General features: G+C 46.0%; 1 protein-coding gene across 1 annotated transcript; it reads left to right on the top strand.

Moving 5' to 3' along the window:
• The first annotated feature begins 9,014 nt into the window (after positions 1-9,014).
• LOC146194974 (neprilysin-1-like) lies at positions 9,015-70,370 on the top strand. Its single transcript, XM_084596168.1, has 17 exons — positions 9,015-9,081; positions 13,279-13,478; positions 14,691-14,858; positions 20,499-20,582; positions 24,035-24,162; positions 28,590-28,827; positions 35,697-35,795; positions 43,850-43,927; positions 51,784-51,887; positions 53,528-53,586; positions 53,926-53,977; positions 60,051-60,118; positions 64,570-64,700; positions 64,784-64,849; positions 65,725-65,832; positions 66,044-66,120; positions 70,184-70,370. The coding sequence occupies exons 1-17, from the start codon at positions 9,030-9,032 to the stop codon at positions 70,281-70,283; spliced, it is 1,812 nt and encodes a 603-aa protein (XP_084452294.1). The 5' UTR covers positions 9,015-9,029; the 3' UTR covers positions 70,284-70,370.
• Positions 70,371-144,179: the final 73,809 nt, after the last annotated feature.

Genomic DNA, 144,179 nt, shown 5'->3' on the forward strand with positions numbered 1-144,179 from the left:
CAATATCATCAGCAAATATATATCTCTTTTGCTAACAGTGGACCCACGTACCATAGATTTGCATTAGGGTAAGTGGGGACTTGGGGGAGGGGCATACCAGAGTTTCCTGAACATGCGCTAATGCAAATCCGTGTTTTATTTTACGCGTACAATAATCCTCAGTTTACGACAAGTGTGCTGTGTCGTGGGTTACCTTTTGTCGCTGTCCCTTGTCTGTTATAAGCTAGTTTATATGTTGCAGTGACGTAATCAAATGCACCAACTAGTCCAGCTGTCTTCTTTGATGTTTGACCACTTGGCCTATAGCACGAAGATTTACCGCCGCATTTGCAGCGCCACGTGTTTCTAACGACGTTTTCAGGGCAAGATTTTGCAAAATAGACGTACCCCGCCCGTGACTGCACTGAAATCTATCGCTGCAGCCTGAGAAACACCAAGACCTGTTTTGCTAGTCCTGCGTACGATTTTTTTTTTCTGGCGATGAAAGAAATGCTCGTGCTTTGCCTCACGTAGACGGTGCTTAAACGAGGGTTGTTTCCGTTATGTCATAATGAGTTGGCTATTCTTCTAATCGGAGATGTTCAGAACAGGAGGTTTCAATGTGTAGAAATCGCTCGCACGTGCTAATTCGAAGTTGGCGGTTAGCACACGCAAATAACCATAGCGGTAATTCAGTAGGCACATGGAACATCGCAGCAGGGGGTCCAAACATCGCTTGTTTGAAAAGCTCTCTTCAGGAGCGTGAATATTTCGCCCGCTTACCTGAAATATGTGGGGATGTACATATCATTTATACTTTATTCCCGGGCCTGCACTTTGATTAAAGCCGCGTGATGCCCACCGCTTGTCACATGCTGACGCTTTGAATGACTACAGTATATGTCACCGAATGTATAAAAATAACGCTGCAATAACACAGTGTGCAACGACATTAACATCATTACCACACCGCAATTGTACAATCAAAACTAAAAAAAAAGAAAGGTTTCGTTTAGTTGATGTTGCCAAATTGTCTAGCATTCTCGGAACATTGGCTATCAGGCTCGTGAGTGCAGTAAGTTTCCGAAGAAAAACAATTCAGCTCTTGTTATGTCTCTTCCGCAGCTCGCCTCTGGTAACCCTGTTTGGAAAAAAACATTAGTTATATCCAAGTCACTATAGCCTGCCTGTTTTTTATTTTTTTGTTTCAAATCATCTCTTGTCGCTCAACATCGCGGCTTGCTGCAACCGCTCCGACGTTACTATTATGATATAAAGAAAATGTGATTTATCTTTTCTTTCAACGTATCAGAATATTACAGGCGTGACTGCGAAGCTAATCAGATGATATATTTAAAAATATGCTTTGGAGGCATCCAAAGACCTTATTAGCGCTGCAGCGCCGGTGTTGGTGGACGCCAGAAAACAGATCATTATGCTAAATATATGAGCTGTTTGCGTAGCGCTAATAGTAACCTTGTAACTACTTTGGTGCTTTAATGCAACTGAGGATATGTAGCCAGCCGTTAGTAATACAAGTATCAGCTTTTTTAAATGAGACACTCTAGGAGCTGCGCAGTCATGTCAATCACTACACGTTCCAGCGAGGCACTTTTGCAACGCAGCTTCTCTCCTCTGTGATGTAGTGTATCGAGCAGCGACGAGCTCTGCAGCGCGGGTGGGGCACTGCAGGCCACGTGCAGGTGGATTCTGGAGTGACGTCAGTACTTGACGCCACTTCGCACCACTGGTTTCTTGTAAAGGGCGCGTGATGGACGAAATTCGTTGATCCACGCCACCAAGAGAATTACAGTTTTGAACACTACCAACCCACTATAAATATGCTTTACAATGAACCACTTACGAGCAAACGTTGAAAATTAAACTTTTAGAAGTTTGATAACCTGCACACTTGTTAAAATGATTCGCCTGTTTACAGACGTCAGCCACAACTGTCATGCAGCTCCGATGCAGCCATCTGAATATGTCAAATATTTTTGTTGAAAAATTCTCGCTCAGCTTCGCTAAAACACCCGGTATACCGCCAAGTGTCCTTTAATGCAGTGAACACGATGAGAAGACTAACAGGGAGATGGCGCGAGATTCGCATTTCGCAGGAGCGAAATGAGCCCCTGTCTTTCATTCCTTTGTCTGTACGTTAACAATCAATAACGCCCCTGTGTGCATCTGTTGCAAAATGAGAATAAATATAAATTGAATAGCAGACATCAAGCTCCCCGCTGAAGTAAGATTCATGGCAAAAAAAAAAAAGAATCTTTCTATCAAGAAAAAGGTTTCAAGCTTGACTCTCTTTTCGTCCGCGCCTTACATGGCTTCCAAACGTACGTATTTGGAAGCATCAAACATAATTTGCAGTCAAGACGAAGCTGATATCATTGAAAAGGAAATGACTTGTAACGTGATTGCTTCAGCAAGTTTTAAGCGAATCCGATATAGCGACTGTTCTTGAAGGGTCTGCCAGCCAATATCAAGCAGAGTGCCTGCTTTGCATGCATAAGTAATGTTGCTTAGTTTATGTCGCTGTCTTAGTATCGTAAGAATATTACCTAAGCGTAGTGGGCTTCTAGGAACTCGTATTAATCAGGACAACAAACTTTGGCATCTCGAAATTGTCTTCGTCATACCACTGCAAGAATCAGAGCGCGAGTTTTTTCGTCCTTGCATGTGAACCGACAGACTCCAGGGTACCGGCCTGCAGCGCCCGCTTTCTGCTGGCTTTTTACGCTCGATTCGGGTTTGAAAACATTTTCTGTAAGATTAAAAAGAAAAAGCAGCCTACATTAGTGAGATATGCTTTTGCATTTATCTATGCTTTTCTTGCAGAACAACCAAGACTGAAAAGTGCATTTTCCTGCACGTCCAACGCTTGTGTAAGAGAAGGTAGGTCGAACATTCTTGATGCTTATAAAGAGATGGTATCTGTTAAAGTTTTAAGCCGAAAAATTTCAAACAGTTATTGTGTCTGAATGTAATATTCCGAATAGGCATATATGCACAACACGGGTGATCAATAAATACCCAAATTAGGTGCGTACATTCAGGACACGAGCCAAGAAAATCCCTATTTAGCCACGTGAGCTGAACTAGTGGCAGGCTGCAGAGCAGAAAAAAAGCAGACATGTGTAGCTTCTACGAGGTACGTTATGACAGTTTTGACAGAATCACGCGGACAACACAGCCATCATGCAAACGAGAGGAAGCAGATGTTTTTCTTGTGCGTGTGCGAAATTAGGAACCTGTTTCTGATCAAAAACGCAGTTTTGTCATGAAGAGGTCCCAATAGGATATCTGAGTGGATTGTGATGCCCCAGCTGGAGCAGAGATATAGCATCTTCCTTACTGTGGCTATGCCGGCCTTCTACCCGCCTCGATATAAAGAAGCATGTAATGCTGTTCATGTTAATCATGGTGTCATCGCTCCATGTACAAATCAGCGTGTTTTCGAACTGCAGTTGTACAGTGATGGAGAGTGCGAGTGCGACAATGAAATTCACGTTAATACCTAAATGCATTAATTATTAGCTGTGCGGTGGCTTTAGTATCCGCTGTTCAAGGTGGCGGTTGTTTTCAACTTGAATGTTCACCCCTCAAATCTATTTTTAGGCCTAACTGATAGTGCGCTCAAGAGCAACAATCGACGTTTACAATTATATTAATCTTTATTCATTATTATTCGGAATTTACCTTTTCTGTCGAATTTCGCTGTCTATCACGTCGGATTTGGTGGAGTCATATGCGACCAACGCCGTATTTTTCATATCCTTGATGGGTTTCTAATGGTATCGTATCGACAGCGATCAAATTTTTCTTTGGGCGCCTTGCAGCCCAGCGCATCGCTCAGTCGGTGAACAAGAGCGACAGTGTGGGCCCGTGCGATGACTTCTACACATTCGCCTGTCAGGGCTGGCTGCGCGACAACCCCATCGTCAGCGGCGCCTCCCGGAACTCGTACAGCCTCGAGATAAGGGAGCGCGTGGAATCCGGAATGACAGCCTTCGTCGAAGGTAGGCCCACACCGGTTCACATGAAACGCTCGCTGTTTCCCATTCATGATAGTCACTCAATCACACGACATGGAGTTAAATGCCACTTCATGACGATACAATGTACTTGTTTTGGTGATATATTTAAATAAATCCTATTCTTAGAGAATACTGGCATTCTAGTGGAAGAAGAAACGGTCACAGTCAGGACATGTGATGCCGAGAGAGAATAGCCGATGGTCGCTTAGGGTAACAAACCGAATTCCAAGGAAAGGAAAGCGCAGCAGGGGGCGGCAGAAAGTTTGGTGGGCGGATTAGGTTAAGAAGTTCTCAGGTATCAAGTGGATGCAGCTAACACAGGAAAGGGTTAATTGGAGGTATATGGCAGATGCCTTCGCCCTGAAGTGGGTATAGTCTGGATGATGATGATGACGATGATGATGATTCTTAGCTATTATTATCGAAAAGTGTACCACTGGTAATTGACAGTAACCTTCGGCCACACGGGATGAAACCGTTAGTTTTTTTGCTTTGAAACTTCTCATAGAGTTGTTTATTTTTCCCGTGGTCACTGCTCTGAGCAGTGAAAAGGGAAACGTCAGAGCGTTTCGCCACAGTTTCCAAGACCTACCAAGACATCATGCGCTAAATCAGGCCACCGTCGGTGCAGAACCAACTAGCTTCATGTCTTTGTTTTTTTTTCTCTTACTCTTTAATCAATTATTTTTGAGACATTAAAAAAGTAAACATCTTTGTGCCCATCAATGCCGAAAATTAACACAAACCAAAAACATTCTTTCATGCTTTCATTTGTTTCGCTTCAAGAAGTTGTGTAGAAGTAAAAAAAGAAAAAAAAACTAAGAGGCGATGTACCCACAGGAGCGCATAAAATACTTACACGAGTAGGTTCTAAGTGCTGTTCACAGCATTATAGAATGGTAGAAAAAGAGGGAATTATGAAATTATTGAGTGAAAGAGTGAAAAAGAGTGAAGCATTTAGGAGTCAACCACAGTTTCGGTGCTAACTTTAGTGTATTCTTCCAAGGTGGAGTGAACTTGTAACAAGATTATAATATCCATTAGCGCCCAACCAAGCTCAGCGATACGCATATTAAGCAACGGTATGCGACTTTCAAAAAGCTTTGTAGCTGAGAATTTTGCCCGGTCCCGGGGTTGTGTCGGGAGTACCGCTAACCGTAGCATCCGCTCTACCGATTCGGCCAGCCAAGAGGGCTACCAGATCAGTTGGTAGGGTGAGAGCGAACCAATAGAGGCCTCCCACTATAGATGGTGCTGGTCAAATCTCTTAAATGTGTCCATCAAGGAGAATAAATTTTATAGCGAAAGCTCTACTGCTCACGTTCCGCAGCTCGTTATTCCGCTATGTGTAAACTTTGGCGGTCACCATGGCAATGGTGCGAGTCCCTCTCACAGCAAAGCGCGCACTCCGTGACATCGGTTGTAACTAAATTTGTAAAAAAAAAAATGTAAAAAAAAAACACTGCCGTTTCGATCCTGCGCAAGTGCGAACAAATGATCTTTCCTCTTTCTGGCCCGGACTCGAGACCGTTATGCTACTGTAACGCTTTTTAACTTTATTGCCAAATTTATGATTCCTTTTTACACCATAAAGAACATTACTCCACAAAAACACAACATCGGTTGAAAACCACGTGGTTTCGGGCTGCGTGATTTATTAAAAATCAAGCATAGTCAGCAACACTTCCATTCTCGGAAACCACTCAGGCACTTGGTCTTCTGTATTAAAGACATCAATAACACTCGCAACGGCTTCTCGAAAATACTGCCGTATTTTCCTCGCATCAATGTCTGCATGCCTGAAAGCTATTCTTGATCGCCGGATACTGTGCAGGCCCTATAACATGATCATGTCCAGCGGTAGCCTATCATCATCTTCAATTGGTAAATATCGAATCGCGAATGGATCCACGGGTAGGCCTTTTTTAATCGTTCGTTGTAGGATATCCCAGAAGAAAAACGCTACCCAACAGTCCAAGAAAACGTGTTCGATAGTTTCCGGCTTGCGGCATATGAAGCAGTGATTTCCTCAAGGTACAAAAAAAAAACAAGAAAAAAAAAACCTTCATTTCTAAACAGGTCTTAACTTCTTGCTCCCACTGGTACAGCCATATTTTTTTACTCATTTAAGGACTGAATTACATTGCCCTGCACAGTACAACGATCTGTACAAGGGATCGGGAGAAAGAAATATGCTACTGCCGCTGTCGGTCACACCTTGCGCTAAGCTGCAACAGACTCCCGCGCTGTGCAGCAAAGATCGTGGTATTCCAAAAAGTTCCAACTGCAACATACCCTTGCTATGAACAGTGAACATCGTCGTCTTCATGGTGTTCCATCTGTGCTGCACTTTTATTTAACCTTGTAAATAACCCATCTAGCGCGCCATCTGGGCGAGTGCAGCCGAGACGGCGAGCATGCGAATCCGGTAGATGGCATGACAAAGAGCGATGTGGCGTAGTGTAACACACTCTCGCTGAAGATAGAGACCGCATCATTGCCAGACAGGCTGCCGAGACCATCGAGCAAATAATCACAGCAGTCGTCGACCGGTGCGGAATAGAGACAAGATCCAAGGAACAGCTGTGAATTCGATGTCAGCCGATGGCGAAGGCTTTTGACTTTGTCCAAGACTGTTGAGCCTGCACAATGTTTTTATAAACTAATGCTTGCTCATAAAAATCCGCTCAAGTGCTTAGATGCATGCTAATGAGGAATTATTGTAATGAAGACGAAGTATTGCAGCCATACATGAGTAAAGAATCTAAGCAAATTGCTCATTTAAAAGGTATAATTCAAAAAGTAGTTGTGCAGTTAGAGCATCGGCGGCTTCATTGAAAAGCGATTAAATTTCCTCCTAATAACGAGGCGTTCCATTCAGGCGATTTTCATATCTCTTTTGTTAAAAAGTTATCGTTATTATCACATTGCTACTCAGTTATCAGGTTCAATTAGGAAATTTTTTAGGCGTTGGGTGAGAGACTGTCTGTCACTAAATTCAGTCCTAAAATTAGTATCCCTCAAGGGTACGGCTTATGCAGCATGGACAGCCTACGAGATCAGCAGTGCTAATAACGACAGAGAATGTACGCAGCTCGGGAGTGCACATATTATTGTGTCAATAGATCAGAGATCTCTGAAACTAAAAATGCATTTCTTGAGCTCGTGCATAACCCGGAATAAAGAGCGCACAGGAGGTGTAATTTGTAAACCTTCGTCTCACTTCTTCCTTTTTATTTAATTTCATCAGTCGCATGCACACAGAAATTTATGGCGATGAAGACGTAATGCTTATACTTGCGCAAAAACCCCAAGTTTAAATTTTGTTTGGTTTGGTTAAAACGGCCATGATACTGTCACAGCACATCCAAAAACGATTTTAGCTTAACTCAGATTTTTCAGTTCCTTTCCTGCCTTCATTTCCTTTCATTAGAATTTACATCACGTGAAACCAAATCAGTGAACAAGCCGAGTGCTTATAATATGCGGCCGATGCAATATAAGAGCGCACTTACTAAACGCAGATAGATGCAATGCTACCAAAAAAATATTTGACGGTGTCAAACTTCCGCAGCTGCATCCGTCATCTAAGGCACAGATTGGGAATAAAGTTTCTTTTGTTAGGCTCTTTCCTGCATTCTTTGTTTAATACCCGCATTGTTTTTTCTTGGTACCGGGCTTTGTCTCTTATAGAAGAGAGTGTGTTTGCAACCTTTATACCATTCGGTTCATTCCAACCTGTGAGTGTTAGGTGCCTTTTTTGTCGTCTTCAGCACGATTTTCAATGCGTGTCGAATTGCATCCGGTATGGCAACACCAAACAGACGAAGATGAAGAGAGACAAGCGGAAGCCTGTTCCACGTTTTTTTTTTTTGGCGTTTTGCGCTTTCTCTGTTCGATGTGATCTTCTCAGCTTTGACAATTCTCTCGGGCTGTTTACACTTGTTTTTCTTCTCCATATTTGCCTATCCCGCCGGTGCTGCTTTAGGGCCCTTTAAGGCAGGCACCCTTCGATAAATGCGCATACGAAGGGTTAAAGCGAGGTGTCCTCTGTATTACTGCCGTTGAAAAAGTTGTAGCCCGCTCACACAGAGCACACAGCAAACGAATACAACGAGGACGTGCTACAACAATGGCGCTAACCGAACATGTTAAGCCGACAGGAGCCTCGCAAAACTAGAAACTGCTGTTTGTTCACCGTATATCGTGTTGGAGACCGATTTTACTTCCAGTTATATTAGCAAGAAGGTCGCGAATAACTAAGATCAAGCATTGGTTACGCTTCACCTCTCACGGGAGTGCATAGCATTTTTATCGGCGCACTACATGTGTTTGCATGCGTTGCTGAACAATGCCATGCGGCGTACTGGCTGCGCCAAACCAAATATCGATAATAAGATTCTGGAAAAGATATATTCCTCGAAAACACACTGATGAAGATAAATGAGCGCGACGTAAAAGTGGAAAAGACAAACTCTCGCCCGTGCACGAACATTAGAGTAGACGAGACTTATATCGACGAATTTTCGTACATTTCTCAGAATAGTTCACGCATCGGAACAAAATTGTTATTTTGACTGAATATGAGAAGGGATTCGTTGTTGTTACTATATAACAGCACGGGTACCAAATAATGTAAAGGACAAGCACTGTACTCTGAACGTAATCCACTTAACAAGTACGCGTTCCATTTGTATCAATCAAAGATATTACTCGTTTAAGAGCAGTTCTGTAGCCGCAGCTTGTTAGGGGGGCAAGCTCTGATATAAATATTAAGATGAACGACCGAATCAGAAACAATGCGAAGTAAGAGGATTCAAAAGGGATTCAACAAAATACTGATCCTGCCTGTCCCTTGTAGTGAAGCTTCATCTTTAGTTCATGTAGGTAGAATCATGCGAATGCGTCTTGTACGCGTTCATTCGCTTGTAAATAACGGGACTATATTGGTCTTGTATATTTACAGCGGAGACAACAGGGCAGGCAGACGGCAACGCAGCTTACAACATGTCAGCCGTGAAGAAATTCGTCAACTTCGTCCGTGGTTGTGAGCAGAAAGGTGAGAAGACCTAATAATAGCTATTAAGTTTCCCGGCACGCTACCCCCGTGACATTTATGGGGTTCCACGTTACTTTAGCCAAGGCTGAAAAACGTAGCCTGCGTCTAAAGGTAGGTCGTACTTAACCGGCTTTTTTGTGTGTGTGGTGCATCGGGAACAATCAATCAGTCTTTCTTCAAAGTGCGACATCTGTACGAATTAATTAATTAATTAAAATATAAGTAAATAATGAATGAAACATTATTTCGTTTTGCCGTATCAAATGTGTGCGTGATAAAAACAAATACTCCAATACGTTCGATATTTCCGTCCACCATAAACCTCAGCGGGGCGAATTCGAGTGGACGCAATATCAGCCTATAATGTATCGATTGGTATTCGGTGCTGAAAATAATGAGTCACCAGCAATGCACTAGCCCTGTTCTTACGCGCGCAAACTTTGTCTTTCACCTATGTAGCGGCTTTCACGCGCCACTGTTGCGGCATGCGAACTGAAAAGTTTGAGATGGGTGATTTTGCGAGTGATCAACCTGCCTAAACACTTCACCTTTTAATTCCCTTGCATACATTATGTTTTATATGCACACTGTTCAGTGAGCCAATATTGAAATTAGTTTTCTGAGAATGTAACATTTCTAAATAAATAAATATGAAAGAATTCACGGCAGAAGCAGCTTTTCCGTGCGAAGCACTTTGTCTCTACTTGCATTGCCTGTTTATCTGAATTTGGAAGTTATTGAAAAGTCGTGAATAAAGAAAGCTATTCACGGAAAAGCCGCCTTGTTCTCTTTTCTTCCCGAATATTAACATTCTCGCAAAGGAAATTTTCCTATAGGCCAACTGAGCATTGTGCGCATACTATACAATGCAATCGAGAACGTATGAAATCCTAAATATTTAGGCAGTTTGATCTCTCGTGGAATGCAAATTCTGGCGGGTTTTGTCCAAACACAAGCCGCATGTATTTCAAACCAGATGCTTTCCTTAACACAAGCCGTGCTTTGCAGTCGAAGTATCGCTGGGCGCATATGGCGACCGCTACGCGAAGCGTACACCTCGCCTTAACCTCTATCTCGCTAGGCATTACCCTCATTGTATGCAAACTTGACGATGTCAGAGCTGAGGACATCGCGTGTGTCTAGCCGTTCCCAAAAAGCGTCGTTGTTTACACGGAAGCGAATTGCTCTCACTTCCGGCTTTCGGATGCTCCCCCTCGCATCGCGCGGAAGCACCTCTTCGCTGTGAAGCTGTGCCCGCTTAAGCCTCGAGCATATTCTCTAGGCCTTTCTTTAACTGGGCCTAGGTAGAGTCTTATCATGAAAATAATGGACGCCAATCGAGAACTTCAGTCATGTAGTGCCAGGTCAACATTTTATGTTTGTAGTTGATTAGGTGGAATTCTGTAATCTGCATGTTTTTCGATTAAAAAAAACTAGCGCGAATTTTCTTAGCGAGAACAACGTATTACGGATGTTGAGTTGCATGTTGTGTTGAGGAGAGGAGAAACATTGAGATTCCCGTTGACGGGGTTACGTGTGATCGTTGTCTAAAATGTGTTCTTGCGCTGTATAGGTCGATGTTTTCCGTCGTGTATTGCAAATAAATGGTGCGAGTGAAAGGCATGGCTACCGCGTGCAACTCATAGCGAACACGCCAATCTGTACGTGTAATTTGTGACATTGGGAATAGTTAAGAATAGCCGAACTTCTATTCCCATATGCTTAAAGCTTGAAATTGTATAGTGTAGCTGCGATATTCTTTATATTAAGATACTTTTTGGTAGGCCCCACATGCGCGTAACTTAGCATATATTTTGTGGCGCCCTGTAATACTATTCGGAGTATTTTTTCTGCAGCGTATTTCTCGATACCAAAGAATAATGCTGAATATTTCGCACAATTGGTGTCACGTTTTTGAGCGTTTCTTTCTCTTTTTTGTTTTGATTTCGGCATATAGGGCCTTTTACATGAGCTGAATCAGTTTCATGGTCTTATTTAAGCATTTAATTAAAATAGGGAAAACAAAATGTCGGTGCTCACGCGGTGCCATTTCATGCGCCCAGTTACGCTTTGAAGAAAAAGAGCAGCGCTTGATCGACAGTGACCCGAGAAAAATAAAACGGAGCTTATCCTGAACTACATGTAGTTTCCCCTTTTCATTCTTGTTTTCTTTTTCTACCTACGACAGTTGAATAAGATATTCGTTTGAACTGGCTTTTGGCGACCATCTTTAGTGCCATCACTTAGTGGAGAAGTAGGCGCGCACTTTGTATGAGACCGGGCAAATTTTCAGCGCACTTTGAGACGAATGCAGACACCTGCTTGGGCTGTACACTTCGACACTATCAGCATACAGGCCTTATTTTCGTTGAAAACGCAGTGGTGAGCACTGATTTTTTACAGAGCAAGAACATCGTCGTAGTTTTTTGTCGTTTCCTGCCACCTTTCTCTAAACACCGAGAAAACGAACAACATAAGAAATGTGCTTAAAAATAAGGGATTATTCTCTATCCTAAACGAACCCGAACGTTCTGTGAATATTTCAAATATTTATTGTTATTCAGGGTTAAGAAAAACATTACGTTGGCCATAACCAAACGTAGCCGAAGTTGGGTGACAGGATAAATAGCCATTCATTTCACCCACCTGCAGTACACCAGTTCTTATTAGGTTTTTGCCCAAGTTGCGTGAAACACTTGATGTGATCAGTATCAGTATTCATCTAAAATATTGTTCTATTTCTTCATGGGCATGAACGTTCATCGTATGATGGCTGTCATTTTAATTTTTGCAGAAATAAGTACCAGTTAAAATAAAGGCGCGTGCATTCCACGTTGGTCATAAACTGCATTCTTGAAATCGCAGCATAGTCCCCCACATGTATTTTCTCCCAATCCCCAGGCATATTTCACCTCTGAGCACAATTTAAATTTCCAGCCATCACAGAGCCCCTCTAGTTTAATTTCTGAGCAATCATAATTAGGACCAACACAGAACCTTATACCACATGACTAGAGTAATAATATTCCAACCAACGTTTAAATGCATACGTGACGTTGAAACAATATAAGTATTTTAGTCGCTCTGGTCGCTTCAATGGAGTTTTCATTTCAAGACTAAGAAATGGCCATGCGCGTATCACATATGACTTTTTTTCAACAAGACATTGAGAGCCAAACTGCCTGCGACGAATTTGGGCAAGTACTTCAATTTTTACCCCTGTATTTAGATTAAAACGGCATATGTAAGATTTGGTTTTGCTATGTTTATGGGGTTGAACGTCCCAAAGCAACCCAGGCTATGAGAGACGCCGTAGTGGATGGCTCCGGCAATTTTGGCCACCTGGAGTTCTTTAACTTGCACTGACATTGCACAGCACACGGGCGCTTTGTTTTTCGCCTTTGCCCGAAAAGCAAGCGCCGAGGCCGCTATTTAATTCCGCATCCTTGGGCACAGTAGTAGAGCGCCCTATCTGCGCCACCGTGGCGGGGCGGTAACCATGTTTGATTGAGGTTCGCTTAAGAACTTATTTTGTTTGCTTGGTTCATTTTTATCAGATGGCGGGTTAATTATTCGTCAAAAAAACTGCCTCAACTTAACAAAATCGGCATTGTTTTTTCAGTTTACTCACAAATATATTAACGTTAGATAATTTACCTTAGCCCCGCCGGGATGGCGCAGTGGTTACGGCGCTCGACTACTGTTCCCAAGGGCGCGGGATCGAATCCCGGCCTCGGCGGCAGCTTTTCGATGGAGGCGAAAAGCAAGGCGCCCGTGTGCTGTGCGATGTCAGTGCACGTTAACGAACCCCAGGTTGTAGAAAGTTCCGGAGTCCTCCACTACGGCGTCTCTCATAGCCTCAGTTGCTTTGGGACGTTAAACCTCACAAACCAACCAACTAACCAACCTTTTTCGAAGTCATGCTTTAGAAAAGTGTTTAAAAACATTCAATAATTTGTCACTCATAACGTCTTAAGACTACCTCGAATTAGGCGGTTTGTGACTGCAGGAATTTTCTATTCAGATGCCCAGACTTCGTTCTTTAATTTCTTCTATTGCGAGTTCAATTACAACATCAAGGGTGATAAGGCTTACATAAATGCAGTTCATAAATTAGCCGTAGTATATCATCCCAAAGGGCCGCCATTCCTTTATCTCGCTGCATGCGTCCTGCTCTACAACGGGAGCGCCTCGCAGAAACCATCGCCGACGTGGGAATGAAGCCATTGAAGCGAGTTCTGGCCGACCTCGGCCTGCGGAGCTGGCCAAGCGTGCGAGCCAGTGAGCCAGGTGTAGAGACTGTGGCCGGAAACGTTGCCAGGGACCTTGGCGAGTCGACCGTCTTCTCGGTGTCGTACGGGCCGGACCTGGCGAACAATTCTCGCAACATCATTACGGTGAGGGGGTGGTCAAGCGAGAGATAAACATTTCAGCGGATTGGGCAATCTACTTTCAAGACTTCACTGAGCATAACAATGGCTTACATTTTTCTGAGCATACTTCTTCGGGACGTCCTACTAATTTTTTTCTTGTGATTTTCTCTAGTCTGCTCATTGTAAATCCCATACAATACTCGGGAGCATATAAACATGTAGGATAATTTTCTTAATTGTTTAGTAAATGGGGGCTGTCTATTCTTCCTCTAATCTGCGAAAAAAGAGCAAAGTACAAGGAGCATACCAAGCGCAAAGTTGTCATTCTATGTCTGATAAAAGGTATTGAATTTTCGACTGCGTTGTAACCAGGGTAATGCCACACTGGTGAAGCCTTAAAGACATTACTTTTAAAGCCATCGTGTGAGCGGGAAGACATTTCATGTATAGATTGTTTCAAATAGAAATAAAATTATGCCTGCTTGCCCACAAGACCAAGAAATAACGGCTGCATTTCCCAGCCGATCGGATCCATTTTGTTTGCCTATGCAGATTTCTCTCTTGAAATCAGTCTGTTGACTTTATGAAATAATATTCTAAGCCAGCAAAAATATATGCGCAGTGCATTTATTTGCTTCGAGCTTTTATCTATGCGCCCCGCCGCAATGGTGCTGTGGTAATGATGCTCGACTACTGTGCCCAAGGATGTAGGATCAAATTCCGGTCACGGTGGCCGCTTTTCAATGGAGGCGAAAAGCGGAGGGAAAGCGATGTGCGATGCCAGAGCACGTTTAAGAACTCAGACATTTCCGGAGCACTCCAGTTCGGCGTCTCTATTAGCCTGAGTTGCTTTCAGACGTTAATCCTCATAAACCAAATATTGTAGCCAGAGTGGGTTTATGACGCTCGCTGTGTTTTTCTGAGTGCAATACTATAAACCATCGTAACTGATTTTCTTGTTGGGTGGCCATTTCAGGGACATAGTGTCACATTGCTTCGGGAAAGGGTAGGGAGAGAAAAGGAAAATTTGGAACTTAGTGTGAAGTAAATGTTCACCATTGGTAACTGCTCAGTTCTTCAAAATTTTTATTGATCGCACTTTTCTCGGTCGAGACATGTTGTTCCCCTACCCCGTTTCCTACCTTGCTTCTATTCGGGGCCACATTCGCTTTTTCGCCCTCTATGAAGCATCGCATTTGCGCTTGATATGCGTCTCCTCATCTCTTGTGCTCGTAGGTAGACCAGCCCGTGCTCTCCATACGCCGGGGCCACCTGCTGGGGAACGCGAGAAACCTCGAGGCATATCGTAACATCGTCAAGCAGGCTATGTCCCTCGTAAAGCCGAACGAGCAGCTGGACGGACTTGCCGGGGACGTTATGAACCTCGTGCATCGCATCGCCAGGGTATGTTGTCTCTATGCTTCTTTATTATTCTTGTGAGTGCAATACTCGTACACCTCGCTGCGAAGTGCTTAACGAGGTCATGACCTCTTTCTCTACGGCGGACATTTATTATAGCGCAATGTCAGTAAAGTACACCAAGACTTCCATCCACAGCAACTTTTCTAATCTATTGATAGTAATAGAAGTAATAGATAGTAGTAGTAGATAGATAGTAATACCAAACCAAACCAGTAATAGAAGCGCGAGTGACTGAAAACATTACGTCGGCTTATTAATACAATCTGCCCATTTTTACAACTGTTCTTATTTCATAGTGGAAAGTACTTCAATCACCATAACAATTTGTTTTGAGCCTAGTGTTGTTGACTGCTTGACCGCTCTTGGTTCATTGGTTCACAATTTTCTGCGCCTACCTTATAGAAACAAGCGTTCTGTGCATTTATTACGGTTCAGTATTCTGCATCGTAAGTTCGGCCATTTGTTTTTTCCTGGTGCTTGATATTCTGGCTTTGAGCACGACGTATCTTCTGATGTAACCAATAATTCCTATAGAGCCTTCCGGAGGTGTTGAATATAAGATGCTAGAATGCAGGCACGAAGCCTGCCGGACATTGAGCCACCGATAAGAAAGCACGACACATAACACTGGTCATTCTCTTGTTATCGTTCCTCCCTGTCAGGCGCAAAATTTATTCTTATTTGTAACCAATTCATGATAAGTTCTTTAATCAGTGTGTAGACCTTCGAGAAAATAGTATCTCCCTTATCTAGTTTAATAGATTGCCTACATAAAGAAGCATTTCTTATTTAATTTCGTGGAAGTACTTTCTCTAAGTTAATTAAAGTATACAAGAGTATTAAAATGCACCTTGACTGCTTGTTCTCTTGAATATTAGAAACAATTTTCACAAGACCACTTCAACTGCTCGAGCTTTTAAATACGGTGGTGGGAATTCCTTCCGTGGCGTTCTGTCATCGCTTTCTTTCAAAATTATTGTGAGTGTTTTCGCACTATCAGATGATTGGCCTATTTATACTAGCGGCCAGGAGGCTGATGCGAAGTTTCTTGTTACGCCATCAGAAATGTGTGATGCTCCATAAAGTAAGACGTTTGGTGCGTGGGCCGTTTTTGTTTTCTAAGAGAGATTGCTTTGCTTATTATTTCAAACCTGGCCTTCTCAATCCAGTGATGCTAAAATGTTACGCTTTGCATTATCAAAAAGAAGCGGCGTTCTCGTACAGATGATGATTGTAGTGTTCGAGGCGCCGTTCAGGCGCCTGTCCTGTGAGACCACTCGACGGCGTACATCCGGTGCTCCCTGGAGCACGCCAGAAACACGCCGGAGCGGCCAGAAACACGTATGGTCTCGGCGAGCGAGGAAAGAAGACTCCCCCGTTTATTCATGCGAAAGCTATGTTCGCTATGTTCACAGATTTCTGTCCGCATTCATCTCTCGGGATACATGGCACGAACAGCAAACACACCTGACTACTGCTGGGTGCGGCACGCAGTCTGCATGGAGGGGCTCTCGGCACATCCCCACTTTTCCAGCGTCTAGGACGAGAAAACAGCGCAAGCATTTCGCGGTACAACTCTGTCAACCACAGAATAACAGAAAAATTCACCTTTCCTCATTGATGCCAAACCTTACTGACTTTCTCGTTAGTCTTCCGAACCTTGTCAAGGTCTGACTCCGGGGCATCTGCGTTTCCGTGTTCTCTCCTGCAGTCTCTGCGGAAGAGCTCTCACTACGAGAAACCGACTCGGCGGGATTGGATTCATTTTCGCTGACGGGAAATTCATACAAGCCGAAGTCGATGTCTGAGATTCCTTCGACTTCGCCGGATTATGATCCCACCCTCCGTTTCGACCAAGTAGGATACTGGATTTGGTGCTGGCCTCTCCACTTTAGCCTTTACGTTAAGGTCTGTTACTGCAACTAGATCGCCAGGCTTCAATTGTGGGAGATCTTTAGCTCTGTGGCGTTAGGTAAAGTACCGCGTCTGTTGTTCTCATTTAGAATGGTATTTTGCCCTTATGCGTATCTGAATTTCATATCCAGAGCTTCGCAGCATGGGCACTCAGGTCCACAGGCATCTGGCCATAAGAATTTCATCGGACTGAGCCCAAGTATTCCTGGCGTTGCTCTGTAGGCTAGAAGAGCCAAGTATAGGTCTTCGGATTTTTGCACAAGGTGCTTAACTGTCTGCGCCATCCTTTCGACCTCTCCGTTGCCTTGAGGATGCCACGGACTCACAGTCGCATATCGGAAACCATGCATATTTGCGATATTCTCGAGCTTTGTGCATGCGAACTGTGGGCCATTATTCGTGACAACACGCCCGGAGATGCATTGACGCGCGAAGATGCTTTTCAGCCGTTCAATCACAGCAGTGGCATTTGTTGACGAGAGGAATGCTCCTTCAGGGTATCGCGATAAGTAATCGACGACCACTAGGTTTGAGCGTTTCTCAATCACGCATAAGTGAGCCCCAACCTTGTCCCAAGGAAAACAAGGTGTTTCAGAAGCGATCCTCGGTTCTGTAGCGTTCTCTACATGTTGAGAACATATTTTGCAATTTTTAACCACGTGTGCTAACTGAGCACTTAGTCTAGGCCACCACACTGAAATTTTAGCTATTTCGCGGCATCGCGAAATGCCCTGGTGACCGTCAAGCAGTTTCCGGAACACTTCATATCTTAGTTAGTGAGGCACGAGAAGCCTAGCTCTTTCTATCAAAAACTCCTCCACAAGTGTAATAAGCGCTCTATCTTGTCAGTACGGTGCAAAAAAGCAGGGAATGTTTTGTTTTCTAGGCTACTTATCTTTACACTATCCGTAGCGCTCTACAAACTCCGACCCGTGCTTGACATTCTGTCACTCTTGCAAGCAGGTAGTTCCTGGCTTCCAAGCCCATTAGGCATGCTTTAGAAATCATGTGACTTCAGATACGGTCAAGCAGATTCTATCATGTTTCAAAAACACAGCAGCTCGTGACAGAATGTCAGCGGTCATTATAGCGCTTTCCCCGGTACATACACCCCTGTACTGATAGCGCATCAAACGGAGTAGAAAACACTGCAATCTCGGTGGCATGGCATCAATTACACCCTTTCCCAGTAACGAAATCAAAGGTTGGTCATCAGTTTCAAAAGTCACTATAGTTTGCGTATGTGCTCATCAAACCTCTCGGCAGCCCACAGTAATGCTAACGCTTCTTTTTCGATCTGGGAATAGCGCTGCTTGGCTTTGGTGAGGGAACGAGACGCATAGGCAATTGGTCGTCGTTGCTGGTCTGTTTGCGTTTGGAAAGGACAGCTCCCAAGCCGTATGAGGATGCATCCGCCGGAAGAATCGTTTTTATTTTGGGATCATACATTGTCATGCAGTGCGAAGAGCATATGAGCGCTTTTAGCTTTTTGAAAGCATTTTCATGATCACACCTCCAAAGCCATTCATTTTATTCACACAAAAGACAGCGCAGTGGTGCGGCAGTCTGAGCCAGATTATGCAAAAAATGGGCCAAATGGTTGGCCATGCCTAGCAGACTTCTCAGTTCAGCCATGCTCTTATGTGGCTTTAGATGTTTTACTGCTTCCACCTTCTCCGGGTGCAGCTGTATGCCCATTTCGCTCAGAATACGGCCGAGAAACCGTACGTGTTTTACTCCAAACTGCATTTGTGTTTGTGCAAAGTTACATTTTCGTCCTGTAGACGTCTCATTACGGCTGTCAGTCTTTTGTTGTGGTCTTTTTTTGCTGCCGCCGAACATCAAAGATATAATCCATGAAGCTGACAACACCGGGAAAGTCACAAAGAATTTCTGACTTTCTCGTCTGGAAATATTCCGAAGCGGAAATGATTCCGAATGGAAGCCTGGTAAAACAGTATCTACTAAAAGGCGTTATGAATGCTGTCAACTCTCTCGAGTCCCTGCTTAGTCGAACCTGGTGAAATCCAGACTTGGCATCGAACATTAAGAGCCATTTTGCTCCTGAAAGTGACCCAAGAGCCTGATCAACTGTCGGTAGCGTGATGCGCTCCCGAAGCACACTGCTTATTCAATTTCATGAGATCCACACACACTTTAACGTCTCGCAATGGTTTCACGACTGGGCAATTCCTGTGCATTCCTGCGCCATTACTTTTCTAATGACGCCCATCCGCTCCACTCTTTCTATTTCGCTCTTCAGTGGTTCCCTTTGTAGTATGGGGACCTTACGTGTAGAACATATAGCATGAGAAACAGCGTCTGTTCGAAGACGAGTTTTGTATTCTCCTGGCATTATTCTTAAGCAAGCAAATGCTTTATGATAAATTACCTCTAGTACTCTCTCTCAGAGCTATCAGACTCCGCGACCTGAACTACCCCAGGTGCTTCGAGTGCTGGTAAGCCGAGGAGTGCGTCCCTGGGTGGACTCACTACGTAACACGTTGTATTTGTCGAGCTTTGGTGGCAGTTGAAGCCCTGCGACTGCACTGTGGAGCTGTTTCGTCGTCCGGCATGGCGGCTTTTGCAGGCAACGCCCGTGTAGTCTTTTCTGCCATTTTCACGCGTCGCTCGGCTAAAAAACCGTCCGGACCCCACGATCCCACTTCTGACACCATGTAGTATTCGCGGCGCCGCGGCCCGCTGAGGCGTCTGCCTCGCGAGACCACTTGAGGGCGTACATCCAGTGCTCCGTGGAGCGGCCAGAAACGCGTATGCTCCCAGCCAGCGAGGAAAGAAGACTCCCTCGTTTATTCGTTCCTCTCATGATACATGACACACAGTAAACACGCGTGACTCCTGCTTGCTGCGGCACGCAATACGCATGGAGGGGCTCCCAGCACAATGACCGATAAAGATTTAGTTCAGTTGCAGCAACATTTACAATATTTTAAGGGCCGTTAAGGAGTAAAGCATCATTACTGATGTGAATACGGTTTCAGGTCAGGGTAACCTTGACTGCAATTTTTGAACTCGGCAACATTACGGTGCAAAGTTTTCAGATGTGAACTTTCCCGTAAGGCACTGTATGCTGCAGCGGATTATGAAGGAAACATTGACTATTATCAGTACGAATGTAGAAATAAAATGGCACTTCTCCAATATATGTTCACTTGAAGCTGAATGAAAACAGATATATTTAAAATTGACGACTAGAGGAACAAAGTGAATAGAGCACAAAGAATTTCGAAGGGTGGCAGCTTAGCTATTATTGTATGCCAATTGCATCACAATATGGCTGCCAGCTACTTAGCGCTCGCTTTAAAGGCCACATTTCCAAGCAACTGCGGCATGTACGTTGTCGACGTTGTGAGCGAAACATCGCGAGCATGGCACTCGAAGCTGCTAGCTGACATGGCCGCGCATTGATTCTTCAATGGATTGAGAGATTTTACATCACATAGTATAAGACAGTTGAGAGGGGTTGCCAACTCGGATCAGTCTTTTGAGGTAAAATAAGAATAAACGTTCGTTCAATGTTCTTGTACGCCTAATCAGGCACTCTAAACTTACGCTACAAAGTCATTTTCATGCGGCTTAGTTAAAGCCAGGCTATATTTGCTGGTTGGCCACCTACACTGTCGTTTCGTACCCTTACAGTCTGGGCGTAAGTGGTTTCATAGTATTTTTTTTTCTTTTAATTTCCAGTCAACGAAAACTATGAAAGAACGCATCAAGATTGGCTCCCATTTTCTTCGGGAACGATTGGACAGCCTTCAAGGAAAAACCAGAGTAAGTGTGTCAACCTCATTGACAGAATAGTGATTCTGTTGCGTTTTTTGCTTTTACCGAGAACTGTGTTGAAATGTTTTTGTGCCGTCTGAAAGAGTAAATGTAGTTCAACGGCTGAGCACTCACATTAACATATACTAAGGCTGGCTATCATTTCTGTCATACAATTGATCCTCATTGTGGAGACGATATCAGAAACTTTGGTCACGCTGCTCAAGTTTGCGGAACCATGGTGTGATCACGTGACTAAAACGTTGCGCCATCGTTCCAACGAACAAGAAAGAAGTATGCTGGCCGCATGCATTAAAATATTCCAGATACAAAACAACGCCATAAACATTTTTAATAAGATACCTAAATGAAGTCTTAATGTTTGCGTGTTATATAGATAACATGCCATCGCGCCCTTGAACCTAAACAACTAATGAAAGATCCGGTGTCTCGTTGAGTATCCGCTGTCACCTGCTTTGAAATAGGAACAAGCAAAGCAAATCATAGTGGCATCATGTACCACTTCTCGTCTCACTGCTCAGCTCTGAACTTTTGAGAAGTTCCTTGCTAGAAATGTTGTAATGAAAAGCGCCTTCTGATGTAGACTGTCATATTTTCTTTCGTTGTGTATATATATATAGCGTTGCTTTTCTCTGTACGTTGCTTCCCTGTATCAGCAAATGTAAAGCCACTTGCCGAAAAAGCAATTAAATGTAGTGAGATCTTCAAAGGCCTATCGAAATCAACAACTATTCATCTGGGACTCAAAATGAATCGCGGGGCAATAGAAAGTACATGTACCGTAGATAGCCGCTCTACGCTATGGCGTGCGGGTGCTCCTGAGTGTGGCGTCATTTTCTTAGTCTGATGAGAAAGCAGAGGCTGCGTAGCGTTCGGCTGCGTTATCTGAGTAGATCTCTCGACAGATAAGCGTTAGCATGAGACTGCCGACACAGAGTGAACGGAGCCGGCTCGTTATAACACACAAATGAAGAGAGCTAAGAGACACTCAAGCCGAGCACCGCATCAGAAAATAAAATTTATTTTGTTGCGTTGTTCATCAATGAGAAATTAATTCAGTTGTGTATTACCTGAAGGTTAGGTTTACAAAACTCGAAGTAATACAACCTTATTCAATTTGTGATTTCCAAACCCATGGCGCCCGCATTACGCCTGTATTTCTCTATTATCGGAGCTAATATGGTGGAACGCTATTAATAAGCTTGTTATGGGAGCATTTATCTTCAATATAACACGATCTTAACAGTGTTTCCCTGCGCTCCTGCAACCTTAGAGCGGACGTGCGAACTTTTTGTCAAGTAGAGCAAGAACGGACCTTACTACGTCTCCGCCGCTATGATCACAAATGGCGCTGGTAAAAACTCAGTAATAGGTTGAATTCAGCGCGCACATGCTTGAAAGAGAAATATTGCGCAGCCACCGTAGTATTTCCTTCGGTAGAACACCGTATGCAACTTGCGAAAATCGCGAGTACAAATTTTTTCCGGCATCTTCTAGGCACTTATTCTTCACTTTCCTAATAAACTAAATTTAGTGTGTTAACTTTTCACACCACCCGAGTTCCATTCTCCAACGCACATATGATGAAACTGACACGTTTCCTGTATACGCTCTCTTCGGTTTTAGTGACAGTTGTCTTTCCCTGTATAGCAGACGCAAGTAACTTGTAAGCTAGCTTTCGTGAAGTCTTTGTAAAAGCAATGCAGTACCTCGGTAGCCCTAACGCTTTCGATCCTCACTGACCTCGATCTGCATTAAACGCAATGCAGATTTAAGAAAAAGTCTTATAGTAAAGCCCCGAGCGCGAACCAACTACGGATATCAAAGATTAAGCTACTAGATACCGGATTTATTTACCTGCTATCCAATCATTCTGGATCTATTAACCGACTCCCGTTCACTAAAAAAATAAAGAAAAAGGTGAAATCATTGTTCATAAAGGAATAACACCGTTTTATAAGTGACAAATCTGCTCTCAATGTGCCGTAAATATTTTTTTTCCTACTTTATATATGTATGTTTTTCCTTTAGTGTATTTTCATATACATGTTGGTTGGCTGTAAACTTGTTTACTCAACATTTGTGTGCGTGTAGAAACTTCTGTCCTGTAAAAGAACAAATTTTATCTGTCTTTGACCTGTGCTTGAGTGTCGACCGCTGCTTGCCTCAGGGAGGCGTGACCTCGTCAGGCAGTTTTTTCCATGCCTTTAGTCACATCCCCCTAAGACAATAGTTCTGTGTTATTGTCTTGAATAAATAAGAAAAAATAAAATAATATAAAAACTTGTCACACGGTAACACTCGAGTGCAATGGAGCTCGAGCCCGCGTTTCTTAAGGACGCTTCTTCAAATGCTCTTGTGCTTTGAAGGACATTTGAGAGCAGGTATCGTCACCCTCACCTTCACCTGAAGAACAAGTTTCGCAATCGTTACTTGAAGCGGCCGTGTATCACCGGATGCGCCCCGCCACGGTGGTGCAGTGATGAGACGCCCGACTACTGTGCCGCAGTACCCGGGTTAGATCCCGACCACTCTTACACCGTGATAGAGGTGAAACGAAGTGGCGTCCGTGTGCTGTGCGATGTCAGCGCACGTTAAAGATCCCCAGGTGGTCGAAATTACTCCATAGCCCTCTTTCTCTCTTTCCACTTTCACTCCCACCTTCCTCCCTTCCCTTACGGCGCGGTTCAGGTGTTCACAGAAACAAGTGCGAGTTACCGCGCCTTTCCCTTCCTGTGAACCAATTATTATTATTATCACCAGATGCTTCAATCCTTGTTTTAAAGCCTCAATTCGGGTCCAGTTGAATGAAGATCGGAAGTGTGGTAGGCATAACAGTCCGGAATGGCCAACAGCAAGTGTGAGTGTTTAGTGCTCTTATTGCTTAAAAAAGGAGTAGCTGCTGGACAGAGAAATATAATGAAATAAACTTTTAAATAAGCTACCCACACTGCAGAGCATGAAAAATTGGGGACATAAACGGAGAATGCTGATCTGTTCTAATAGCGTTCATGTTTTCACTATCGGAAGCAATAAACTTGTTTATCCTTGAGAAAGCGAAACAGCGCCGCATACCAGCCTGCACGTACCATAGCTGCGAGTTTCAATTAGGCAACGCGTGAAAATAGTACGCACGCATCGGCGTGCTTCGTTCACTTTCCTCCGAACTTGTATGCGTCCCGTAAACTTCAAAGCCAGCTTGCTAAATATTAGTTAATATATACCATAAATAAACGTTAACAATATCAAGGCCACATGCAATGAATTTTTTTCTTTTAAGTTATGTGGGGAGGGGGGACCTTTCTTTCTTTGCATAACTCTATGTACACTGTAATAGAAATACTGTGTTCTTTTGCTGGTTTGTGAAGCTATGTGGGGCTTAAATCAGGAGAATAATGAATTCAGCACTTCATTTGCGCTATTTTTTTTACCATTTCCAGTGGCACTGGGCCAAGTTTATTAACACTGTGTTCCAAGGAATAGTCAGAGTTCACGACAAAGATTACGTACGGGTGAAGACTCCATTCTACGTTGGCCACATGTCACGTATACTCAACACGGTATCAAGGTGACAGAATCTTTTTGTGTTGTCATGCGGGAATGGGCCATGTTTTTAAGGTTCCTTCGGCTGAAGTGTCAGCGCTTTTCATTAAGCCAAGTACTGGTATATTTGATACAAAGTGTAAAGCGAATTCTGTACTTCAGCTTATATTTGGCACATATATGATTATCAATGTTACAAGGAATCCAGCTGTTTCTTGTGGTTAGTTGCGGGAAATATTCTGCCGTAGCTCAGACGTCAGATATGCTCAAATGCCGCTTCTTCCACGCCGAATAAAATAAAAAGTGATGCCTCTAAAAATGCAAAATGAATGTTACGAACTGAAAATAAATCATTATATCACTTTAGTTTCCTCGCAGACCAAAGAAAGCAATCGTCTCATCGAATTGCTACACACCCATGCCTCCCACAGACATCGAGCAATTTTGCTACAAAGTTTGGTACTTGATAATTAAGGCACTAAAAATTTTAACTAACTTTAAATACCTTAAACTTACTTGGTAATTTAAGCCTTGATATTAACTCTGAACTCTGGGAATTAAGACATGAATGAGCCAGGAAACATAATTGTTTAAGTATAGGCGCCGCTTGAACCATTTGTCGCTACTGTCACGAAATAAATAATGGTAAAGGAAAGTGTCATTCGGACTTTCTGGCTGAAGCACTGTCAACGTTATCAAAATATGCCGTTTAGTTGAATGGGATTGTCAGAGTGCAATGCCCGGAATTGTCGTATGCTAATCCGTACCTGCAACGTGGCTCATAACGAAGGCACCTTTTAAGAACTGTTGGCAGTTATGGGACGTCTACTAGTCAGTTTGCGGATAGAGATTTGTTAGTATCGAGTTTAGCATCAGTCGCCATACGCTGTGTCGCGCCATCCGGACTCTCTGTGAACCATCCTATGCATATATCCAGTGCAATAGGCTACTAATACTGTACTACTACTGCTGTAGCTACGATAATTAAGGACATAGCCTCTTATATTCTCCCTGGCTGGGTATTCACTGCGGCGTGGCCGTTTATGAATGCTACCTAAACTCTAGGTTGCGAGCGCCGCTCCGCAAGGCGCTCCAAAAACTTGGTGTTCGCCGCGCTGAAGCAATATTCCGCAATGATTCGCTCGCATCGCAAGACGCCTAGCGATCCTGCATGTAGTACGGCTTACGTCACGGTGTAAGAACAGAAATGTATCTCAACGAGCACTCCGCACATTGCACCAAATCCCTCGCAGTTCCCGGCTCTCCGACAGATGGCGTCACACGACTGTGGGCCCTTTCGGAAGCTAGAAAGGGCGAAGTAAATTGGGCACCAATAGACGTTAGCAGAAAAACGCTGGAATATCGGGGAAGTATACGTTGAGGTCCAATGCAAACAATTAAAATTGAACCCTTCGCCGAAATAAGTAAATACCAAGAAAATAAGATGCATATTGCATTAAAATCAACAGTGTTTACCAGTCGTTCACACGATCTTCAGGTTGTTTAGTGTGTCAGAAGCATTGAGAATTGCAACAATTCGCTTGCTCCCAGGCAGATATAAACGGATGCCTGTGCTGATCGGTCATCCGTTATTTATCAACTCGTTGAACCGAAAAACATTCAGGCGATTTACCTCCCGGAGTGCAGCTTGTCTGAGTGGTGGTGCGGACGACGGTGAACGATCTTGCACGCCGCGTGGTGGGCTAAGGCCGCCAAAGCATTGCCGCACTCGTCGCTGTCGCTCAGGTTCTGGGTTTTTAGAAAAATTCGAGTGTCACTCGGAATCAGCTCGCAATACGGCCAATCGCAGAAGGTTTTGGGGTACTGAATTTTCGTTCTGGCTTTTTTTTTTTTTTCATGCGGGAGAGATTTGTTTTCCTACTCCTGTTGAGCGAAGAACCTGCAGACGCTCACTTCGTCTGATTCGTGCTTATATGAGCGCATCGACACAGTTTAGTAAAAGCTTGGTGGAGCAGCAACGGAGGGAAAAAAGGCTAGTGTGGCTAGAAATTTCCGAAATGACCCGCCGGGGTGGTGCAGTGGTAAGACGCCCGACTACTGTGCCGGAGTTCCCGGGTTCGAACCCGACCACGGCGGCTGCGTTTCGATGGAGGCGAAACGAAGAGGCGTCGTGTGCTGTGCGATGTCAGCGCACGTTAAAGATCCCCAGGTGGTCGAAATTACTCCGTAGCCCTCCACTATGGCTCCTCTTTCTCTCTTTCCACTTTCATTCCCACCTCCCTCCCTTCCCTTACGGCGCGGTTCGGGTGTCCACAGAGCAAGTGTGACAGTTACTGCGCCTTTCCCTTCCTGTGAACCAATTAAAGAGCAGGAGAAAGTCAGTGCTTGCAATGCAAGTGCGTATCGCAGTGTAGTAGGGCCCCTCTGCACTGTGACCTTATTTTTGTTTTTAATCGTGATGCGCGTTTCAAGACATTTCACCAGTGTTTTTATCGTACTTCATACTGCTTAGTGTTAGAAACGGGATATAGCGTAACTTTACTCTGGCCCTGCCGGGGTGGTGCAGTGGTAAGACGCCCGACTACTACCCGGAGTGCCCGGGTTCGAGCCCGACCTCGGTGGCTGCGTTTCGATGGAGGCGAAACGTAGAGGCGTCCGTGTGCTGTGCGATGTCAGCGCAAGTTAAAAATCCCCAGGTGGTCGAAATTACTCCGTAGCCCTTCACTACGGCTCCTCTTCCTCTCTTTCAACTTTCACTCCCACCTTCCTCCCTTCCTCTACGGCGCGGTTCAGGTGTCCACAAAAAACAAGTGTGACAGATACTGCGCCTTTCCCTTCCTGTGAACCAACCAAGTAACTAAACTCCCTTTGACGATGCCGCGGTAACAAAGCAACGCCGTGAAAACGCGCCTCTGTCGCAGCGGCGGCGTCGCGCGACGCATCGCAAGGGATTGTCGCCTCATGCGGTTAACCAAATCTGGTAGCTTTCATTTTCTTTATTGCGGGCATTAAATTCATAAAATGAACTTCGTAGAATAGTAAGTGTGAAAATATCTCACGTACAAGAAAAGACCTTGTTGGCACTGCATCTTTCGCAAGACATGGTCGCCGCGGTGCACTTACGAGTACATGGCCCTTGTACACAGCATCCCAAGATTTCGACACGAGATGCATCTCGAAATGCTTTTCGCATAGAAAGTCTGAAGCTTGGAGTAAACGATCCATACGTGAGATGGCATTTCTCCACGCCTTCAAACGGCCTTCATCCTTTTGTCGAAAACAGCGCCAACTTATCTTTGCGCGACCTGTTGCCTGCCGTGAATCATGGGGCAAAGCACTTTCGTCCCGTCCTCCAGGCTAAAAGCACTGGCGACAGCACCATACACAATCAAAGTGCAGCGATGTTTGAGTACAAGAACAACGCTGCAGACCGAATTAGAACACCATTCCGAACAAAACTTACATTTAACGGCGCGTTCACTACAAGCAGACGAAAGCGACGCAGCGGCGGGAGCGCTATCTTGGCCCACATATCTGCGTCGCCTTCTGTCGGCAGGCGGCAACCTGTTGCACAACGCTCGGAGCACAGGACAAGCGGCGCCGTTGATACACCTTTCTATTCTTAACCGTGGCTTACACGTACTCTCGAGGACAGGAGCCTGTGTACCACGCAAGCTGTAACCAAACTTGGACCATAGTTGTCGATTTGACTGTTGTACTTTAGTTTTTCCTTGTGTGCTATTAAATTAAGATGATAATTCGTTTACGTCGGGCTTCTAGTATAAAATCTCCAGAAGGGTGGTCCAGAAGCTTTTGTCCCCGATATGCATGCATGTACAGCGTTGCATGTATGCTCCCTAAAGACCCCCGTTTCATGCGCCACACTTCTTCCTACGTGACAACCTGCGCTTGCCATTTTTAGCATTTGATGCTCGCACTTCATTGCGGAGAAGCGCGTAATTCATTCATAGCACAGAACATATAGTTTTGTCGGTTTACGTGAAGTATCGGTTACAATCTCACTTCACCCCCCACCCTCTCGGGCTACCTAACTCGCGGTGCAAGGGGCAAGGCAGCACTATTCACAACGCCTATGACTGGACATGAATACATGTATACGAAGCTACGGTTAGGAAAGCGACGGAAAAAGTGTCATATGCTGCAAGCAGGAAATTCCCGTGACATTCCTGTAATACTAAATGTGCGGTGTTCTCTTGACATGTTTAAATTACAAGGAACGTATGAATATTTTAGTGTGGCCCCTTGAACAAGCTGCTTATCCCGATTTTTTTCATTACCCGACTATGTTCGTTTGCGCTGCCTGCTTGTTGCCCACCCTGGGTGCGGTAGTCTGGTTCTGAAGGGTGGTAACAGTTCTAGTCTAAGTACATCTTCGATCACAGTTAAACTAAATCGAATAAATGCCTTCCAGTTAGTATCGTAATATAGTCTATCGACTCAGACCGCTTTATTTGTGCCTCGAACGACCAGCGCAACGGTGTTCAATTACGTCGGCTTCCGTGCGGTGCTGGCACTTTCGCCCCTACTTTCGGACGCTGAGGCCGGAGATGTGGCACGGCTGCGGCTTCGGCGTCGTTTCGAGTCCCGCGGAGAGGCTTCGGGACGACAGCGCGTCTGCCTTTACGTGGCCGAGGACGCCATGCCCCTGGTCGCACTGCACGTGTACGCTGTTGTCTTCAACAAGTTGCACGCGCCCAGTGTCGAGAAGGTGAGTCCCATGAGCCTTGTAGTCGGTAGCATGTTTCCAAAACTGCTCCTGGCTCTAATCACGGATGACTGGTTCCGTTATCTAACCATGTACCAACAAGCTAATATACTGAGAAGTGTTGCTGAACTCTTGCACAGAAGATGAGAGCTACTGTTTACTCGTTGAAAATTCATGTGAACGATATGAGTTGAAAAGTGATTTGAAGCTGAACAAGTATAGGGGTAGCCTCTGTTAAATAGCCAATTCTTCGGCAGGTTAACAATGATTGTCCAATTGTCAAACTGTTGTCTAGCGGACATATCAACCCTTGTTCGGTTTCCTTTAACTGCTTGTGACCTTTTCTACAGCTTGCTCTACGCTAGATGTTCTGAAATGTGCTATTTTGGCCTGGGTCACATGACTGTTTATGAGTTACTTCTCAGAGTGCGATCATGAATTGGCAAACGTACATTTCTTTTTACTTTAGTCAATATTGTGCGAAATGTTATGGATGGGAATATTTGCCTCGAGTATTTCTACAAAGTGCATAGCTTAAAGCGCGGTATATGACATTCCCATGATGCCACCTTGGTAAATCACCGATTAAGTTGAATGCTTTTTCTTAGTGATTCCGCTAAAGCCTTCGTAAGAAGCCATTTTATGCATTGCAGCCATGCAGCGTGTTGTGGAAGCCAAGAAAAGCATCAGAAATTTTCACACGCTCAATTACTGACGCCGACAGGAGTGGATGGAGGCAGGCGAAAGGCTTTGTGATATCCCGCCACTTGATCATTGCCTATCTAAATGGCATTATCTTGACGAGTCAAGATGGCGCGGCGCTATAGTTATAAAGGGAGCTTCAATTGAAGATAGTTGCATGCCACTACTGCTTAGAAGGGACGTACGGCACCAGAACAAGATCTCTTCTCTGTATTTTCTTTTATATATACGCGAACTTAACCGATTGTGACTCTGCAGTCTTTGTTCGCGTCTAACCGCCCAGATCGGCGTGGGTCAACTTTGCCCGTGCAGTCGAGAAAGCGCTTCTAGTTTCGGCGATCGCTTATACCCGACACGCCAATATTTACGTGACAAGACGAAAGTTACCGGCTTTAATAAAAAACGCCAAGATACTATTTTGAAGCTCTATACTAGACGTACAAAAATAATGGCTCCAGAAAGAAATTTTAGTTACATTTTTTTTTCTTTTTATTCCGCCGCCCATATACTAACACTGAACCTTTTGTGGGAAAAGGAAGCCGCATTTGTCTCCTTCTATCCGAACGTCGGATGATCGGCACATACGCATGGCTTGTGCGGAACTACTGAAAAAGGTGCAGCGGTAATATTACAGTGACTTGTACTATAAGGATTAATGATTGGAGATGAAAGACAGGGAGGGATTCCCTGCACTCGCTATTGTAGGCAGCTGACGTGCGTCCGAAACTCACAGGGAAACAGGGGTCGATGCCTCTTTTCATTTCCTCAAAGAACGCAGACCGTACTGGGGGTGAGGCCTTTTAGTTGAGTTTAGTTGGAAAAGAGTTTGTTGGTAGTCCCGACTAGTAACGTTGGGCGCATCCCGCTGCTCCGACTGCGTGCTCAACCCGCGGACCACTTGTTCGAATCTCCTCATACAGACAATAAATTTCAGCTGGTCTATACTTTCAGTATGTAAAACAGTGCAACGTCGGGGATGAACAATTGAGACAAGCGCATTTAGTAGCAACAGGTATGAAGGCAGTGAAAAAAGAAAAAAAAGAAGAAGACAGAACAAATAGAAAGCCGGCTGAACACCTGAGTATTCGCAGAAGGGTGGCGCTGAGAAGAGACAGGAGGGGGGGGGGGGGCGTTGACGGCCGCCATGTGATTCCTTCAGCTGTTCAATTTTGTAGATAAAATCGGCTTGCGTAAACGCGAAGAAGCAATTAAGATTCCGGATGTAATACTGAAAACGACGTGTTCCCCAACTAATCAGTGGACTAATTAAGCGCTCATGAAATTTTTGCCCCCTCTGTCCTTCTGTCGCCGTCAGTCATATCAAGATGCATATAAGAAAAAATGCCCACAGAGCAAATGAACACTGAAGTTAGGCCTAATCCACAACTCTTCTTCACTTCAGCGCGTACAAATAAGTAAAATAAAGATGTAACAATAGCAATGGGGAGTGAAATTTTAAAGAGCGCGTGCGCAGCCTCTGGACTTCTGTTCCGTTCACCGCAATAGAAAAGCGAAGTACATAGGAACGGGTGCAGAACCGTCGCGTCAACCACCGCCACTCTCAATACGGCCGTTCCCCCCGGTCATACGAGAGAATATAAACAAAAAATGTACTTCCACATCAGCATGTTTGAACGAGAAGTGATTGACGGGCACAAAGCGATACCCAAACCATTTCAGCATGTCTTGCCCTCTAACTCGGGATAGAGCAAACTTAGAAGCTACGTATTTTGTATTGAAGTACAGATGGCGCCAGCAGTCTGCAACCTTCGGTTAACAGTTATGGCGGCAGATTTGAAAGACGCGACTACATAAACTTCCTCACGCAGAGGGCGATTGCCGTCGATGGATGCGCAAATAAGTAGCACTAATTCTACGTCTAGGTTTCTCTCAGCTGATGACGCGAAGTTTGCTGAATTCTAAAGAATTTGACGCCACGCGGCGCCGACGCTACCACCTACTCATGACATTTCGGCAGCGCGCGGCGCCGTCTGTTTGCTCTATGGGCGTGCCTCGTAGGTATGTAGCATGCATAGTATATTTGCCTCCTTGCCCAAACAATTTTCTCTGGCACATCTTTTTATACATCAAAAAAGCAATCATAGCAGTTAGCGTGGTCTCTCCACTTTTGCTCACGACTGTACGTACAGTCTTTGCCAAAAGTAACCAGGCTGCTCCGAAGGCTGGCGGAGCAAACACGCCGCCGTGTGGCGGCGTTGCGCTCGCTGTGGCTTATCGGTGCTCGTCAGCTTCGAGGGTACAACAGCTAACGTAATTTCATTACGGCGTACGATCGGCGTAACATTACGGCGATCATAACGGCGTACGAGGAAGTGCAAATTTTCTTTCATCATATCTTCATCACAGGTGCCAATATGTAAGCCATAATAACCATAATTTAAACATAAGAAAAATTGCTTCCGGTGTACCGCAAGGAAGTATTCGTGGACCTTTGTTATTTGTTATTTATATTAACGACATCTTTTCTCTTCTCAATACAATTTCATGGGTCGGGTATGCAGATGATACTGCAATATTTTTCAGGGGAACAAATACTGATGACCTAATCTGTGCGGCAAATCACGCTTTGTTATTAGTTAGAAATCGGTCTGAAAAATATTGAATGCTACAAAACCTCAAGCCATTCTTTTCCGTACAAAGAACACAAAGGTGAATTATAGGGATAAAATACAACAGGATAGTTAAGCGGGTGAGTTGGTGATACATCATTCAAAAAACAGCGCGAACAAACGGGGACGAAAGGTAGAAACCACAGGAACAAGTGCCGACTCTCAACTAAATTGTAATCGCAGGAAACACGTTTATACAAGGAACAGAAAAAATAAAACACCAAAACCAGAACGCACGTGTTAGTATGTGATATCCAGATATGCAACCTGACAGTTACGCAGGAGCAGGGTAGGTTTGCTGACACACACCAGGGAAATCATCGAGGCGTATAATATGGCTAAGAAAGAAAGATTGTGTGTCAGCAAACCCTCCCTGCTCCTAGCTGCGTGACTGTCAGGTTGCATATCTGGATATCACGTAGTAACACGTGCGTTCTGGTTTTGGTGTTTTATTTTTTCTGTTCCTTGTATAAACCTGTTTCCTGCGATTAAACTTTAGTTCAGAGTCAGCGCTTGTTTCCGTGGTTTCTTCCTTTCGCCCCCGTTTGTTCGCGCTGTTGTTTGGATGAGGGATAAAATAATTTTCGACGGCGAGGAGTTAAGCATTGTTCATGAAATTAAGACCCTTGGTGTAAATTTTTCAGAAACCCTTAAGTGTAATAAGCACGTGGATGAACTGTGCAACAAACTTAAGGTTTGCGGCATACTTAACAGACACCGCCACTCGTTACCAACAGCTGTTAAACGTCTAATTTATAACACACTATTTTTATCGACACTTAACTACTGTCATTTAGTTCGGTCAACTACATCAAAATAAAATATATTGAAATTAAAAATATGTTAGAAGCGGGCCTTGCGTGCCATTGCAAGTATTCTTTTCAATGCACATACATCTTATTATTTATTTTACTATAAACTTCTCACCATTGAATCTATTTACCCTTTCCGACTAGCATGTACATATTGCTCGTCAGTTTTGGCACGTAATCACAGCGTCATGAATTTGATAAAACTTCACAGGCGCACTTACATCTAGAATACACGTCAAAATGACGTGTTTGTGTTGCCTCTTAGTCATACCGATTATGGTCACCAGTCCATTTTTTATCATGCTGCTGTTCTTCCGAATACCCTAGCGCTTATCGATATAAACCTAGAACTGATGCCGGTACGGTCAATTCATCTATATTTCCTTTTGAGCAGCATCTTGCGATTTCTTCCGTATTGCCCTTTTTTACTTGTTTTTTTTTTTGCGTCAACATTATATCACGCTTATTTTGATGCCATGCTTTCAGATTTTTCAGAAATACTGCTCAATATCTGAGGTATCGGAATTTTATGTTAAACGTAATATCTTTTGTTTTATTTTTCTTATGCTTAGAATACAGCGTGCCTTATAATGACTGTCATTTCAATGCATTTTGAATTCATTGTGTTCAGGTTCAGTGTTTCAGTTCTGTAATATGTTGGTATCTGTATAGGGAACTGTAGTGTACAAACTTAACTCAGTATGATGTTTTATATATTATACCAGGACTGGTGCCAAACTATACATAGAGGAGGCCGAGCTTTGTCAAGCTGCCCATAAGCGGCTTTTATCCATCACCCCCTTTTCTCCTTGATATAACAAATAACAAATTGTGATTCATTGATTGAAGTTCCGTTTGCTGTAATGTAGCCGCGACGTTGCCGTAATGCTCTCGAAACTGCTCCTGGCCGAAACCAAGCCACAGTTAAAACACGGACACATTATTGTTTTGTTTCATCCTTTTATTCTCTCACATTAAATACTGTGTATTTTAAACTGTCGTATTCCACGGTCAATTTAAGAGAAGGAACGCACCGGGAGAGAGTAAATTTGGGCGCATCCCACTGCTCCGAAAAAAATATTTGATAAAAAAGATGCCGAAAGCCTCCACCAGCACCCTCCGACTCGGTGGTACAGAGGTCAAGCCTCAGCGTACTGGCGTCTCGTAGGAAATATTTGGTTTGGGCTAGGTAGTAACAATTTTTTGTAAACAAAGCAAAATATATACAGAAAAACACAGCGTCAGTTCCGTCTGAATATGTGTCGTCCTTGTCTACATTGTGCTATGTTTTAAAGTCTCGTTACATTCTAATGGGCCTCTGTAAGAAAAAAATAAAAGCTAGCTTTTAGAGCACATGATATTTTTCACGGCCATGCTTGCGCTGGTGTTAAGCTGGCTATAAGTGAAAACAAGGAAGTAGTACATTGCCCTTGACTGAGGCGTGGTGTGCTATGATTGGTCCTGCAGCGCACTGTCGGGTGCTCTTAACAAGCCCGCTCTCGAATGCAGAGCTGTGGGCAAAATGTTACGGAGAACGCGCTTGTGACTGCAGTCTTTTCAGGCTATCTGTAGAAAAGATATGATCCTTACTAGATTTGTGCGGTAGCGCACTAGCGGCATGCGCTTGATTTTCTGCTATTATATAAAACGTGACAAAATTATGATCTGTGAGGTGTGCCTTGTGTTACTGTTATGGCTATGATCATACGACAACAATGCTTGCTTGACTGAAGTTATGAAAAGGCGTATGCGATGCTGACATTGAACGTTCTGATTTGAAATTCCAGCCATCAATGGTCGAGAGAAAAATCGCTGCGAGAGGTTTAGTTTTCAGAGTAATTATTCTTTTCGTAGCGCCCTGCACACCTGTAATAATGCATCATGAAACACGAATTATGCCCGCTTTTTTCGTAGTTTTCCACCATGTCAGCACGTTTATACATGGATATTTTCACATATCGCTAAAATGACCATGCGGATGGGGGGATCAACGTGTTCGCGTTCCAGCTGCACTTCGGCCGCTTGCACACTTATGCAGTGCGACCACTTTGTCATCATTTCTGTGTTACACACCGGGAATCCAAAGTGTTTAGCTAAACCTAGGCTCTCACCTAAATTGAAACAATGCGATTCATTTCTGAAACCAAGGAAACTTGTTTTGCACCGAGGCAGATCATAGACGAAATCCTTCTGAAGGTCGCCATTCCATTTTGTCTGGACTGAAGCGCCGCCTATAGTTAATGGAAGTCGAAGGTCGTTTCTGAAGACGAGCGGCTGATTGGTTGAGTCAACAAGTTAATTCGCTTGTAAAGTATGTTAGGGCCCTAGGGTTGAACCCCTGAGATACGATTTAGTAAAACGTTTCCTTACCTTCGCTGCATATTACCAAAGCAACTTAACCACTCGTTTACTCCAAGGAACGTATTATTACCAGTATTATTACCAGCAAAGGTCTTCTCGTATGGAAATATTATACTTATATTGCGCTTCAGTTTCGCTGTGGATACATTCCTACGGCGAAATGCACTATTGGCTTCCGAATGAATGTGTGCAGCGCTAAGAACAAAACGCTTACAACGCCTACAGTGCAAAGATTTCAGGCTGTCGTCCAGGTTTGTGTGACTTGGACTGCAGTTTTGAAGGAAAATGCCACAATTCGTTGCTTACCGAAAAAAAAAAAAGATTAAGACGTTCCCCTGAAACTGCGTTCTCTGTGTCCATCTAACAGGCTGTATACACCGTTGAAACTATCCGCTACTTCATGAAGGCCTTTGTCGAACAGGCTCATTGGATGGAGCATTCTTCGAAAATGGCGGCCAAGTACAAGGTATAGTAAAGATGCATGCATGATTTTCTTAATGCGAAATGGGATGCCCAAGTATTCTGTCTTGTGCAACAAGCAACAGAGTTTACAACGTAAAATGAACCAATTCGTACAACGCCTTTTGGTGAAAGGGTCAGGTTTCCAGTTAAACTAGACGAAAGTCTTTGTACGCAAAGAGCCGGTATTGAATTAAACAATAGTTCTCAGCATTATATATGTTTTTAAATTCTACGCTAGTGCTAGCCTTATTTGTATCTGAGGAGATGTGTTGTCGCTTACGCGAGAGATGCTTTCTGGAAGTCTATGCGGGGGATTTGTATTGCAGCATGTCGTACATTACGTACTTGATTCTGGTCAGCATTAATGCAAAAACTGACTAATAAAAAAATGTGACTGATTACTTTATTCCAAGGGGGAAGGACTGTGCGCCGAAATTGAAGGCGCTAGTCATTGTAGCTACCACCCGTATTTAAAATTTATTCCCTCGCAATGTCAAAGAAAGAAGCCAACGGACACTGACACAAGCATGGCGCATTTTCGGTGCTATTGTGAAGTAGAAAGGTAATTGTAGAGATAATTGATTGCAAAGTAAAAGAAAAAAATACAAGCTACGAGTAGGATACGATGTCACGACATTGTACATTTTTATCTATTTTTCTTCACATTATATTTTCTCTGACAGCGGTCGTTAATATTTGCAACAGTGGCTGTAGCTCCCTCCTTATGTATCTAATAAAGAAGCGCATTATTTTCCTAGCATTATTTTGCCAGTCAGGCAATGTTGTGCGAAGTATTGAAAATTGAAAGAGCGCATTAGAGAGCTCGTTGCGTTAGTTTTTAACCAGAGAAGAGTATCAAAATCACGTAATTGCTATTAGTTTGTATGCACCAGGAGCTGAAGCAATTTGTTTACAAGATCGTTCAGAAGAAGCTAAAGCTTTCAGCTGCCATACCATGCGCTCAGACGCCATTTAGATATCATGACATGCCGAAAAAACAAATTCTTCTTTCAAATATTTTTTTTATGCTGGGCTAGGCACGCATTTCTTTTTGGTGATCTTCAGTTACGCGGTGTAACCCAGCTGGCTAAAAAAAAAAAAAAAAGTTGATTTGTTAGTGGTAGGTAATCTTTTTTATTATTGACATCTATGGTTTACATATTGTATGCTTTGCTTTGTAGTGCACCTTCACGGACTATAGGAATCTATTTTTCATAGTTTATCAAGTACACCTTGAAAGGTTAAATCATTCAAAGTTATAATGCAACAGCAATGCTTTGAGTCTTTCTGTTTTAGTGGCTTTAATCTGTTTATGCCATAAACCATAGTTATGCACTTGCACGAATCCATTTCTGATCTCTTCCGGACTTGGTGCTTCCAAGCAGGCGGCATACAATTAGAAAAGATTTGCGGGCCTCTTTTTAAGCGCATGATGGCCGTGCTGAAAGCATTGTACCGTGGCAGCACCTGACGCCAGTCCGAGCTACAAGGCTTGAGCTTGGTGGCTCGAAATGGTGAGCGCCAGTGGTTACAGTATCCTTAAGAAAATGCTTGTTCATTTTAAATTTCTACACTCAGGATACTCATAGATATTTAAAGTGAGAATTAAAAGGCTTTTGTGCAGCACATGCCGTAATACCATTTCGATACGTGCGTGCAAATTTTATATAGCCAGTCCTTCCCTCCCATTAAGACCCCTCAATAAACTAAACGTAGCGTCATATCTTCTCTCCTCCCACGGCGCCCGTGCTCCTTTCCCGTTTCGACAGTGGCTCCACGCACGCAGTGCGCAGCTATCAGCAGCTCTCCGGAGCAGGCGCTGGTAAAGGCGCTGTCGCCTATTCTCATCAGAGAATTTTAGCTTGCATTTTGTCGCAGTGTGTGCACGCTTAAATGTTACTGGCTGCTGAAACATCAATTCATAATGTAGAAAGAGATTTCGCGCTAAATAGATTCAGCTGTCAGTGTATTATAGCCAGGGTGTCTAACCGGAATTTTTTCCGGTTCGGGTTCACGCTTTTCAGGTTCGGGTTCGGTTTCGGCTCCAGAGACACATTCCGTTCCGGTTCGAACAGGTTCCACCCAGCTCGATCCGGTTCAAACGGGCTGAAATGGGTTCAGAAAAAAAAAAAAAGAAAAAGCCTTCAGGGGAATTTTTTGCTCCATGTTTTTAATACTGGGTTGTTTTTCCGGTTTCACTATATAAAAAATTCTAGCGGGCAGTTTGGACCACTGAAGTGTTGATGAGGCGAAAGCCGTTATAGCGCGCTAGATCGTAGCCCTCCTCTACGGCATCTCTATCTCTCTCTCTTCTTTCACTCCCACCTTCCTTCCTTCCTTTACGGCGTGGTACATGTGTCCGCGGAGAATTGTGACAGATACTGCTCCCTTTTTCCCCTGTAAATCAATTTGAAATGCCGCCAATGCCTGCTGTACTGATGCCTCGTAGACATCTGGGTCTGCTTCTGTTTGCTGTGTAGGGACGAGAGGTGGTGAAGGGTGGCTGTTCCTGGCCCTATGGGGCTGGGACGGTAGGTCAACGCCGCTTGCGGCGAAGTCTAGCCAGGCACCCAACTTTTATCTGTTGTAGGCCGTCATTGCACCCGCCACCGCTTAGGTTGTGGGCGATGGCTGCTGCGGCGCGCGTCTTTCTCTCCCTTTTCTTTTTACTTCGTCTTTACTTTCTTCTGTCCGCACGAGGCAGCGGAGGCGAAATAAAGAGCCGTTCGTTTGCTGTGCGATGTCGGACGCGAAGTGAAGAGGCGTTCGTGTGCTGTGCGATGTCAGCGCACGTTAAAGATACTAATAATAATAATTGGTTCACATGAAGATAAAGGCTCAGTATCTGTCACACTTGCTAGAAATTACTGCGTAGCCCTCCACTGTGGCTCCTCTTTCTCTCTTTCCTCTTTCACTCCCACCTTCCTTCCTTCTTTTGCGTCGCGGTTCAGGTGTCCACAGAAACAAGTGTGATATATACTGCGCCTTTCCCTTCCTGTGAACCAATTATTATTATAGGCAGCACAGGTGGGTGAGCTACAGAGCCAGTAGCAGGCCCGTGCATTTTCTTTTCCTTCTTCCTACAGCCACAACAACAATAGCGAACACAACCAGCATTCCATTCAACGCATTAAAGTTCACTGGCTACAGCCACAACAACAATAGCGAACGCAACCAGCATTCCATTCAACGCGTTAAAGTTCACAGGCGATCTAACCATCGCTTACAGGAAATTAAAGGCGCAGTATCTGTCACTCGCAGAATCCCGCTATCTTAACGGTAGACAAAGGGAATTGTGATGAACGTTTCACGATCCCGGGTGTTGCGCAGTTGGTGATGCGCTCGGTTATGGATCCAAGGAATGAAGGTTGGATTCCTTGTGGAGACAAGGTTTATTTATTTATTTTTAAACATCGTCCTCTAACGCCCTCTGCAGACAATGATGAGGCATTAAAGGCTTTTGCCTTAATAAACGTTAAAAATTCATATACTAGTACGTCTCTTAATTTTTTGTCGTCAGAAGTGACAGGCTCTAATCGGTTTTACAGACGTCAACAAAATGTTTATAATGAGTGACCGCGAATTATGGGAGAAAAATAATGATTATTGTCATTCGCACATAACCATTGCAACTAAAGCTGTCACGTGCCGAAGGTAAAAGAAAATAATGTTTCTTCCTGCGCTTTTCAAGTACAAAATATTTTACATGAATTTTAGTTTAGAGCGAGACCTCTACTACTACAAGTACAAAAATATATCGTCTGGCTGTCAGAAAAGGACTTTGAAATCAGATAAAGGTCGAACCAAGCAAACACTTCAAGAATAACTATGTATATACCACGTGTGACTGTATGTATATATCGCCTAGCTTGCGGGACCCTTTGCATTTCGCGTTTCGATATAGGTGAAAGGCAGAGAAAGGCACCCGTGTTTTGTGGCTCTAAAGACTCTGACAAAAGTCCCCTCCCCCACGTATTGGAGTTGGAGTCCTTATCGGATCTGCCGGAGAACCGGATTAATTCTCTCACTCCTTTGGCCGCGACGTGATGCGATCCCCGCCTTGTTGCGCCTGCATAGGCTGGCTATATAATGTCTTCCAGAATATTGAGGCTCTTAGACTGGTATGTTTTTTCGCATATTTACAATAAACATGACATGAAATCATGGCTGCTCATAAATATTACATTATGTGCTTAATGAATACTGCCAGCTTTTTTATTATCCGGCATAAAAGGCCGAAGCAAGAGCTCATTGTCGAGGGTTGTTGACATCATCCGAGTTCAATGACAAATTAGATGTACTTTAGTTCAAAAATGCTCTCTCGACGCTGACTTGCGTATATGGCACGGCAAGCGCTACTGTACCTAATGAATACAGTTCTGGGCGCCGCAACTTCTCCTCCCCAAAATTAAAAACACTCGGGTCTGCTTATTCTGGGCGCTTCCTCAAATGCATAGAACAGGCTCTGTACTTCTTTAATTTTGAGACAATTGCAGCTGTCTCCGATACCTTGCAGGCAGTCTTCTCCTCTTTCCAAAAGAAACGCTTCAAGCTCTTAGGGGCAGATTCTGCTGCTGTTTGCAGATGTACTTAATCGCCGCAGCGATCCTACGAAGCCGCTTCCGTGTGGCGACCAAAGGTTGTTTTTCTCGGCACTTTTCCTCGCTGGTCAACGTAATGTGATATCGATGGCCTCACGCTGCAGTTCAGCGGTTGCACATATACTGCGGCTCCTTATATATATTTTTTTCTTCCCTAGGGTCTAGTCGAAGGCTCTGTCGGTCCGCTTGACCTGGTCCCTCTCCCTGCTTTTTAAGGTTTTTGTCCCGAACTCCCTCGTCACCGCGCAACCTTCACTCCATGCAGTTTAGTCATCAGCTACGTCTTCTCTCAGTGCCACTGTCTAGCCAGTATTAGATATTCGCATCAGTGATGATGGATAATGCGATGAAATGCGTTATTTTTTTCTGACACTGTTTTTTTAAGCATGTGAATTATTACTCCTACAGATGATTTCCCTTACTCCAGCCAGTCTTTACATTTGAACATCGTAGCTTCATTCTTGACATAGTCTTACATGCCAAGGGAAATAAAGGAAACAGCTATCGCTAGGAAAAAAAGGAAGATAACAAAAAATGGGAAATTGACTTAAGAATTCATCTTTTTGCTTTTTACTGCCTAGAAAGGCTCCCGAATCGGCTAACATTCTTTATGAGCGGCGCCATTGAACACGTGTTCGGGATGAAACGATACCCCGACACCAGACAAATGCTATGCATGTGGCATTATATTTTCTATTGTTCTTGTCATATTTTAGGAAGTGACAATTTTTCAATATAGTTGTGGTGTTCGAGATATGAAGTGGCGCGCTAGAAATAAGCGAGGAGAGCGCTTTACGAACAGTGATAAAAGGAGAAGTAATGAAGGCAATTTGCCAGCAAATGTGGGTCGGAACAGTACCGTGAACCGGTTCGGAATGGTTCCTCCGATTTGTTCCGATTCGGGTTCAGTTCCAAAATTGCGGAAAAAAATCGGATTCGGTTAGGTTCCAGTTGCGGGCGAAATGTCGGGTTCGGTTCCGGTTTTTCGTTCGGTTCCGGTTCGACACCCTAATTACACCATACGTACGCGACTTCGGCGTAGGTTCAACTCGCCTTCACCTCTGTGCGCCCGTCAATCTTCAGCCGTGGGCCAGACTGTGCGGCATGCTTTGAAAAAAATTGCAACTAGGCGGCAGTGGAGAACAATTTAGCAACAGTATATGTATGGTTTTTTTTTTTCAGTTTTTACTGACTTGTGAGCTGCGAGTAGACTTGAGAAGGCCCCGCCGGGGTGGCGCAGCGATTAAGGCGCTCGACTACTGTGCCCAAGGAAGCGGGATCGAATCCCGGACTCATTGGCTGCGTTTTATTGGAGGTTAAACGGAGTGGCGTCCGTGTACTGTGCGATGTTAGTGCACGTCAAATAACCCCAGCTGGTCAAAATCTCCGGCATCCTCCACAACGGCGTCTCTCATAGCCTTATTCGCTTTGGGACGTTACACCCCACAAACTAACCAAACCAAACCAAGTAAACTTGAGAAGAGTGGCAGCAGTTGTCTTCCATGTGTTTTCGATTTCAGCTTCGGATCTATCACCGCTTGCATGCCTAGCGGGCGAAATCGAGAGCTAGCTGAACAATCGAACGCAAAGCACGGAAGATGTGGCTTTACCCGGCCGCCCAATAGCTGTGACTGCTTCGTTAAATGCAGCGACACACTGAAAACATGCAGTTAGCTTATATTCATGACAAAGACAATGCCAGAAAGCATGGCTAAGGCGCTAAAAAGCAAGATTCTTTACCTAATCGAGATCTAACACGAAAACTGTATAAAATATATGATGCGCGGGCATGCAGCACTTGGCAGGGCGAAAAAATGACCGAATCCGCACACAGTGCGTGGCGGCATATTATGTTAGAGAAGAGCAATTGCTCACTTAACACACAGAGCCGCGACCATTTCGTTGAGTTGAAGTCTGGCCGGCCGATTCAGTGCAGCGAACCCTACCTCCGGGCCGCATCTCGATTCGCGGACGGCATTGTAAACAATTGTTTGCCATCATGTTCACGTGCTCTGCACCCGAAAGGCAGCAACATGGCATTTCGAGCAAAGCAAATAAAACAAAAAGACATCGCAAGAGGCGCGAGCCGTAGGAAAATACACGGCGATGTGCGCCGCACATGTGTTTGGCACCGCGGGAAAGGAGGCAGCAACACAACAAGCAAGCAAAAAGTTCTGGGAATCAAGTGACGGCACTAGGCCGATGGGAAGGTCGCACGCGGAAGGAAAGCGCAGGAGAGGAGCCGGGAGCGAATCTACGTGTTGGCGTTACTTTTAGTTCGAGCTGCTTTACCTCCCCCCCCCCCCCCCCCCCCATTGCTTCAAAAATTTCATATATACTTTCGTATGCAGTTCTCACGCTATTACTGAGAGGAAGGCGCACACTTATCTGCAGCGAAAGTGCGCACGAGTCTTTAAATATGTAATAAATTCAGTGACAACGGATTTTTTTTTTTCAGAGTGGTGTGGCAAGAAAACTTTCTGAGTTTGGCTTTTGACAGTCCCCCCCCCCCCCCCCCTTTTTTTTTTATCGTGCACATTGAACTAAATCAGAAGGAACGTGTACAAGAGCTGTGTTACTTTTTTCTTCCGTTTGACATTCTCTTAAAAGAGCTGCGTGAAAACAATTTTTTAGCCTTCGCTGTTCTTGCTTGGCCTCCATTTTTTTTATTACGTATAAGGCACAGGCTCATGCCATGCTATTTTAACTAATGAGGCATTTCGCTTCCATTTCACCTGCGCAGAGTGCACCCAAGGCAATTCATTACTCGCTTTGCAAACCCCTGCGAGGTTGCCCACGGGCTTTTGCTGGACATCCCCTCTCATAAGTAAAAGCAGAGCTCTAGTACTGCAATGTGACGACAACCGTCTTCATTATACAGAAGATACGACAATTAATGGTTCTCTTGAAGTGAGGAAATTAGTACCGGTTTTGTTGTCACAGTAGTAAGCCTAACAGGTCAACTGGAGCCCCAAAGACTAAATTTGGCGTCATAGTTGTGAATCTTGCTCTCAAAATACATGACACAAGAAGTTTCCCCATGAACGAAGCATTTCATGAAGCAGGTTTGTGGTAACGTTTCGTTGCGATTCCCCATTTTGAAGCTTAATTATTCACGAACCAGTTCCTGATACCGGCGGCTGACCCCATATGCGTGGCATGCTGCTGGCTGCAATTTTTTTTCTCGTGACACCATGGCCAACGGACTACCAAACAGTAACATCATTTATTCTGTCAGCAGCTAGCGCAATGCTGCACTTAGGTCTAAACTGACTGCGCATGATCGCAGCACCTCCATACACCTTAACGCAGGTAGCGTAGCCAAATTGAGCACAGATACTTGCACTATCAAATATGCTGATCGACTGCAGCATTGGCTCGCGAAGAACAATATTTAGTGGTATGGAATACGGGCTGCAGTTTACCCGATTCTTTTTACTTTATTGTTCACTTACAGCTGAAGAGTATGAACGTGAACATCTTCTACCCGCTTTGGATTATGGACACCCAGAATCTGGAAAGAATCTACTCCACGGTAAGAGCCTCGCTGGAACGTAAATTTGTGCTTTCCCGCCATGTATGCTGTGTAAAGGCGGGGAAGAGGGAAAGCACTCTCTCTGCACACGAAGAGCAGGAACTCCCTATACTCGTGTCCTACACTTCCTAATGAATCAAATGAATCCTTCGTAAAGCTGACCTGCCACCAAATATTCACCATTCAACGTGGTGGGCTACACAGTATATTGTCACGTATAGGGTGACAAGGTCGACGACACAAATGACGGGTCGTTGATTGCACTGAAGAAACTCTTTATTGGGGTGACTTGCGCCCGCAAAAGAACTAAGCAACCCGGAGGCGGCGATAGCAACAAACGTGCTCCTCGGTCGTCGGACAAAGAATGCTCGTCACACTCAACCCTCAATTTAAAGGCTGCACAGAACAATCTAGATAACGTCGCAAACAGCTACCAGCACGGGCTGGAACATTGTGGAAAGACACCCGAGTGGCCGAAACCTTCGAGACAGATCTCGGTGCATCTTGCGCTACAACAAAACTGATAAAGGTGTGACTCGCAACATCGAGCATTAACAAACAAAGATACGGAACTGATACGCGGTCCAGAATCAGAGTGATAAGCCTGTATGCCAGCGGCTGTTAAAAAACAACAAATACTGTTTTGAAGGTTTCGCGGCATTACTCCCCCCTTAAAAAAACATCGCCTCGATATTCCAAAACAAAGAAACTTAAACATAAAACACTGCAAAGGTTAAACACCACAGATTTTTAACGCGCGTAATATGGCTTCAGTCGTACAACATGCACAGTCGAGCGCGATTTGAAGGTTATCGCGCGAGCGTCGACCGGGTATATGAACAGCGCCATGGCCCAGAATTCTCTGCCGAGGCGAGGGAGGTATCAAGCCAGCTTCCCTCACTCTTTTTGCTGTTCCTTTAGTAGCCGTCACTCCCTGCTGGGACATCACTTTCATTTTTTTTTTCGTTTGGTTCTACGAACAGGCAGTTATCGTTGTGAGCACGACGTATTCTTCGGTATTATCTGAAATTGGACACTTTATCGCAACAAATGGAAAGCTTAGAATAGAGAAAAAGGGCGGCGAGTATGTCGCGGGGGTGATGGTTGTTGCATGGAACAGCGAACGAGGGAGAGAAGAGTGCGAAATCATGATTTTTCCTGTTCCAAACCTGGCCGCCAGGTGCCTGGAGTGCAAGGCTGGTCGACGCTCGCGCGATAACCTTCAAATCGCGCTCGACTGTACAATTTCTGGGCGTGCGCGTCGCCGTTGTGATGCTGACGTTCCGTCGGGAATGACTTCACAGTCCAGTGGTCCGACGCGGCGAAGGTTTTTGTATGGCCCAAAGTATCGACGCAACAACTTTTCACTTAATCCGCGACGGCGAATTGGTGTCCAAACCCACACTTGGTCTCCTGGATTGTACTCCGCGTGGCGCCGTCGTAAGATGTATCGTTGGCTGTCGGTGCGCTGTTTGTCTTTAATACGCAGCCGTGCGAGTCGTCGGGCTTCCTCTGCACGCTGCAGGTAGGCGGCGACGTCAAGGTTGTCTTCGCTGGTTACGTGCGGCAGCATTGCGTCGAGCGTCGTCGTGGGCTCCCTGCCGTACACAAGCTTAAACGGGGTCGCTCTGGTCGTCTCCTGGATTGCCGTGTTATACGCGAAGATCACGTACGGCAAGATGGCGTCCCAGGACTAGTGTTCAGCATCGACCTACATAGCGATCATGTCCGCGATCGTTTTGTTCAGGCGCTCCGTAAGGCCATTGGTCTGGGGATGGTACGCAGTTGTTCGTCGATGGCTTGTGTGACTGTATTCCAGGATGGCTTGCGTCAACTCTACCGTAAACGCCGTTCCCCTGTCCGTGATGAGCACTTCTGGGGCGCCGTGTCGCAAGAGAATTTGTTCGACAAAAAATTTGGCGACTTCTGCCGCGGTACCATTTGGTAGTGCTCTTGCTTCGGCGTAACGTGTAAGGTAGCCAGTGGCCACGATCATCCACTTGTTACCCGTAGACGAAGATGGAAAGAAGCCGAGGAGATCCATCCCAATTTGTTGAAAGGGCAGGATTGGGGGCGGAATCGGGTTTAGTAGTCCTGCTGGTCTGATCGGCGGCATCTTGCGTCGTTGGCACTCACGACACGCCTTCACGTAGTGGGCAACTTCGGCAGGCAGTCGCGGCCAGTAATACTCGACGCAACGTGCGCGCAAATCCGAGGTGGCCTGCTGTGGGCTCATCGTGCAATGCCTGCAGAATTTGTTGCCGAAGGGTTTTAGGCACTACGAGAAGCTGCGCGGTCTTGCTGGGTGCGAAGTTCTTCACGAGGAGGCCATTGCTTAACGTGAAGGATGATAAATGTCGCCTGAACACACCAGGAGGGGAAGCGGTCTCTCCTTCCAGTAATCGGCTAGCGCTTTCAGCTCAGGGTCTGATCGCTGTTGTTCTGCGAAACTGCTGGCGCTTACTGGTCCTAAAAAGGCGTCGTCGTCATCGTCCTTCGGGGGAGCATCGACGGGATGGTTTCGCGGCAATATTTCATAAAAATTACAGGGGTGTATATAAGTTCTCTTATGTGCAAAATCCGCAAGCATTGCAAATTCTTTGCCAAGTTGCGTTACGAGTTGTGAGTCTCGTTGCTTACCCCTATTGCTTTGTCGCCGTTTCTTTTGGTCACATATTCGGCGAAGTCAAACTTTGGGGCTTAATGGTGCAAATTTTTGGGGTTTGCCGCCCGAATTTGGAAGTCACCATTGAGACAGCCAAGTTAGGTTAGACACCAACTTTTCACAAATTTGGAAAATGTCACACCTAGGGGTCCAAGGAGCAAACATTTACTGACCCTATCGCCTCCAACACTATAACTACCATCACCATCACTATCTATGTTAACACTATCACTAGCAGCAGCTATCATTGTTAAGATCTATCGCCATTTTATTACTATCAATATCAGCACCTATTATTATTGCTATGTACCATTACATATTAGTAACCGTCACTACTATCATTACATATATGTTGGTTATGCGCTGTTGCTTCAACGTTGTTTTTTTTTTTTTTTTTTTTTTTTTTACCGTACAACGGTATCATGCGTAGATATGGGTCGCTCATGAGGGGACCGGATCCTTTGAGCGGCTCTTTCAAAAGAGCGGGTGAGTGGCGGCTCACTATATGTGGGCGGCGGTTCTTTTGATGAGTCGGCTCTCTCGTTCAGTGATCCGATTCATGCCGAACGGTTCCTTGGGAGTCGGATCTCCTTGTTGCGACTTCGGTGCCGTCTATTAGTGATGCGAGAAAGCAAATGCCCGCCCGCATGGCCTCCGAGATCACCCCTCTGCCCCTCCCCCCCCTCCCCCCGTGCGCGTTAGAGAGTTGCGCGCACGTAGGTTACCTTGGAGGCCATATACTGTTAAAAATAAACTCGTGCGACTTACTATAAAGAATATAGAAGCCACAGTCATTACTAAATTTCCGCGACTGTTGCTAGCATGCTACTAATTGTTTACTACCCCAAACACAGTGCAGGTCACAGTGCAGGACTGCAGTCATTACTAACCAAGGTAGGTGATGCAGCAGCGATTACTAGTTACTAGGACTGAACTAGCAGCGGTTACTAGGACTAAAAAGGTGAACAGAAATTTGTAAAATAATGTGGACAATGCTCGCACCAAGATGGCAAAGCGGACATTTATAATAAGATTATATTCTAGGCGCTATATTAAGATATATTAGCAGCGTGGTCATACACGCTTAAATTTTTTATTTTTGCCATTTCAAGCGCAAAAATAATTAAACTATCTTCTTTGAACTTGCGAGTGTCACTGGCTCTAAAACAGGGTGTCACCATGTAGGGGATATAAGCTCGCTGAAAGTTGCTGTTCTGTATGCGCGCGCAGAGCGGTGGTGCTCTTCGCCGTAGCTCTTCTTGTCCGAAGGATATACGTTACGGCCCGATATATGAAGACATTCAGGCAACGTTTCGGCAACATTCTGCGTTGCTTGGATGGTTACAGCGGAAGGCTGGTTCTTATTATTATGCTCGCCTGGATAGTCTAGTTCCAGTGAATAGCTCTTTCAGCTGGTAACGGTTACTACCACTCCATTTATTAACTGCCGTTACTAAGAATTTAGGAACATATGAGACAAGCACTTACTAGGTTTGCCTTTCAAAGTAGCACAACCTTTTTTTTAAGAGTGTACCTCCCACCCTTCCTCACAAGAGTCGAAAACACCCCCCTCGCCTCCCCTCGCCTTCAGCTTTCTTTTGAACCGCTCTTGCACAAGAGCGAGAATGAACGGCGGTTCACTGAGTGGCGGCTCATTGAGCGGCAGTTCGTTTGGAGAGCCGGTGACTCCATGAGCGGGGCTCGTTTGGAGAGCCATCGTTCAGTGAGCCTCCAGGAACCGTAAGCCGCGGTTCTTTTGAGAGCCACCCTTTCAGTGGGCCATCAGGAACCGTTCCGCTAGAGTCGGGTCCTCCGATTGCTGCGATTTTAGCGCCATCTATTAGCACTACGAGAAAGCAACTCCAGTGGGCCACGGCCGGTCTCGAGGGAGAACGCGCGTGGGCAGGCAGGGGTGGATCGAGCCGGCATACAAAAAGAAAAAAGACTGCCCTGTGCACGATCCTGTACACGCCGTAGACTTCCATCGGTCAGAGTGCATTCGGTTGCTTCGCTGCCGTGTCGAGGCTCCGTGCGGGCGACCCAGCCTCAATGGTGCTTGCATGCTTCGGGTGGTCGCCGCCGGTTTTGTGCTTATTTCATTTTGCTTTCCATGCTTGCTGTGCGCAATTTTCTCAAGCTTCATTACAACAAGGCGAATGTCGAATGCATAACATCTTTCGCAGCGAGCCCAAGAGAAAAAAAATCCTGTTCGGTCGCGTACAAACAGCATCGACTGAACGGAAACAGATAAGTGCCTTAACTGAAAAATTGAAACCACTCCTCACAGCATGAATGGTGAGCACTGCGGCTTGAAGTAGACAATAAATTAATGAGTCAGTGAATGAAAAACTGTCAGCATGTGTACGTGGCGGTGAAAAAAGGACAGTTGAACAAGTTTGAGTTACGGGACCAGCGAAGAAATCTGCCCCCAGGTAGAAAGGAAAAACGGGAGAAGCCGGGAGGCTGAGAGTAGTGGTCGTTAAAAAAAACTGCCTCAAATTTGAAAAAAAAAAAAGGAATATAAGAATGTAAGAAGAGAAAGAAAAAAAACGGGGAGGGCAAGGCCAACGACCGCAATTTAGACAAGAGAAGTACTAACGCGGACTGTAGCTACAAAGCGCAAACTCCGTTAAAAAAAAAAAACAAAAAAACGATGCATTTGCATTATACTTCATGCTCCCCATGAATTTACCGTCTCCGGAAATATAGGACGAACCTCGAATCCGTTGGTTTCCTTTCTGTATAATTATACTTCACTATCTATATCGGTTATATGATCCCTATCTTTATTTAGTAAAAGTCAGCGCACATGACATTTTGGGCTATTTTTAGAAGTTGATGACACCAAATATTTACTAAGGATAATTCTCAGTGTGGTGAATAATGGTCAATGTTACTGAGATAATTTTGAAATGATAGGATAAGAAATGAACAAAATCCTAGCTTGGGGAATGCGCGCACCTTCAGTAAATAGAGTGAACATAAAGAGAAAGGATCGCGTCTAAAAAAAAAAAAAAAACAGATATTGCTGTTCACTGGGATTTCGTAGTCACCACGAAGGGAGATAGAATGGCGATACAATTAGTTCCACACTTTCGTTGAGGACGGGGTGTCTTTTTAACCTGAATTGAGTAGACATGTCCGTGGCAGAGCACGCGGCATGCACATGGCACGCCCGAACACGCGTAATAGCCTGTTAATACTACGCGTATACTCCCGTAAGCATGAGGGCTCGAGTTCCGTCGCCCCCTTCCCACCAAATATTGCAGCCCCCCTCCCCCCTATTTTTCTCATATATAACACAGTTTGAAGAAACATAAATGCACTGCTGAATAATCGTGTTATATTTATTTTCACTGATACCTTTGAACGGTTGCACCAGCACATGATGCATGATCAGTGAGAGCCGGGATGCATCGTCCGAACAGCAGCGGTCAACGTGAGGCACCATGCTTGCAAGATCTGCCTCTGAAGAAAGGTTCGGCACGGCTCACTGAACGATAGGGCGAGCCGGATCTCCAAACTTCTGCTCACTCGTTCTTTAATAAGAGCGGTTGAAAAGACAGCCGTAGGCGAATAGGGTACAGGGCTCTAGCGAGAGAGTGGAATCAATGAACGAGATAAAGAAAGACAGAGCCGGCTTTCTTTCTCTCTTTCTCTCAAATAGAACCGCTGGTTGCTCCTCAGTGACCTAGACTTGAGCCGTTAAAATGAGCTAGCTCACTTCAGTGAGCTTAGCAGTTCTGAGCCACTCACTAAAGTGAGCCGTTTTTCCCATTTCTAGTCATGCGGACGGTGGCAATACGGTTTTTCTAGGCCACCCACGAGCCATAAATGTTTTCTAATTCAAAAATAGCTGCGGAAAATTTCTCTCGCAAAGACAATATTGAGGGAGAACAGCACGGTTCTGTTTAAAATTAAACACTTAGGCTTATGTGGCTAGATTCTGAGTTTTTCTGGTCACTATGTGATTTTTTCTTGCGAATTTTTAAGATATCACCTGAGCACCCTTTGTCTTGAGCTCTATGCTACCTCTTGTGAAGCTGCTCCAAATTCGTCGTTACGGTCGCGCATAATGTCCATTAGGCAATGAGCGCTCGAATGGCTACCGGCGAGTGGTGGTATTATTAGTACACGTTGCAGTGCTCTCACAAGCATCCGCTTATACACTGCAGCACACTCTTGATTTCATATATAAAGCGAACACTCAATCAACGACTTGCGTACATTCATGGCCATCTCACGATGGTGTGCTTTGAGTATTCATTGGCAAAAGCAGTCGTTTGAATATTTTTGGCCTTTCGACCAGAAATTGTTGGCTACAACACTCGCCTACGCAACACGGCTGCTCTCATCATGATGCGGGCGAAATTTCTAATTGACCTTAATGCCAGGTACATTTCATGCTGCAAAGCGGATACACGTGTAGCAGTCGGGAGCTGCGACTACTTGCTACTCGAAATCTCTCTAAAAATTGAACTATTTAATGTATTTCATGGCTAAATACGTCTCTTCTCAGGCTTGGAATTGGAAAACAAGATCAAAAAGCACTCAATGTTTTTTTTTTATTCTAGCTAGTGTCACTTTTGTTTTATATTATTCCACAAACATTTCCTTTGTATTTTGTTGGCGTTCACATTGGGCAGTGTACGTTTAAAGTTTCCTTTTTCATTCTTAGCTTTCGTTCTCCGACTAATCTATACTTAAAGTTTTTGTTTTTCTTAATGGGCACTGCCTCTGCCAATTACTCCAACTAAATATTTGAAGTGGATTCAGTAGAACAGTGACGAATCTGGGTAACTGAACAAAAAGCGGCGGACGAATAATATTAGTTACGAGGATCATGAAAACATTTTTCGTACCTACAGGAATAATGATTAATGTTCTTAAGAGGCCTTCTGACTAACATTTGTCTGACGCGAATCTGGGTGATTGCTGAACATGGAAGTGCTTCGCTGTAAGCATTCCTGAGCTTAGAACACTTTGAAAAGCCCCCCCCCCCCCCCTCCCCCCACCTCATATGCAGTCCAGAAATGCAGTTCCGCATCTAAACCTGCCATGCTTATTTGCCGGCTTTGAAGAATTCACAAAACATTAGCGAGTCATTTCACACGAGGTTTGGGCCTATTGTTCACCTCGAGGTGTCATACAATGGTATAACGAGTCTTTTATTTCCGTCCCGATTTTGCAGACCATGGTGAACCGCAAGGAGATCGCAGAGAGCTATTATCTACTTCGCCGAGCCACCATGCATCGCTACTGGTCCAAGTTTTCTAAGGAACAGGCCGAACCAGAGTAGGCTATGCCTTTTTCTTCTATTCTACGCCTTTCTGGGAACTAACCAGTGTAAAATTTCTTTCACTGAGAGCCGCAAAAGTACTCAGCGGACGCATTAGAACGTAGTTTAAGTTTACGATATCCTTCAACAAAAACGGGGCAGGTCGCAATGGTTGAAGCCTGCTCTGGCGCTGCGTCGAGCATTCCAGTTTAGGAGTAGAGACAATGAACTACTCTGCACTTGAAAACAATTCACTATCTTGATCGGAGATGTAGTCCTCTTACCGAAATTCACAGTTTGCGTTGTTTTCAGGAATATTTTCATCTTAACCTCGAGCCATCTGATTGGGAGAAATGCCGGAGGGATGTTATATTTTCTTTTTCCTCTTCTTAGTTGATCCTTTTACACCAGCCGGAAAAATGAGCTGTGCATTGCTCTAAACGTTAAGCTAGGAAACAAATATTTTAGTCATACGTTTTTTATTTATGCCGGCTACAATCCTGAGCTGCCTGGTTGTTACTACATTCGTTGCACCTCGTTACTAGCTTTTAGAACTGGGGACGCATCACCAATAACGCTAAATGCGCGACTGATTTTTTTTTCGCATATTCAGTGTGCTTTTCCTGCTGGAAGAAAGCTCAACGTAAATTCATGCACCTTGTTACTAGCCTTTAGAACTGGGGACGCATCACCAATAACGCTAAATGCGCGACTGATTTTTTTTCGCATATTCAGTGTGCTTTTCCTGCTGGAAGAAAGCTCAACGTAAATTCATACAAGATTGTTTCTTCCTAAACAGGAATCTGTTCGGCATCATAACCTTTGCTGAAGGCGTTACATCACTAAACGACATATTCTCTGGCAATTTTTAAAAAGCCACATTTTATGTATTTTTTTTCTAAGAGAATTCCCTATTTTTATAAACCAAAACTCTGCTTCCACTCGCAGTGGCATTCCATGAGGCAGAGCCTTTGACGCTCTTAAAGCGATTCCGTTCAAAGTCGTTTCTTATTATATGAATGTATCGTTCACGCGGGAAGCACAAGGCTAAAAAATTTATGCTTGTTTTGTTTACAGTAGCATCAAGAAAATCTTTAGGTAAAGGCTTTGTGCTTTTGATCTTGCGCTCATCTGAGCGCTGATAGTGACTACCAACTAAAGTTGGTTCGAAGGAAGATATTCTCACACACAATTTCTCTAAAGTAGTTCAATTTATACAGTTACTTGCTATATATGCTTGTATAGAAGGATAGATTGCACATATATAGCTTATAAATGACAAATTGTGATGTAATTAAATTTATTCTCATTGAATCAATGTGCATATTGCGTTAATGTATTACCTTTTTTTTTATGAAAGAGTTAAGGATCACTAAAAATAAGATCGAACAGCAGGAATAAAATTGGTGGCGATGCGTCTATATTAGATGCTGGTGGATGCTTAGGAAAGATAAACCTGTCATTTAGTATTGCGGAGCATTAAAAAGCATGTCTCTTTGCTGAATAAACTAGAAAATTTGTTTTTCACGCAGCTTCAGCTGGCTGCGACGTCACGCCAAGCATACCTACTTTTCATTCATATGAACTAGAAGTATCAAGCTGCAAGTGCTGATACTTTCCCCATTTTTCCCCATGTTTTCCATATGTCCTCTTCAAGGTGGCAAGGCTCTGTTTTCGACATGGACTGCACGTACGACTGTGAAGCCAACTCGTTGTGTACGTCTTTGTCGTTTTACTCGTATTAGATTGTTGATATGCTAATTCAAAAATCAACCTAGATTAGCCCCTTATTATCTTTTTTCTTCGGCGGCATATATACCTAAATAGACATTGTTATACAGCTAAGACACTAGTTTAGTTAGAAGAGAAGGAATAAGCTGTGTTTTATCTGCTGAAAGGACCTGATAAAATGCTCTGGTCGAATTCTCGGATTTTCTCCTGCTGTTTGTGATAATTTATTCTCACTGTCAGTAAAGCTGATTCGTTTGATTTGAGGGACATACTTTTATATTTTGAGAAAAGATACAACAATGAATCTTGTGAACGCATTTGCAGATATACCCATGGGGCTGTTCAGTGAGCCAATTCTTCACTCGGAAGTCTCTTCGTAAGTGTCTGTCACTATTTATAGGCGATGACAATCGATTTTTACTGAAGCGTTACATAATCGCATGACTGGACGCAGCAATGCAATATCTAAGTCACTTCAGGGACGTTTTGTCTTACTCGTAATATTTTGGGAGGCCATAATTACTGCACACATATAACTTAAATAAACAATCATCACAGCTCTTTCCGCTCTGAGCATTCCTCAGTTACTGCAACCCGGCTATCAGACGCATTTCAGCGCCCTATATACAGGACTATTTTGCGGATGTTTGCTAGGTATTTCTTCTTTCAGACACCTTATTTCATTTACCAAGATACATTGTTGGGCGAGTTGGTATTTATTCATTATTATTTATTATGTAAGAATGGGGGGTTTATTCAGCGGATCAACAGGACTTGATCAGCAGGACTGAGCAGATCAGCTTCGAACACAGCGGCAGCGAACACAGGCAGATCCAGCACGCGCAGCGATCACGATGCCACTGACTGGCATGTTCCTTGTGCACTTCTTCCTCTTCACAATTACCCGCGGGACGAAGAGGAGACATCCTGGCGACTTACGGTGTGAGCAAGACGGCAGGGTCGTAATAGGGTTTGAGGCGCTGGACGTGAACAATCTCGCGTCCGCGCCGGCGTAGATCATGGGACGGCGTAACAGGTTCCACCACATAATTAACCGGAGAGGTGCGCTCCAGAACACGGTATGGGCCATGATATTTAGCAAGAAATTTTGAAGACAGTCCAGGGGCATTGGAAGGTATCCATAGCCACACAAGAGCGCCAGACGAGAAGTGCGGTGTCGAGTGTTGGCTGTCATGGTTGGATTTATGGCGGTACTGGGTGTTGGCCGTGAATGCGCGGGCGATTTGTCGACAGTCTTCCGCATGCTGGGCTGCTTGAGACGCAGGTGTATACTCTGATATGTCTGGCTGATACGGGAGTATGGTGTCGATTGTTGCAGAGGGGTGACGGCCGTAGAGGAGAAAAAAAGGAGAGAAGCCAGTAGTAGACTGCGTTGCGGTATTGTATGCGTACGTGACATACGGAAGGACGAGGTCCCAGTTTGAGTGGTTGGAGGAGATGTACATAGAGAGCATGTCGCCAAGGGTACGATTAAAACGCTCAGTGAGGCCATTAGTCTGGGGATGATAGGCGGAGGTGGTTCTATGAATTATGTTGCACTTGGTGAGCAAGGCTTTTACAACATCACTCAAGAAAACGCGTCCTCTGTCGCTGAGCAGCTCTCGAGGTGCGCCATGGCGAAGAACAAATCGCTGCAAAATGAAGGAAGCTACTTCTGACGCTGTGGCAGATGGAAGTGCGGCGGTTTCTGCATACCTCGTCAGATGATCAACGGCTACGATAGCCCAGCGGTTGCCGGCCGCAGTGTAGGGAAGCGGCCCGTACAAATCAATGCCGACGCGGTCGAAAGGACGTGGTGGGCTGGGTAACGGCAGCAACTCTCCAGCAGAACGTTGAGGAGATGGCTTGCGACGTTGACAGGTGAGGCATGAGCGAACGTACTTGAGTACAAAGGTGTACATACCCCGCCAGTAGTAACGCAGCCGGAGACGAGTGTATGTCTTGAAGACGCCCGCGTGACCGGATTGTGGGTCAGCGTGGAAATAGTCACAAATTTGCGAACGTAGCTGCCGGGGAATAACTAGCAACCACTTGCGGCCATCTGCACAGTAGTTGCGGCGGTAGAGGAGGTTATCACGAATGGCGAAGTGGGAAGCATGGCGGCGGAGAGCACGCGATGGAGAAGCAGCTGTAGGATTGGAGATAAAATCGAGGATAGAGTTTATCCAAGGATCTTGCCGCTGCGCTGACGGCATGTCATTGATGTGAAGCGATGGCGGGGAGTCGTCGGAAGGGGAAAGGCTCGCGACCTCAGCTGTAAGGGGGCAGCGGGAAAGTGCATCGGCATCGTGATGTTTGCGGCCAGAGCGGTAAACAACGCGGACATCATATTCCTGAAGGCGAAGAGCCCATCTTGCCAGTCTGCCGGACGGGTCTTTCAGTGAGGAAAGCCAGCAAAGCGCATGGTGGTCCGTCACTACGTCAAAAGGGCGACCATAGAGGTAAGGGCGGAATTTAGTAAGAGCCCAAATAATCGCTAAGCATTCTTTTTCAGTGACAGAGTAATTGGATTCAGCCTTCGTGAGTGTACGGCTAGCATAGGCGACCACGTATTCAGCATAACCTGCTTTGCGCTGAGCGAGCACAGCGCCGAGACCAATACCACTGGCGTCTGTGTGGACCTCAGTAGGCGCTGTGGGGTCGAAATGACGTAGGACAGGCGGTGCCGTGAGGATATGTCGTAAAGCATTGAAGGCATCGTCGCACGCTGGTGACCACGACGAAAGGTCGGAACTGCCGGACAGAAGTTCTGTCAAGGGAGCAGCAATGGAAGCAAAATTCTTAATAAAGCGGCGAAAGTAAGAGCACAGCCCGAGGAAGCTACGTAGATCTTTGATGGAAGTCGGTTTGGGAAAGGCTGTTACGGCACGAAGTTTGGCAGGGTCTGGAGATACACCTTCTTTGGAAACAACGTGGCCGAGAATGTTGAGCTGGCGGGCGGCAAAACGACATTTTTTCAAATTCAGCTGCAGTCCGGCATCAGATAGGCAGGTCAAAACGTGCTTCAGACGGTAGAGGTGTGTGTCAAAGTCACGAGAAAAGACGACAATGTCATCGAGGTAGCAGAGGCATGTCTTCCACTTTAGGCCACGCAAAATGGTGTCCATCATCCGCTCAAATGTTGCCGGAGCATTACAAAGGCCAAACGGCATAACTGTGAATTCGTACAAGCCGTCGGGAGTTACAAAGGCAGTTTTGGGGCGATCAGCCGCTTCCAAGGGGACTTGCCAGTACCCGGAACGTAAATCTAGGGAAGAAAAGAGTTCGGCGCCTTGCAAACAATCGAGAGCGTCGTCGATGCGCGGGAGAGGATAGACGTCCTTTCGCGTTATCTTATTAAGGCGGCGATAATCGACACAGAAGCGGATAGAACCATCTTTCTTTTTTACAAGGACAACAGGTGAGGCCCAAGGGCTGCTTGAGGGCTGAATCACGCCATTCTGGATCATTAGGTCGACTTGCTCTTCTATAGCCTGGCGTTCGGTTGCAGACACACGATAGGGACGCTGTCGTAGTGGTGCGTGGGTGCCGGTGTCGATGCGATGAGTGACTGTAGAAGTTTGACCCAAAGAACTTTGATGAGAGTCGAAGGAGGAGCGAAAGTGATGTAGTAGGTTCAAAAGCTGAGTGCGCTGCTCTGGAGGAAGATCGGCATCGATGGAACGGAGAAACAAGTCTGTAGAGGGGGGAGCGGGCGCAATTGAAGGGGGGCTGAGCGCAGTCACGGCACAGTGCGGCGCGTCGTCAGGTTCCTCAGAGATCAGAAGAGATGCGATTGGCTGGATACTTCCGAGACATTCGCCATGGCGCAAAGCAGTAGGGGAGTTAAATGGGTTAGAGACCCATAACATGGAAAAGCCAGCGGAAATAGCGAGCACTGCGTAGGGCAATGGAAGGCACTTGCGGCGCAGGAAAGTATGGGCTGGTGTGAAGAGAACGGTGTCATCGCTAAGAGATGCACAAGCGACACGAACAAGCACTGAAGAGCAGGGAGGAAGGTCGATATCTTCGGCGACGAGGGCTTTAGCACCGGAATTTGACTGATCAGCGTCTGGTAAGGCATCGGGCATAGTCGAGAACCCCACTTCAGCTCGAGCACAATCGATAATAGCAGCATGACGCGACAGGAAATCCCAGCCTAAAATTACAGCGTGCGAGCAACTTGGCAGCACGACGAACTCAATCGTATAAAGGGAATTTTGAATAACTACTCGAGCGGTGCACGCTGCTAAAGGCTTGATATGCTGAGCGCTGGCCGTTCGCAACGAAAGTCCCGCAATTGGCGTCTTCACTTTCTTTAAAGTGCGACATAGTTTTGCGTCCATTACCGAAATCGCAGCACCAGTGTCAATTAGAGCCATGACAGCAACACCCTCGACGAAAACTTCAATTAGGTTTGTCGGCGACAGATGAGGACTTGGGAAGTTCGACTGGGTCGCAGTTCTCGCCTCAGGAACTGCGGCCTCTAGTTTTCCTCATGTGAAGCGTTCTGTCGACGTCGCATCGGAGAGATAGAGCGGCGTCGCGGCGACGGTGAACGGCGGTCGGACATGGCTGAGCGGTCTGGGGAGAACTGAGGGCCAGCTGGAGGCTCAGTAGGCGCGGAATACTGAGGCGTCGGAGACCAGTATGCAGAACCATGAGTAGGTGGTGCCGACACCGGGAGACGGTTGCGGCAGTAACGAGAAATGTGTCCAGCAAGCCCGCAAGTGTAACAGATTGGCCGGTTATCCGTCGTGCGCCAGGGATTACGTGGTCTTGGAGGCGGTCGCATAAACTGCGCAGGTTCTCGCGCAGGCGCAGGAGGCGGCTGAACGTAGGCTGGTGGCGGTGGAGCATATGCAGGTGGCTGTCGGGCCGCAACAGCCGCATAAGTTAACGGCGCTGTAACAGGCATGGGTTGAGGGGCTGGAGGAAGAGATTCAGCTACCTGTTCTTGAATAATGTGGCGCAAACTAGGAGCTAGGTTTGAGGAAGGTTCTTGATGGCAGGATATAAGGGAGAGCTGTCGAGCAACTTCTTCCCGAATGAAGCTCTTAATTTGTGGTAGGAGCGCAGAATGTTCACATGCATCTGTCAGGCCAGCAAGGGACTCGGAGTGCATGGTGTTCGCGCGAGTTATGGCCCTTTGTTTTCGCAGTTCATCATAACTTTGACACAGTGTGACCACTTGTGCGACGGTGCGGATATCTCGAGCCGACAGCATCTGAAAGGCATCGTCATCGATGCCTTGCAGAATGTGCTTGATCTTCTCGGCCTCTGACATGTGTGGGTTTATGCGCTTGCACAGGTCGACGACGTCCTCGATATAGCTCGTGAAATTTTCGCCAGCTTGCTGAGACCGCGTACGCAAGCGCTGTTCAGCGCGGAGTTTCCTCACAGCTGGTCGGCCGAAGACTTCAGAGAAGCTGGCTTTAAACGCAGACCATGATGGAATGTCCGCTTCATGGTTTCGAAACCATAGGTTTGCTACGCCGGTGAGATAGAAAATGACGTTGCTTAACTTTGTTTCCGCGTCCCATTTGTTGTAAACGCTCACTCGTTCATAGGATGTGAGCCAGTCCTCGACATCGTGGTCGTCAGTGCCGCTGAAGATGGCGGGGTCACGCTGGCGGAGGGAGCCGGGGCAGATGATGGCAGAGCCAACTTGTACGGCTTGGTGGTTGACGTCCTCAGGCATCGCAGGAGGTGGTAATGTACGGCTGCGGAGTTCCAGGGCGAGAGGATAGATCTTGACCGGCAGCTCCACCAAATGTAAGAATGGGGGGTTTATTCAGCGGATCAACAGGACTTGATCAGCAGGACTGAGCAGATCAGCTTCGAACACAGCGGCAGCGAACACAGGCAGATCCAGCACGCGCAGCGATCACGATGCCACTGACTGGCATGTTCCTTGTGCACTTCTTCCTCTTCACAATTAATTATTATTGATGCTTTGGAGTAAAGGGCTTAGGCATAGTTGTGAGTCAGCGCTTGTACTGTGGCTTTCTTTTATCTTGTCTTTTGTCTTCGTGTTCGCGCTGTTTAATTATAATGAACCTTATTTCATATATTTATAGAGAGAAATGGTACTGATGCTGAAAAAAACTCTGATTGCCATGTAAATATTCTTTCATATTTGGCAGTGAGAAGGATTACAGAGCATTGTCCATGGGCAGCAGAGATGCCTCTAACTTTGCAAACTAGAAGAGTTCAAGCATGTCCGGTGCGGTACGCGCTGTAATTTCGATGTTTTTTTTTTTTTTTTTTTTGTGTGTGTGTGTGTGTGTGTGTGTGTGTGTGTGTGTGTGTGTGTGTGTGTGTGTGTGTGTGTGTGTGTGTGTGTGTGTGTGTGTGTGTGTGTGTGTTGCAGTACGCATGAATTTGTGTCACCCTATACGTAATACGCATGCAAAATGCACAATTTGAGTGCTGTCGTCTTTCTGCAGCATATTCAGTGTAGCCAGACCGGGGGCGAGAATTGCCCACGCCATGCTGGCCGCAGTCGACAAGAGGGGTAAGCGTATCACTGTCAGAGCAATAGGAATACCTTTTGCTACAGACTTCATGACATTCTTATTGTGGGGGCCTTAAATCTAAATAGTCAGATTTGGCTCTTTTCTACTCCTTTTCGGTTGAGCTAATTAAATCGCTGCTCCTCCCTTCAGCGTTTCATTAAGGGAAGTAATAAACCTAACCAAAGCTGTGTCTTTGTATAGTTTGAAGCGGCATAGAAGACACGGATGTTAAGCCATTGCAGGCATCGCAGGATTGCACTGTTGTTTCATACTGACACGCATTGACAGTTATTCTCCCGTTGCTCTCCCCGCCTTTCATGGTGCAATTTCTGCAGTCGCAGGTGGGATATTAGTTTACACGAAGGTCCAGCAACATACACAAGACCTCTTATCCGTATTGCAACTGTGACATCACATCGGTCCTTATCAAAATATTAGTTCTACGAGGCTTTTTTTAGTTTGTGTGTGTAGCTCTTCTTATATCGTTTCTCTGAGCTCATAAAAACGTCTCCCACAGCACCTTTGCAATGTATTACCAAAGGGTGGTGCATGTTTATGCGGGTAAGTGATTATAAGGGAACACAGTTTTTTTAAGTTTCCTTACTTCTTAGCAAGAAACAGTTATTTTCTGTTATAAATACATATCCAGGACATTTTCATTTGATTTCATTTGATTTTATTACTTTAAAGACACCTCACGGGGTATTACATAAGGGGTGGGATGAGCAGAAAAGGTACAAGACAATGCAATATATGTGATCATATGCAAAAAATGTTGTTTAGATTGCTAGCAAACGATAAAGGGCAGGTGATGTCGACGATATGCTGGGGAAGGCCGTTCCAATCTTTAGCTGCTCGTGGGAAGAAGGAGGCTGAAAAAGTAACAGTTCGGGCACGTGGGCGAAACACTTGAAGCGTGTGGCTAGTGCGGTGGGAAATGTAAGATGCTGGCGTGATGTAGGGGGCACGCAGTGGCGTAGTCAGAAATTTTGTTCGGGGGGGGGGGGGGGGGGGGGGCTCACGTTGCAGCGCGTCGTCCTCCATATAGAATTTGTCGATAGATCAAATATGATTAATTCCAGCCGATAGCCAATAGCCATTGTGTATTAGGTGCTGCGAACGAATTCTTGAATGCCACCCAGTACGCACTGCCAAGACAAATGTAAAATATTAACTTTATTATAAAAGAACATATATGTATGTGACAAACATTGTGGCAGAAATAACTGACATCAATGCTTCCCTGATTCTGTCTGTTGAATAAGTACAGAAAATATTAAACGAAATCTAGAACTCAGTTCGAAACCAGCAAAGCAGTGCATACCGCTGATATGAAAACGTAAAGGCCAAGAAATGAACACTTTGACGGGAAATGCTTTATTGAATCTGTCATCCAAGACGCTTGTTTACATTTTTGTACTCCGCCGCCATCGGCGCCGCTTCGATGCCTTTTGGTCGCGGTGCTCACCGGCGTCCGCAAGATGCGTAGGGCGGCGTACAGCGGTGCAGGAAAAAAAACGAGGAGCAATAAAAAAACCAAAACGCTCCTGGGCCAATGTTCAGCTGAAGGCACGAGAAAAAAGAAAGCCCCAAAAGAGAGACACAGGGACTTTGAGGAAGCGGGGAGTCGAAGGCGAGGGAAATACCGCCTTTGAAACACTGAGCGGGAATGTAAACCTGTCTTGTTTCGTCGTCCACCCCCACCTCCGCGTCCGGCGCGAGTTGACGCGACGAGCCCGCTCGCTATCTAAACGCCCTTGAAACTTAGTGCTCGGAAATGGTTCCTGACTTTACGTGACTCCGTCTGCATTGGCGTTGCTACGAAATGTAGCCCCCAAGTTCGTAATGTTCGTGCCGAAATGTATTTTCGAACGAACCGGAAAAAGTTATTGTAGACAAAACCCAGAATGCTTTCGAGCGCCGGTGGTTGTTTTGGTCGGCGGTGCATGACATTTCGGGGGGGGGGGGGGGGGGGGGGGGGGCTGAAGCCCCATAAGCGCCCCCCCCCCACCCCCCTGGCTACGCGCCTGGGGGCACGGTTAAGTGATGAGTGAAAGAATGTGTGGTACAGTGATAGCGTGGCTATGCGACGACGAACGGAAAGAGGCGATAGTGCTGATTTAGCTTTTAGGGCTGAAACACTGACGTCGTACGAGTAAGAAGAATGAATGAACCTTGTAGCGCGGTTTTGAACGGCTTCTAGATCGTTTATGAGGTTAATATGATGCGGGTCCCATATGGCGGATGCATATTCAAGTTTAGGTCTAATGAGTGACTTGTAGGCGAGCAATTTCACGTGATGCGAGGTGAGGCGAAGGTGACGTTTAAGAAATCCCAGAGTTTTGTTGGCAGATGATATCATGTTAGCAACATGTGCATTCCATGTTAGGTCATTAGATAATGTGACGCCTAAGTACTTGAAAGATGATACAGATTCTATGGACTCGTTAGCGATTTTGTAATGGAAGGCATGACTCTTTTTGCGACGGGTAATGGAAAGAAGCTTGCATTCGCTAGGGTTCAGGGTCATAAGCCAATTATTGCACCACTGTTCAATTTGGTTAAGGTCCTGCTGGAGGGCTTCTTGATCAGTTGTGTTTGTTATTTGGCGGCAAATTACACAGTCGTCAGCGAAAATTCGAATTTGGCAGGATACATGCTGTGGGAGATCGTTAATGTATATTAAAAACAGTAGGGGCGCAAGAACGGAGCCTTGTGGGACGCCGGATGTTACAGGGAGAGGGTTGGAAGAGTGGTTGTTCACAATGACTGACTGAAAACGATTTGTTAAGAAGGCCTTGATCCAGTTTAGCAGATTAGGATGTAAGTTTAGAATATAAAGTTTTTGTATTAATCGCTGATGTAGAACTTTATCAAATGCTTTAGCGTAATCCAGAAAGATGGCGTCTACTTGAAGGTTAGCGTCCAGGTCAGCATGTAGGTCGTTGAGGAACACGACGGCATGATTCGCACCAGTATATTATGCGGCGAAAACAAGGTAATGACAGTGTGGTGGGCTGACTGCGCATATTTGTGTGTTATCGCTTCGGCGTGCGCTGGGAGCATAGTGCAATTATCATTCAACAACGTACTCGAAGTCAGAAACGAAAATATGCAAAATGAAGGTATTTGTTCCTTATATTTTGTTTTAAAATTGTAATAAAATAATAGCTGGGGTGATTACAAAATCCGCAGAGCCGGGATAAAACAGGTTGCGCATAGTTTTAAATAACAGACACACATAATTTGTATCAACCGTGAATGTAAATAAACTAAGAAAGATCGGCAGGAAAAATCTACTTCCTTGCCTAAAAGATGACTGTAAGACAGGAACTGAGCAGGCTGGATCAAGTGTCATAAAAACCACTGAAAATGGCCAAGTGCATAATTTTTACTTCTTAGAGTGTTTAGCTCGATTACCGGTGATATTGCTACACGTGCAGAAGTGACCATACTTAGGAGATGCATTTGCTTGAAAGGAAATAGGCCGCCAAGATTTTAAAACGTTTCTGCCGAACCGCAGTACGTCAGGTGCGGGAAAAATTACGAGCCTGTTTAATGCTTTGCGGCACGCGACTTTGCAAACTTTTTCACGGGTCGACAGGTGTTTTCTGAATGGTCAATGATCCGGGTGACATTTTAAATCCTCTGGTGGACAGAATATTTGGGCTATTTCGTATGTTGAAAGATGGATTATCTTTTAAAAACAAGACAGAAATTTAGGACCAGCTGTAGAGTTTTCTTATCTCAAACAGTCGAGTGCTTAAACAAAACACGCTGTAGATGGGTTTTCGTTGCAGTTACACCTACACGAATATTAATAATATAGAGGATTATTTCGTATTTATAGAAGTTTTGGGCGTGCGGGAGGTAGTGCATGATGTTTTTATTCATTCAAATTATTTTTACTAAAATGACTGTTCCGCGTATACGCACATTCTGAGCTATTTGTGATGTGCAACATACTTCTTCTTTGAAAGGGGTCAGTAAGTCTTAAAGGGATGTGAATTCATAAAATACGTGCACACCGTTAAGTTGCGGACATAATTGGATGTTATGCCCAAAACTTTCGTCGCTCTTTCAGTGGAAGTTCACATTTGAGTGCCGTTTTCCTGGCATTGAACAATGATTGCTCGGCATCAGTTTGCAGTGAGCATTAGAGAGCGTCTCCTCTTGTCCGTCATATGCCACTACTTGATGAAGAAATACATTGGCAGCTACAATCCCTTTTGGTACTGAAATGCGTTTGCGTCTGGTCTTTCCATTTCTTTTACGGATACCAATGCTGGCTCCATAACCGCGTAGATCATTCCTTATTCGGTTGCGGTATGTTAGCTTGGATAAGATTTGCGCGATGAAAGCGTCAAGAAGCTTGCGCAAACGCCAGTAGAAGCAGATAAATTTCAGATGCGATGAGATCTTCCTCTGACGACGCGCGGAAACAACGCAGGCTTCCTGTACACAATTTCGAGCACTTACCGCAAGTGGTGGACGGAGGAAACTCACTACCGGTACGCCCAAGTCCTATCCTGCTTCATGGAACAGTACAAAGGGATCGTCGACCGCAAACTTCATCTACGGGTAAGCCTATGGCAGATCCCACTTAACTAGTCAGTATATATTGAGTATCAATTGCATGCATTTCCAATGGTCTTTATTTGCAGCTTACTTCCTCTGGCACTTCCGACATGAATGTCGCCGACAACGCAGCTCCAGAGGTCCTTTTTGAGGCAAGTCTTCACTGATCTCTATAATTAATGAAATGTCTCTATGAATTTTCTATTATTGTTTAGAGTATAAAACGCAACAAAGTAGAGGCCTTATTGGTAGCAAATTTCTTCGGGGAATTTTTGGAGTGTACTTTTTTTGGAGCGGTACTTTGTTACAGTGATCTCAGAATTTTTATGGCGGACAAATGACAAACTCATCCTGCCAGATTCTGTAGTACAAAGTAATTACGTCAGGTGCGCAAACTACACTGATGCATTTGCCAGTCGTGTCATTCGTACCCGATCTATAGCCACTGCTGCCGCATTACTTGTGTCGTAATAAACGAAGATAGAAGAGACGCGCAAACGCCGTAGTTCATTTCTGCACAAGGTTATCGGCTGCGCTTCTGCTATTGCATGATATGCGTGCAAGATTGTAACAGAAAATGACATATACGACTTTATGCCCGGCAGAGCGAAGCATGCTTTCATAATTCGATGTTCATAGACAGCCAATGTATACGTACATTGCCAGTATGCGGCGCTGCTAAAGGTCAACCTCTTGTGGCGTAAAACATGCCCCACTTTTTTTTTTATACATTCCAGTAACAGGGTTCACGCTGAATTCTATGTTCTGTACATCGATAAGTGTCCTAATGCTTGTGTCCGACTCTTTAGAATATGATCACCTGTATTAGCAGTCCTTGAATTAAAACTATCATAACATCGCGAAATCACAAAGAAAGGGCTCATTAGTACAATCCTAAAGTCAATTCCTATAGCACTGGCTCCGGGTTCCATGACATGTTTTAAAAGTACATGCTTCAGTTGAAAGGTACGTAGGTTTTAACCATTGTAATTACTTTTGTTGTCCTTGTTTGCTCTCTCGGTTGCAGGCTTTCCGGCAGACTGTCGACGATATGGGCATAGACGGCACACGCTTCTCCCTGGCCAACATCGATCACTACACCGTAGACCAGCTTTTCTTCATTTCATACGCTATGGTACGGTGCATAGTCCTTCATGCAGAGACGGCCTTAGAGACGTCATTGAAAAAGGTGTACAATGTCGAATTATCAGCGCCTTTCGGCTAGAGCCGCTTTAAGTAGCAAGTAAATAATAATGAGGTTTCTTAACCCTTGCTTTACTTGTCTAATCCGCAAGTCTTTCCGGCATATTTGCGACATGTTTTTTTTTTCTTTGTCAAACACGCAGGGTTTCTGCGAAGAGCAGAAGGAAGAGTTCCTCAGAAAGGAAATACTGCATGGTACGACAAGCCCCGCCAAGTACAGGTGAGCAGGACTATACTGGAACAACGTTTAATTGTAAACAGAGCAGGTCACGTACTATACGCGCAGCGTTAACGAGGCTCAGCTCCTGATAAAAAGCGTAATTAAGGTAATTATAATAATTAACTTTTCAAAATTTGCTCGTTTTTTGTCGTTAACTAATTACTAATGATTGCTTAACTAATATCTCTGACTAATTCACTAGTATGGTTAATAATTGTTCGTACGACCACTAACATATAAATGAATAACTATCCGTACTGAAACCATCCTAATCCTTCTGAGGATGACTACGCCAGGGTGGCGCAGTGGTTAGGGCGATCGACTACTGTGCCTAAGTATGCGGGATGGAATTCCGGCATCGGTGGCCGCTTTTCAGTGGAGGCGAAAAGCAAGGCACCCGTGTGCTGTGCGATGACAGTGCATGTTAAAGAACCCCAGGTGGTCAAAATTTCCTCGGCGTCTCTCATAGGTTGAGTCGCTTTAGGTCGTGAAACCACACAAAATATTCTGAAGATGGTTGACAGCAGGCGCAGATGCACGCATGGACACGCCAGCTACTCATGAGCCATAAAAGACTTTCGCTTTAAAAAATAAAGCGGATACTTCCGTGCGTTTGACAGAAACCTGATATTCACATTTAGGTAATTGATTGCACTGGTGAAGCACCGCAGGCGGCGCATATATTAAGTTTAATCGCTTCTCTCCTTGCTCTGCGTAGGCATTCTTAATAGTTATCTTCATAAATTGGGATTAAATAATTGCAGTAGAAGTAAATTTTTTATAATGAAACTGGGACCGACGTCTCACGTTACAAAGAGCCATATCCAAGTTTTACAACTGCCCACTGATCAAATCATTTCTACCCTTTTTCAGTATTTTATTGCTTAGAATTACTCTTACGTATGCGTAAAGTATATCAAGTGCCGCCTTGAGTAGGACTAGGGCTTCCGCGGATAAAGAACTTCATCATTTTTCCCATATCCTGTTTCGAACACTTGCCTCATTTGAAAACAAAACGCTTTCAAATGTTGGCGCGTAACGAATACAGAGAGCCCTGCATTCTGAGATAAATTCAGATTTGAATCCGCAATCCGAACAAACTACTTATTATTCTCCTGAACTCTAGTAATTGAACCGACCTTTGTTCTCCTGGCCACAAAGCTGAAGATAGGCGAAATATTTGATGCGTATGTTATGGTTCTTATTTGTGAGGTTTAAAGTTTGAAATCCCGAATACAGAGGCCTAGACACGGGTAATGACTTGACGTCATATTTACAGCATCGAACGAGTGAAAAAAAACGATGAATCAGTGAATGAATGAGAGAGTGAACGATTGAAAGCAGAAATGCTGCGACGCAGATGATGATAATGAACCCGGTGAAATGAATATGATGACTAACAAAAGTAGATATTTCGACGTAAAAATTTGGATTGCGGCCTGTCAATTTCTCTAGTTTACAAATGATTTTGTCAGAAAGAAATGTAACATTTGTGGTCCCGTCCAAGAAAAGCTTAGACAGGAAGCTGCCCTCTGTTGCGTAATACTACCCGCCAAAGCTCTAGCGTTAAATACATTAGCTGCGAAATGATGCGCATTATGAAATATATTGTGCGATTAGAATATGCATGTTGGGTTCAAAGGTACGCGCACATGTGGCACGGCGAATCTAAAGGACACGCAATAAAAAGAGAAAAAAAAAGAATTAGAAAATGACCATTACTAGTCAGCACAGCATTATGACTCTCCACACGTGCCGCACACGGCACCGCTACTCGTTTCTTCCTTGCAATTGATACTTTCAACCGAAAGCGTCTACTATATCCTTGGCTAGCGCTTGTGTCAAACTAGCAGACATCACTTATCTGGCGGGCCGCTCTTTTTGGTATTGCTTCCGGTGAGAAGTACCTAATATCGCGCTCAGTATGAGCTACACAGCGTGAGCGTGTGGCCGAACGCTCGGCATGGTTGTACAGTGGCACTGATTGTGCCTTGTTTCGAGCTATCTGGAGAGGGTGTAGCTGTTCCAACCAGCTCACATCACCTCCATTTACTGGCTTTAACCTTCACCCTCAATTAGTCTTGTTTTGATATCAGTTTCGAGAATGATAACTGTAGCCGTCGGTCGACCTCCAAACTTTATTCGCGCGGTCCCGTCTCGGTCCGCACCCTTCAGTCCGCACCCTAGGTGTTATGTGGTATGCCCCTTTGCGCTTTATCACGTTACTGAACAGGGAAGGCTGGTTGGGAGTGGTGCAGACTTACATGCGTCAACGCGGTTGCTTGTACATGCTAACATTGTTGAGAATGCTAAATGAATCACGTCGTGGCTGCTTCTGATTTTGCACAGTCAGTGCTGAAATCATGCCTAAACGCACAGCCCTACTTGGGTGAAGAAAGCGCTGTCTTTGATAACTTTCACAAGGCATGTCTCATCGAAAGCAAACGCGCTGCAATATGTTGTAGTTTATGCTTCAGCGAAAACAAAATGAGTAAGAAGCAAATGAGGTATCCTTCAGATAAAGGGGAACGAGGGGTTCCAGCGTGCTTGCTGGAACAGCTGCACCCTCTCCAGGTAACTCTCAAACACGGCACAATAAGCGCAACTATACTGCCTTGAGGAGCGCTCTGCCACGTGCTCGCGGGTATAGCTCATACAGAGCGCGATAGCACATATGTTGTTCTGTCTAATGCATCGCCTGCCACCAAGTGCAGGTGTGTATTGGAGATTTGTACGCACGAGGAAATGAGACGTGGGACTCGTAATAACGATAACAAAATGAGGGATCGTCAGAAAATCTACGGCGGCCATGTTGTGTGGTCTGTTGTAATGGCACAAGGGTCAAGGAAAATGTAGCGACCCTTCTTCAGTTCGAGAAGTATTATGTGCCAAGGAAGTAAAGTACATTAAGGAACTCCGATTTAAGAACCGGGCGGGCGTTTTCGCAGCGCGCAAAGGGGGCTGTGATAATAGCAAAGCGAGTGCACATGGCTTGAGAGGCTATTCTTACCCTTAGGGAGAAATGAGCATTCGACGCGTTTATTTTTCGTAATAATCCTTGCTTTATATTTCTTTAGCATCCACGTCCCAACAAACGGCGTGTTTTTAACCACAATTATTTAAGCCAATCGTGCATTTTATGATGTCATTGTAAATAGTGCTCCACAAAGATTCCTACATTCGCGTCACTACTCTGGCTTGGTGATCAGGGCGCTCAACTGCTTATCCACGGCACGAGGAAGCTAAGTAGGTCCATACCGCGGTAGCCAAGGTTTTATGGATGAGAAAAGGAAAGCAGTCGCATGCTGTTTGATTCCAGGGCACGTTAAATAATCTCTCGTCGCCGGAATTTTCGTAGCCCTCCACTAGGCACCCTAATGGTCGTTGTAGTCTTGGGACGTTGCAAGCGTTAGAAAAGAAGCGGCGGTTTAGTTCTGTTAACCACTAATATAGAAGCATACTTTGCGAAAAATGCAGCACTCGTTTGGCTAAATACTGCTTCGTTTAGCTTAGTATTTTTCCCGCTCTGTTATGTTTATCGATATATTCAAAAGTTGCTGAGGAGGTTTATTACGACGAAGGGGGCCTAGTCATGGTCTTTAGTACAATGTTGTCACCAGAAATGAAGGCGATTAAAATGGCGACATCCAAAGCGCAGCAGGAAATACTGGCATCTTGGCAAAAGAAGAAAACTGATCCTGCGATGGCACAATTGTATAGCGCAGTGGCTAGCGAAGGTGAAGGGTTTGCTTCGGCCGGTGTTCGAAGCCCTGTGCAGCAGCAAGTTTTTTACAAGCGCTTACTGGAAGCAATCTTCAGAATTATTCCACAAATCTAAGAATGCGTATTGTAAGGTTTCTGTAATAGAAGAGATTCTATTGAATCTTTCTTTCGTGACTGCCGCATTGTGTAATGAGGTTTTTTAGGAATGGCGCTAAATTTTCTGTCTCAAAGACCCTAACATTTGTTTTATTTCAGTGCATATCAGAAGCTAATGTCGCGATATAGCCTCCTTACCTTTCTGCGTTCATTGATGGCGATGCTGGTGACGAAACTATTGCAGGGTGAATCTTCCCTTCAGCAACATGGCGTCATTTGCCGAAGCATTTAGGTGCCCAGGAGGGAGCCCCATGAACAGGACCCTACGCTGCACATTCTGGTGACATGCCGACCCGAATATATGCTACTGGTCCCCGGGTAGTCCATCCAGGCTCCCACTTCTCCTTACTGGCGGTATTGTCCGCTAAACTCGCGACGGATGTTTGAATAAAAGTTTATTCTTGCATCACCTCTAATATTCCTTTTCTACGACAAGGCGCATGCACGCCGCATTTGCACAACATTGCTTAGTGAACTTTGTTAAGCAGCATACATGGGGACAGTTTTGCTTAGTATCAAAATAACACAACGCAGCGCAACACTGAGTCTACTCTATGATCATTATTTTAACAATAACATCCTAATAGTCAACGTACTTTACATGAATACCGTGTGTTTGTATGCTTTAGGCGACATCTGGAGCAAAAATGGTTATTTCTGGTACACCTAAAAGAAATTCTTGAAGCCTAGCGTCATTCGTGTTCTGCATTTATGTCAACAGGGTTCTTTTTTGTATTGTAATGAAGCGGTTTAGATGGTTCGCACACCAATGTATTTAACGTAGCAGCTAGGACGGCCAGCGTTCACAGCGACAGCTCGAGCTTCGTCCTCTTTGTCGTCTTCACTTCTTTATCGTCTTCGGCGCACGACGTCTCTGATTTTCTCTTTTTTCTCCTTTACACGGGTCATGCATCTCTCTTACAATACTCTCCCTTTGAAAGGACGCCATCTTGGCTGATTAAGCGGAGGTCACGATGGCAGGGTCATGGTACGGTTTGAAGCGGTCAAGGTGGACAATTTCACGTCGTCTTCGGCGAAGATGTGTTGACGGCGTGAGGTGTTCTATAAGGTAATTAACCGGAGAAGTTCCTAAAGCACACGATAGGGTCCCTGGTATCGACTAAGATACTTAGGCGACTGGCCTGAAGTAGAAGAGGGCACCCATAGCCATACCAACGAGTCTGGACGATAAGCAGGCGGCAGACATGAGGATCCGGCGCGGTTGTTTTTCTAAGTGTGCGCATCTTTCTTACAGTATCCTTAAATCGTGAACAATCTTGATATCGCCTCAGAAATAAATTTACTTTGCAGATTTTAAAATAATTAAAGGTTAGAATCCTGGGGTATTGCCAGATCATGTTAGGCTATTTATTTGCACTAAACATTTGCTTCCTATGGAAAACAAACGTTTCTTTTCCAGTACCTCTACTCTCTAGGAGCGGTAAGCCTAAAGTATTACTCACACAAAAGTACTTCCAGCCCTATTTGTTTTGCTTAGAAGCTGCATGTCATGGAAGGAACGCACCTACGCAGCAGGAAAATCGATGACCCAAGCAATTATCCACAATGTGTAAAGCCATTACGTCAATGGCAAAGCTAGAAGTTCTGCTCCAAAACACATGGTTGCGCTATCACTACTTGCGCCGCATGTTTAAAGACGCAATTATGGTACGATATTTTCCCTTAATTTTGAACACACCACGCTGAAGTTGCAATTTACAAATCTGCATTTCTGTCTTTCAAACAAAAACTGGAAAACAATGCCCAGCAAGCATATCTCAAGACCTGTCTCTCTAATACGCTGCTTTAACTCACCACCAAAAGTATTACCTATACTGGTGTTTCAAGGCCACCTAAACTGCAGTTCGAAAGAAAAAGGCAAAGACTCAAGAGAGGAAAACTATTTTACACTCATGTGTTTCCACAGTGCATATTCGTCTGTCGGACTCTTTCACTTACCTATCCTTTAATCGGGTTGTCATCAGTACTCGTGCAATGCTAAGTGACGAATGGGGCGGCAGAAAAGGACGACGATGAGAGAGTGAGAGAGAGAGAGTAAACTTTATATACTGCAAAAATATAATGTAGAGCTCCTGTGGTTGGGTCCTCATTCCAGGATTTCCGCAGCATTCGTTGCCCAGCTGGCACGTTCAACCAGCCAAAGCTGCAGTCTCTCGATTCCGAACTGGACAGCGCAGCCTCCCACTGCTCTGGCGTGGCGTTGTCGATTATAGACACAGTAAAGTTTCATTGTTGGTTCTTTTGCCCTTGTGCATCAGGGGTGCGCCGTCAGAGACAGTATACGCGTTGCAGCGGAGGTTCGTTGCGGCAGAGGCGCCCCGCGGAGACTGTATGTAGCGGAGACTTGAGTACAGAAGTTTACGAGAAGAATAACTGAATATCTATATACACGGTACACATTTACAATATGCACAATAGAGATACAAGGTGGAACTGGCTAACAGGGAAATGTTTCCGCCTGGGCGTAGTCGAAGATGCAGAGTATCTAAACATAGCCCAGAACGCCGGACCGGGCCCGCGGGCTCGGTTTTACACCTTCTGAGGTCTAGCCCTAATTTACACAATATCTAATCCCGAAAACCGTCAACCTGATTGGTTCGTTGCAATTTACAACTCCCACTACAACCTTAACAGGGCTAAACCCTCCCCACAAACCAAGCACACTCTGAAAATTGCGAAATTGCTTACAGAAGAATGTCAACAGGAGAGAAAGCCAAGGTGATTTGGCTGCCGAATAACGCGTCTCGCTGTGCATTCGGCAGCTTTTTTGCACCTTGTCTCACTGGTAGGAAAAAAGAAAAATCAAAACTACTATGATCACGACCTTCCTACATTCCACTGTACACCTTGCCATTGCAACGTTATAGTCAATGAGTACCGTTGCTACGCCCCGCCGACAGGCGCCGTCTCTCACTCCTCGCCTTCCGTGACTTGCCAAATTCGCGACCCCGACTTAGCACCGCAAAAAAAAGAAAACGAAAAGAGCGGTCAGTGGTCCTGCCACCACTCGTCTGTCGCCACAAGCCTACCGCTTTTGTTAGGTGCTCGCCACCGCATTCCATAGGGTGCTTGCGTGCAATGGCGTCTCACTTGCGACCGCGGCGTCAAGGCAGCGCGTGCAAGCTGGTGTTCACAATTTCGTCTATATCTTCCACTTCGGGAACTCACTGACTGTCATTCGGCTAGTAACGCTCATCATCCTAATTGGCTATGTGTGTTTCGCCTAGCGCCTCGCTGCGCCCTCCTGTTTGCCAACCACCAGCGTCCATTCATGCTACAAGACGTCCAGAAGCGCCGCGCTCATAACCACATGGCTTCCCTGACTCCCAGCGCTAATCTGTTGGGCCTATTTTCTAGCACGCCCATGTAATGTGTCGGTTTCTGTCCACACAAGGGACATGTGTCCCTGTATACGGTCGGATGTATCTTCCTGTATAAAGAGAGGCATAATTGCATAATTTTTCTGTAGCTGCCACCAAGACACCTAATGCTCCATATTTAACTTCTTGTAGGGCGGAGAACCGTGTTCTGGTCCCCCGGAAGTGTTCCAAAATGTCTGCGTAGGTACAGTTCACTGGCTCGGTCTCTTCGGCCTCTGACCTCTCTCGGTTTGCATAACCTTGAGCTGTGAGATCGGCCTGGATGTCCCGGCGCGATAAGAAAGAACACGCCACTCGTGTACTGGTTTTCAACATCATTCAACGGTGGATTGCCGCCGAAGTTCTGCAAGAGAGCGCGCCTCTCTCGAGAAATTGGCAAAGAAGCACGTTGATTCTAGCTGTTACATAAAAGTCATTATATAGCACTTGAGCATTCGCGTGATATCAAGCACTGAACTGCGAACCAGACCACATGATAAACCAGAGGGAAATAAATGTAGGCATGATAGAAATGAAAACTAAATACGGAATACCCAACGTATAGAATGCTTGCGCGCTGAAAATGACTAACATATCACACGATACATCCACGTTTCTTTTTGTTACAAATTTTTGGTGCATGCAACCTAGTGCTATTTCACTGGTTTGACAGCTATGCAGTGAAGTGCAAAATTGCTGTCTTTTTGCGTTTCCCTTTCTCCTCGCCTTTATCTACCTTACTTAGCACACATAACCAGCTCGCTTAATCCGTTTAAGCTCATTGAAGTGCAAGTTTTGCTATGTGGCGACGTCTACAGAAGGATTCGGTGGTGTGGCTTGACTGAGGAAAATGAACAAGTTTAGTACGTAGCCAAGATCATCTAATTACTTTCTACCAAAATCGTATTGACTCGCAATGTACCAGAATGGGCAGAAAAACAAATGCCGCGGAGAGGTGGCATCATAATTAGGCGATAAATACTGTGAAATGTGTGGTCACGATAAATGAGGCTGTGGGTATGAATTGGGACGAGGAGGAGGGAAAGAGACGTTTATTTTGTTTAGGTTGGAAAACTTCCGACCGCGTATTACTATGGAATGGGAGCAGCTGCAGATAAAGGAGCGGTCTGACGAGAACTTGTTGGCGAGTTGGTTACCGTAGATTCACAATGCATGAAGCTTTGTCCTGTGGTCTTCAATGTGTTTGTCCCGTGTTTTCCGCACCTTTAAATATTGAGAGCGGTCTTACAATTATTTAATAAGGAGTACGATACTCTTTCGCCAACATAACTAACTGCGAAGGCTGAAATAAGGGATGCGATGTGGCGACAATCTTTAACCTTGCCATACTTTGGGCGTTTAGAGATGATTCTGTACTTTATATTGTGCTGTGCTAACCGTGGTCGCTCCTGCTCATTCGTCCAAAGCACTCGTCCGCCAAGACCACCGTCTTTTCCATTCATGACGGCCTGCTCTATCGCGCACTTATCTTTTCGACGGACGGAAATGGCTTTTAGTATTCCCCTGTCATCTCGGCGCCGACATTTGGGGAGCTTTTCATGGTAATCCACAGTGTACCCATGGTGAAGAGCTGAAAATCTACGCACGCCTGCGTCTGCGCTTTTCTATCGTAGGATATACAGCTTTGTACGCCATTTTGTGCGTTCTTGACTGTCTTGCCAAAGCTAAAAAACTCCTCACAAGTCCCGTGCTTTGTTGCAGCCGTTACCCTGTCCAGCCCGTCTGTTTGACCGCGCTGGAACAGATCTCTATGACCCTGTTCGTACTGCTTCCACTGGTAACCACTGCATATTCGTGCCAGTACATCATATCACCCGGTACATTGAGACCACCGTTACCATCCGTTTCCGCACGAGAGGTCACTGTACTTTCTTCTCAAGAATCTGGTTCTTCGACATGGAGCCCACAGCGAACTATTCAGCGACCACAGACGCGTTTTCCTAGCTGACGCTCTTGAGACCATCCCGAAGGAATGCCGTATCATCCACTGCACCACTATCTCTTACCAATCACAAACGAATGGCTTGACAGAACGTTTTAACCATGCTCTAAGTGGCATGTTGCCAATGTACGTGAACGCTGACCCTTCCAATTGGAACCAGGTTCTTTTCATCGTTACATACGCATATAAATCTGCGAGGCAAACCACCACTGGAATATCTCTTTTTCTCTCTCCTATATGGGCCCGAGCCACCCTGTACTATGGGCACAATTCTTCGCTACCGTCCTGACATTTCCGAATCAACGTCACTCTCCGACGCTGCCACATACGCAGAAGAATGCCATCAGAACGCCCGCTCGCTTACAACGGAAAATCAGCGGCAACAAAACCACCGCCACGACAACGGCGAAGCTTCGTTTTATTCTCCAACTCTCTGGTGTGACTCTGGGTGCCCTACACAACCCCTGGCATTTCAAAGAAGTTGCTTGCTCGCTATCACTGCCCATGGCGGGTCCTTCAGCAAACATCTGCCATCAATTAAATAGTTGAGCAGTGCATGTCGGTGGCTAAAGCCGTGGCGATTAGCAGAGTACATATTTTTTATAGTAGAAAAAGAGCCGTACTAGCGACTTATGGGCGGAAAGCACAGAGGGGTCGTAGTATAGGTGTTCAGTCAACTGACATGGACTGTTTTCCAGCCACGGGGGCGCAAGCCCGCATAGGGCGCAACTGGCTCAACTATTTAATTGATGGCAGATGTTTGCTGAAGGACCCGCCATGGACAGTGATACCGAGCAAGCAACTTCTTGGTTTGGTTTGGTTTGTGGGGTTTAACGTCCCAAAGCAGCTCAGGCTATGAGAGACGCCGTAGTGGAAGACTCCAGAAATTTCGACCACCTGGGGTTCTTTAACGTGCACTGACATCGCACAGCACACGGACGCCTTGCTTTTCGCCTCCATCGAAAAGCTGCCATCCGAGGCTTGGATTTGATCTCGCGTCCTTGGGAACAGTAGCCCAAGGACGCGGCATCAAATCCAGATACTGCGCCTTTCCCTTCCTGTGAACCAATTATTATTATTATTATTATTATTATTATTATTATTATTATTATTATTATTATTATTCTTTAACGTGCGCTGACATCGCACAGCACACGGACGCCTCTTCGTTTCGCCTCCATCGAAACGCAGCTGCCGAGGCCGGGTTCAAACCCGGATACTCCACTGATTGATTTATTTATAGGAAGGGGAAGGCGCGGTAACTGTCTCACTTGTTTTCTGTGGACACCGCAACCGCACCGTAAGGGAAGGCAGGAAGATGGGAGTGAAAGTGGAAAGAGAGAAATAGGAGCCGTAGTGGAGGGTTTCGGAGTAATTTCGACTACCTGGGGATCTTTAACGTGCGCTGACATCGCACAGCACACGGACGCCTCTTCGTTTCGCCTCCATCGAAACGCAGCCATCGTGGTCGGGTTCGAACCCGGGAACTCCGGACAGTAGTCGGTCGTCTTACCACTGCACCACACCGGCGGGGCCGTTAAAGATCCCCAGGTGGTCGAAATTGCTCCGTAGCCCTCCACTAGGGCTCCTATTTCTCTTTCCACTTTCACTGCCACTTTCCTCCCTCCCCTTACGGCGCGGTTGAGGTGTCCTCAGAAAACAAGTGAGACAGTTACCGCGCCTTTCCCTTCCTATAAATCAATCAATCTACGCAGTCACGTTGTCTTGACTCGCTAGCGGCGGCAGCGGCATCAGTCAGTCGCTGCTATCTGTTCGTCGCGCAACGCTCCTATGGGCCCACGCGTTGCTTTCCGCAACCTTACGAAAACTCAATTGCACTTCATTGCTCCGACCACAAAGCTTCTTTTATGACAGCCAAGAACGGTTAGTGGAGTGTTTCTTGATATAATACATGTGAAAAATAAAAAAAGTTGTCTGTAATTGTATATACGTATCTTGCTCGAAATCTTTGCCTCAATCTATCGAAAAGGTGAAATAGCTGATGAGCTGGGCTTAAATTTCGCATTAGGAAGTAACGTAATAATGGGTATTTTTTTTTCGGATGCTAAAGATGCGCGTGTGTAGATGCTGGTCAAATGTAGGCAGGGGCAGCCTCGTAATCCTCAATAGCCGGAACTTTGGATAGTTAAGTTGATTGCTTAGGCAAATTGTGGGGCAGGCTCGCCGTCTCCCCTAGAGTAGATTTCTGGTCGTAGGACCGATTGTGTTTAGTTAACCTAAGAAAACATTTCGACATCTTACGAGTTCACAAGGTGACTACCAAGCTTTGCAGAATTGTTTTATTCAGCGACACGGCTTCTAAACTATAGAATATTCGTCTACAAGAAAAAATATCTGCTTACGCTATACTTTCTTCGCAAGCACATATTAGCAAAGAAGTTCGAAAACAAATTGAAAGGTACTAGAGACGCAAACGGGATATTATATAGCAGGATGGGGGCGTAATTACCTGAAGCGATGCTAATGCTTTAGAAGAGAGAGTAGTCGCAATCGCAGAAAATATTGTGACTGGAAACACTGCACAACATCAAGAAATACAGCCGTCCGATAGTGGTTCCCGCAGCATTTCATTTTGATCTTATGGCATAGACCTCTCGCCACTTTGTCCAATGCGAGCGGATAATACCTGCCAGTCACTTCTGCCCGATTGAAATGGATAGGCAACCTGCAATGGAGTTTGGTGAGACATGTGGCGCCACCTGGCGGCCGACGGGAGCTAATACTGAGGCGGCGCAGGTGGTGGTGGTAAGAACATTTATTTACACAAGGGCCAGGAGGTATGTTTGGATCGGCCCATAAGGGACCGATCCTTACAAGCACTAGGTGGAGGTCCCTAGTTGGGGACCCCAGTGGCGGTTGCCGCCGCTCGGGCGCGTCCGACTAAGGCTTGTTGGGCCTGTAAGTCGTGGCAGCCGAGCAGGACCGCCTCCCAGTTCTCCCGGGTTGGGTTGGGGATGGGGGGAATAGCCGGGTTGGAGGGGCAGGCCCACACCATGTGATAGATGTCAGAAGACACCGCTCCACAGTGTGTGCAGCTGCCACTAAAGGAGGGGTCAAAATGTTTTAGGGCTGCCGGGCACAGCAATGTATTGGTGAAAAGGCGGAGAAGAAGCCGCTCATCCGCCTTTTTGAGACCTTTGCATGGGCTGGGATAAAGGCGATGACAATTTTGATAGTACGTCGTGATATCTTTGAAGGTGTAGGCCGGATTAAAATCGGGTTCCTGATCGGGTAGGGAGGAGAAAACAGCCCGGTGAGAGAGCGCGCGGGCGGCTGCGTCTGCTGCCTCGTTTCCTGCCAAACCCTGATGAGCAGGGGCCCATATAAGGTAGCGGTGTGCGGGGTCCGTATCCCGTATGCAGTTTAAGTAAATTTTATAGGCTAGTAAGGGAGTCCAGCCTTGTCTGACGTTCCGACAGGCTTCTCGCGAGTCGGTAATTATGTATTTTGAGTCGGAATGAGAGGCCGCGAGAGCAATCGCCACCTCTTCTGCGTGTGTTGTACTTTGGGCTCTGAAGGTGAGACCGTTAACCGTTTTGCTGTTGTGAACTACAGCGGCCGTGTACCATCCCCCGTGGTGAGGGCCGGAGGCGTCCACGTAGTATACACCTGTTTTGTTGCCATAATGTCGGGCTAGGGCTTCCGCTCGTGCCAAGCGCCGACCATTATGATCTTCGTGTGACATATTCGCTGGCAGAGGTCGCACGCAGAGGGCGCGTCTCCACAATTCTGGGATGCGAAACCTGTCTTCCATGAGTGTGGTGTGTTGGATATGGAGTCGAGCAAGAAGGCGGCGACCCGACTCCGTTTGCGACAAACGCGTGTACTGATTTGTAAGGTGCGCCTCCCGGAGCTCCCGAAAAGTATTCACCACCCCAAGGGCCATAAGACGGCTGTTTGAAGTAGTGATGGGGAGGTCCAGGGCACGCTTGACAATTTTGCGAAGGATAACCTCAAGGGCATCCTCCTCTTGTTTCCGTAGGTGGAGATAAGGTGTCGAATATAGAATCCGACTAGTCACGAAGGCGTTTGCCAGCCGCAAGGCATCCTTACTTCGCAACCCCCCGCGTTTGTTTGAAACCCGGCGGACCATGCGGCCCACCTGGTCCCCCACCTTACGGAGTTTGGCCAATGTAGTGTCTGACCGTCTGTGTTTGTGTATGTAGAGTCCGAGTACCCGTATCTCGTCAGCTTCGTGTATGGGACCACTGTCTAAAGAAAGAGTGATTTGAGTTGTGCACTTTCGCGAGGGGCGGAGGTGCACAAATTCTGATTTTTGTGGTGAACACTGAAGACCACAGCGGCGGGCGTAGCTGTCTACTATCGTCGCCGCTGTTTGCAGGCTGGTTTCAATGTCCCCGATACTGCCATGCGTGGCCCACAGGGTGATGTCATCGGCATACAGGGCGTGCTGCACACCAGTGACACCATCGAGCTGGGCAGGCAGGTGCATCATAGCCAAATTGAAGAGCAGCGGGGAAAGTACTGCGCCTTGGGGGGTTCCCCGCGTGCCTAGTAGGTAAGGACCATGCTCATTATCTTGGATGCGAATGTAGCACTGACGATCCGTGAGAAATTGCTTGATGTATTGGAATGTGTTGAGACCACAGTCGGTCTGGCTTAGGTGGGTGAGTATAATCTCGTGTGTTACATTATCAAATGCCCCTTTGAGATCTAAGGCGAGTACTACCCGGTCATTATGGGGGCATTCGAGTGGGTCAAGAACTTCCCGATTGAGTTGCAGGAGGACATCTTGAGCGGATCTGTGTGGGCGGAATCCGAACATGGTGCCTGCGAATACATGTTTTTGTTCAAGATATTCAGATAGCCGGTCCCGCATCATCGTCTCCATTAGTTTGCCCACACAGGAGGTGAGAGAGATGGGACGGAGGTTATCTGTGTCAATTGGTTTCCCTGATTTAGGAATAAAGGTTACCAGAGCCGTTTTCCAGTCGCTTGGCAGGGGGATGTCCCCGCGCCAAATCGCGTTGATGTAGTCAAGGAGGGACTGGTATGCCGAGTCGGGCAGGTTCGTCAAAAGTTTGACGGTGACCTTATCCCTTCCCGGGGCAGTGCCCCGTTTCATTTTGGCAAGAGCCGCCCGCAGATCATGGAGTTGGAAAAGTTGATCCAGCTCTGTGTTATCTCTGCCTGCATAAGAGTATGATGATCCACGGGGGTCTTGGGCTGTACACAGATACTGGTCCCGGAGTTTCTGTGCCAGTTGAGTAGTGTTGCCAGAGAAAGCATGCATGGCTCTCTGCAAATGTTTCTGTGTTTCGGTTCTGTTTGGGTTGGGTCGATGAGGGCTCGAAAGAGGCTCCATGTGTTGCGGCTAGACATTTGTCGCGCGGCCGTGTTGCATCTATCCACCCAGTTGGAGTCGGCGAGATGGGCCGCGTACTCAGCCGCTTTCTGGGTGAGCTCGGCAATTCGAGCTTTAAGCTTTCTGTTGTGTTTCTGGCGTCGCCAACGGCGGACGAGGCTGCGACGGGCTTCCCAGAGGTGTAGGAGGTGGTTATCCACGTCCGTAACCGCCTCTGAGAGCTGGATATGTGTTTCATGCGAGCGAAGGTGTGTCAGCAGCTGTTGGGACCATGCTGAGTAGCCCTGCTCGGAAATGGGTGTGTTATCAAGTGAGTCAAAATTTTGCCTGAATTTCGTCCAATCTGGGATACGGGCTTGTGTTGTGGGACGTTTGAGCGGGCGTGTGTGTATTGTAATGTTAAGGATGCAGTGGTCACTACCGAGGGTTTCCTCGGTGTTGAGCCAGTCTGCGTGTCTTATGTTGCGAGTGAAGGTTAAGTCCGGACACGTATCCCGTGTCACGGAGTTTCCTAACCATGTTGGGCAGACCGGGTCAGTGTGGAGGGTGAGGCCCAACGTGGACGCAAGTTCCGCCAACTTACGTCCGCGCGACGCCTCCTTGCGATACCCCCACAGCTGACTGGGAGCGTTAAAGTCGCCCACGATCAGGAGGGGATCGCGACCCGCTACTCTTAGCGCGCGGCTGAAGAGGTCCGCGAATGTCACTCGCTTGAGTTTGGGAGGGCAGTACACGTTGAGTACATGCAATGGCGGGTCCCTGCGGCGGAGTGGTAGAATTGTCACCATTACATAGGAATAACCTAGTTGGAGATCGAGATCCACCAAGTTGGCTGTGCATGCTTTGTGTACGAGAAGACAAGACGCGGGATCCTGTTGGAACGTCGTGTAATTTGAAAGTGTGGCGCCTAGGCCTGGCTCCTGGAGGGCAACCACGGCTGGTACACACTCGAATGTTTCAAGGTAGAGGCGGAAATTGGCCCGCTTAGTGCGGTCCTTAAAGCCTCTACAGTTCCATTGTGTTATTAATGTTGAGATGGCCGAATTGGAGGTAGAAGAGCGCCTTTGACTAAGGTGTCTCGCCATGATTTAACATTTTTGGAGGGGAGGAGGAGGGAGTGGCTGCCCCAGAGCCAGCTACCTGCGGCACCAAGGGGGTTGCGGCAGGAGCGGGGCAGCTGTCCTCATTGTCCGAATCAATGATCCGACGGTTGAATTTTGCAGGACGGGATACGTCCCTAATGGGCCCCGACCGACGGAGGAGGCGGGGGTTGTCCGAGATGTGTTTTGAGTCGACCGCCGGTATGGCAGTTATGACCTTGGTGAAGATCTGGTCCATAGCGGCTTCTATCATAGATTGCATTTTTGAGGATAAGCGTTCCTCCATCGCGGAGATCGCTGTCACGAGGGCTGGCGAGAGCTCCGCGTCGCTCTCCATCGCGTCCGAGTTCTGCGAGCTCGGAGCGGCGGACGCCAATTTTGATTCTAAATTTTGAATTTTGTTCAGTAAAATTTCATTCTGTGCCCGGAGCACGTCAATCTGTTTTTTGTATTCCGCATCGAGCGCGGAGACGGTGAGTGGGGAAGAGGGGGGCTGGGGAGAAGAGGAGGCGATCCCCGCCCAGCTGCTCACCTGTTTGCAATGTTGGGGCGCAGATGCCCGGGCGCCGGCAGCGCCACCCGTCTTAAGAGCCGGGAAGTGGTGCTTGTCCATGCCGCTGAGCGGTGGCGGTGGAGGCGCCTTCTTCTTCCCAGGCGGCGTTTTGATGTCGGTGGCAGGATCAGCAGGCGGCGTTCCGCCATTGCCACCTGGAGCTTGTTGCCTTGGCTGCCGCCGTTTTGCTGGGGGCTCACGGCGTTTGGCCTTGGGGCCTGGTGCCTTGAGCTGGCGGAATTGAAACTCACTGGTGATGTGTGTCGCGGCGTCATCACCGTAGCAAACTACGAGACCAGTGAGTCACTCCAAAACAAGATCCAGTGGCGTGCTGGAGAGCTTGCCGATATCCGCAAGCTTGGGAAATCAAACGTCGCGGCGCTCACTTTTGTGGGCAAAGTGGTGCCGCGATTTATTCACTATAATTCAGAAGTGACCCTTGTACGTGCGTACAAGCGAACTGTCCCGGCCTGCGTGCGATGCGGTACTGTGGGCCACCGGGCGGACACATGCCCCTGCCCGGACAACGAAAAGTGCGGCCTGTGTGGCCAAACGGTGCCGACCGTCGACGGGGTCAAGGCACCTCATGAATGCAGTCCATCCTGTGCAGTCTGCGGGCAAGCCCACCCTACCAACTCTGACGCCGTATATGCTGCGGCCGCTGTGTTCCTTCTGCGTTCGCGTTTTGTTATCCCAGTGAGTGTGATTTACTCATTTAGTGACTTTAGTGGTCTCGTGCGATGCTTCTCCTACTACGGATGTGAACAAGAATAAAAATAAGCGCGAAGGCGGTGAGAAAGACTGCCACAATCACGAAGGAAACCTAAGCGTACCGCTTGCTTGGAGAACCTGGGGAGAATGATGAATGAAGGAGATATTGGCTGCGAGAGAGTAATGTAACTGAAATTCATTTTGTTATGGGGCCATTGGCGTACAGACGCCAAGAAGCTAAAATAAGACGATTGCCCGTGAGCGGAAGAAACGGTATAAACTTCTGACTCGGGGAGTCGCACTCTGGTTGGGGCACACTACTCAGTACGCGCTCCGTGCTGTAAAATTTGGCGTGTACTGGTATATGCTGTGGAAGATCGAGTGGCATACATCCAGAAAAGCAACAAAGCCGTGCAGTCACAGCATCGTGTTCCAGCCGCATTTCAACGGAGGCGAAATAAAAAAAAAATGTTCGTGCATCTGTGAACCGGATTTCTAATGCGGTGTATTCTATTCGAAACCACAAAGCCAAAATATCTTCAACACTTCCAATTACAGATTTCAATAAGCATATTTATCTGTAAATTAGTTCTTAAGGTGCTGAAAAAGTCGAAGTGGCGGAGTGTAGAGGCCCATGATACGCTGAGAATGGAACTTCGTTCTATCCGCACCATGCCTCCTGTAACTTTCGCGGCACTGTCGAAAGGTGCACCACGAACAAAAGTGTTCGTCATGGTATTAAACTGTAAAGCAAAACCGCGAGGAAATTATTATGCTGCTGTAATCAAACAGGAAGAACAAAAAAAGAAGAAATGGCGATCAATTTCTTCTCAGGTTCTCTCCGCACTTTCAATGTTTGGGTATGAGGTGTGAACGCAGTAGGTAAATGAAAAGCTACGTTTACAACATTTTTCATTCATTTAATTATTTCTTAATTCATCATCACATATCCGACGGATGCCCTGAGAGAATAAACTTCGTTAAAAAAAATCTCCGTCTACTCACGCGAAATTCAAAGCTGTGCGCGCGGGTGTACCCTGGCGAGCGGCACGCACTTCGCGGTGACGTCGACACCGTTCACGTTTTAAACATGAGCATTCTAGAACAGGCGGTGTCCTTTCGTCAGTATTGGTTTTCGGAAGTAACTCTGAAGACATTCGATTGCCTTAAAACAGTAGAAAATGAGAGCCGAGATGCTTCCAGCCGTACAACGCGAACGCAACCCGACCGCGCCGGCCTACTCAGATTACTCGGCGCCGCCGTTGGCGGCGCTGAACGCTGCGGTCCACTAACGCCGCCTAGCCACTTCAGGTTGCCTATAACCGCAATTCTGAAGTCGTCTTCCTGTGCGTTATGTACACAGAGAAGTCAAGATCACAACGTGAGCCGCAGCAGCCTGCTCTAAATGCACGATACTTCTTCGAAGAGGCCAAATTTGTTGCGAAACCAGTGCTGTAGAGCATTTGCCGTTTTTGTTCTGTAAGGTGAGAAACCGCCCAAATGACCCTACATGTTGACTTCTATCTTTTCTCTAACTGCTTGAATGGGGAAATACTGCATTTCACTCCAAGCGGCTGTGATTGAGGCGCAGCATAGAATGATAGCATGAGAGACAATAAACTGGTTGCGCTTGATGTATATAAGCGCTTTCGTGAACGCGCTTTGGCGCCTAAAATTCCGAAACCATGTTTCGACACCTTCTATAGCAGTCAAGCCGCATCGCCATTGAACCATTTCGCTTTTTTCGCAGCAAGAAGCAATCATAGCTTTTTTTTTTTCTGAAAGTTCAGCACATGACCCGCGACATCAAAATAAAGTAAACGAAACTTTGTCGAGGAATACCTGCGCGGAGCTCATTTTGCGCTCCTACTTATTTACAGGGAGTAATGTGCAATCGTACATTAATTCACAGTCATTATTTATGGTAGGCAGTTGTATAGTGCATCGTCGTGGCGAGCTTAAGAAGAGCAGACCGTGTAGAAAAATGGAGGGTCACTTTCACAGAATGTTTTTTTTTTTGTATGTTACAAATGATTTAAAGTGAAGTAAGTGGCGGAGGAGGCGGGGATGAAAGCCGAGGAAATAGCACAAAAAATGCCTCCAAATAAGACCTAGTGAATTTACGCCGTCTACTCTTACTAGCTCTTACCACACTTATATGGCCAGTTGCTGAATGCATCATCGCTTTGACATGCGGCCATGCTGAACTACAGTCTGTCAGCCGTTCGAGCGCACTCAAATGCTAACCGCACGGTCTAACTGTGGATGGAAATTATCAGGTAACAGAGCATAAAAGCAGGATTCCACTGTGAACTATAGGACTAAAGTCAACTGTAAATGAGAACGCGCCAAGAAAACGAAAGCGTATGACAACAACACCGATCATGAGATATTAAATTGTTGCTGCGTAAAACGTTCGAGGTACGAAACGTACGATCTAGAAAGAAAAATACCGGAAGAACTGTCGGAATCCTGTTACTCGTGCTCTTTTCCCTTAGGGAGGAAAATGAGATAGGAAACTACCAAAATACCATAGTACCTTCCTTATTTCAGAGCTTTTAACATGAGCTCCATGTTTAACCTCAAGTTCGTGTTTAACCTCAAGTTCGAAACACCAGGGTTTATCAACAGAAAGCAACAACGTAAAGAGTGAATTTAGATTGCTGTTTGAGCAGATTAGATGGCCATAGAGGGATATAGTTGTCTATGTCGAATAATAGCATCAGCTGGCCCAAAGATGCTGCCGTTTACACATTGCGTTCTAGGCGCCATATTCTGTACTAGGTAATATATAATGCTCCTGCGCTCTTTTCCATTGCTCCCGGTCTTGTAGGTAGTGGAATAAAGCCTCTGTCTGCAAGGTGGATCAGAAGTATCATCATCATCATCATCATCAGCCTGATTATACCCACTGCAGGGCGAAGGCCTCTCCCATATTTCTCCACTTAACCCGGTTCTGTGCTAGCTGCATCCACTTGACCCCTGCGAACTTCTTAATCTCATCCGCCCACCTAACTTTCTGCCGCCCCCTGCTATGCTTTCCTTCCCTTGGAATCCAGTTCGTTACCCTCAGCGACCATCGGTTATCCTCTCTTCGCACTACATGTCCTGTCCATGTCCATTTCTTCTTCTTAATTTCCACTAGAATATCGGTAACTTGAGTTATTTCTCTGACCCACGCTGCACGCTTTCTATCTCTTTACCCCTACCATTTTTCGTTCCATAGCCCTCTGGGTTGTCCTCAACTTAAGTAGAACTCTCTTGGTTGGCCTCCACGTTTCAGCCCCATAGGAGAGTACAAGTACGATGCAACTGTTGTATACTTTCCTCTTGAGCGATACCGGTAAGCTGCTAGTCATAATCTGCGAGTGCTTGCCAAATGCGCTCCATCCCAATCTTATTCTCCTTGTTATTTCCTTTTCATGGTCCGGATCTGCGGTTACTACCTGTCCTAAGTAGACATATTCGCCTACTACTTCCAGTATTTCGCTACCTAATGTAAACTGCTGTTCCTTCCCGAGGCTGTTCAAAAATACCTTAGTCTTCTGCATATTGATTTTCAAGCCTACCTTTCTACTTTTTCTGTCTAGGTCATCAATCATTATTTGCAGTTCATCCCGCGAGTTGCTTAGCAAGGCAATGTCATCAGCAAATCGCAGATTACTGAGGTATTCTCCATCTACCCTTATCCCTAACTGCTCCCATTCCAAGTCTCTGAATACTTCCTCTAAACAAGCTTTGAATAGTACTGGGGAGATTGTGTCTCCTTGCATAACACCTTTCTTTATGGGAATTTTATTGCTTTCTTTATGTAGAACTATGGTTGCTGTGCAGCCACTATATATATCTTCCAGCACTTTCACGTACGGCTCGTTGCATCACCGCCGAGGTTTCAACTGAGTCAAATGCTTTTTCGTAATCAATGAATGCTATGTATAAGGGCTGGTTATATTCCGAGCATTTTTCTATCACCTGATTGATAGTATGGATATGATCGATAGTAGAGCACCGTTTTGGAAACCCTACTTGATCCTTTGCTTGATTGCAGTCTAAGGTTGTCCTGATTCTATTAGCGATTACCTTAGTAAATACCTTATACGTAACAGACAGTAAGCTGATTGGTCTGTAATTTTTAAGGTCCTTAGAGTCCCCTTTCTTGTGAATGAAGATAATGTTTGCATTCTTCCATGCTTCCGGTACCGTCGATGACACCAGGCACTGCGTATACAGGGTGGCCAGTTTTTTTAGCACGATATCCCCCCCGTCCTTCAGCAAATCTGTAGTTATCTGATCCTCTCCAGCTGATTTCCCCCTTTTCATAGTTTCTAGTGCTTTCTTGACCTCGTCCTTCGTCACTGATGGAACGTCTGACTGTTTTTCCCTACCGCCAATCTCATTGCGGTCCTGACTACTTTGGCTACTGTAGAGATCTGTATAGAACTCCTCGGCTACTTTGACGATCTTGTCCATATTAGTGATGACGTTGCCCGCCTTGTCCCTTATAGCATAAATGTGGTTTTTGCCTATGCCCAATTTCTTCTTTACCGCTTTAAGGCTTCCCCCGTTCTTTACAGCATGCTCAATTTTCTCCATGTTATACTTCCTTATATCGGCCACCTTGCGCTTATTGATTAGCTTTGATATCTCGGCCAATTCGATCTGGTCTGTTGGATTGCAACCTTTCATACTCTGCCGTTTCTTAATCAAATCTTTCGTCTCCTTAGACAGCTTACCGGTATCCTCTCTAACTATCCTACCGCCTACTTCTATCGCGCACTCAGTAATGATATCTCTGAAATTATTGTTCCTTGCCTCTAGGGTAATGTCGCCATCCTCAGTTAGAGCTGAATACCTATTCTGTAGCGAGATCCTGAACTCTTCTGCCCTCCCCCTCACCGCTAATTCATTGATGGGTTTCTTTCTTACTAATCTATTGCGTTCCTTCTTCAGATTTAGGCTAATTCGGGACCTCACCATCCTGTGGTCACTACATCGAACTTTCCCGATTACCTCTACATCCTGCACAATGGCGGGGGTTGAACACATTATGAAGTCGATTTCATTTTTAGTCTCTCCGTTAGGACTTTTCCATGTCCATTTCCGGTTCTTCCGTTTGCTGAAGAAGGTATTCATGATTCGTAAGTTATTGCGCTCTGCAAACTCAACTAGTAACTCCCCCCTGCTATTCCTAGAACAAATGCCATAGTCACCTACTGCCTTGTCTCCTGCCTGTTTTTTCCCTACCTTGGCATTGAAGTCGCCCATTAGTACAGTATACTGCGTCTTTACTTTTCGCATTGCCGATTCTACATCTTCATAGAAGCTTTCAACTGCCTGGTCATCATAACAACATGTAGGTGCATAGGCCTGTACAACCTTCAGTTTATACCGCTTATTAAGCCTAACTACGATGCCTGCAACCGTCTCATTAATACTATAGAATTCATCTATATTACCCGCTATATACTTATTGACAAGGAAAGCTACTCCTAGTTGTCGCCTCTCTGGTAAACCTTGATAACACAGTACATGCCCATCCTTTAGTAGAGTATATGCCTGATTCGGCCTCCTAACCTCACTAAGCCCTATGACATCCCATTTCATGCCCTCTAGTTCCTCTAACAGCACTGCTAAACTAGCTTCACTAGCTAGGGTTCTAGCATTAAACGTTGCCAGGGTCAGTTTCCAATGGCGGCCTGTCCAGCGGAGCCAGGCTTTCTTAGCACCCCCTGCTGCGTCACAGGTCTGACCGCCGCCGTGCTCAGTTGTTCCGAAGCCGCTGGTGACTGAGGGCCGGGGTTTTATGGAGTTTATGATAGGTATACCCTGCGCTGCTATCAGAAGTATACCTTCATACAATTGTAACCTTGCTCATCTGGCATGCTCCACCATTGTTGATCTGCCCCAAGGCCAACGCCCCCTGCCCCCCCAACTCGCCTGATTCCGTTCTTTCAACGCTAGGGATTTAAAGGCTGCTTTTGTCGTTGTTTCAGTGGCGCAATGGATTGCCTCTAATTACCTGAACACTGAGCGTCTGAAACAACTGGTCGAATCCTATAAATGCAATTTTTGTTTTTAATTTTTGAAGCGACAATCTTCACTAGGCTAGTCAACTCCGAGTCCCGTGTGTGCTCCATCTTTAGAAACAAATATAAAGCCTCGCTTTAACCAAGCAGTATGAACGTGCCTTAGTGGCCTATTGGGGTAACGAGAATGCTAGGGTCCAAGCAGGCTGAGTTTGACATAACCGTCCCATGTGAAACGATAGACCCAAGTTGGCAGCTCCGGCTAGGTGACCACGCTCATGGACACGGACACGGACACGGCACACAGCAACTAGCGGTTAGACCTGGTGTAGTATTGCATTTGCAATAAAAGCCACAGATGCGCATGCGCAAACCACGTGACGTCACAGGAAAGGCGCAGGTGGTTGGAGCCGCCGCTGCCGCCGCAACCGCCGCCGCGACTCCGCCGGTTGACCTTTAGCCGGTGCCGTGCACTTTCAGCGGGCTGTGTTTATGTCTATACAGAAGTGTAACGGTGATGATGATGTGTAATCGGAATAAAGTTTATTGTTATGTGATGTACGGCTACAATCAATGTTTCACCGTGATGATAAGCTATGGAATATCTACAAGGTGCAACCGTGAACAACAAGGTAAGCCACAACTACGAAAAGGAACCACAAGCTAAGCCATGGCATTGCCGAAACTTCTCATTCTGATATCCAGGTTTAACCAAGCTAAGCCACCACCAATTTATTTTCTTTTTTAAGATCGCAAGGTTAAAATTAGCTACTAAGATCTTTCTTGGGGTGTGTTCCACTTTAGGTTTCATATGCGATATTTTTAATTCTTAGCAGCTGCAAAACCAGCCGTGAACAGAGACATGAGTCATTTCCTGCCTTCATTGAGTGTATGTTACCTTTGGGGTGCGTTCAAAGACACTGCTCTGTAACAATCGCCGTTTATCCCGCTGAGAGACAACCAGTGAGAAGAAAGAAGTGCTAGACCCTACAGTTTAGGAATCGGAATTATGCCCCCCCCCCCCCCCCCCTTCCCACGGAGCGGCGGTGTCTGCGATTGCCAGTTTGCTTCTCCTAACGATTTTCATCTCGAAATGAAAATTCAAATACACGCTACAAAACAATGGTACGGTTGTAACGTGGTTAAACCGAACCGTCGAGCGAAAGCAAACATCAGAAAAGGGCGTAATATACCCCATTACGACGTCCATCGGTATTAGAGCGAGAGAAGCGACCAAGCAGCTGGCAGCGCAGGCCAGTACGGCCCCTTACATAATTCTGTTCTCTCACGACGTTGCGTCCGTTCACGATTACATCGTTGTTCCCTTGTTTAATTGAGCATCTTTTTGTCTGAAAATAATGGCTGCACAAAATTGTTTATTTCAATATATCATCATCATCATCGTCATCAGCCTGGCTGTACCCAATGCAGGGAAAAAGCCTCTCCCATATTTCTCCAATTAACCCGGTTCTGTGCTAGCAGCATCCACTTGACCACTGCGAACTTTTTAACCTCACCCGCCCACCAAGTTTAATCACTGGGCATGGCTTATTTTCTTCTTAATTTAAAACGTACGTCTGTCCCCCTCTTTACTTTTTCCCTGTGGAAAGGTGTGTGAAGACGTTCGTCAGTACATCCTTAGAGCTCCTTTCGTTTCTCGTCTAAAGTCAATGCGCGCATCAGATGTTACGTCAAATTACCCGACTCTTATAAAAATCCTGCCGGTTGTGCTTTTAAATTCAAATTGTTTGACACATTAGCAGCACTGTACCTTACCATTGTCGGTGACTTTCTTATTTAATTTGGACAATTTCTGGAGTCCTCCACTACGGCGTCTCTAATAGCCTGAGTCGCTTTGGGACATTAAACCCCAGAAACCAACAAACCAAACCAACTATTTTCTTTTTCGAATTCATATAAATTAATATGTGACCAGTTTTATTTCTCTACCTATCTCCTTTGATAGGCTACTTTTCTTTCTATTCCACTCTAACTACAACTTTTTGTATCGAAATGTGCGCTCCAATCATGTACGTAATAATTTATTTATTTACTTATTTTACCCTCAGGGTATTTATACATATACATTTCAGAGGGGAGAGGCAAATATTTACAATAATAAAAGTGGACTTCCTTTTCTTTACTCTTAAATGTTTCTTCAATCAACACATATGCAGTTCGGCACCAGTGACGAAGGGAGAGGATACCAGTTCTGGACAAATGCCCTTACTGAGAAGCAGCTGCTTGTGACTCTACTCTCCACCATCTATTATGGACATGCGCAGGAACTTCACTTGTGCGCAATACTATTCTTTAGAAGGCAGGAATTTCGTGCACTAATGAGTATCATTTTCAATTATCGCGAACGAAGAATGTTTATGCTCGTAGTTTATGTGATATCTTTTTCATGACTGGACTGCACGCATTTTTGTAATGCTACACCCTAGTACCACCTTTTATATCGTGTGGGAAACGTAGCATCTCAAATAAATAAATAAATAAATAAATAAATAAATAAATAAATAAATAAATAAATAAATAAATAAATAAATAGATAAATAAATAAAAAAAAATAAATAAATAAATAAATAAATAAATAAATAAATAAATAAATAAATAATTTTTGTTCCATGATTACACTGTCTTTTCTTCCATACACCTTTTCCCTTTTCTTCCCATCTGGTTGCCTTATTATCTAGCTTCATTTATGTTATTATCTAGCTTCATTTATGACCTGTTTTCCGTTTTCGCGTGCACGCTGTTGCCGCCAGCATTCTATCCTTGATTTTAGAAGCACCAGCGGATTACCTGCTTGTCCTGTGCTTTAGCCTGACGGTGGTGGAGGTGAGGGTCTCATGTGAGTGTCCTGCAGACTCCCTATCACGCTCTTTACAGGGGAGGGCTCTGTGCTCCTGAGTTCAGCTTGTGTGCTTTGGGCATGCCCCTTCAGCTTGTCTGGAGGCGCCCGTTACTGCAGTTACTCTCGCCTACTGAGCCCGGTCCGTATGGGCAACATGCGTAATTATATGAAATTAGTGCTTTTTTTTTTAATCCTCTGTCATGTGACGCTTCTGCCTCTAACGCTGCTGTTGTCAGGCCTGTCAGGTATAGTGGTGCTGCAGTTACGTTTTAGTCATCGTCTTTCACCGTCTCTTACCGCGTATTTTCGGATATAATATAACCTGTTTTAGTGACGAATATCCCCTGCATCATATAGGTTCTCTGACATTTTGTTTTATTTTGGCTATGCCTCGTTTTGGCTATGCCTTTCTCTCTTCTTCTCCCCCTTGTCTTGTTTCATCGTTCTGCTCCTCATTGTAGTTTTCTTTTTCTTACTGGGTTTTTCTACCCTTACAAAGTCGTAAGAGACTGCTAAGCTCTCTTTTACATTCCTCCTGCTTGTTATAGACTCCACCTTACCAACTTACTAGTCTTTTTTCCAGTGAATTTTTGTTCTTTAAGTGTGTCTCTCTCACCAGACGTTCTTTGTAGATCGTTTTTGTAATTGTTTTTTGTTTTTGTTTTTGTTTTGCTGCTGTCTTTGCTTGCCCGGCTCTGTTTGTCCTGTTTGCTGGTCTGGATACTACCTTCCGAAGGCCTTTTTTTTAAGCCAGGATAGTCCCCCTTGCTACTCAGACTGTTTTTTTATTAGTAGTTTATTTCATCGTTACCTCCCCAAAAAAGGCTTCTTTTTTATTCTTGAGCTTTTCATTCTCTTTAATTTTTTTAATTGGCTTCAAGTCCGTGAAATATTTTGTTGTTCCAGACGTCCTTTTTTGTTTACCGATAGAAGGAGAAATGGAAGTCGGTAACACATTCATCCGGGATTCTCGCGTTGTCTCGCCGTAGCAACCCCGTGTCGTGTCTGAAGTAGAAAGCAGAAAACTGTATTGGACGGTTTGTTACCGTTCACTATGAACAGTAACAAACCGTTGTGTCACTATGACACAACGAAAATCCTTTCTGTGCTTAAGGCGTTCCTCTTAACCTAGGTGAAGCCGACAGAAGTACCGTGGCACCATGTGAAATGTCACGATGCATGCTATAACTAGCGTGCGGCATGCGCTAATCGCCGTTCTTCGTAAAGCAACGCTTTATTGCTCTTCGATGGATCCCGTTCAGAAGTCAGGTGAGGACTTCATTTGCACAGGCGATCAACGCTCGCAATCCGCTTGTCACAGCGTGATGTGACGGTGCCAGTGACGCGACATGACACTTGGCCTTTCAACCTACAGGGAAGCGGTATGCGGCCAAGCTCCGTCGCCTGCGTTCCTCCGACCTGCACTGCGCAGATAACAGCGTCAGATTCACTAACGACAGGATTAGGAAAAGAAACGGGGAATTTTAAATAGAAACAATTTGTGATGCTTTTGGGGGAGGGTTGGATTAAAATCAAGAAATAAAAAAAAAATAACATGCTCTAGCTAGACAGGCCATGTGGTACTGAAAGTGAGACACTAAAGAATGAAAGTGTGAAACTATAAAAGCAATGAGGTGGGTTTTCTTTTAAGATATGTTTCGTTTCTAAAATATTTCGTAGGTGAGGGATTACACCAGGCGCATATTTCACTTACTTAGAGAGGGCTAAACGAGAAATGACGCACTGAAAAATACTAGATATGAGAATACGGCTGTGTGATGCAGGCTTTAGAAAATCAATTATTTAAGGCGCTGTTGTTTTTGTTACCGCATGTGTAATCCGAAAAAACAAACAAAAAACAACTACGCTCTGCGAGGTAACTAGCTTGTAATCATTTATAGATACAGCAATTAAAGCCCTTATTAGCCGCTAATATACCAAGACATAAAACGAAGTGCAATTTTTCTGCTCTCTCGCAATTTAACGAGTGCAGAAAGAACTTTACCATTTTTATACCGCTTTCTGCATTTCCAATAATATTCCTCCGCTTAAACTGACAACATTGCGTGAGAAATTGATTGAACCTTGAGGGCTCGAAGAGAGATTTGGTTCTCATCAGAAAAACGCACTCCCACAGGTACATATCCTTTCTATCATCACCTAAAGCATATTCTAGAAACGTGTTGTAATTTGCTCAGAAGCAGTTTCTCGAGAGCACACCAACAAGCTCGTCCGCAATAATTAGTCTTATACTAGACTTGCCTGCTTTTGAACAGTGGACTCCAGGATCGCATAAACTGTCTAGATTGGCTTCTCGAATAACTAAACAGATGCTTGAAAACACCGTGATCTAGAAACGAAATATATAACCCTCCAGCGACCTATCTATCACATGAAATCATTGTAGTCATTTAAACACAGGCCTAAAATTGAAGCAAAGATTTCAGATTAAGGAGGAGAAGGAAGATGAGGAGGAAAGGCAGGGAGGTTAATGGATCCAGCAGTCGTATACCGCTGTCACAAAGGCACTTTGGATCGTCATCAAGTCGATCGAAAGCGAGCTCAATGCAGATCCAGCGTTGCTACACGGTGAATTCAATCACGATTGCCCACGATCTTGCTCTACCACCTGACTGCAATCGAGTGGTCGTTGCCACCTCCGTTCGCAGAAATTAATCAAATAGAGCAATTAAAAATAAAGGTTACTCAAAAGATTATCATAAACACACAAATATAAAATATATAACTTTGGGTTTAAATTCGTATGATTTGAACTGTAAACGTATGTTCAAACTCTCGACCCACGCAGGTGCTTCTTTAGCAGTGGTTAACACCCATGCGGGCTCGACCACGTTTGAGGCTTGCATGTTTCCGCCTGTGCTAGTCGATGAAACAGCTGTTATATGCTCGTCCACAAGCTGCGGTCACATAAAGGAGAATAAAAATTTATACAAGCTTATATTTATATACATACTACAAAAAAAAAAAAAAAGAAACCATCACAATGCATATTGTGCGTGCGGCGCCATCTTTCGTGTAGCGATATAACTTGTCGATGGGAATTCGGTGGGTACATGTAGCACGGTGATCCTCGACGGAGCTTGAAACTCATGTCACGACGCCGCGACCCGAAGTGCCCACGTGACAGCGGTATTAGCTGAACCGCGCGGCTTCATTTGTTTAGAATTCTCCTAGCCAGGATATCTGGGTGATATTTACCAAAGCCAATGCAGAGGCGTCAGACCTGTTTAAGCTTTGACTCCGCGGCTCTTTCTGGCCATGCTAACTGTTGGCCCGCTTAAATTGAGACACATTATTCGCTAAGAAAAGTATTTATAAACTCTCCTACATTCTATTGAAAACAGTGTGGCGGCCTTAGCGAAAACGGCAGGTTGCAACTATTTCGAAGTGGATAGCGGTGTAAGGTAAAAACTGTTGTCGATGAGTGTATTTTGCTTGCTAAATCGGCCCGTAATATCGACGACCTATACGTCAATTTAAGTCATTGTTGCATTTTTAAAGGTTCGTTTTGGACTCATGTGGCCTCTTTGTAATTCAATACAGGCATCCTGGTAGCACAGGAAAATATTCTGTTTGTAGTCCCCGAAAACCTCCAGCCATCAGTGGACAAAATATCATCGAGCCTCTAAAAGCAAAATAAATAAACTACTCCATGCACAAGCCAGTGTTCAGTTACCAGTTTATACTCGTTACAGGATCCTTCAACATTCTTTTTTCATTTCTTCCTATAATTTGAAGCATATTTATGCTATTCACTCTTACACACAGCTCAACCTTTCGCGCAACGCAAAAATTAACTCACTACGCTTATTGTCATTGTTTTGTTTTGTTTTTTTGCTAATGTGCATTTTTTATTTGCTAATTTGCAACGCCGTTTTTTTTATTCGCTGTTTCGTTTTTTTATTTATTGCTTTTTTATGTACCTTTCAAAAATCCTGTCTTCGGCGTTAAGAACGCGCAGAAGCCGCGCATAAGATAATATGAAATGCAATCGTATACACCACGAAAGTCTTCATTTAAGAGTCGACGTCGTGTGTTTTCGCCTTTGTCTGTGCTCGTACTTTTTCCGCGCTACAGTTATATGGACTCAAGAGTAAATTTGGCTTTTTCTACTCTTACAACAGTTTGGACGTTGAATTCTTCCACGGTGAAATTACACGCCGCTTTGAGTACTCCGAATGCAGAAGCCTGGACAACAGTCGTCATATTTCGGCTGGTAGAGCGCTGCCAGTAAAATGCACTGGTCTTGACTCGTGGGTTCGGACCCTACTGGTGAAGTGTATTTATATTCTTTCTTTGCGATCCGTTTTCTTCAAGGCATGTTCTTCAAGCAATATTAGTGCTTACAATACTAGTATTCTATTGATAAAAACTACAAAATGAAGAGACAGGTTAGAAATATTATTCTGTGCTTTTATCATTTCCTTGGTTGGGATATTTACATACCTGCGTAACCAAAAACTATTCAGTTTTTTTTCTCCAAATAATAGGACACGTGTGCTGCTGCATCCCAAAGCTTGCGAATGTGCATGCTAGATGCCGCAGTGAGTGCGTCTGAATACTTCTTTACTTCCTTACTTTAGCGGTCTGGTCCCTCGACTTCCAGCGGTGCATGTCCGGGTAGCGTTTTATCTGCGCACAACAGGGAGGAGAATTTAGCACGTTTGTCTACTAGCAGAAAGCGTCCAACAAAATATTATGTAGATACCCGGCACTTCCAAATTTCAGTTACGGCGACGTACAAGTATTATCTTTCAAAGAGAACTGCATATTAGTTTGTGCCCAAACTTAGCCTCTTAGCTGTTTGTGGGCTCGCGTCAGTAAATGGATGTGGTGTGGACTTAGCAGCCACCTTCTATAGAACCTTGCCTGCAAAATTTGATTGTGGACGAACTCAATATCGCAACTACCGATTCTTTACACATGGGCACTGCCTTTTCAACCCTGCGGTTTCGTCCGGTCTCTGGAAACAACCTGTCAACCGATTCTAGATATCCTGCGCTTTTGCTTTTATGTTCCCACAGCTTCTGTACATTCCTTGGAGAAAACGTCATTTTTTTAGACTAATCAGGTTTCTGCGATTATGTCTTCCCCTGGATGATTAACCAGTAGGAAAAGTAGATGAAGGGTGACGGGGGCTCACTTTTCAGGATTATGAGGTAGACTACCAGCCCTATGATGGCACACATGCAGATCAGGAAGACGCAGAGGAGCAGCAGGATGCCCTTGGATGACAGCCAGGGGCGCTTGGGTCCAGCGTCGCCACCAGGCGCCGACTCCACACCACTCACGCCGCTCATCGCGCTCCTGCGGAACGCAGCGATGATAGAGACTCTGAGGGCGCGACGCAGTTAGGGGCCTTTCCCGTTAAAGTTTCGAAACTGAGTGTCACTTCTCGACCACCATGAAACAACGAGAAAACTGACGAGAATTGGCGCGCCTTGATCCTGAAAATACATTCAAGAAAGTACGTCACTGCCCAATTAATGACACCAGGCTATTGCGTTTCTATTATGCATGTTTGTTTTTGTGAGAGAACAGCAGTTGGCAACGATGGGCTGTGATCCGCGGGGTCAATTGTCATGTCGCTGTTCAGTTGCTCACGACGAAAGACCACTATGAGTTGCATTAATGCTCCACTTTAATGAAGACATTACAAGTATCGAAAGCCTTGGGGCAACTATTTTGTCTTTGGGACAGCGTTTTCTTTAAGTAACAATAAAATCTATGATGACAGGCAAAGACTTTTTCCTTCAAGCGAAGTGACAGCCAGCTGCGCCATATATATAAGTGGAGATTACCTGTTAACTTACGAGCTATTAAACTATGATGCAGAGTAGAACAGTGGTGAAATTTTTTTGGATTTGTTGTTCCGGGTATGCAATAAGTTGTTTATTGCAGGGTATTCAAGTGATCACGTTACAGCTGCGTTTTCTGCCGCTTGTAGAGAGGCAGCCCTCTATAACTTTCTCTATGTTCGTCCGCACGGCTAGTGTGTGTGTGTGTGTGAGCGCATTTGTGTGTGTGTGCAAGAAAAGTGTACAGAAGGTGAAAACGTATTCATACAATATTAGTGTACTAGCGAAAAGCTACGCTAGAAATTTACAATTACTGGTATGCGCCAGAAAGAGCTAAGTTCTTCAAGGAGCGAAATGATGAAAAAAAGCAATCAATCACTTTAGTAGCAGCAGTCGCATGACAAAGTCACCCTGATTGTAAAAGTAGAAAGTCTAAGGGCGGTTTGACCAGCAACATCCCAGCTTTGAAGAGGATAATGTAGGTTTTCATAGGTGACGCCCATGCCACGCCTATATGCTAAAATAAATTGCTGCTATCGAGTGAAGTTTACCTGATTTCTGAACTAATGGCAATATGCAAGCACACCACCGGCTCTTTTGAATGAACATCGCTGAGTACACGGAAGCCTTGCTTTTTAACCTAATTGAAAAGCAGCTGCAGCGACTTCACATTTACTGGTATACTTCGGTTTAGCAGTCTAGCGCCCTAACCACTGAGCGACAGCGGTGGTTTTGTAGCTTAAGGACTCATGCTTCAAAATGTCTCTGGCCTTCTAGTTTGTCAATTGATTACTGTGTTCTAACGGTAGACGCCGCTTTTTTCTCCTGTAAGGAGATTTTCGTTTGGTTTGGTTGGTGTGGTTTAACATCTCAAAGCGACCCAGGCTATGAGAGACGCCGTAGTGGAGGGGTCTGGAAATTTCGACCACCTGGGGTGCTGTGCGATGTCAGCGCAAGCTAAAGATGGTTGGTTGGTTCACAGGAAAGGAAAGGCGCAGTATCTGACACACTTGCTCTGTGGACACCTGAACCGCGCCGTAAGGGAAGGGAGGAAGGTGGGAGCGAAAGCGGAAAGAGAGAACGGGGAGCCGTAGTGGAGGGCTACGGAGTAATTTCGACCACCTGGGGATCTTTAACGTGCGCTGATATCGCACAGCACACGGACGCCACTTCGTTTCGCCTCCATCGAAACGCAGCCGCCGAGGTCGGGTTCGAACCCGGGAACTCCGGCACAGTAGTCGGGCGTCTTACCACTGCGCCACCCAGGCGGGGCATGTTAAAGATCCCCAGGTGGTCGAAATTACTCCGTAGACCTCCACTACGGCTCCTCTTTCTCTCTTTCCACTTTCATTCCCACCTTCCTCCCTTCCCTTACGGCGCGGTACGGGTGTCCACAGAGCAAGTGTGACAGTTACTGCGCCTTTCCCTTCCTGTGAACCAATTTAATTTTAATTAATTCTTTAACGTGGACTGAAATCACGGAGCATACGGGCGCCTTGCTTTATCCTTCCTCCAAATGTTGCCCCCGTGGCCGTCTAAGGAGCATTTAACGCATAACATGTTAAAAATGAAATCGACGTGGCGCTACCTGTGAAAAGCATCACATGAAATAACCAACAGATATTTTTTGTTTTCTTTTTTGCACTAATCTCATAAGCTCGACTAAACACAACTGGCACTGATGTGCTTATCACGGGTTCCTTTTTTCTCATGTCGCAAGGTGAAGATAAGCTGCTGGGTTATTTTTTAAACCCGAATTCGCCAGCAATGAACGCCGTGTTTGCTTTCTGAGATGTGGCACCATATCAAGGAAAAGCTACGAGGTAGGAAAATGATATTTCGTTTCAAAATATATCCCTTGGGCCGTTCTTCAGTTTTCCTTCAATAGCCTCCGCAGCGAGCTGCTCAATAAAATCTAAAGATATTTGCTAGTTTTGTGAGTATTTTAGTTACTGAGTGAGGACAAGAAAAAGGGCGTCAATAATTACGAAGCCTCACAAATTATGGCAGGAGAAGAGCCCATTATTACGGCGTGCCACCGCTGTTGTAGGAATGGGTTGCGCACAGAAAGGCACACACAGGGAAAAAAAAACCCCACATAGTAGACAGAAAGAGCGCTCTTTCTGCCTGCCATGTTTTTTGTTTATTTACTCTGTGTGTCTTTCTGTGCGCAACTCGTTCCTACCACAGTATGCACCAACTCACCCCACAAGAAGTTCTTCTAAACTGCCACCACTGCCACCCACAAGAGGCGCAGAGTGCCATTTTCCTGGCGCGGACATCTCTCGGAGGTGGTACTTTCATGCCGCCTTTTTTGGGGTTTCTTGCAAGGCTGCTGACCTCAAAAGTGGTGGTTCCCTTGTGAAATGAGCGGATGTGATAGAGAAGAGATAAAAACAAAATATCGCGAGACCTCTTCATCTAAGCAGGCACCACACTAGTGAAAATATTTTTTGCAATCGGTACTCAAGGATTGGTAATGTCTTAGTCGCGCGTAGGTGAGCAGAGACGATCACTGTTTCTCTACAACACAAGCTATACAGAACTGAAATAACAAGACTTGCGGGTTTAACTTTCTGTGGACCCTAATGTATTGGTATTTGTATTGGGGGATTAAGAACGTCGTAATTGAAACTGCTTGAAACTATAGACCTTCCTGTAACAGCGCATGTAGTTGTCTACTTCAGTTTTCATTCATCCTTTCTTGATTACTTAATTACGTCTTGATTACGCAATATTTGACTCTTTTGCTATAAGCGATAAAGTAAGGGGTATTTTATATGGTATCTTAAACCCGACACGAAAGGAAGCAGAAAACTGAGAGAATAGTGAAAAAGGTTTTTCTTACTCGTCTCCCATGGCTGCTGCTTGGGTGGTTTACCGCTGCAAGAAAGGAAAGACGTTATGAAACATAGTGCGCTAGAAAAAAGAACACATTCTTGCCCTAATATTATATATGTCGTTTTAGGGAAGCTTCCCTGCTTTCAAATCAGGTTAGTTCACTAGAGTCCCGCTATCTCACCTACTACCCCCTTCGAGATATGCAAAAAGAAGCCTTAAAGGATGGTGTCGCAATAAAATGCACAAATGTTTCTTGAACAACTTACGAAAAAGGAATAGTACTACTCGGCTAAAACCGTGCAATATGCAGGCAGCAAAAACCACCACATCCATATAAAACAAGACCGGGTGTGAATAGGACCCTAACAATAGAACTATAATCATAATTCTCACGAAATGAGACATTAACAACTAAATTTTGCGGCCAAATTTGCCAACGTGAACAGCTGATTCTAGTCGCATGATGATATGCGGCTCTCGAAGTTTATATTTTAGGAGCACAGTGAAACAGAGAGCGGAAGGAAGTTTGGGTTGCTTCGTGGTCGTCTCCCGACGGAGTCAAGAATATCCGCATCTACTCAATGATTTCTAAGCTCGAGTCAGAATCTGCTTTCTGAATCATATGATCTCATCAAGCTGCACAAACCATCGAAAAATTAGTGCTGGGCCACGTAAGTTGGTTGGTTGGTTGGTTTTGGGGGTTTAACGTGCCAAAGCAACTCAGGCTATGAGAGACGCCGTAGTGGAGGACTCCGGAAATTTTTACCACCAGGGGTTCTTTAACGTGCACTGACATCGCACAGCACACGAGCGCCTTGCTTTTCGCCGTCTGCGAGTGTCATGTCCTTGATTTTTCACTCACAACGCCGGCGCCTGATTTCGTTGCTAACGAAGCCGTTTAAGCTAAGCAATTGATAGAGAACTTTACTACAGCGTTAGCGTGAAAGCGGAAACAGAAAAAATTGCGTTAGTGTGCCACAAGCAAATCTCTCCAAATAGAGTTTTAATAAAGCGTTCCGAATCCTTTAAACACGGTCTAATTTGAATGGAGGCAGAAAACCTTTCATCAATGATTTCCAAGGCTGATGAGATGCAAAAGTGTTGCAAATTAAAGTCGTTTAGAGCCAATTAACCCAGTAACATTTATGTCCGCCATAATAATGTCCACACAGTGCGTAAAAGCGTAAATCTATTGGTGCCATCTACCTAATGGAATGCGAAGAAATAAACTGAAAATATTTTCCTGAATTTAATATAGACAACCTTATCCAATTTTTTGAAGTGTATAAAATACCGTGCAAAGCTACACAGTCATTTTTGTCACGTCCGTATACCCCTTACGCACGAGTATGATCAGTTGCAGAAGGCAGCAAAGCAGATTGCGAACCCATTAGGCTTGCAGGCAAGAACCGAAAGTGTACTCCAAAACTGCTCTGCAAAATAGCCTTCACTTGGTCGTCGAAGCAAGGTCGATGATAGCGAGAGGCAGCAACACCAGTGGATATCGGTAAAAGTTTGGTTTGGTTTGGTTTGGTTTGTGGGGTTTAACGTCACAAAGCGACTCTGGCTATGAGACGCCGTAGTGGAGGACTCCGGAAATTTCGACCACCTGGGATTCTTTAACGTACGCTGACATCGTATAACACACGGGCGCCTTGCTTTCCGCCTCCATCGAAAAGCGGCCGCCGAGGCCGGGATTCGATGCCGCATCCTTGGGAACAGTAGTCGAGCGCCGTAACCATTGCTGCGACGACTTCTTATTCAGCTGAAGCAAGCGGCTCTGTCTTGGAAGACCAGTGCCACGTTTTTACCCCAAGTGCGCAAAAGCTACTGTGCACACTTCTGATCCTTGCGTGCTTAAGCTAATACTATATTTATGCTAGCGTTCTGCTCAAGTGCTCTTTAGACCCGTGTATCCGCTCAACACTCATTCACGCAAAGCGCGCTATATATCAAAGCTGTTTATTAATAGGGATATTGTCCGCAGCCAATAGCGCAAGCCGAGGACTCGGTAGGAGAGTGTAGGAGAGGTATTGGCTGGCTGGCAATTCCAAAACGTGTTTCTTTTAATTTTACCTGCCCTTTTCTTTCTCCCTTTCGTTCACCTCTTTGATTTCCTCTAACTATTCCTCGCCATCCCTTTATTTCCACCGTCCCAGTTCAGGTGCTTCAGATATCAGATAGCAGATACTGGGGCTGGCAAACATCTTTTCTTTCATTTTGCATATACAATAAATAACCCCCCCCCCCCCCACCACCACACCTCCTCTCGTGTTCCTCTTTCGCGTTCAGCACAGTACGTTACTGTCGACAACGCTTTTGGGTCTTGTTACTCTCAAGCTTGTAAGGGGCATTGGATCTCTCGTAATTAAAAAAGGCGTATGCCGAACGGCACTTGTATCAACCAGCACAGGTATTCACACAAACGCACATGTTTCAGAGAACTAAGTGCTTGAGAGATGAAAACTCCGTGCCTTCAATGCGGGGTGCTGTTCACTGGCAAAAGATTCGTGTCGTCTCGAAAGCTTTTTTTATTTCCTATCGACATGATAGGCTGCGCAAATCGATTCCATCGGCTGTTACTTTGGTAGCGACTAATACGAAAGCTCTCCCCAAAGAAGCCTGATAAGACAGCGGCATGTTTTAGGAAGAGCTGAAGGTCCAGCTTTCAAGACAGCGCTTCTCAGGGGATCCCAACTCTAGATGTACGGGCTTACCTCGGGTAAGATGCTGTTGCCTAAAGTCACCTTCCAAGCCCAGTCGCTACGGCTGGAACAGCCAAAGTCCAGCAGCCGAGGCCTCAGCTGGAAAAGGGGGCTGCCAAGGTCCTCGTGCGCCGGTCAGCGGTCAGGATTCTCTGATGAATCCAGCTTGGCACGGATGTCCGATGGAAGCGATATGGACAGGCGCGGCCGAGGCGAGCGACCGCGGTTCGTCGTCCTCCTCTTCCACTCCCGTAAAGGTGGTCATACGGGGAATGTAAGGATGCCCTTTACCTGGGGCTTTTCTTTAGTGCAGCCGAAAATACCCAATACGGTGCGCAAACAGAAAACAAGTTTCGAATCGCATGCGCTGCAAATGTGATACTTTTCTTGAGGCCTTCACCGTTTTTGACGGCGAGGCTGGGAGAAAAATGAAATGTGTGCGCTATATAATTTTTTAGAGTTTACATGGACCCACCGTAAGATGTGATTTCAATAAAAGCGCAACACAAATGATGCCCATATGTTATGTGACCTCAAGCGCAATCAAGAACCCCTCTTGAACATCAGTGACCTAGAAGCGCTCCTTTCTCATTCAACTTTCACTCGCTCCTTCACATTCCTATCCACACTCGGTGTAAACACCCAGTTATACTGAACACACTGCAACCTGCCTTCTTTAACTAGCAAATAATTTCCGATTTTGTATTATTTTCTGCATTGATCACCGTGTCTTCGTGCTCACGTGTGAATTAGATGCTGTGCTTCGACCTGTTCCATGCATATAGTCACATACAGCAAGGGCCCCATCGGGGTGGTGTAGTGGTTACAGCGCTCGACTACTGTTCCCATGGATGCGTGATCGAATCCCGGCCTCGGCGGTGGCTTTTCGATGGAGACGACAAGCAAGGCGCCCATGCGCTGTGCGATGTCAGTGCACGCCAAGGAACCCCAGGTGGTCTAAATTTCCAGATTCTTCCACTACGGTCTCTTTCATTGCCTGAGTTGGTTTGGGATATTAAACCCCACAGACCAAACCAAATATGCGGCAAGGCTCGTCAATATAACAGGGAATTCATTAAAACAATTTCACTTTGAGCAGGTGTCAACATCAAATCTCAGTGTTGACAGACTTGGCAGGAGTGTTGGTGCCCCATGAGGCCAACACTTTCATCAGTTTCCATGACAATTTTATCTGTACGTATAATGTTGTGCAATGCAGCAAACGAGACAGTGTGTCGTGACGTGAAGCCACCAAGAGTCCGAGGCGACTACATAGTGGCAGGAAGAAGAACCCCAATGGTTTATTTGCTAGAATTTTTATGGACGCCGCGGGGGGTGCTACGATATCAAGGTAGAACAGCGCTTATCCCATACATCCCCTGATGGGTAGCAAAAATGAAAGAGTTCAGGCTATTTTATTAAAATCAGCGTCGTAATGAAGTCGTTGCGTTGGCTTGACTGTACGTGTTTACCTTCTTGGGACAGGCGTCGGCCTAGGATTCGATGGTGCTGTATGGCCCACTGCACTTGCGGGTGCTGCGTAGCCGACGGAAGGCTGTTGCAATGGTGAGCAAGTAGATCGTAGTGCCTATTGAGCAGCAGAGCTGTTTGAAGCAGGCGCGCTGTTGTCCACTAGATCGCGATCGAGCGAAGCACAGTCGTCGTCTTCATCTGTGGTGTCCGACGCCATATACCTCGTGAGTTTGAAGATGCCTTCTGTCGTATCCAAGCACCCGACAAACTTCCGTATGTACCGCGTAGGAACTAGGAGCCGTAGTGGCGAAGACAGTTGCTTTGTTTATTCATGTCTTGTGCTGAGCCTCGCAATTCATCCTTTTTGAATAGATGGTAGGGGCTTACAGTCACTTTTGTGATGGTGCTACCTTACTTCGGTTTTCGGTGCCGTAACACAACCTGGAAGTTTACCACTACGACGCCGGCCCTGAAAAAGTTCTCCTGGCGATCGGCCATCGTCCTCCAAGGGTGTACAGCGATAGGCTAGGAGTCCTAGCCAGAAGTCATCCCCTGCGTATTCACTTCTTTTTCATGATTCGCTTCCCAACCAGTTCGTTGGATTGCGGATAATGGAGACTTGATGTGACGAGAGATAATTCATATTTTCTGGCAAATACAGCGAACTCATCGCTTCCAAAATGTGGCCCGTTGTCTGGGTACACCTCAAGCGGTACGCCGTATGGTGCGGACATTGCCCTGAGTGCTGCAATTTCACTCCTTTTTGTGGTGTCCCGAAGTGTTTCTACTTCTGAAAGTTTGAAAGGGTATCACATGCCGCCAAATATGAAGCTCCACCAACAAAAAAAAAATCCTCACACCAGAACAGGGCGCATAAGCAGCGGTTCTTGCAGTTGCTTGTAAGAAAATGTTCGACAAGTGGGGCTACTCTGGATCATTACAATGATGACACTACTCAGACCACGCCAAAAAACAAGGTGGCGTACCCTTTCTTTGCATTTTCGCAGTCCAGACGCCCCGCATGAAAACTTGCTAGAATTTAATGTCGCATGATTCTTAGTAGGACCACTTTTGTGCATTTCAGCAGTGAACCATTCACCACGGAAAGCTCAGATGAAAATGGCTTTAGTTCTCCTTGCAGCATCTCACCGGCTGTCAACATGTTGATCACTTCCCGGAAGTACTCGTCCCATGCAGTTTCATCTGCAAGCTTTTGGAGTTTTGCGTCCGTAACCAAGTAGCCCAAGACCACTACTGCGTGTACCTTCAAGTCATCCGGCGCACCAGAATTCTCGCCTTGCGGAAGTGGACATGATTGTGACAGCATGTCTGCACAGATGAGATACCTATCAGGACCGTACTGCAGTACGAAGTCGTACTTGAGCAGTTTAAAACAAATTTTTGGAGTCGAGGCGGCATGTCACAAATTCCTTTGGAAGCTCTGGACAATAGAGGTTTATGATCCGTCTCGTTAAAACGTTTCTGTCCATAAACGAAGTTCTGAAATTTATTACAGTCAACGGAAATGCTGAGCGCCTCTTTTTCAATGTGAGCAATCTATTGTTCAGCTTGATTGAGCACACGGGATTCATATGTCACCGGTCGCCACAGGCCGTTGCGACACTGCAAACGTGCTGCACCCAAGCCCTCTTTTGATGCATCGCAGGTTATCTTAGATTGCATCCAAGGATCAAAAATTGCTAACGCAGGTGTAGTGCTTAGAATCTGTGACACACTTTCACACTCGTGCATGAGGTTTTCAGTCCACTCGAATTCTGAGCGAGATTTTATAAGCATTCTCAGTGATGCCGTTCTTGCAGACAAGCGCGGCACTTACTTGACAAAATAGGTCTGCAAATAGACCATGGTGGTTTCTGTTTGCCTTTTCGCCACTAGGTAGTCGCCTGGTCTATTGGTAGCTTCACGTCACGATACGATGGTGTCAGAAAGTGTGGCCACGTCGTATCGAAGGAAATCGGCTTGAGCGACGTAGCGACACGATGAGTCCTACACTTCATTGCTCACCTTGCCGCAGTAGGACTCATCGTTGTCGCTACGTCGCTCAAGCGATTTCTTCGATACGACGTGGCCACACTTTTGACACCATGTATCGTGACGTGAAGCTACCAATAGACCAAGGCGACTACATAGTGGCAGGAAAAAGAACCCCAATGGTTTATTTGCAGACCTTTTTGCACAAGCCGTGGGCGGCGATGTAATAGTAAGTTAGTACAGCGCCTGTCTGATACACACAGCAGTAATATTTAGCTGGCAAGAACTGATCCCCGTTCTTAGGGGCACAAATATGTTATACGCGGACATATCAAGCCCTCTCTCTCTATCAGTGATCGCTGACATCAGTATCAGTATCAGTGTCTATCAGTGATCGCATCGACGCTCCCGTTGGCCCGCAATATCGTAGCGTATACTGCAGAACCTTGCAGCTCCCAACTTCGGCGCGTCTTAATTATTTGTTTTCGGTGCCTTTCTTTTTGAGCAACTGAGCTCCTGACTTTCATTCGAAAACTGAAACGAAATTCTTCGCTAAAAGGAAGTCCCTGCAATTGACATCTCGAACAGAAAATATAATAGAAAAAACAGATAGACGCTGATTGATGTATCAATCGGGCTCTTTAACACGGACCACCCGATATCTTTGTGCTGTTTTGACATCTTTATTCTGCCATCCAGTGCAGGGAAGGGAGCGTTTCAATCCAGAAATGCATTCTTATTGCTTTGTTGATTTTGCTTTTACAAATATCTGTTATAGAGCTTATTACACGGCGTCATTGCGGCTCTACTCGCAACCATGACACGCAAAACCATAGATTGAGAGAGGGAGAGCTCCAACGGCGTTTATTGATGCCAGCCTTGGTTGTAGTCGAAGTATAAAAAATTATTTTGAAGACTGGGTCATGGGTTAAGGGCTTTTTGGTCGGGTCTTTAATCCGGGACTCCGTTGGCCGATGCCGCTGCCCGAGCTCTCACAGGCAAGTTCTTTGTGCCGCAAGGTTGGAGCTGGACAGGGCCACCTCCCACGCCGCCCACTTTGGGTGTTCTTTACGATGTATGGCTTGGTCTGCTAACACCAAGCCATACCTAATGTCTGCATTCTGGCCGCAATATGTGCATTCAGCTGAGAAAGTACCGGGACTAATTTTGTGCAATTCAGCTGGACTGTTACAGGACAATGTTTGCTACCGCATGAGGTAACACTCCTTTGGTTTATCGAGTCCTTTAGCAGGCGTTGGGAATGTTTGTCTCACTAAGTGGACAGTTACAGTATCTCGCGATATGTAGAGAGGGGCTGGGGGTGGTCATGTGAGGGGAGGGATGAGGGATCCCGGCAGACTAATGCTCGGGCGGCGGCTTGTTTGTAAATCTCGCGCTTCGCTTCGTCGGCTGTATAGGGTTGGGAAGCGTCTTATGTGTCCAACAGGTCATTGGCACGAAGCTGACAAGAATCGCATCTCCTAGCGGCCGGCATGCCAAGCGCCGACAATGTCGCAACTCGCTTCATTCCCACGTTGTCTGGAGGCCGCGGCGCTTCTTCCGCACTTTCTCTACGGTCGCAAAGCTTGGTCAACGCATATGATGTATTGAAGAAAAATAAGAGTGTACTGAAGTATTCTTAACTGCGGTAATGCGAAAGCGCACAGGGGCTTCTTGCGTCTTTTGTTGGCTTCAGTAGGCTTGTTGTGAGGTTTCTGGATAGCACAGTTGGCTGTTAAAGATTAGGTCTACGCTTGATGTCACAAGTAATTATGAAATTGTTGTTAAAGTGTCATATGCAATTATTCATGACTTGATTTGGTATTAGCTTATTTTTGAATTCTGGACTCCATACACAAGTCAATACCAAATTCTTGGCTATGGCTTAGGTTCGAGCTATGGCTTATATCGCTGGCCATTATACAATGTCATTAAGGTGTTATAGCCAATCGACCTTGACTAGATTCCGTATTGACTTGATTTGCGAATTTTGGATTGGATGTTTGGGTACAGCTTGAATTCGGGCTTCGACTAATGTGGTTAGGCAATCTGCAAAGTCAACAAGGCATTATGTCCATGTACAATCATGACGTCATCGGTTATTTGTATTTCTTGGCTTTGTATGCGGATTGTGTTCGATTGAGTTTGGATCTGTCTCTTGGTCGCACGTTCCGCTGACCGCCACTAATTTTGCACACACTAATGATGAGCTCAGAAAAGCTTTCGCCTTAATATATGCATTCTTAGTAAGTGTCAATGCCGTCGGCAACCCGATCGTAACCACGGAAGTCAGGCTGGAAGCATCTCTTAGTACGTGACCCGAGTATTACGTGCAGACGAAGGAGCGTTTTGAGGGGTTACACCGTATAGAATGAGAAAAATAAGCACGGAAGTGGCACCCGTGCAGACGCTGCAGGACCGAATGTAAAGCGGCTCCCGGGGCCTTTGCGCTCGCGTTCATTTCTTGTTTGAAGAAAGGTCAACATTGTACCGAACACCCACTGCAGCCGAATAAATTACTTGAGTAATCTACAATCTGTGTCATTAGCTGCTCAATACATCACTGAGAACGGTTATTGCGTAATCAGTTGCAGTGCTAAGTTCTGAAAGGCACCCTGTTTATTATGCGCATAAAGTGCCGTACGATGTGTTTTCATTGATCGGTGCTACGATTGCCTATTGCTGGAACCTTTTAAGTAATCAGAATCATCGTAGGCTTCCTCGGTAGCGATCGCCTGCTGACCGAAATGTGGTATCGGATGGTCGCGAATGCTTAGTATATCCGGTGGGACGCAGCCGATCTGTGAAGCCTTAACTTCTTGACGGTTACTGCCTTAGTAGCAGGAACCGACGTATTATAAAATATTAGCGAAATTCACGAGATAGCTACACACCATGTTGAAACATACTTTGTTTTGCGCTTTTGGTTGCCAACTGGGATACGTTATGGCGGCCGTCGCACTAGATGATTGCCCGCTAGCAGCCCACTAATCTGATTGCAAACAGGGTGCATCAGCATCTAAAGGCGTTATCAGCACTTTCCATGCCATCCATGGGGAGTTTTCGAATGGATGCGGATGAGTACAGTTATCAAAAGTGGTTTCTTCCGGCAGGAGCAGGTGCACTGCCAAGAGATTCAGAACATGTTAGCGGTAGGCGTGATGTAGTTTACCAGTCACCAGGAAAAATATTTACTCTTTTTTCAACCCTCCTCTACGTCCCCTCCCCCAGTCGCCTCCTATACACATTCCGACTTTTCATTCAACATTAGTTTGGCCCCGTGAAAGTGGAGAAGGTGTTCCCTTTTTCCACTTCGGTAGCTTGCACGTCAGGCTTCAGACGAACAGAAAGGTTATTCACGAAGGGGGGGGGGGGGGGGGCAGTAACAGCTATACCAATTGGCAAAAGCTAAACAGCTTTTACTGAGTTTGGCAATACACAGCAGTGACCGTCTGTTTAGTGAGTAGCACTACTCGCCGCAATCACGGTTTTCAGCGATGTTTGTCCGAGGTCGCTCGCCTCTCTCTCTTGTCTCTCTCACCGTGAAATTGAAGCGTGGAAGGCAGGGTCGGAACGTGCACGTCACGAGGGTCAGCCGGTGAGGAGGCGCAGTCGCGAACCGCGGCTGTGAACGGGCAGTGTGGCACAAGCGCCTGTTACTCTAGACTGAGCAATCGTGCGTCGCTCGCGCATCCGCAGATCTATAGCCTGTGAAATACAAAGTAAGGGCACTGGCACTAACGCCTGCTCTACTTTCCTGAGAATTTTTACTCCTTGCAGTAAAGAAGGTCCATAGGGCTAAGTAAGGTAGTCGAAAAGCAAGGAGGTTGGGTTAAAAATGGGCACCCGGTAGGTCGTGAAAGCGAGCACAAGCTCCTATACTATTCGACGAGTCTTCCCTCGCGTCAGGGACAGCTGAGGTGTGTGTTAGCGCGGTGCTCCATATATCTCGACTCTGTGCCACTCGCTGAATCGTATTCGCGGCCTACCGGGAGCCCATCTTCAATCGCACCTCATTGCTTTTCGATTGCCTTACTTAGCCCTAAGTATCTTCTTTACTGCAAAGTGTAAAAATCCTCAGGAAAGTACAGCAGGCGTAAGTGCCGGTGCGTCTACTTTGCATTTTATAAACTATGCTAATCGGGGAAAATTTTTTACTCTTCCTTCTCATTCCTTTTCATTTACTCTTTTTCCTTCCTTCCTTCCTTCCTTCCTTCCTTCCTTCCTTCCTTCCTTCCTCGCACCATGGCAGGACTGGAGCGGCGAAGGCCTCACGCGGTTTCTGCGTGTGAGACGCGTTGTAATGTTTGCTCTCGGATAGCTCTTTTGATGCACAACAAGCTGGAAAAAGCGGAGGGTAGCCTAACCTGTCGCCGCAAGCCTATACATTTTCAACGATTTCACTTCATTTTATTCGCCTTCATCCTCACCCACGAGACAACGTAAACTTGAGGAGCGCTCACAGCGCCCTATGGGATTTTTTGCCGCAGTTCTGAGGGTCATAGTAGAGCTTGGGTGCGTCGGCCGTGAACCATCCCTAAACGCTCTAAGCAATGCTGCATAGGTATCAGGACCTTACTGAAGAGCTAGAACCGGGTCAAAATTGGTAATATATGCATATATATATAAGTTTCATACCTCATCTTACACTTATATATATACACTGTCTGTCGTGTTTTAGCCCCCTCTATCTATTCTGTGATGTGTGTTCCTCAAAAAAATTGAAAGATGGCTTAGCTCTACTATGTCTGGATATACGTAGCGAAAAGCTGTGCCTACCCCGGGATAAGAGGTTAATTTCTCCAGTATTCTGCGCCGTTCGCCAGCACCTAAACTCTCCATGACTTCCATGTCGAGCGCGTCTGAATTAACCGGCGTTCTATAATTCGTTTACAGCAAAAGGAAAGGTGTGGCATCTGTCACTCGGATGGATGGATGGATGGAATGGATGGATGGATGGATGGATGGATGGATGGATGGATGGATGGATGGATGGATGGATGGATGGATGGATGGATGGATGGATGGATGGATGGATGGATGGATGGATGGATGGATGGATGGATGGATGGATGGATGGATGGATGGATGGATGGATGGACGGACGGACGGACGGACGGACGGACGGACGGAATGACGGATTGACGGATGAACGGATGGATGGATGGATGGATGGATGGATGGATGGATGGATGGATGGATGGATGGAATATAGGAGCGTCCGCTTTGAAACGGGGTGGTAGCTGTTATCACGCTAGTTATTTTCCCCTACATCTTAATTATTGTTTAGATCAGTTAACTATACCATCATTCTATTCAATGAATTTTTGTTTCTACATTACTAACATTATGTTAATTTTGTGCGTTTAAGCCACCAATCTTTCAATCGTTTTTTTGCTAGCTTCCACGAGAGGTTCATTCACCCGGCTACTGATATCTCTAAACCCCAGGGCGTCATGCAGAGTGACAGCGCCTGCACCGACTTCCGGATGGACACCATCACATTCGAGTATAAGATGGTTAATTGTTTTTGTGGGTTTACCACATACTGTACATGTGTCAACTTCATGGTTAAATTTCTTTTTGTAGCGGCGTGCTCTAAGGCACCCTAATCTAGCTTCAAAAAATAGGGCACTGTCTATTAAGTTATCAAAGATAGCTTCCTTCCTGATCTGCCTTTTTCATTTTCGGTATAGTTTCACACTCTAGTTCTTTTCCATAGAATGTATCCAATAGTTACCTTCTGTGTTTTTCACCTGTTTCTTAACAATTTTATTTCTTTGTCTTTGTGACTGTTATACCTTACTGGTTAGGTTCCTTGTTCTTTTCCTCCATTGTGAGTCAACGCTTTTTAGATATAGACATTTAAATACTTCAGCCACCCACTTGTCACTGTCCCATTCCCTCAGGCGTTCCTCATATAATTTTTTACTCTGAGCTTCCCGTACTTCGAAAGATGTCCATCCCATATCTCACTGTACCACTTCATTTGTCGTTTTGCTGTGGGAACCTAGTGCTAATCGTCCCACGGCTCTGTGATTTATTTATAATGTCGACGGTATCTCTACTTTTAGGCACAGAACAGCATTTCCGAAAGTGTGTCCGGGCATCATAATTCTTTTCCAAATGCTCCTCAACACCTGATACCTGTTGTATCTCAACAATGCCCAATGCTTCAATATGACGACAATTATTCGCCATTTTCCTCTAAATGCTGCTCATGCTTTTCAATGTATGGCAATCCTTCGTTTACAAATACTTAGATATATTTATATTCTTCCACTTTGGGTATTTTATGGCCTTGTATCCTAATACCCTGATCAGTTGCACCGTTGAAAATCATCAGAGCCGACTTAAATGTGCTAAAATCGAATCCTAGAGCGTCCCTTTCGTCTCCGCAATGCTTAACTAGAGTTTGCAATTCTTCCAGACTCTCAGCTAGCAGCACAATATCGTCTGCATACTTAAAACCGGGGAGGCACTGCTCTACCCCCTTGCTGCCTAATCTATATGACAGGTTAAAACCTAAGTTACTTTCTTCTATACTCCGTTCCAGGTTTATCATATAAAGCATGAATAGCAGCGGTGACAGAGGACAGCCTTGTCTTAATCATTTGCATACTCTGACAGCTTCCGTACTTCATATCCCTTGCCATGTAATTTCTAATTTGTTATCCCGGTCACGTATTGCTAGTTTGCGTTGTTATCGAAGTGTCGCTATCTCACATGACCTCGAGTCATCTGGTTGGAGGAGACGCCGGAACATGATTTTGCCACCTCTTCCGGTTCCGTAGTGGCAACACCCGGTTCCTGCGTTTTGATCAATCAAATGACTCGAGGTCACGTGAGATAGCGACACTTCGATAACGATGCGAACTCGGAATACGGGCCCCGGTATATTTCCTGTAGGAAATTTGTTATCTCATGACCGATATCTTCTTCTTTTAATGTGTCCCACAGTAGCTCCCTGTTTAGGTTGTCGTAGGCCCCGTTTATGTCCAGGAAAGACAAATACAAAGGTCTATTTTCCACTCTTGATCTTTCGAGGCACTGGGTAAGCCCGAAAAGGCTATCATCTAAGCGCCTACCATTTCTAAGGCCGCTTTGTAGTTTTCCGATTATCTTCTTATTTATACCCATGCTTGCATCTTTAATTTCACCGCCTGCATGACCAACTTGTATATAGTAGATGTTATGGTAATCGGCCTTTAGGATTTTATGTGCATCCTATATCCTTTCCCTTTATAAATCAAATTCAGCTTAGTCTGCCGCCAGCTGTCCGGAATTTGCTTATTCGTTATGACTGTTTCCAAAGCTCTTAACAACGTTTCCTTACTACTTGAACCAAGATCTTTTATTAGCTTCGTCGAAATTTCATCTATTCCTGTAGATGTGCTTTAAGAAATATTTTTTTCGGCTTTTTTCAAGTTCGGATTGGTCCGTTCTAAGCTGCATTTATTCGGCTATTTTGCGAAGATTACCATATCGTAGCTCCTAAATGATTCGGCTATAACTGATGTAATGTAGTTCCCTGCGTTTTCTCGTTTTAAACAATTTTTATCGTTACCTTGAATCCGGTCTTGCTTTCTTTGATTCTTTTTACCTAGCCAGCTTAATATGGTTCCCGAAGTTTCTCGATGGATGGATGGAATGGATAGAATGTAGAAGCGTCCCCTTTGAAACGGGGTGGTAGCTGTAGCTATCATGCTCATTTTCTACCTATATCTTAATTATTGATTTAGATTGATTAACTTAACTATCATTCTATTTATTAAATTTTTATTTCCAGATTACTAACATTATGTCACTTCTCTGCTTTTAAGCCACCAATCTTCCAGTCGTTTTTTGCTAGTTTCCACCGCCGGTTTATTCACCTGGCCACTGGTATCTCTGAACACCAGAGCTTCAGGAACAGTGACTGCGCCTGCATCAGCTTCCGGTTGGATACCATTACATTCGAGTATTATATCGTCAATTGTTCCACTGGAGCTACCACATACAGCACATGTGTCATCTCAATTGTTAAATTTCTTTTTGTAGCTGCGTGTTCTAAGGCACCCTGAACTAGCTTCAAAAAGTAGGGCACTGCCTCTTGAGTTAACAAAGAAACCTTCCTTCCTGATGTGCATTTTCCACTTTCGGTATAATTCCACACTCTGTTTCTTTTCCATCGAATTTATCCAATTTTACCTTCTGTGTTTTTCACCTGTTGCTTAATGCTCTTTATTTCTCCGTCCTTGTGACTAGCATACTTACTAGTTAGTTTCCTAGTTCTTTTCTTCCATTGTGAGTCATCGCTTTTTAGGTACAGGTATTTAAATACTTTAGCTGCCCATATGTTACTTTCCAATTTCCTCAGGATTTCCTCATATAATATTTTACTCTGAGATTCCCGTACTTCGAAATATGCCCAGCCCATATCTCCCTGTACCGCCTCATTTGTGGTTTTGCCGTGGGCCCTAGTGCTAATCGTCCGACAATAATAATAACAATAATTAGAATATAGGGAGAAAAATGAGCATGATAGCTACTGCTACTATCCCGTTCCAAAGGTGGCGCTCCTATATTCCATCCATCCCACCCACAAAGAGACTAGCCAACATTATCATCATCACCATCGTGCGTTAGAATGACGTGCCATGACGAGCGTGTTGCTCGTCGAGCTCGTCGCAATTTTGCCCTGAAGAAGGGCGATCCATCATTCGAAACTCTCTTGAAAACTAGAAGCCCAAAGGGCATGAACCTAAACAAAAGGACATGCGATTGTAAAAACGGTACAGCGGTCTGGCCATTGATCCATTCCTTGACAAAGGCCGGACCCATGCCGACATGTCGGAATAAGTATACCGTTTTTCCAGCATGTGTCATCTCATTTACGTATATATTTATATATATATATATATATACAGTCGTACCTCGCTAATATGGACACTTCGGTTTCCGACTAAAACTGTCCATAAAGCGAGTCATCCATAATAACAAGTCATGAATAAAAACAAAAAGGATTTTATTGAGCAAAAAGAATTATAAATAACGACTGCTCTTGTACATAACGGTGTGCACTGGACTCAAAATTTCACAGAACACCGGCAGTTTTGAGTGCGTTCTTCTTGTCATTGTTGTCTTCGAAAAATTGTTGTGCAGTCTGAAGCGACTCGCTTACCATGATACCCGTGATGGTGGGATTTGTGTTGGTCGAACTTTAGAGCACGAACTCCTCACTGGTCGATGAATCAGCGTCTGATTCTCTATTCACCGCCACTTCCAAAATGGCCTCGTCACTCAGCAAAGCAGCCGCTAAGTAGCTTCTTGAGATTCTCCTGAGGTGAGGAAACAGCTGAGCTGTCGATACTAGTCTCTTGCGGCTTAGATTGACTGAGATGGCTTTTGCCGCTTGTATTCACAGATTTCTTCGCGCCTTCTTTCAGCTCTGTTCTTTTGCGTTTAACTCCCGCCATACCAAAAGCCAGACTCAAGTTGGGGGTTACAGGCTCCTGATGCTGTGCACTTTTTTGCCTAGTTAACCTTTCTGCCTTTCCGTTCTTGTGATTCTTTCTTTTTTACCTTGTATTGTTTCTGTAAGGAAGCAAGCGAGTCAAGTTGGCAAGCTGCCATGCAGAGGGCTATCGAATATCCCATCTTCTTGGCGCCGTTTTTTGTGTTCCTATAAAACAAACACTGCAAGCTGAAGTACAGTTTAGAACGACGGCTAGCCGACTACGAAGAGCTCAGACCTTGTCAAGGCCGCATCGTTGATTCAAAGCGAAGCCGCCTAGTGTTCAAAATGTGGCAGTTCGGCAGCGCAACAGGGACGAAAACCAGTAGCTTGAGAGGGAAGCGCGTCCAGGACGGGACGCCCGGTCCCGGTTGCGTCTTCGTACGTCGCCTTTCTTTTGTCGCTCTACTTTGTGAGTGTGTCTCAACCACGGTGTAATTCTTACACCGTGGTCTCAACTCTCACCGGAAAGCGTTAACGGCTTCATGGAGCACACATTGCGCTTTGGGAAAGAAAACTTCAGTACCCACCGCCACTTTAGACACTTGTCTTTCTTCCTGTCATTTCTTTCTTACGCATATATTGGTCTCTCTGTTCACGCTCAGCAGGATTTATTGCAACCACGTGTTGCTGTTTTCCCGACTGCGGCGGCACTTCCGCTGCACCCAGAAATCTCCTGGTTCCCCCCTTTCGGGGTCTTTCTTACACTGACCCTCGGTTTGCTGTGTACGTTCCTCTCCGCTGTTGCGCTCCCCCCTCCCCCCCCCCCCCCCCTCCTAAAACGACGACACGCCCGCTTTGGTTCTTTCCAACCCCACAGGACTCGTTCAGGCATCCCGCCGTATCGGCTGTCGCGTAGATTCGCGGGCGGCGCGCCCTTCATTAACTTGCGTTCGGACTCCCCTGCTTTTTTTCAAGCACTGTCCATATAAACGAGCCAAAACTACATGCGCCCAAGTGGGGCGCATGCATTCTTTCGCTGTCCATTGTCCAGACAGCGAGTTTCCATATTAACTAGGCATAAATACATTGAAAAGGTTTCGTCCCCAGAAAAACTTTCCATAATTCGGGTCGTCCATATTAACGGGGCACGAATATATATGTTGGGGGAAGGCACATATCACCGCTGCTTCCCCTCTTGGTTACGACGCGGCGGCGAGGATAAGGCGCGGCCTCTCCTCTCCACATCACGTGGTAGCCTCATTCCCCCTCTTTCCCTCGACTGATGTCGCGAGGAAGGCGTGCGTTGTGTGCGTTGTGGTGACGTGCAACCTCGACAGAGCGGACCGGACGGGCCAGCTGAGCGGACGCGTCCGGAAAAGCGGTACGGGCACCAAGTGAACAGAATTGGTTGATCGCGCGCGCGCGGGCGTGGAAACCATTCAATTCAATTCAATTTATTTTCCACTCGAGGTTGAAAATAAATTAAAACCGCCATTAAACCTGTTTACCCTTTGGTCCTCGGTGTTCTTGCTATTCTTGGGGCCACCACTGGGGTCTGAGCTAACGGAGCGTTGTTTGCTCTGAGAGCGGAGTCGCTGCCCCGTAGAGAATCTCAAAGTTTGGCCCACCAATGTGGGTCCCTGTTGGCGTTCCAGCTGGGAAAGCTAGCTCTGTATGAACATGACCAGCCCGCGCTATGGGCTGTCTGACCTAATGATGTTGGCCGACGTCTGCGGCCAAGCTCGGGAGATCTCGAGCATTAGCCATTTGGCTACGTCAAATCCAACCGCTGATGCGAGGTTGGGAGGTCAATTGGACCTGTTGCATGATGCCGCAGGCGCGGCTACCGTCCAAAACATTGCGCCGGGCATTCCCGGTAAGCACATCGAGCCGGACAGTCCGATGGCCGTGGCTATAGAAGTTCCGTTCTTTTGAACGTGTCCCCTGGCGCACCCGCCGATGCGGCTCGCGCTAGTATGTTCGCGCCGGGAACTCCCGGCCAGCTTCCGAAGCCCGTGCCCAGTGGTAGTGGCTTCCAGGCCCAATCGCTCCGTCATGTAATAGGTACGACTGCCAATGCAGTTCGCCAGACGAGTCTTAATACAGGCAATCCTGAATTACTCGTACAGCCATCGCCCGTCGGCGGCAGCAACTCTTCGCTCCTTTCACCCGCTGCGCGCGCAGGCTGGCCCGTTGGCCAAATTGCTTCTACACCGCCAATGCGGCGAGCGATCCCCGTCCTTTGACGGAGAGGCATGCAGCGTACCCAGCATCGGGAGATCTCGAGTGATATCACAAGCTACCACCCGTTGACGAAGGCTTTATTCTCCCAGGTATTCACTCGGAATGGCCCATTGGCCCCGATTGGAGAACGCCCGCAACAGCGGCCCGCGCATCACACCCGATGGCTACTGAGCGCGCAGTATGTCACCCGGAGGGAGAGGCCGCAAATGTCCTCGCATCCGCTTTGCAACAGCTGTTGAAGCAGGCGCACTCGCCTGGCCCTCGGATCAGCGTACCGATACCGACATACAGTGGCTACAGCGACACGCAAAGCGCAAATGACTTCCTAGTGGCCTTGCGCCGGTATGAGCTTGCGAGTGATCTGAGCGAGAGCGATATTCTGAGACGAGCTCTGCTAGTTGCACTCGTCAATCAAGCCGCCCGGTGGTACCTATTGGTAGGCCACAAAGCGAGCACTATGTCGGACTTTTGACGCTTGTTCAGGGAGGAGTTCCTTCCGTACGATTACAAGCAGCGAATGCGGCGAGAACTGGAGCTGTGGACACAGGCACCTGATGAATCGCTTGTAGAGTTCGTACGAGCGATGCAGGAATTGTACGAGTACGCCAACACGGAAGCTTCGCATTCGGAGCGAGTGGAACGCGTCCTCCGCCAGTGCCACCCCACATTTACCCTTTACTTGAGTAGCTGCCGATGCAGCGACCTGAACGAGCTTGCCATTGAAGCTCGCATAGTCCAGGCTCAGATTTCTGCGGCCCGTAAATACCGGCCCCCGGCTAGAAAATCACTAGAGCCGAGGTGTGCCGGGAGCTGCGTCCCGACGGTAAGGAGTGAGTACACTCCTGAGGCAAGTGGGTTCACGAGCCAGCCGTTTCCGCTCGGAGTATCGGATCGCGCCCTGGATCCCTTTGGGTACCGGTTGCGCAGTGCTGATTTCAACCCCCTTGCGTTCAGCGGGGTTTAGCCGCGAAAGTCGGCACCTACTCAGAACGGACCCCAGGAGGGCCGCATACGGCCAGACTGTCGGAGTGCCTCTGAAAACCGCCGAGCGTCGCAGCAACAAGCATGGCGATCTGTGCGCTGCTTTAGCTGTGGCCAAACTGGAAACATAGCCAGAAACTGCCCCTCATGATCGGGAAACGAGGCAGGCCGCCGATGGCAGCACCGGTGGAGGCGGAAAACGCTCGGAAGCCTGTACCCGTCACGTCCGCATTCAAAGTTGGAGAGCCAACTAACACGCCAGCACCTTTTGTTGACCTCGCCGTAGCGGGAGCAACATTTAAGGCACTGCTGGACATGGGTGCAAGCATTTCGCTTAATGGAGACGTGGTCGTTTCCCAGCTCCGACGGCGGTCTGTTCTTATGCGACAGCGAAGAACGCCCCTCCTGCTCGTTAGCCGAGAGGTGCGCTCCTGCGGTGACATCCGCCTCGTAGTGCGCTTAGATAAGCGTGTACGCAGAATGCGTTTTGTTCACCTGCCTGGCCTGACAGTACCAATCATCCTAGGCCGAGAGTTCTTGGCTAAAACTGGACTGGTGATCGATATCGCCAGTGGGGGTTATCGGGAGAGCCCGTGTGCCCCGCTCAGGCCATTCGCCGAACCGCCGGTTACAACGCAATCGTTGCTAACACGCACGGCCGATCCGCTTGCAGACTGGAGGCATACCTCCTATGAGCGCTGCTTGCACCCCCGACTGAGCTCGGTTAGGGCGGCCCGTCTCAATGTTCCCTGTCCGCAGTCGGAGAAGAAAACGCATACAACCCCGGCCACTGCCGGCGGAAAAAGAGACAGTGGGTTTCCGTGTCAGCTGCCGCGATCGGCAGCGGCGGCCTGTCAGCACGCTTTTCATTCGCAATCGGAAAAGAAAATGCAGAGATTGCTGGCCGATGCCGGTGCGCCGACAGAGCACCAACGTGACCGACTCTTGTCGTTGCTACACAACTTTGACGAGGTGTTCACAGACCAGCCGGGATGTACCAATCTGGTGCAGCACCGCATACAAACGGGTGACGCGCTGCCCTGGAAATGTAACCCAAGGCCCCTCAGCGCTGCTTAAAGGCAAGCGATCGATGAGGCCCTCCAGGAGTTGCTCGATGCTCGTCTTATATGCCGTTCTCAAAGTCCATGGGGGTGCCCAGTGGTGCTCGTTCCAGCGAAAGACCGCACTTGGCGTTTGTGCGTGGACTATCGGCGTCTGAACGAGGTCACGGAGAAAGATGCATACCTTTTCCGAGAATAGACGAAATTCTTTTATCTCGTCTATTCTCGTCTATCCTCGTATCTTTCACGCAGGTTGGCGTGAAAAATCTTTCTCCTTCCTGCTGTCTCGGTTACGTATTTGCTTCACCTTTCCTTTCCTTGATCTCGAAGGGCCCCTTCCACTGAAGTAGTAGCTTTTTGTTGCCGATAGGCCGCAAAATCAGGACCTTGTCTCCAGGATCGAACATCCTTCCTTTGGTCTTTTGTGCGCCAAAATGCCTGGCCATTATTCCGTTGTGTGCGGTTTTCATTACCGCCTCGCGGTGGCATTTTGGGAAAACCGGCTGACGCAGCAACTTCCAAGTTTTCTCTGTGTAGCTTCTGTGTATTAGCCCATCTTCCCCCCTGAATTCTGTCTGGCGCTCTGCGTCCCGGCATGTGAGCTTCTTGCCAATCTGGGAAACACAAGGATCGAGCGACTTGCCTCCGCTTGTCGATCCGCTTAACTCTTTCCTTTCAGCTCCTCCGCGACATCGGGCGTTTTGAGCGCTTGGAACTCTCTTGTTTGCTTCCTGGTTTGTGCGCGAGTTACAACTGCTGCTACAGCTTCTTCGTCGACGGACCCGCTACAAAATGGTTTTTCAACCACCTCCTTCCGGTCATCAGGTGCCCTTGCTCCTTCTATATTTCCCTGAATTAAGTCGTAAAGAGGTTCCTCCATGCCGAGAGCGGTGAAGATCCCCGAAAAATACGGGGTGTCAACCTCAACCCGCGCCTCGGGCAGCATTTTCGCTGTTCCATCGACTAAGTAAACAGGCCTGCTCTTTCCAGTCAGCTGATCGTAGTGGAAGAGCTCTTTCCTCATGATGGCTGTATTGCATCCGGTATCCCGTAGTACGGAAATTTCTTTACCTTCATACGTGCCCGCCACCACCGGCAGTCCTTCGACCAGAAACTTTGGTCGCGTCATCATAACTGCATTCACGATAGGGATTCTCTCCCCGTTTTTGAGCTCCACATAGCCATTGCGAATGCTTTCCCGATTTACTTCCTGTGCAGGCAAGTAAACACACGACGCCTGTGTCCTATCGTTTGGCCCTGCACGGCACGCGTCCACCCTGTGACCTTTTCGTCCGCACTTGAAGCAGGTGGGGCTGTAGTTAGTGGCGTCAGTCTGGCATTAGTGAAGCCTGATGTCCAGTGCGGTTGCAAAGATAACATCGGGAAGCTGTCCTTTGACTTCCTCTTTTGTCGTCTGCCTCGGGCCTCCCGGTATCGTCTCGGCTGTCTTTCTTTGATGTAGCGAGATTTAGACTTCCCTGAGCCTCTAAAATCTGGTCAGCTAAATCCAGCATCTCTTCCAGCGTATTCGCCTTTCTTTCCTTCAGATACAGCGCCATGTGGGAATGACATCCATGCAGAAACTTTTCTCTAATCAGGAGCTCTCGCAGGTCTTTGAATTCCGTTTTCATACCTGATAGCTCGATCCAGAGGTCAAAATAGTGGCTGAGGCGCGCTGAGATCTGAGCTGCGGTTTTTCCATCTGCCGGTTTTCCGGAATTGAATTTGTCTCTGAAGCCGTCCGCCGTGAAACGAAATCTTTACAAAAGGGCTGTTTTAACTGTGGTGTAGTCGGCTGCATCACCCGGTGGCAAACGCCCGTAAACGCTGAGTGCTTCCCCACTCAAACAATTAGCCAGAACCGTCGACCAGTGGCTCTGGCCACTTCTGGCTTTTCGCAAGGCTTTCAAAACGTCTTATGTATGCGTCTAAATCATCCTTTTCATCGTCAAATGGGATAAGGAGTTTACTTGCGTTTAGCTTTAGTTCATCCTTTTCTCGGCTTCCTTCCTTTTCTCTGGTCTCCTTCTCCAGTTGCTGGCACTGTATTCTCAAGCGCATCATCTCAATCTGAGGTTCGTCAGCTTCCTTTGCAGCCGAACGCTCTTCCTCCGCTGCCTGTCTAGCAAACGCTCGCTCCTCACGCTGCTTGTCCTCTACACATTTCCTAAGCTCAATGCCACTCAAGCCAAGCTGGCCACCCATCGCGATCAACTTTTCAAATCCATGCTTCCATCTACGGAAACACTTTCAACAATTCAAAGAGAAGCTCGCCCCAGAAAATCATGTTCACGCACAACACAATTACAGTCTACGGAGGGACACCTCAAGAATCCACACGTCTCTCTCTCCGTTTGCCACGTTCCCATCGTATCGAACGTCCTGTTCGCGGACGTCAGTTTAATTGTCACGCGCTCGTTAATCATCGGAGGTCATCACCGAGACATGACAAAAAGGGGAGGGGGGTGGTCGTTCGATGCCCGGCGTAGCCGGTGAGCAACAGTGGAAAATGACACGAAGACGCGTTGACTTGAAACAACAATAAGAAGAGGTTTATAGGCTCAGAACGAGAAATACACACAACATTTAGAGGGAAGCAATTAACATTCTAAAAGGCAACGACATGAGTAAAGAAACAATCTAATTAAATACTTTGAATTACGTATACAGGGTCATGCTTTTCCGGGATGGAAGTAACAATTCAAGTAACAGTAAGGGAAAGCAAGTTCAGAGCAGTTTGAACATACAATTGACCGGGGAGCGCGGCGGCAGTCCATCACTGAGACGATGCAGACGGGCGGCATTCGAGGGCGATGGTCCTTCTGGTGCAGCTTGCAAGCTGAGGATGCGGTGCCGGCGGCAGTCGGGTAACCCCCGGAAGCACACGGCAGCTCGGGTTTCCTTCTTCGGGAGCGAACTGGGCGGACTGACTTTGGGGCCTCGGCGGCTCCTTTTTAAACCCTTTTCGACGGTGCCTTGTGCGCAATGTCGGGGTCCGAAACAAAACGCACACATAGAGCGCACAAAATAGTTCACTTACAGAGGAAGGCTCGCGTAGATACACCACACTTCAGCACTGCATTGCCGTCATCTTAGGTTTGAAAACCATAACGCACAATAAAAGCAACAGTCACGTACGCCTCTAACTTCGGTTCTTCTGGGGGTCATATTGCCAGGGGATAAAGAATATACGGATATACAAAAGAAGTAGTAGGGGTGACTGAGTTGGGAACTTACGACACAGGCAGCACGTACTTTTCTGCTCGAGCATGGAGAGAGTTGTAGCTAACCAAGGGAAAGCTATGCTGTTCCGAGGCAGCGTGCACGTACGCGTGCTTACGCGCCTGACCGATGGTCACATAAAAAGGTCCCGTGAACATATGGGGTTTACAGAATAACAATTCCGCGTGTGTATAAATGCAACATAAACAAATTAATGGATGCCGCCTATTCTGTGACAGTCATCCACATCAAGGAGCCATGGTAATGATGAATTTTGAGTCGCGAGGCGCGTCGCTAAATGAGCTTGACTAGGCAGAAGGTCCCTTGGGACCAACTCAATACGTACTGACTGCGGGGTGCGGGCCGCAAGCTGGTGAATATCTTGACATAGTTTCGGGCAACGGCTGACACGTCGGAGTAAACGTACCGCTTGAAGTGCGTCAGTGCGGATGACAACTTGGGCCGTAGGGAGCATGGTAATGGTGGCCACTGAGCAGAGCGCCTCCTAAACTGCCATGAGCTCAGCGCAGAAAGATGTAGGTTGTTCCGAAAGTTTAAACGTAGATGTCTGATTCAGGCTAGGTCTCAACCGACAATAGATTGCTGTTTTTGCTTCACTTGGGTTTCTGAAGGCACTCTCCAGCTTTTCAATTCACATTTATTGTCTAAAGTGAATGTTTAGTAAACATTAGAAAAATGAACATAATAGACCCCTTACATAAATGTTAAGTCGGCTTCACCTCTATGCTGCATTCCCCACTAATGGCAGAACTGCAATGTATTGAAACATTGTATTATGGCCATAATTCATATGATTTATGCATCAGAACATATTCGAATAACTGCCATATTACCACTAAATGCATCTGTGTAGAAGCAATATGCGATTTCAGGTCTATATCGGCGTTTTTCTGGCAGCCAGTGACGCCATGTTTGGGGAAAGAAGCAGCGTGGGAAAGCCTACTTAACGATTTTTGCAAGGGGTCCATTAGCTAATTAAGTCATGGCAAAATGAAAAAAATGCATGCAGTGCACGAGGCGACTGATAGTTTTATGCAACTGGTTTTCCTGGCCTACCTAAAATATTTTATATTTTAAGCAGTGGCTTAATTTAGCTGGGTCACTCGGTATATATACGCGCGCGCGCGCGCGCGCGTGTGTGTGTGTGTGTGTGTGTGTGTGTGTGTGTGTGTGTGTGTGTGTGCGTGTGTGTGTGTGTGTGTGTGTGTGTGTATGTGTGTGTGTGTGTGTGTGTGTGTGTGTGTGTGTGTGTGTGTGTGTGTGTGTGTGTGTGTGTGTGTGTGTGTGTGTGTGTGTGTGTGTGTGTGTGTGTGTGTGTGTGTGTGTGTGTGTGTGTGTGTGTGTGTGTGTGTGTGTGTGTGTGTGTGTGTGTGTGTGTGTGTGTGTGTGTGTGTGTGTGTGTGTGTGTGTGTGTGTGTGTGTGTGTGTGTGTGTGTGTGTGTGTGTGTGTGTGTGTGTGTGTGTGTGTGTGTGTGTGTGTGTGTGTGTGTGTGTGTGTGTGTGTGTGTGTGTGTGTGTGTGTGTGTGTGTGTGTGTGTGTGTGTGTACACTCTATCGAATTCGGTAAAGCTGGAGGACAATTCATCCTGTCTGTATTTGTGATCACAATACAGCGCCTTGTTTAAAATCAGCGAACTAAATGAACCCTCCGCAGTGCCTAATTTATGCTCTGTGAACTTCGCGTAGGAGCGCTTAAAGGAACAAAAACAAGCGCGCACCGACCGCGCCACAGAAGCGAGCGACCAGGGGTTGGTAGCTTCTGCGCGCCCCTCGTGACGGAGAGAGCGCAACTCGGTTAGAAGAGCTAGCTCCCATCGTATCCGTGGCGAGTGCGTATGCCTAAAGAAAACGCGTTCTGCCGCCTCTTGAGGTACGGTCGTGTCGTACATGGGCTTTTGCGTTAACTCCTGTTTTTTTTTTTCTTCCGCCGTATTTACCATCTCTCACACTCGTTTGTAATACAACAGAAATGCCTCTTGCGAGGATTTCGCAAAAGCGAGAAACAGCAAATATCACACTTCTTTTACTCACGTTAGCAACAACTCAGTACAAAAGCGGTAACTTATTCGCTCGTAAATGACAAAAAAAAAAATGCTCCACAGAATTCTGACTGCCTCTTGCCCAAACGCGGGCCTCTTAGAGGTCGCCGAAAACGAACGTCCAAAGTTCTTGCTTGCTTTTTCTGGAGAGCACAGGAGGTCTTCTTTCGTGTAAGGAAGCGATTCTCTATTTTCTGGAGGAAATTCTGCTCGTGCCGTTCCTTGTCTGCCGTCCAACGAAGGCCAAACTATAAAAAAGAGGTAACATAAACGGTTTGAATTAACGCATCTGTACCAGCACTCCAAGTGTCTTCTATTCTTCCTTGTGCGCTGCTACTATTATATACAATATACAGGATGTGGTAGGGCATCTATCCATTTATCCCTTCGCTATTAACACTGCGGCTACGAGGAACTGCGCTAAAAGGTCTTTCTTTATAAATGTAGCTGCTATCAATTCTGTGCGTGTTGCGAGCTCCGGGCGCTATAGTGAAGTCGTAGTCTGAAGTGCTGTAGTGCTTTCATCCAGGTGGAGTACCTGGATACGCCACACGGAAAAGACGATGGCGGGAAATCGGGGTGCGTTTGCAATCTTTAGCGCAGAAAATAATGTTCAGTTGTATGTTTTGCAGGAGCCTTGCGATGATATATTACCACTACAGTGTTGAGGCGCTTTCATGTATGGATCTGTATAATTGGTGATTATTTATCATGAATAAGCGCCGTTGATTTCGCTGTCCTGCTCGCTTGGCTGGGGGACGCGATAGTATTCTCCTCCCTCTATTTTCTTCTTTTTATACCTCTACATCCCTCTCCCTCTATTTTATTCTTTTATATAAAAGCCCTTTTGGTACTAGACCGTTTTATTTAATTTTTTTATTTGGTTTCCTGACCCGCGATGCATTAGTGGTGCGGGAGAGATCCAGCTTAGGGTCTCAATCTACTCTGTGCCGCTGTGTATAACTTACGACAAGCCACAAGTGATCCCTGAGCTCACTTCGAGACACAATGCAACTCGTATCTACCTTAGAACCATTGTCAATTACCGGTATGCTTTGAGCGGCACGTGCTCATCATGCACAAGTATTTATACCAGAGTTTGGGACATTTGAGTTACGTTTACTGCAGCATACAGTCCGTTGTAACGAGCGCAATAGCCCGCGTGCAAAGGGTTATGACTGTCGGCGCTCAGCCTCAGAAACAAATAACTCAAAAGAAGCCGCACACGTAGCAAAGAAATCGCGAAAAGTCGCATTTGAAGCTTCGAAAGGGAGCCCATTGCGAATAAAATTCATATGAAACCTATTTTTCTGCAATTGTTACTCAGTTTCTTTAGGCTGTCCTGCCTCCCCCTCTTCGAAGGGAGTGGAAGAGAGCGGCGACACAGCTTTTACGGTCTACTGGTCTGTTGACTTAGATGCATTGGGCGAGGCTAGGAAAAACTATTGTCACCCTTGTTTATTTGTTTCGCAGATCACTACTTCTCACCGAGGCAATCGAATTTTGTTAAGTGCCAATATTGGAGTTACAGTTCATATTTGCTTTTCATTTTGTACGAGAAGAAGAATCTCGAAGGATTATAGGTAGGCTCTCGAAAGTCTGTCATTTCTCGATATATTTCAAGAGTGGTCATTTCTATTGAGTAAATATAGCCCTGCGATACCTTTTGCTAAGAGAGGTTTGTTTGGTTGGTTTATGAGGTTAAATGTCTCAAACGTACTGAAGACCATCAGGGAGGCCGTAGTGGATGACTCAGGACATTTTGACCAAATGGGATTCTTTAGCGTGCAACTGACATCGTACAGCACAAGGACGTCTTGTTTTTCACCACCATCGAAATGCGGCTGGGAGTCGATCCCGCATCCTTGGGGCAAAGTAGTCGAGCGCCTTAACCATTGCACCACCACGGCGGGGCATTGAAAACAGGTTAGAGCTAAAGCTCGTCAGAGTGTCGTTCACGATGTTCCTTTGACCGTTTCTTAAATAGGTAAAATGCGGACTTACATTAGCGCTCTGGCCCTTCTGGAACAGCATGTTCCTTACCGCCGGGTAGTTGGCTGCCTGTGTAAATGAGGTAGTATAATGAATCACGTACCATTCCTTTTGACCGCAATGAGAGGAGGCAGCACTTCGTTTGTAGGATGGGAAGTTTAGCAAAAGTATAAACAATCTGTACCTACACTCCGTTTCATACATCAGGTGCAACGCAGCGCAAGCTACGCAAGTAGTCCGCAAGAAAAAAAAAACAGGAAACGTATCACTACGAAAGTGGTTCCTGCGAAAACGGGCTCTGTTCCGAGCATACACGTTTGCAATAACTTGCTTCGCATGCCTAGACATCTTCGCAATGCGGATTTTATAGAAAAAATGCGCACCGACGAACCATTTTCTCAAAAAGAGATGCGCAGTTCGGAGGGCACAGCCAGCGCCATCTAGTGGCACAGCGGTAAGGTTGCGGGGCAGCGAAAACGCGGCACGAACGAAAACGACATAAAAAACATACAAATTTACCGAATCCGACACTTTCTCCCTAAAAACGGGGCTTTTTATGAAGTTGATGGCAAATGTAAGATGTATTAAGCTTGCAGAAAAAGCAACCATTATTTTCTCTTGTCAAGAGCAGGCACTATTTTTCATCGCGGATGCGGAGAGCGCAAACAAGAGCTGTAGCTTTGGCAGTGTTGCACTTGATGTATGAAACGGAGTATAGTAAGCGTAAATGGCGCACAGGGTTGAACTGCTAGCTTCAAGCTCTAGCTGCTGCCGGATGGAGCTGCCAGCTTAACACCCATAGAAGAAGGTTTGCAACATGCGAAACAATCGACAGGAATACGTAATCTGTGCACTTATAGTGAGCTTGGCTTTGCATTAACTTGAAGGTGGAGGTTTAGCAAATACATACTTGACTAATAGGCATTCAAGATGATTCGAAAATGAAGCAGGAATATTAACAGGAGGTAATGGTACAATCGAAATCGATAAAATGGCAAAGAAACGCGGTTTTCGTTTCCAGTTTCGCTCGTTCATCGCATGTCATGAAGTTAAACGCCTTAAGGCGCTTGATTGTGAGCAACTGCGACAATTCGTGGATACTTCCTTCACTGAGTTAATTTTAATGACAACGTGAAGCAAGACAATCAAATGTCTTGGTCCCTGCATATTTGAGTGAGCACTTTTTATAGGTAGGCAAGTATTCTAATTCATATGGCTGGCACTCTTATTTCTGCGATGCTGCTGAGTGCTCTAAACCGATTAAAGGAAACAGAAAAGTTTATACCATTTAACTACATAGTTGCGCTTTAGAATAAACAGAAAGGGTACTCCAAATTATTATCGAAATGTACACGTCTTGCCAACGTGACGCGCGTAGGTAGCCTTGTAGCAGGTGGCGCACTTATGCATGACCGCTTTCATCTGTCATCGGAGCCAATCAAGCATTAAGTGAAGAACCTGTATACTATATAATAAAACTCACTGAAGTGACATTTTCTACAAAGCACATATTAGTTCACTAAGGTGGAAACACAAGCCAAGCTTCTTCACATAGTTTCAGGAAACCGAAAATGAGTCTTAATATTTTGAGCTTTTCAGGAAAATTTCATATTTCACATTCGCTTGAGATTTTATATCCTACTACCCTAGCCCCAAGAACGAAAAAAAAAGAACATTCGGGCACAGACACATAACTGTGGTTGCGCTTGAGATTCGAAAGTAATAATGCATTGCTTCACATTACTTTGGATTGTAAACTGCTGAGTGATGCGGCGCTGCGTAGTAGGTATGAGTAGTTACAATGGCTGCTACTCATAACTATGCGTATTTTTTCACAACCTTTACATGTACAGCCTTAACAATATAGCTACTTTCATGTTACTACCTATGGTAGTACACCTATGCATAACGAATTCAGCAATCGTAGTGTGACTACAGACTCCTGCCTCCCCAACTGAGTCCCCATATTGGAACCGTGAGAACGCGCTTAGAAGTACTGCCATTGGAAACATACCTGTACTTTGCACTTCATTAAAAAGCCGGCTTTTCTACGACTGAAGTAAATATATGTTCGCTGAACGGCAGCTTAATACTGCGTACTGCATCTACTGAAGACCAACTACATAAACGGCGCTTCTTGTATGGCCCTGGGTGGCCCACGCATTGGATGAGCTCACTGTCCGACGTAGTGCGCCGACGCAGCGGGCGGACTACCTTTGAGAAGGATGAGGTAGATGACGAGTCCGATAATGGCACACATGCAGATGAGGAACACGCAAAGGAACACGAGGATGCCCTTCGACGACAGCCAAGGCCGCGTGGGGCCTCCCGCTCCTCCGCCGGCGTCAGCTGTGCTCCCTATCCCGCTCGCCTCCACACCACTCATCATGCTCCTGCGCACAGCGATTATGCGGGATACGCCAAGGTGCGTTGATGCCTGAACAGCACGCTGTTTAAAATGTGTAGAGTGCACGGAAACACAATTTTTAAACAGGTATCGAGTTCTAGAGTAAAAATGTTTCCTCATTCGGCACTAGTACGTTTTACGTAGCAGAATAGTTGGAACGCAATATCCGTACGTTTGCTCTGCCGTCCGTAGTCAGAGCAGTCGACAAATGTGGTCTGACTTGTACATAAAAATTCTGCTTTTCTGAGCTGTCGGGCGCTTGGCCCTTTCTTATTCTGGCGAGACAACTCCGCGACAGGTTAAGACAGGAATAAAACAGGACGGGAAACGCTCACCCCGTCCTGACATAAATTTAGTAACTTTGAAAAAAAAAAAAAAAGAAATTTTCAGAAACTGCCGAGCAATGAAGAGATATTCTGTTTTAAAACCACGCCTCACTATTCCTTCCTGGCCAAGACCATCCATACATACAGCAGCACGTTCTGCGGTCATATGGGCCGAGTAAAGCTGCTACGCAAAAGCACATTGGGACCGCTCCTATAGGCCCATAGATACTGCAGTAAATACTGATGAAATAAAATATCTGCTGAAAATTTGTAAAACCACAGAGTCTGCCATGCCAGTTGCGTTCCTCGCAGTATGCCTAAAACATTCGGTTTAAGTTCTGGAAACTAAACTCTAACTAATGTATCTTTCAGAAATAAATAACTCACTCTTCTCCCATGGTCGCTGTTTGTTAGACTCCTTCCTTCCTGCAAAAGAAAAAAAATATATAAATTTTGGTATCAAAGAATTCTATTAAACATTAAGCGAAGCGCTCGGAGATATGGCTGCAGTCTCGCTGGAGGGAGAGAAACAGCAATAGCTGCATTCGATTGACGCTTGATTGTACATTCAGAACAGAGGATGCATTTTTGATCGAGTTATGCACAGCATGTAATACATTCAGCAAAGGATCGATAACAATTGGGTGATACTTGAGCCCTGCCTTTAAAACTGTGTCGCGAACGCGTTAATGGTTCCCTTCTCGGCTCCACTTGCAGATTCTGAGTGACGTGTAGGCACTTTATTATGGGTTTTCAGAAATCTCTTAATTTGCGCTTCTTTTATCGCTCACATACTCAATATAATAGTGTGGCAGCTACCAAATATAATGTAAAAGACCACATGCACCAGATGATGCAAATTTACGCTTTAGGCAAGTCGCACGAATCAGCTCGTGTGAACTAGTTGTAGCATGCCAGATTCGCAATGAGCATTCATGTATCCGATGACACAGAGTTTTAATTTGCAAGAGCAATTCGCATAAACGAAGCTTAAGTGCAGTCTTACGGAGATTCGCTGCCGGTGTGTAGTTCCCCACGTGACCCCTTTTTTGAAACAATATATGACTGAAAACCTAAGGTGCACGATATTATTATTTTTTCGTTCTACAGGGCTCATTACAGGGCTCGAACGCCTTCGCGCAGTATTAGACGCCCTCCGGTCAGCTGACTTGACGCTCAAGCCCGAGAAGTGCCACTTTGGCTACAAAGAGTTGAAGTTTCTCGGTCATCTTGTGAGTGCCGCAGGTCATCTTGTGAGTGCCAGACCCCGACAAAACTGCCGCTGTCGCCAAATTTCCCGTTCCTGCCACGAAGAGGAGTTTAAAACGTTTCCTGGGTTTGTGTGCGTACTACCGCCGCTTCATCGCCGACTTTTCCAAGATAGCCGCACCCCTGACCCGCCTCACGCGGGATGATACACAGTTCGTGTGGGCTGCCGAGCAACAGGAGGCTTTTGCGGAGCTGCGCAGACGACTGCAAACTACCCCTGTTCTTGCGCACTTTGATGAAGACGCTGCCACCGAAGTCCACACCGACGCCAGCAACATCGGCCTTGGCGCTGTACTCGTACAACACCAAGCTGGCGTGGAAAGGGTCATTGCGTATGCCAGCCGCACGCTCTCGCGCGCTGAAACAAATTATTCCACTACGGAAAAGGAATGCCTCGCGGTTGTGTGGGCAACTATGAAATTTAGGCCTTACCTCTATGGCCGTGCGTTTAAAGTCGTTACTGACCACCATTCTTTGTGTTGGCTGGCCAATCTCCGTGACCCATCGGGGCGCCTAGCACGATGGAGCCTTCGCCTCCAAGAATTTGATTACTCCATTGTGTACAAATCTGGTCAGAAGCACGAAGATGCTGACGCGCTCTCCCGGGCACCTATCGGATTTGTCGATAACGTCACGGATGACAGAGGGTTTCTTGGACTAGTGAATGCCTCAGACATAATGACCCGACAGCGAGCTGACCCAGAACTTCGACCTGTTATTGACCACCTGGAGGGTCGCGCTGCTGACGTCCCCCGTCAGTTTGGAAGGCACCTGTCTGCATTCTGTCTTCGGAATGGCGTTTTATTCAAGAAAAACTCCAGCACTGTTGATCGAGCGCACCTCCTTGTCGTGCCGGCCGACCTTCGCGACGATATCCTTTTTGCTTGCCACGATGAGCCCACATCCGGCCACTTGGGCTTTGCACGCACACTCGCTCGAGTTCGTCAAGCCTATTATTGGCCTAAACTTTCTGACGCTGTCCATCGCTACGTCAGAGGCTGCCGCGAGTGTCAGCGTCGAAAGGTGCCTCCTCTCAAGCCCGCGGGTTCGCTCCAACCTATTATTCCACCTCGGTCGCCGTTTGACCAAGTCGGCATCGACCTACTGGGCCCATTTCCGCTGTCATCGATGGGTAACAAATGGATTATAGTCGCGACTGACTATCTCACACGTTATGCGGAAACCAAGGCAGTGCAGCGGGGCACATCAATTGAGATCGCCCAATTCTTTATGCAGCAAATCGTGTTGCGTCATGGTGCACCGTCCCTAGTCGTAACCGATCGAGGCACCGCGTTTACGGCACAGCTCATGCATGACGTGCTCGAGCTTAGTCATACCAGCCACCGAAAAACTACTGCATATCATCCGCAGACGAATGGCCTCACGGAGAGACTCAACAAAACCATCGCCGACATGATTGCAATGTACATAGACTCGCAGCACAAAAACTGGGATGAAATTCTCCCCTACATCACATATGCCTACAACACGGCCACCCAAGAGACGACGCGTTTTACACCATTTCGCCTAGTCTACGGACGTGACGTTCAGACGATGTTGGATGCCATGCTTCCGAGCTGCACAGATGATCATCCACTCACGCCAGACGCCGAGCAGTTTGCTCAGCGCGCTGAGGAAGCACGTCAACTTGCCCGCATTCACATTCAACAACAGCAGGGCACGGATGCACGCCGCTACAACCTCCGTCATCGACACGTCGCATACCATCCTGGAGAGAAAGTTTGGGTGTGGACCCCGGCGCGTCGGCCCGGCTTGTGTGATAAACTGATTTCCCGTTACTTCGGACCTTACGAAGTTCTGCGCCGAGTCACGGAAGTGACTTACGAAGTTCGTCCAGTGGGTACTGTGCAGCCCTCGCGTCGGCAACCACGCTCCGAAGTCGTGCACGTCGTCCGCATGAAGCCCTATTTCACGCGGTAGTGCGCTATGCGCTTGTTTCGTTGTCGCGTAGGGCACCTTACCCCGCCTCCGTTATCTATGCTGTCAATGTGCTGGTCTTTCGTTTCGCTTACATTGGCCATCGCTCGCGCTCCGTCCCTTTATTTCTTTTTTAAGAGGGGAGTAATGCCACTTGTGTCCCCATGTTCTTGCTGCGCCTGGAAGAAGAGGACACTGAAGTTGACTCTCGCGTGCTGTGTGCCGAACTTCGCCTGCTGGTACAGCTTCGTCCCGGCGTTTTAGTCAAGTCTAGCCCTGTTGTCCGTGACAATATTATTATACTGATCTATCTCCAGTGTGGCCTTCTATGAACTCAAGGCTGCCTGAGAGCCATCGACGAAGGCCTTGCAGCTGCCGTCACGCAGAAGTCAATACAGTGTCCAGAATGGCTCGGTTGAAATGGTAACCGCGCTGTACGCTAAATATTTGGTCAACGAAGCGTGTATCGTGTGCCGCAGCACCGGGGAGTACGAAAACTAAACCTCCAGGCCATATTAAAATACCGAATTATAGTCTGGCAGTTGAAAGTTATGTAAACTTTCTGCACATAACATTGTCCACGTACAATCGCCATTGCACTTGCGAATCAATTTCTAGCATGGGACAAAAAGAAAAACGGACGCACGCTCTGATAAAAAACTAATGGAAAAACATTTCCGAGTCCAGTGCACGCGCTGCCGCTTTATCTCACGGTTTTAAAGATGTGCAGCTTTGAATGTGACTGAAAAGAGAAAAAGGAGGAAGTTGTGGTGTTTCTAGCAAACCCGTTGTGGAATAGACGACTTTGAAAGCAAGCTACTGATTTCTCCAGAAAGCTGGACGCGTAGCATAGAGTTTTATCCTCTTTATAGATGTATAAGCTTTAACAAAAGAGGAAAAAAAAACATCAACCAAGGTTATCATTCAGGGCAAAGTGGGCAGCCACCTCGCAGCCCATGCCCATTTTTTTTCTTCGTGATTTCTGAGGACATATATTGCGAAGAAGAGGGCATAACCTATTGTTACTTAGGGTAAGAAACTGGATTCCAAGGGAAGGAAAGCGTGGCAGGGGGGACAGAAATTTAGGTTAGTGGATGAGGTTAACAAGTTCGCAGATGTAAAGTGGATGCAGCTAACGCAATGCCGGGTTAATTGGAAGAATATGGGAGAGGCCCTCGCCCCGCAGTGGGTATTGTCAGGCTGATGGGGATGATAATGATGCCCTCGCTGCCGTTAAAATTTTTTATTTCTAATCTCTTAGCTAGGTATCGAAGGCAGCCTTTATTCCCTTTGTGAAATGATCACCAAGCAAAATCCCCTCTTGTGTTTCGACGCGTAAGGAGTACGACTCTGCATCTCCCTGGCACAAGCCCCTCAACTGCCTTGAAAAACAACTCTAGGCAGCTTCTGAAAGTAACTACAGCAGCACCAACTTGGCACGGTGGTGAGAAGCACTATGAGCAAAGCATTGGTATACCAGCTTCACAAGGTTGAAACCTGAAAACAAAAATGCTTCCTAGCCTTTCTACCCTACTAAACTTCACAGAAGTAACCACAACTGCTTTTCTGAGCACCCACACTAACAAATAAGCACGCTCGGAGGGCTATCTCAAGCGCATGAAGCTATATATTTTCAGAGTATCAGGCAGTCGGACGGTTTACCCTTTGATAGTTCAAACCCGCTAGAGAACTGCACCTTTTGGGAGGAGGTGAACAGAGCATTTCGATCGGTTTCAATACTTTACGCTGTCATATTATTGTCGGCTACTCTTTAAGATACCGCGTGGTAGAGCCTTAAACAAAGCTGGGCGAAAATAGTCGTCGCAGCCTCTGCGTGTGATAATGGCGAATTGTACGCAGCTTTGCTGAGAAAGGTCCACTTACCCGAGAAAAGGCGGCTCTGGTTACTTCGTGTCAAAGACCGCTAGGCCCAGCACTCTGCAATAAGCTTGCGTAGAAAGGCCCGAAGACTTAGGCAGCCGGGTTTCGGAGACCACCAGGGTTGACACCGATCGCTGCAGGGCGCGCATGCGTCCTGATGCACGCTCTCGAAGCCGATGCGCTGCCGTTAGCTCCGGTAGTGTGACACTGGAGGAAGACGAAGGCGGCCGTGAATTGCCAGCACGGTATGCCTCGATTTCGGGGCGGTAGTCCTAAGTTACGATCTTTTTGTGCATTTGTTGGAAAGAATTATGGCGACACTCAAGCTGCGCCTTTTCATGCCACCAATGCATTTACATATCTGTTCAATTTGCTTCTTTGCTTTTTGGGGGAGAAGGGGGGAGGGGGCGCAGTGTTTGTCTCGACGTCTTTAACAGCGCCCTGTCAATCCACAAATGATTTTCTATTTTTGTTTTAGTTGGTCTTTGGGGAGAGTAAGGCGCACTGTTTCAATTCTAGATGGACATCTACACTTGTAACAGGTGTATAAGAATATGGTTTGAATCCCTGTCGCACATTGGCCGACAATGTGGCTAGAATTGATGGTAAATTGGAAGCAAAATCGTATGACACAACCGCGACAGCTGAGTAAAAAATGCTTGGGACTCAATTTTCATACGAAATCACGTGCAAATTCTCTCCAAAACCGTTTTTCTCAATTTGGGTTACGGCGATGACAATAGCGACGGCGATTGCGACGGCGATGGCTTTTCGACCTAACGAACTATATGCGCTCGACCTTACAACAGGAACTGAAATTAATGTAGGGATTTTCAGCAGCGCTTTGCATCAAACCTAATTCTCTTTAAAATTCAATTGCAAATTCAACAACCAAGAAGTGGGAATCAAATTACCTTTTCAAGCGTATATTCATCCCGAAAAGGTCAAAATGACCCACTAAGCTTTCTTTTTTTTCTTTGTTTTTTCGCTCGAATTGGGCCTCCGTGGACACTGAAAAAAAGTGGCAGCAATGTGGGAGCAAGACATAAAGTGATGGCTAGCTGTGCTTGGATAGTCAAACATTGCAAGTGTACCCGTTTTGTATGGTATAATTTCAGTAGTCGCGTTTTGTTGTTCGCCTGAGGGCTACATTCCCGTGAAACTGATTTCGCACAGAAACCGTTTCTGGTCACGTTCACAATACGTCGCACGTCATATTGGTCCGGTGATGCACCCTAACAATAAACGAACTTGTCTTTCAGTGGGGAAATTTGTCGCGCCCATGATGAGAATCAGAAAGGGTCAGAATTTTCCCTGCCCGAAGTAGGACAGTGGGGGACAGGGTGCAAATACGGAGGAATTAGAGCACGTGTTCTCCTGCACTGAGCTCGCATTTCAGATCCATCGCTCAAAAGCAGACCTTAGGAGAGAGGAAGATGGTTGGTTGTATGATGTGTCAATGGGTGTCGTACTGTACACGAGAATATTATGAAGATCCTAGGCGCCGCCTAGAATTCAAAGTATGCGGTTCCGCTTTATATCGCATTAAAAAATGGAGAGAGAGAGAGAGAGAGAGAGAGAGAGAGAGAGAGAGAGAGAGAGAGAGAAAACGTTTAATGAGCATAATAATCAGTAAGAATTCGCAGGAGCTGGGAGGTCGGTGCCCCTAGTCCAGTGCTCTGCTGGCAGCAGCTGACTTGAGGACTAGCTGGATAATCCAGGCTTACCGGTCCAGGTTGTCGCTGGTCAGGGCCGCCTCCCACTGCTCGTGTGTCGGGCATTGCACTAGTAACGTTGGGTCAGGTTTGTCCTGGAATTCCCAAGAGATGTGATAGAGTGTGGGGCTTACACCGCACCAGGGACAGTAACTCGTATATTTTGTTGGGCTTATCTTATTTGAAATGTGAAGATTAGGGAATGTGTTTGTTTGTATTTTTCTCCAGTCTATAGCGTCCGAGGAAGGAAGTTGTTTGTGTGGTGGTGAGAAAATTCTTCTTTCTAACCGTAGGTGTTCCAGCCTGTCGCCGTAGGGTCCTAGGAGAGGGGTGGGGTAGAGATGGGGATCCGCCCGGTTTGTGAGAGCTCGGGCTAGATCATTCGCTACCTCATTTCCTTCTAGGCCTTCGTGTCCAGGTGTCCATGTAATTGTGTGCGTCTGGAATATGGAACGTAATACTGCACACGCTCTTCTGTGAGGTTTTCCGGCCAGGTAGTCCCTGCAGGCTGGTTGGGAGTCCGCCACTACGTGTGATGACTTCTTTTGGTGGTCTTGTGTTTTTATGGTGACGGCTATTGCCAGTGATTCCGCTTCCGCACGATCCTTTGCATAGATCGAAGCCTGAATAATTGGCCTCTTCTGATGGTCAACTGCAGCTATTGTGAACGGAGTGGAAACCACTTTAAACGCTACTAAAATGTGAAGAAGGGCGAAGCTTCGGAGGAAGATGGGATGGGTGGAACGAATTTTGTTTTGGGGGTTGTAGTTATTTTTCAGTGCGAAAGCGATAATCCGGATGTTCCGAGTCTGGCGAAACCGTCGAAAGCTTGCATGTCCCCATTTAGCTGGCTGCACTGCGCGACAGCGGCGCACTCTCGGCCTCGATTGGGCAAGCACACCATGCATGTTGAGCAGGCTTGCCTTCTCCGGTATTGAACAGGTCCGTACTATGTGGAGAAGGCAGGCCTTCATTCGTTCATTCTTATCAATAAAGATTAATGAATGAATGAATGAATGAATGAATGAATGAATGAATGAATGAATGAATGAATGAATGAATGAATGAATGAATGAATGAATGAATGAATGAATACCTTCTCCACTTGGTATGGAGCTACCCAAACAATCCACCCAACAACCCAGACGCAGAGCCAATGCTGAGGGGTGGGAAGTGTCTCCACCTCCAGAATCGAGGCCAAAAAGGGCCCTAGAGACACGCGCACGAATAGTAAAGCAACAGCTGGATCCCGGACTAAGTAACGAGACCCACCCACACATACTCGTATCGCTCAGTAATGTTTTTCAGACGGTCAGTCAAGCAGGAACACCGCCTGCCGAGACAGTACCTCTTCAAAACGTTATCTCAGAGGTAACATGAAAACAAAGTGGAGGGTGCTTGCTCTCGTTATAACCAGTTTAAAAAGGGTTAATCCTCACCAATAGCAAACTGCTGCTATTTAGAAGCATTTGATTAAAATTAAAATTTGTATATCTTATGCGCCCTGATAGCTCACGCTTTGCAGAAACGTTGCCAATGGCAGTGGCATTGCCTAACAAAGTTAAAGTTTTTGCTTGCCGTCGCAGAAGAATGGGCTCCGTAGTTTCGTCATGTATTGCTTAGCAAAACGTTGGATCTGGACATCTCGTCTTTGGTCTCATTAATCCAGGCATTGCATCGCTTTGAGATTATACAGAGTTGAAGAAAATTTTCAAAGCTGCTTGAATCCTATCTGAGCGTGACGTCACTAATAAGGAGCGGGTTTAAGGCAGCGAGCAGGCTGTTTGATTATTGCTTGGCGGCACAGAATGCACCAATCTTTGTATGACTCGCGACTAGTGCAGTCACCTGAAAAAAAGTGATTTTTTTATACAGATCTTTCGTTGCACATTTCAGTGTAATCGCTGATAAAGCGTTAGTCTAGAAATCAAGTTAGGGGACAATCCCTCTATATATCGATATCCTCACGCTTCGCAGTTTTCACAACAATGGCTTCTTAAGTTTTGAACTTTTTTCATACGCCTACCAACTTCGTATCACTCATCTAAAGAGAAGAAACTGGCACAATATGCAGCAATAGAAAAATGCCGTTCATGTCGTACAGTTGATAGAATGTGTTAGCAATAAAAACATTCATTCTGTCATTTATTTATTAATAAATCTATTTAATGGATGAAATTGGAGGTATAAGGAAGGAGTGACTGGGCTGTGTGAAGGTGAAGGCGATTAACTCCAAAGCGAAGCCCACCAGGGCATTGAGCTTGTATGTGGCACCGATACTGATGGCCGCCCAATCTTGGCATGTCTGTATACAGAGGCAAGAGGTGTAGCTTATGCAGAGGCTGGTTGTGCCATGACAGTTCGAGACGAGGTTCCTCAAATCAACGCAGTGGAGCGGAAAATTGGGACAGATGATTGTGATTAGGCGCTATCTACTTAAGACTCCCTCCTTGTACGCTAAACTAGCTCGCACCGTAATTGGGAGCATGAACTTGGTCCAGAATAAGAAGGCCAAAATAGATAAGAGGTATTATATCGGGGTCGGCGACAAACTTCCGCAGCAAACCCCTTCTGTTCTTGTTTAGTGCGGATGACAATGGAATCGGGTATGGTAAAGATGGGAAAGCAGTAAGGGTGGTCCCAATTTGGTCCATATCACGTAGATTGAAAATTAGTGCATCTTCCCTTGCTGCTCCAGCGGAGTCCTGATCACACTGGCTACCGATCCTCACTTCGCGATGTCTGGGATTACAATGAATGACTACCGAAACTTGGCAGGTCCCAATAAGCAGTAGCAGTTCTGTTTGCTGCGGTGTAGGGCAGAAGCGTGTAGTGTTTTGTTTACTTTTAGGTTGCCGGTGGATGTGTGGATGGTAGCATTGTGTCCTTTGCTGCAGAGGCAACCCATCTTAGTACCAAGATGTAGCTTCAGGCGTAGTGCCGATGTCGTCATATCTTTGATACAGGGTGGCGTTGATATAAATGAGCAAACCACTATGACTGGTCTGGTATTGTTGCCACCCCTCAGGAGCGGCAGACGACTTGGTCGGACGATCCATTGTTTAGGTTTCCGCATAATCTGACGCTCCCATGAAGCCGCGTAAAGCGGGCTTCCTGGGACTAGTGGACGGTTCGGTGCGGTGACATAAAACCCCGGCTGGTGATAAAGACAACAAAAAGATATGCGCAAGTACGTTTATAATAATAAATTGCCATTGGAGAGACATATTTGTGCACGTAAGATTATTCAATATCCTTATTAGAGCGAATAGAAGCAAGATAATAAGTGAAGTTAGGCTTTAATGTAGAGCTGTTTAAGTGTTCTGTATTTTCATTAAAATTTGCGTTAAACATGGCGCCTGGCTGGGACCGACGTATCTACTGTAAGAGTTAAGAGATTAAAAGATTTCTTCCCTAATAGGAATGACAAGCCTGATACAGGGTAAATAAGGTTAACCTCAGTTCCAACAGTGCCTCTAACCACAGGGATATATTTGCGATGAACCGATGATATCCATGCTCTGTAAAACCCGAAATAAATGGGTTTTAAAGGGTGCGCATCTGGGCAAAAACGTTACTATTCATCTATATAGCGACGAGATCTGTCGAAAAAAAGTATAAAGAATATGCCGAACAAAAGACGATGTGGAAGTTACAATATGCGTGCAAATCAAGTGCTCTGTTCCTCAGCGAATAATCGCTCGAAGATTATTAGTAGCAAAAAAGCGGAAATATTTGTGAAACGTTGTTCCGTTCTGGAATGTTTTTAGTATCCCACTAACCGTTTTTTGTGAGGGTGTGGGTATTGCCTGGCTGGGTCAAAATTACGAACTGTACGTGACACCGGGAAGAAAAAATTGGCTAGGAGATGCGTGAGAGCAATTAGAATACCGCCTGTCGCAGGTTCACTGCCACGTACGCGGTAGCAGCCTCAGCGACCGTAGTAATTTTAATCGGTGCTTTCGTTTACGCCGATGATTAGGTCGCTTTCGTCTCAGGCGCACTGATGCCCATGAACCTGAAAAAAAAAACATGGGTTTAAAATAAATTATTTCAAACAATTTAAAAAATCAGCTATCTGTTCAGGAAGATGCACCCAAATGTCGCATTAGTGCTATTTACAGGGGTGCCAACATGCACTGATGCAAATGAAAGCACAGGAACCTTTCTGTGCGTGAGTTATTGTAAAAGAAAATATATAGCAATCCCAAAGACAATTTTCTACAAAGAAAAACAACCACATGCCGACGATGGGATACAGACCTGTGACCTCCGGATATCCCGTCCTGCGGCGGCTGTTCAGATTTCGACTTCCTTGGGTACTTATGCTGCGTGCAACCTATCCCTAACATTCTTCGTCCGCGCCAGTCTCTATAGCGCGGATATGGAACTAAGGAACGTCCTGTGATACCGCGACTGTGACGTGGAAAGCAACCAAGGGGGGAGCGGGGGAGCTGTGTGATAATCCTCTTAAGCTACCTACGACACCAATGCCGCCAGGTTCGAAACCCTCATTACGCGTTGCGCTAAAATAATGATGGCTCAGAATCTAATAAATTTAATGTCGCAGGGCTTCCAGTCTGGTAGCATTGATATCACTATCACAGAGCTCACATCCTCCCTCTTAGATCACGTACTACGTTCGCCGCCAAAAACAAAGGGAGTGCTGGAGAAAACTCTCAAGGGCAGGTTTCATGCAGCACAGATGCATGAAACTGCAGGAGATTGAACAGCAGTTGGTTTCACACAGTCGATGGAGCAGCGGTAGTAAAACTGAGCGTTTTGAGTTCCAATCTCAACGGCAGTAGGCTGTTCCTAATTCTTGTACCTACTAATCTGTTATCTGCATGATTGAAGTATTATATCACAGTTACACACATAAACTTAAATTAATGGCGGCTGAACTCGGTTATGTCTGGACATGCGTATACCGAAAGCTGCCAAGTGGGTTGTCCATAAAGTCCGACTCGAACGTTCTCGTCACCGATGCGCTGGCTGCAAACCGTCCGTTGTGATGGCAGTTCGGCATGTTTCTTGGCGTGTTCCCAAAGTTCTTGCTTCATTTGACCGGCATCTTTTCTTCCCGTTCTTTTTCTCACTTTTCCCATCTTCTTAATTTTGACGTCTTCTTAATCTTTTTACCATCTTTTATAGCTATAATTTGCTTTTTACTCCATTTGAACCTCTTCTTCTTTGCCTCCCTCTTTTGTCTTCCCTTCGTCTTTTTTTCTTCTGTGGCTCAAAGTTTACGAACTAAGTTAACATTATTCCCAGACACAGTAGATCAACCAATAAATTTATAAATTTGTCACACTTAGTTACTCAGGAGTTACTGGCGACAAAAGTGCCTAAATTCACAACTTTCTTCCAGTATCATTGTAGCCTAATACTTTCACACATCACCCTGAAAGATTCCACTCACCCTTGATGCGCAATCGCCTCCGTTGCCGTCGGAGCAGCAGTGGGCGCCAAGGGTGCCGCCTTCTTCGCTTCAGGGCGCGTCGGCGCAGAGTAGCCTGCACCCGAAGGGATCGCCAGATCCAAGCGTGAAGACGTGCACGGTAGTAGGGACGCATCGGGAGCAAGAGCAGCGACCGCAGCCTGCGGAGCCTGTACTGGTCACGATAGTGGTAGCGGCGTCGATGCTGACGGGACATCTTCTGAGGTGCTTCAACTTGGCGAAGGACGGGCTCTGTGGACGTAGTCGTGGTGGTGGCCTTCTTCTTTGTGAACTTTGCCACGTCGGCCGCTTTGCATTCCGGGCACTCCAATTTCGCTGCAGATGCGTGGTAAATAAAACGAAGTCCTTGCCCGTTAACAAATCTGTAGAAAAAAGGCGTCAGTGAAAATGTCCTTGCAAATGCTCGTTGCGACTCAAATGACGCGAGATTGGAAACAAGGATAATAAAGTGCAGTTTTTAGACTGGGCTTTAAACGCGAAGTGTCAGACAAGCAAGTGAAATAAAGAATGTCAAGAGGGGGAAACGGTAATGCAACCTATCGTACAATTCTTTAGTGATGTCATTCTTTCCTGTCAATGCTGTGTGCGATCAACGTAGAAAGGGTTTTCGGATCCGAGGTTGAAATAAAAGCGGCAGCTCTAACCGCTTTTGACTGCTTTTCTTGCTGGTATAACTAAAATGCTAACAAAATACGAGTATTTAAGCCAACACGGTTACGCATATACAAGTAATAGTGAGCAGTGCGGGCCATAATATTATGTCTCTATAGAGAAGCGAAATACAGGTTTCACAAGAACGTGTCGAAAAACAATAGGCAAGTCTGAATCCCGTTAAAAGTGAAATTCGAAATCGTTACAAGTGACGTTGATGCTATATGTTTCTACCATTTCAACCCGATGTTTTGCGTCACTGTGCAGCTGTTGATACTCGGTGGCCGGATATTTCCTTGGCTTTCCTAGTGGCTTCGTGGAGCTACTGCTGCTGTAGAGGTATATACGCGCTTACTGCGGCTGCGCAGATAAATGCAGTAGGCAGCGAATCTAAACTCGCGACTTCGGATTTTTCCACTGTACTAGGCACAGGGAAAATGGATCCCGGTTGAAGACAAACCTGATTCCCGGATTAATGATGCCTTGAAGAAGTGGAGAAGAATGTATCTAGAGAAAACATCACTAAGAAGATAAAACTGTAATTACGTACTGTATGCGAATGTTGTAGACATTTCGGTAACTCTTTGTCTGATCCAGATCAAAACGTGCCTCCAGCCAATGACAAATTTTTTTCGCGATGGCCTTACCAAGAAAAATAAAACATGAGCACAGATGTTGATTTGCACAAAGTGTAGAGAATAAGAAAAGAAATGGTCACAATAAAAATAAATAAATCGCACCTTTTCTGCCTTGTCAAACAGTG

The sequence above is a fragment of the Amblyomma maculatum genome, chromosome 3 (assembly GCF_055883805.1).
Source record: "Amblyomma maculatum isolate TAMU_Amacu chromosome 3, ASM5588380v1, whole genome shotgun sequence".
Lineage (NCBI taxonomy): Eukaryota > Metazoa > Arthropoda > Arachnida > Ixodida > Ixodidae > Amblyomma > Amblyomma maculatum.

Coding starts and splice junctions, on each gene's coding strand:
- LOC146194974 (XM_084596168.1), top strand. CDS start 9,030: ATGTCAGCCGTGAAGAAATTCGTCAACTTCGTCCGTGGTTGTGAGCAG. Junction 13,479..14,690: donor ATTCTCGCAACATCATTACG/GTGAGGGGGTGG, acceptor TTGTGCTCGTAG/GTAGACCAGCCCGTGCTCTC. Junction 51,888..53,527: donor AAGGAACAGGCCGAACCAGA/GTAGGCTATGCC, acceptor GTCCTCTTCAAG/GTGGCAAGGCTCTGTTTTCG.